This window comes from Triturus cristatus, chromosome 2_2, assembly GCF_964204655.1.
Source record: "Triturus cristatus chromosome 2_2, aTriCri1.1, whole genome shotgun sequence".
Classification (NCBI taxonomy): domain Eukaryota; kingdom Metazoa; phylum Chordata; class Amphibia; order Caudata; family Salamandridae; genus Triturus; species Triturus cristatus.
In genome coordinates, this window is record NC_140582.1 from 885,897,978 (window position 1) to 886,042,156 (window position 144,179).

A 144,179-nucleotide genomic window follows, 5' to 3' on the forward strand; every position below is an offset into this window, starting at 1 on the left:
CGCAATGATACCATCAACTACTTGGATGTACTATTATACATCAAAGATGATCGAATTGAGACTACTCTTTACAGGAAGAGTACTGACAGGAACAATTTATTACACTTTTCCAGCTTCCATCAACCCTCACTAAAAAATCATCTACCATACTCTCAGTTCCTCAGGGCAAAAAGAATCATTTCTGAACCGACACTTTTGACACATGAAAACCTGAACATGGAAAAGCGCTTCTCTGATCGTGGGTACCCCAAAGAAATCGTATCAACCTCTCTGGAAAGGGCGAAATACAAATCTAGAGAACAACTGCTGAAAATCAGTAACACAAAAAAATCCACAACAAGATCAGTTATGGTCACCAAATTTTCGACCATGAGCTTCAACATCAAAAAAACCATTTTAAAACATTGGCCAATGTTACAAATCGAACCTGACTTCAAAGTTACATTCTTGGAAAGACCAATTTTCGCATACGAAAGGGGCAAGAACCTGATGGAACTTTTGCAATTCCAATCGTCTAATCTGTCAGTTGGTTCTTATAAGGGCACAATCCCTTGCCATAACTGTGGCCACTGTAACAACATCATCCAAGGTAACTCAACCCAGCACCCTACACAGGGTTACAACATCAAGCTACATGTTACAGCAACATGCGACTCTAAAAACCTTGTCTACATGCTTAAGTGCCCATGTGGCTTAGTATATATTGGCAAGACAGAGAGAAAAATTAAGGTACGATTAACGGAACATAAAAGTAACATCCGCAACAAGAACACCAAATCTGCAATAGCGATGCACTTTCTTGCTAAGAGTCACAACAATAGTCAATTAAGGTTTTTGGTATGCGAGGTGGTACCGATTAAAGATCATAGAGACAATCGCAAGCATCTTCTCCAGAGAGAAACGGTTTGGATCTACAAAATGAATGCCCTGGTCCCACATGGACTTAATGACCGCGTCGAACTCAGTTGTTTTCTATAGACTTTGCTCTGTACAACCCAATCCCATGGAACGACATGTATTGGTTATGTTTTCATGTATTCTATGTTAACACAACATTTTCGCATTGAGTATAGTATCTGTCAATTTTATTACTTTTCTTGTACTTTTAGGTACCAGTTACTTGTTTGATCCTCTTATGTTCTTCTCCTATCCTCACACTCGTAATCATGGATTTGTTTATGATTTGTGTTTTTTCTGTCTTATTTTGTACAACTTTATTCACTTGTTTTCTTCATTCGTTTACATTATCAGCAAACTCTTGTTTTTATCTCTCCCTTTTTTTCTGTCTTTACACTTTTAAATTCCTGCATTTTCACTTTTCATGCCTTATTTTTCATGTAACCTTTTTCCTTCTTTCGTTACCCATTGTAAAAATAATTTTGCATTAATATTGTTAAGTTATGACTCCATTCCAATATGGCTGCCGTTAGGATTATTTATCCTTCAACCCCTCTTCTCTTTCTATCTTTCACGTTACGTACATTAGCGTGTTCCCTTCTCACTCTTTACTATCCACCACAGGTGTTGGTGTTAGACTACACGCGTATATGCCGTTCGTCCTCTGGACGTTTGAGACTTTTGATTTCTTATCTTTCAGGTATGTTTTTTTAAAATGTAAATCATTGGGCCTCTTATAATACTTCACGTAAATTCTTCTCTTTGCACAAGTGGTTTTTATAACGGGTTGACTTGAGGTTCTCTATCGTTGTCAAATATCGTTTTTTCACATACTTTACTCACAGGCTCTTGTCACAAGATCAACTAATCACTTTGTCTTTTGAAAATCCTTTATTCTTTGGGATTTGTCGAAGGGTCTCCCCTCTTCCTGGACCAACCACGTTTCTTTTCGTTTAACATCACAGCATTTCGGACCTTTTTTCTGAACCGGTGGATTTTTGTTTACTTTACCGATATCTTTAGATTCGAGTAGGTCGCTAAAACTCTCCTTTTGAATTCTTTTAGGACTTCTCCTGATGAAGGGTCGTGCGTGACCCGAAATGCATTGAGCGCATTAAAAAGTCCTGTGTTGAATCATAGTGCTTACGTTACAATCCCGTGAATACAACGTGGAATTGAACATTGATTAAGCTTTTGACAATAAAACTGTACATTGGAACTTTCCTTGAAACTTTGCAACTTTGTTGCCCTTTGGCTGTGCGTAGAGGGACACTACCCATTCGGATTAGTGCACATTCTAGTTTACAATAGCGCCCTGGTTTAGGAGGCGTTTTCCTCTAAAGCACGCCCTAACTGGAGTAAATTCAATTCAAATATCGGAGTGCGTGGTCTTTCCACATTGATCATTCATAGTTCGCTAAACCACTACCACAGCACCCAACTCAACATGGCCTACCAAGACATTACCAACCTCACTGATAAAAGAGCTGCCACGTTCGCCTTCGGCGATGAGGAAGTACAAAGAATATATTTACTAATCGGAGAGCTTGAACCGACCACTTCCGGGACTGGCACTGCACAGAGCAACATTAAACAACTTTTATACTTAACCAAACGTGAAATCAACCAGAGACTCCATGCGAGCACCCTTGTACAGTACCACCGTGCACAACGCATCCCGAGGGGATTAAGAATTTCACTAAAGCCATCACTGTGTAAAAATGATCCAAAATTCATAGAAAGATGGTACGGCATTTTGAATAAATGCTCACTAGATCTCATCCTCCTAATCATTGAGGAACTTTCCAACATTCTCGAGGAGCTCAACAGAGAAATTAGTCAACTCAAACAAGAATTATCTACTAAAATGACTTCAGAGGAACTGGCACAAACACTAGAAGATATAAATGAACAACTTAAAAAACACACACAGGCGATTAATGAAAGAAAACTCCGAAAGTTCCGAAGGGACACTATAGATTATAAACTGGGTGAGGTTTATAATTGGGCGGAAATTTATGCTCGCAGACGACAGAATAAACCCTTTGGAAAAACTTCAGATACAGATACATCTCCAGCTTCTAGTGATTCTGACAATATGAGGAATAGACCCAAACCGAGCAGTCGAGTAGACAAATCTTCAACAGGCATACAATCTACAACTGAACTGCCACCTACTACTGCTTCTACATCCTCATCTACTGCGGTTCCTTTTTTAGGGACAGGTTTACCAGACAACGCAGACCCAGGCGGGGCAAAAAACGGAAGACCGACAGCTTCACCCTTAGACAAGAGAGTCACAAGGAGCCAACGATAAATGAGCGAGATAATCTGGTGATTAATATTTCGTCAATTTCTTTAGATCAATCTCAGATACAACTGCTTCAAAAAGGCTCATCTTTTGTCCCTACTTACTGTTCCAACCAAGTTGAGACTGAGGTCAGTTTTCATCGTTTCATGCGTTCATTGAGACTTAGGAACTTCTTTGATAATGTCGTGATGGATTCTCAACCACAACCCACCGACACTCTGGGCGGTTTAAAAACTAAGAGTACATACACGGCACCTGTCAGCCACAAGGTACTTGATACTTTTGAAACCCTTGTCAAACGTGATCTATCCAGGCTGTACAAACCACACAAAACAATTCATCGCAATCTTACTGTAAAAGACAGAGCTCTTCTTCAAAAATTGGCAGACAATCCAGATCTTACATTCCTCAATGCAGATAAAGGGGGTGCTCTAGTCATAATGGATTCCTCTCACTATAGACTCAAATTGGATGAGCATGTACGAGATTTCACTATTTATCTTGAATTGGATAAGGATCCAACAACTGACATACTACTTACTTTACACGACATCGTGGACAAAGCGGTCCATAGTGGAACCATTGGCGAAAAAGAACGCAGATTCTTTACCCAGAATTTTCCGACACGTCCATCCTTGAGAATGTTACCTAAGATTCACAAAGGTCTCATCGATCCACCAATGAGACCGATCGTCTCCACATGTGGTTCATTGCATGAACCCATAGGCAAATACCTTGATCGTCATCTCCAACCCTTTGTGCAACAAATGTCAACCTATGTACGTGACACCACCCATTTTTTAAATATCATCCAACAAAGTGACATTAAGTGGGACACGAATACTCTGTTTTGTACCATAGATGTAACTTCTTTGTACACTTCCATCCCTCACAATCTCGGTATGGAAGCTATTGAATTTTTTCTTTTGCAATCTTTTATTTCTGAAGATCTTAAAGTATTTCTACTTGAGTTACTTCATTTCACACTTTACCACAGCTATTTTTGTTACAATAACAAATTTTACCTGCAGTTGAACGGTACATCCATGGGCAATTGTGCAGCTCCTTGCTATGCACAACTGTTCATGCACAAGTTTGAACTTGATCATATTCTAAACAACTCACAATGGAAACAACATATGTCACTTTTTTTACGTTACATTGATGATATTTTTTTGATTTGGAGAGGTCCCGAGCAACTTTTGAGAGAAGCCATCAATGCGCTTAATGGGATAAATGATCGCTTGAAATTCACTTATGATATCCGCAATGATACCATCAACTACTTGGATGTACTATTATACATCAAAGATGATCGAATTGAGACTACTCTTTACAGGAAGAGTACTGACAGGAACAATTTATTACACTTTTCCAGCTTCCATCAACCCTCACTAAAAAATCATCTACCATACTCTCAGTTCCTCAGGGCAAAAAGAATCATTTCTGAACCGACACTTTTGACACATGAAAACCTGAACATGGAAAAGCGCTTCTCTGATCGTGGGTACCCCAAAGAAATCGTATCAACCTCTCTGGAAAGGGCGAAATACAAATCTAGAGAACAACTGCTGAAAATCAGTAACACAAAAAAATCCACAACAAGATCAGTTATGGTCACCAAATTTTCGACCATGAGCTTCAACATCAAAAAAACCATTTTAAAACATTGGCCAATGTTACAAATCGAACCTGACTTCAAAGATACATTCTTGGAAAGACCAATTTTCGCATTCGAAAGGGGCAAGAACCTGATGGAACTTTTGCAATTCCAATCGTCTAATCTGTCAGTTGGTTCTTATAAGGGCACAATCCCTTGCCATAACTGTGGCCACTGTAACAACATCATCCAAGGTAACTCAACCCAGCACCCTACACAGGGTTACAACATCAAGCTACATGTTACAGCAACATGCGACTCTAAAAACCTTGTCTACATGCTTAAGTGCCCATGTGGCTTAGTATATATTGGCAAGACAGAGAGAAAAATTAAGGTACGATTAACGGAACATAAAAGTAACATCCGCAACAAGAACACCAAATCTGCAATAGCGATGCACTTTCTTGCTAAGAGTCACAACATTAGTCAATTAAGGTTTTTGGTATGCGAGGTGGTACCGATTAAAGATCATAGAGACAATCGCAAGCATCTTCTCCAGAGAGAAACGGTTTGGATCTACAAAATGAATGCCCTGGTCCCACATGGACTTAATGACCGCGTCGAACTCAGTTGTTTTCTATAGACTTTGCTCTGTACAACCCAATCCCATGGAACGACATGTATTGGTTATGTTTTCATGTATTCTATGTTAACACAACATTTTCGCATTGAGTATAGTATCTGTCAATTTTATTACTTTTCTTGTACTTTTAGGTACCAGTTACTTGTTTGATCCTCTTATGTTCTTCTCCTATCCTCACACTCGTAATCATGGATTTGTTTATGATTTGTGTTTTTTCTGTCTTATTTTGTACAACTTTATTCACTGTTTTTCTTCATTCGTTTACATTATCAGCAAACTCTTGTTTTTATCTCTCCCTTTTTTTCTGTCTTTACACTTTTAAATTCCTGCATTTTCACTTTTCATGCCTTATTTTTCATGTAACCTTTTTCCTTCTTTCGTTACCCATTGTAAAAATAATTTTGCATTAATATTGTTAAGTTATGACTCCATTCCAATATGGCTGCCGTTAGGATTATTTATCCTTCAACCCCTCTTCTCTTTCTATCTTTCACGTTACGTACATTAGCGTGTTCCCTTCTCACTCTTTACTATCCACCACAGGTGTTGGTGTTAGACTACACGCGTATATGCCGTTCGTCCTCTGGACGTTTGAGACTTTTGATTTCTTATCTTTCAGGTATGTTTTTTTAAAATGTAAATCATTGGGCCTCTTATAATACTTCACGTAAATTCTTCTCTTTGCACAAGTGGTTTTTATAACGGGTTGACTTGAGGTTCTCTATCGTTGTCAAATATCGTTTTTTCACATACTTTACTCACAGGCTCTTGTCACAAGATCAACTAATCACTTTGTCTTTTGAAAATCCTTTATTCTTTGGGATTTGTCGAAGGGTCTCCCCTCTTCCTGGACCAACCACGTTTCTTTTCGTTTAACATCACAGCATTTCGGACCTTTTTTCTGAACCGGTGGATTTTTGTTTACTTTACCGATATCTTTAGATTCGAGTAGGTCGCTAAAACTCTCCTTTTGAATTCTTTTAGGACTTCTCCTGATGAAGGGTCGTGCGTGACCCGAAATGCATTGAGCGCATTAAAAAGTCCTGTGTTGAATCATAGTGCTTACGTTACAATCCCGTGAATACAACGTGGAATTGAACATTGATTAAGCTTTTGACAATAAAACTGTACATTGGAACTTTCCTTGAAACTTTGCAACTTTGTTGCCCTTTGGCTGTGCGTAGAGGGACACTACCCATTCGGATTAGTGCACATTCTAGTTTACAATAGCGCCCTGGTTTAGGAGGCGTTTTCCTCTAAAGCACGCCCTAACTGGAGTAAATTCAATTCAAATATCGGAGTGCGTGGTCTTTCCACATTGATCATTCATAGTTCGCTAAACCACTACCACAGCACCCAACTCAACATGGCCTACCAAGACATTACCAACCTCACTGATAAAAGAGCTGCCACGTTCGCCTTCGGCGATGAGGAAGTACAAAGAATATATTTACTAATCGGAGAGCTTGAACCGACCACTTCCGGGACTGGCACTGCACAGAGCAACATTAAACAACTTTTATACTTAACCAAACGTGAAATCAACCAGAGACTCCATGCGAGCACCCTTGTACAGTACCACCGTGCACAACGCATCCCGAGGGGATTAAGAATTTCACTAAAGCCATCACTGTGTAAAAATGATCCAAAATTCATAGAAAGATGGTACGGCATTTTGAATAAATGCTCACTAGATCTCATCCTCCTAATCATTGAGGAACTTTCCAACATTCTCGAGGAGCTCAACAGAGAAATTAGTCAACTCAAACAAGAATTATCTACTAAAATGACTTCAGAGGAACTGGCACAAACACTAGAAGATATAAATGAACAACTTAAAAAACACACACAGGAGATTAATGAAAGAAAACTCCGAAAGTTCCGAAGGGACACTATAGATTATAAACTGGGTGAGGTTTATAATTGGGCGGAAATTTATGCTCGCAGACGACAGAATAAACCCTTTGGAAAAACTTCAGATACAGATACATCTCCAGCTTCTAGTGATTCTGACAATATGAGGAATAGACCCAAACCGAGCAGTCGAGTAGACAAATCTTCAACAGGCATACAATCTACAACTGAACTGCCACCTACTACTGCTTCTACATCCTCATCTACTGCGGTTCCTTTTTTAGGGACAGGTTTACCAGACAACGCAGACCCAGGCGGGGCAAAAAACGGAAGACCGACAGCTTCACCCTTAGACAAGAGAGTCACAAGAAGCCAACGATAAATGAGCGAGATAATCTGGTGATTAATATTTCGTCAATTTCTTTAGATCAATCTCAGATACAACTGCTTCAAAAAGGCTCATCTTTTGTCCCTACTTACTGTTCCAACCAAGTTGAGACTGAGGTCAGTTTTCATCGTTTCATGCGTTCATTGAGACTTAGGAACTTCTTTGATAATGTCGTGATGGATTCTCAACCACAACCCACCGACACTCTGGGCGGTTTAAAAACTAAGAGTACATACACGGCACCTGTCAGCCACAAGGTACTTGATACTTTTGAAACCCTTGTCAAACGTGATCTATCCAGGCTGTACAAACCACACAAAACAATTCATCGCAATCTTACTGTAAAAGACAGAGCTCTTCTTCAAAAATTGGCAGACAATCCAGATCTTACATTCCTCAATGCAGATAAAGGGGGTGCTCTAGTCATAATGGATTCCTCTCACTATAGACTCAAATTGGATGAGCATGTACGAGATTTCACTATTTATCTTGAATTGGATAAGGATCCAACAACTGACATACTACTTACTTTACACGACATCGTGGACAAAGCGGTCCATAGTGGAACCATTGGCGAAAAAGAACGCAGATTCTTTACCCAGAATTTTCCGACACGTCCATCCTTGAGAATGTTACCTAAGATTCACAAAGGTCTCATCGATCCACCAATGAGACCGATCGTCTCCACATGTGGTTCATTGCATGAACCCATAGGCAAATACCTTGATCGTCATCTCCAACCCTTTGTGCAACAAATGTCAACCTATGTACGTGACACCACCCATTTTTTAAATATCATCCAACAAAGTGACATTAAGTGGGACACGAATACTCTGTTTTGTACCATAGATGTAACTTCTTTGTACACTTCCATCCCTCACAATCTCGGTATGGAAGCTATTGAATTTTTACTTTTGCAATCTTTTATTTCTGAAGATCTTAAAGTATTTCTACTTGAGTTACTTCATTTCACACTTTACCACAGCTATTTTTGTTACAATAACAAATTTTACCTGCAGTTGAACGGTACATCCATGGGCAATTGTGCAGCTCCTTGCTATGCACAACTGTTCATGCACAAGTTTGAACTTGATCATATTCTAAGCAACTCACAATGGAAACAACATATGTCACTTTTTTTACGTTACATTGATGATATTTTTTTGATTTGGAGAGGTCCCGAGCAACTTTTGAGAGAAGCCATCAATGCGCTTAATGGGATAAATGATCGCTTGAAATTCACTTATGATATCCGCAATGATACCATCAACTACTTGGATGTACTATTATACATCAAAGATGATCGAATTGAGACTACTCTTTACAGGAAGAGTACTGACAGGAACAATTTATTACACTTTTCCAGCTTCCATCAACCCTCACTAAAAAATCATCTACCATACTCTCAGTTCCTCAGGGCAAAAAGAATCATTTCTGAACCGACACTTTTGACACATGAAAACCTGAACATGGAAAAGCGCTTCTCTGATCGTGGGTACCCCAAAGAAATCGTATCAACCTCTCTGGAAAGGGCGAAATACAAATCTAGAGAACAACTGCTGAAAATCAGTAACACAAAAAAATCCACAACAAGATCAGTTATGGTCACCAAATTTTCGACCATGAGCTTCAACATCAAAAAAACCATTTTAAAACATTGGCCAATGTTACAAATCGAACCTGACTTCAAAGATACATTCTTGGAAAGACCAATTTTCGCATACGAAAGGGGCAAGAACCTGATGGAACTTTTGCAATTCCAATCGTCTAATCTGTCAGTTGGTTCTTATAAGGGCACAATCCCTTGCCATAACTGTGGCCACTGTAACAACATCATCCAAGGTAACTCAACCCAGCACCCTACACAGGGTTACAACATCAAGCTACATGTTACAGCAACATGCGACTCTAAAAACCTTGTCTACATGCTTAAGTGCCCATGTGGCTTAGTATATATTGGCAAGACAGAGAGAAAAATTAAGGTACGATTAACGGAACATAAAAGTAACATCCGCAACAAGAACACCAAATCTGCAATAGCGATGCACTTTCTTGCTAAGAGTCACAACATTAGTCAATTAAGGTTTTTGGTATGCGAGGTGGTACCGATTAAAGATCATAGAGACAATCGCAAGCATCTTCTCCAGAGAGAAACGGTTTGGATCTACAAAATGAATGCCCTGGTCCCACATGGACTTAATGACCGCGTCGAACTCAGTTGTTTTCTATAGACTTTGCTCTGTACAACCCAATCCCATGGAACGACATGTATTGGTTATGTTTTCATGTATTCTATGTTAACACAACATTTTCGCATTGAGTATAGTATCTGTCAATTTTATTACTTTTCTTGTACTTTTAGGTACCAGTTACTTGTTTGATCCTCTTATGTTCTTCTCCTATCCTCACACTCGTAATCATGGATTTGTTTATGATTTGTGTTTTTTCTGTCTTATTTTGTACAACTTTATTCACTTGTTTTCTTCATTCGTTTACATTATCAGCAAACTCTTGTTTTTATCTCTCCCTTTTTTTCTGTCTTTACACTTTTAAATTCCTGCATTTTCACTTTTCATGCCTTATTTTTCATGTAACCTTTTTCCTTCTTTCGTTACCCATTGTAAAAATAATTTTGCATTAATATTGTTAAGTTATGACTCCATTCCAATATGGCTGCCGTTAGGATTATTTATCCTTCAACCCCTCTTCTCTTTCTATCTTTCACGTTACGTACATTAGCGTGTTCCCTTCTCACTCTTTACTATCCACCACAGGTGTTGGTGTTAGACTACACGCGTATATGCCGTTCGTCCTCTGGACGTTTGAGACTTTTGATTTCTTATCTTTCAGGTATGTTTTTTTAAAATGTAAATCATTGGGCCTCTTATAATACTTCACGTAAATTCTTCTCTTTGCACAAGTGGTTTTTATAACGGGTTGACTTGAGGTTCTCTATCGTTGTCAAATATCGTTTTTTCACATACTTTACTCACAGGCTCTTGTCACAAGATCAACTAATCACTTTGTCTTTTGAAAATCCTTTATTCTTTGGGATTTGTCGAAGGGTCTCCCCTCTTCCTGGACCAACCACGTTTCTTTTCGTTTAACATCACAGCATTTCGGACCTTTTTTCTGAACCGGTGGATTTTTGTTTACTTTACCGATATCTTTAGATTCGAGTAGGTCGCTAAAACTCTCCTTTTGAATTCTTTTAGGACTTCTCCTGATGAAGGGTCGTGCGTGACCCGAAATGCATTGAGCGCATTAAAAAGTCCTGTGTTGAATCATAGTGCTTACGTTACAATCCCGTGAATACAACGTGGAATTGAACATTGATTAAGCTTTTGACAATAAAACTGTACATTGGAACTTTCCTTGAAACTTTGCAACTTTGTTGCCCTTTGGCTGTGCGTAGAGGGACACTACCCATTCGGATTAGTGCATATTCTAGTATATTATAAAGGGCAAACATAGCCCATTTCCCGTACGCCGTGGTGCGAAGTGAATAACAAGAAAAATGCGCATGCCACCGCAGCGGTGGGAGCCAATAGAGACCCACTGTCGTGCGGGATGACGTCCGGACCGCCGTACAAATCAGGATGCCCCAAACAGCCCGTCACACCACTGAAGAGAAACCACCCAACCAGAAATGGCGGAACCACGACAGCGGAGAAAGACTCCTGGTCCCCTCCACACGGTCCAGACCGCTATGGATTCAGCTCTACACGTCTTCCCGGTGCTGTACCTGATACACTACCAGCAAGTAATGCACCGTCGCGGACAACACGGTAGTTACGCAATGATACAACTCCGCACACAACCACAACACACAAATCTTGGGCTGATATACAGTTCCTGTCCACAAGAGACCCTCTGGTGGGGACAGGAACACATCCACAAGTGTACCCACACATGTTTAATCTGTAACAAAATCACACCTCCGCATCCAGGTCACCCATCAACCGCGAAATCACAGCAATCTCCCGGTCACGTCACCGCAGCAGTGAAGACGCGGGAAAACATGCTCACAATGTAGTAGACAGGGCCAGCGCCAGGCATGGGCAGTCCACAAAGATTCACAGGGCCACAACTACACCCTTCACACACTAGCCCCCTCATTAGGAGACATGCTGTGTGCCCCTCCTGTGCACCCCTGCACAATTAACCAGCCAGGTGAACCCAGACCCTGCACCACATACACCAAACAACCAGGGACCCACTCTCAGGAGGTGGGGCTGAAGAGGAACACACAGCACAGAAGCTCAGGGCCAGGGCAACCCACCTCCCCACACCCACACTCAACTCATGTCAAGCAAACTGAGTCCAATCACAAAATGAACACTCACAATGAATATGAACAATCACCTAACTGTACACACTGCCTGTCAAGTCACCCAGATACCCAGACATACCCCACACTAACCCACAGCCACATATACATACCATATGTCAGCAGCAATGGAGGACAATAAATGGGCAAGACATAAGTGAGGTGGACAGTAATGGGAAGACAAGGCGCTAGCCACAAAGCATTTGTACATCACTTGCAAGGGAAGGAACATATCAAAACACCCTTAGGCCAACAAATCACACATGGCTGGCACAGTGAGTGAACTTAAACCACAGTGACCTCTGTGCAACAACTCAGGGAGACAGCAAGGCAAGACATGTATAGGCACAGGGATGATAGGAAGTGTCTGAAATCATACAGTGATCAGATGCACATCTGTCACAACTTACTTAACATGTGTATGTCATCAGCACAACACACAGGGCCCATTGACACACTCCATGAAAGTCAAACACAAGTTGGATCCTTCACACATACCCCTCCTCCACCCACCTCACACCTGCACCACTCAACACCAGTGTTAAACACACATAATGGTGCAAATAATGTCCTGTGAATACACTGACAAACAATCACACTCCCTGGGGTGCATGCACAAACATCACACACGCACACACTCAGGGATGCCTGACCCAATGCTGGCACAAAAACAATAGCCAAACACAAACCTGACAAACAACATACACAGAAGTCCAACAAGCCCAGACATGTGCAGACAAACAGTGGAAAGGCAATGGGAGCCCAGACAGAACAGGAGTACACAACATCATCACTCAGGACCAATGCACAGACACCATACCTCAACACAGACAAGAAGTGCATCATCTCAAAATAATCATGGACACCAACTGGGATCAATGGGACGATAAGAAAACACAGACAGACATACCACACCACCCATCTAGTCACCATGGTGTAAAAGTGTATCACATGCATGCACATGTACAATCCTGACAAGTGACAGGTCAAATAAAAGAGGAGAAACCACCAAGGTGCACTCAAAACAAACTCAGGAACAGGAATACTCCTACGTGCATGTGACAGAGACACAAGTAATGCACACTACACTTGCAACACACATCTGAATGTATCACAATACACAAACAACTCACACACAATTGCATGCAAATAGAACATAACACACAGAGCATCTGTCAGCTGAAAGAGACAACACAGGCCAAACACTGCACACATCCACATCAAACACACAACAGATGCACATGCCAATCCATCACATTGCAAACACAGCTGTACATAAGGGGATGCACACCAGGCAATTACAAGGCAACATCCACTCACAGCACTGCATGCACCACAAGCAGTGTGTGAGCACCAACCAAACCAGTAGCACACATATTTGAGTGCCACAACATGAACCCGCACAACACAAATCACCACAGCACATAGACAACATCATACTCAGGAAGGGTAGCAGTACTTCAGCAAACACATACAGCTTACCCATCACCCACAGATGCACAAGTCTGGGACACCCAAGTGCAAACAACATCGCCAGAGGACTGTGCAACAGTTGCACTGCATATGAGCAATCCTGACTGCAAACCAGTACACACATAACCAATTAGGAAACTGCCCTGAGTGGCACATTGATCATGTACACAGATCAGCACCACAAAGCATAGTATAACAAATGAAGTGGTGGAGAGGCACACACACTGGCAACCCAAGAAGGTAGCTGACATGAGAGTGAAGTGGTGTGTACGTCAGTAGTGGAAGTGTCAGGAGTGCACCATACACAAATAGATGGCGTGCTCACAATGGTAGGCATAAGAATCACAGATAGGGGATGGTATAACGCCACATCCCAAATGTCACACTGGAGCCCAAAATGCCTCAAGTGACAGTAATGCATGAGAAAACAGACCCACAATATCAGTGTGGCTGAGCAGGTCTGCACAGTGAGCACAAACAGTATCAAGACCCATGGCTGATCAACAAAACACAACACTGTCTTGTCAGTCACACACTCTGAATACTCACAATTGGCACCAACAACAAGTAGGTGTCCCCCAGAAGTGCAAGGACACACCAACACACTGCACTGTGCACAACCTACAACTCCCACATGTGCACACAATCACAAGCACAGGGCTGACTAATCAAACTAACAAGCACTGAACTCTTAGGTAACACATGTGCAGTTGCCATTGCAGGGGCACACAAGCCTCAACACTACTGACAAAGTCACCCCCTTCACACTACACACTTCATGACCACCCAAGTGCACACATTGAAATGTACCCATGTGACTAGGGTGACTGGCCATCACAAGATGACCATACACCAACAGTGCTGTTCACACATCAAGAAAGATCACACAGACATAATGGCCCCAATGCCAGCCTGCCTGCAATCATGGGGATAGAATCCCACACTATGCTGGCAGTGCATCCAAACATGACATGTGTACAATGTATCTAACCTGACCATAGAATGATCATGATAACAGTAGTTCATCACAAACAACCATCATTGCACCCCCAAGCCTCAGAGTCAAGAAGAACTGAAGTGCCTGTCACCTCTGCAAAACCCTGAAAAAGTGAAACAAGCCATTGGCAATGTTAAAGTGACATACAGAGCATGTGTCACATTAAACCATAACCACACAGAAAACCCTTTATTTAGCAAGGACACTGACAAAGCAGACAACAGGATTAACTGCCTTTATTACATATTACAGAGATAGGCATCAAAAGTAGACAAGAGCAAGACCAGTGGCCAGTGCAAAGTAGTTACATGAGAAGCTGCACAGGGAATGGTCAAACACAGTAATGAACAGCAAGGCCAGTGGCCAGTCCAAAGTGCAGAGTAGGTACATGAGAACACCGCACAGGGATTGGGCAATCACAGTAATGAACAGCAAGGTCAGAGGCCAGTCCAAAGTGCTGAGTAGGTGCATGAGAACCTGCACAGGGAATGGGCAAACACAGTAATGAACAGCAAGACCAGTGGCCAGTCCAAAGTGCAGAGTAGGCACATGTGTGCATGAGAGGCTGCACAGGGAGTGGGCATCCTAAGTGATGAACAGCAAGGCCAGTGGTCAGTCCACAGTTCCAAGTAGACACATGTGTGCATGAAAGGCTGCACAGGGAATGGACAAACACAGTATGCAACAGCAAGGCCAGTGGCCAGTCCAAAGTGCAGAGTAGGTACATGAAATCCTGCACAGGGAATGGGTAAACACAGTAATGAACAGCAAGGCCAGTGGCCAGTCCAAAGTACAGAGTAGGTACATGTGTGCATGAGAGGCTGCACAGGGAGTGGGCATCCTAAGTGATGAACAGAAAGGCCAGTGACCAGTCCACAGTTCAAAGTAGGCACATGTGTGCATGAAAGGCTGCACAGGGAATGGGTGAGACTGTACACTGCCATGGTCAGCAACACAGGGAGATAACAACGGGCAGTCCAGGCACTGCTGGGGAGAGACAGGCGTGTGAGGGGGACTTTGACTCAGACTTGGCTGTCAGTTGGACTGGGAGGTGGCTGAGTGTCAGGCCAGTTGGAGGACTGGACCTGGGAGAGAGAGGACCAGCTGATGTAGAGGCATCAGGGGCTTTGGGAGCCGGAGGGCTGCTTGCACCGGGTGGTGTGGTGGCACATGGAGGTGGAGTCATGCTGCTGTGAGACACAGTGTGGGAGTGTGAATGTGGAGTGGTGCCTTTCCACTTCTTGGGGACTCAATAGGGAATTATTGTCTTGGGCGGAGTGGTAAGTGGGGCGGGCACAACGGGCACACTCTCCACCAAAGCTGCATCAGGTGCAGCCGGTGGGCCTCTCTCTGGGGACCTGCTGGATCCGGAGGTATACTTGGCCTGGCCTTGCCTTTTCCCCTGCATCAACTGTTGACCAGGTGAACCCCCTACAGTGATCTCCTTTATCTGCTTCACAGGAGTCTGGATGGGAGATGAGGTTGGGGTGAATCTGCCTTAGAGGGCTGTTTCTGTGGACTCTTAGCAGGCACCAGCTTCACAGCAGGCACGGGAACTGACTGTTTTTCTTTGCGAGATGCTTTTGGGACAGGAGTGTCCTTGGCTGGGGATGCCTTTGAGGCATGTAACCCTGAGATCTGCTTGGCTTGTTGCCCCTGAGTGTCACCTGAAGGGCTTTTGCCTTTGCGCTCTGGGGTGGCTTTGGTTTGTTTGGGGGATGGTGTCTGCACTCTGGCCCGCTTGGGTTGCTCCTCTTATGTGCTGTGTGTGGTGTATATTAAGCCTGAGGTCTGTGGTCACTCTTGTCAGATGTAGCCACAGGCAGGTGGGTGGCCAAAGGTACTGGAGCTGAACTCTGAGCCTGTGACAGCTGAATGGCTGCCGTCACTGTGGAGGACAAAGACTGGACAGTCCTGTGTAGCCCACCCATGTCTGAATGAATGCCCGCCAATAAGGCAACTACCTGTGCCAACTTCTTGTCATGGTCTAGGAAGGCATTAAGGAGAGTTGTCTGACCCACACACAGATGGCGCAAAAGGTCCACTGCCTCAATGCTGAGGGCAGCAGGGGAGACAGGGGCAGCAGTGCCTGGGGAAAGGACACTCTTCCCTTCTTACTGTTGTGAGCACGTGCAGCACTAATGGAAGTAGGTGGGAGGGTGGGCACTGGATGCTGTGTGGTGTAAGAGGAGGCCGAGTTCCCACTCCCTGTGCCCACCAACATAGAGGAGTCACTGCTAGCATCAGATGACATTGAGGTTGGTGTCTCTGGATGTGATTCCTCAAGCAGACTCCTGTCCCCCTCCGAGGTGCTGGTCACATCAGTGTCAGTGTGCTCATGTGTAGCAGTCGTACCTGATGCCTCACTACTGGTGTCCGTCCCCTGTCCTTCTGTGCCCATGGTCGATGCTGCAAGAGACAGAGACATAGGTTCAGTTTAGTGCCATTTACACAAACATCATATGCAAGCAAAGCACAAAACAAGATGATTATACCCCCATGTTGCACACCACCCTGTGCAGTAACATTGTAAAATCTTAATTCCAAAGTCAAAGGGCCCGATTCACAGAATTAACTTAAGACACAATCCTAAACTTAGTACTCTTTGTATTCACAGAATGCACTTACTGTTTCGGGGCAGACTCACTGTGTCCAGAACTGTGCAGCCCTCAATGTCCTTGCCTGTGAATGGCTCACTGTGTCATGGAGGTCACATTTAAGGACATGATCTTACAATCTCACAGCCTTCTCACAAGGTCTGTCATGTGCAATGTACAGGGCTGAGATAGCTCTTTGATGGATAGTCTAGCAGACAATTCATATGGCTCACTCTGTACATTCAGTGATGTGTCCTTGTCAAATTGGGCAGTGACTGTGCAGGCCAGGGGGGCTCACACTGAGGTTCAACGTGGGGCATCAGAAATGTCACATGCAGGGACAATATGAGAGGGCAAACATTGCCTACACATGCAAGTCAGTACACATAATGATGAAAAAGGAAGGGGGTCGGTTCAAAAGTACAACAATTTGCTGTGTCATATGTGAATTTCCACCAAGAGTGTCAGCCTCTGGAATTTCATTCTTGTGCATAATGCTGACCTATTCATTGTGTCAATATTAAGTCAGACACACTTCCATCAGTACCCTCTGGGCAGAAACCGTTGGTAATGTCACAGATGAGCCTGTGAAGAAAATCATGGACCCACACATCCATTCACACAGGCAATTTCTGTACTGACTCCAGCTTAACAAACTTGCTGTGTCACTGTATGGCTGCAAAAACAATGCATGTCCATCCCATCCTGATGTGCAGCCAGGGAAATGTGTAAAATAGGCTACAAACCCCTTTTCCCTGGAGTCAGCATGCTAGGCAGTGTATGACACAAACCCACACTCTCAGAAACATATTGCAGCAGATCAATTTCATGTGTGCACTCCCTGTTCTCTCACTTTCACTTCCACTATGAAACACTTACCACGACATCTGGAGCACCATATAGCCTCCCATACTTTGTGAGCACCTCGTCCACCAGGACCTTCAGCTCCTCTGTGGTGAAGGGATGGGCCCTGATGTTCTCAGTCCTCACCATCACTGGGTCCAGGAGACAGGAGCAGCAGCAGTTGGTGGTGAGGAGTGTCAGGCAGCAGTGTCTGGAGACAGGAGATAGGAGCAGCAGCAGCTGGTGGTGAGGAGTGTCAGTCAGCAGTGTCTGGAGACAGGAGACAGGAGCAGCAGCAGTTGGTGGTGAGGAGTGTCAGGCAGCAGTGTCTGGAGACAGGAGACAGGAGCAGCAGCAGCTGGTGGTGAGGAGTGTCAGGCAGCAGTGTCTGGAGACAGGAGCAGCAGCAGTTGGTGGTGAGGAGTGTCAGGCAGCAGTGTCTGGAAGCAGTGGAAATGTGAGGCTCTCTCCCACACATATATAGCCTCCTGGGGTAGTTTCAGTGGTTTTAAGCTGCTGCAATCGGTGTTCCAGGTCTGCTTTTATCAAATGCACCCAATGACCTGCCCTGTGGTGGCGGAGCACACCTACCGCTATTTTCTAAAATGTATTAGGCTAACATGATTGCGGTTCCCATTGGCTGTGAGAGCACGGGCATTGTCGGTGACACACAGCTGGGGCCAGGCAGTCGCTACCGGGATCGTACATCTTTCAATTGCATCCAATGACTGACCTGCGGTAGCGGAGCACGCCTACTTCTATTTTCAAAAATGCATTAGGCTACCGCGATTGCGGTTCTCATTGGCTGTAAGGGCATGGGCATTGGTGGTGACACACTGCTGGGGCCAGGCGTTTGCTACCGCGCTATGGATGCTACCCATTGGTGCGAATTACCGTGATTTGTGTGGCGGAGCATGCTAACCGCCATTTCACTATTTGTATATCATTGGCGGTGATACACCGCTGGGGCCAGGCGGTCACTACCGCGATATGGCTGCTACCTATTGGTGCCAATGAATGTGATTTGTGTGGCGGAGCATGCCAACCACCATTTTACTATATGTATAACACTACCACAAGTGTGGTTTTGGCATTGGCGATGACACACCGCTGGGGCCATGTGGGCGCTACCGCGATATGGGTGCTACCCATTGGTGCCAATGATCGTGATTTGTGTGGTGAAGCATGCCAATTGCCTTTTCACTATATGTATATCACTATCGCGAGTGTGGCTTTGGCATTGGTGGTGACACACCGCTGGGGCCAGGTGGTCACTAATGTGATATGGCTGCTACCCATTGGTGCCAATGACTGTGATTTGGGTGGTGGAGCACGTTGACAGCACCTATGGACACATCATGCTGTGTCACTGGCCAATGGCAAGTTCTCAACATTGCACAGTAGACATCTGATTCATGGCACAAGATATTGCACACAATGCCAATGTAACATGTAGCCCACTGCTGACTACACATGCCATGTTGTTGTATATGATTGAAAACATTGGCATATACTCCCTAATAGGTCACTTGTGATATTGATGGGCATGTACACGGAACAGTGTTGTGATGGACACTCCAATGGGTACACATGTCAATGTGTTATAGGGCTGAGCAACTCACAGTGATGAATGTCTGACTACACAATGTGCATATTTCACTGTCTACTTTGTTTGGCTCATGCACATACTTGTTCTTAACGCACAGACTGTGCGAATTTGTGTTGTTGATGTGTGCCCTGTTTGACTTACACAAGAAGGTGTGGCAGGTACAGCAGCTAGGTAGGGGACAGTAGTATTGCTGTTTCACACATATGCTGGATGAACTACTGTCAGTGCTGGTTATGCAAGATGAGGCCATATACCTTTGGGCATTCACATAGTCATATATTGTTTTGGAGGTACTCACTCTGTGAACAGTGGACAAGTATATGACTAGTGTAGCTGAAGGTGTCCCTACATGTAAGTAGTGCTGTAAGCTGAGGTTTGATGCCAGTCATTGTTGGCGTTGTGTCAGTCAAAATGTAAGATGTTGGACATATCACATTGTGGATTGCAATGACATGTGTCCCCTTTCATCTCAGCTAGGAGGTGACCAAATGTGCATCGTCCCTTCACAGTGCTGGCGGACATGGAGGATGAGGGGACGTCATATGGAAATTTCGTCTGGATCGACCCACCTTACAAGACCTATGTGCTCTGTTGGAACCCCACCTGCTTTGACACCAACCTGTAAGGTGATGGTGGACCTGCATTTCTTTGCTACTGGTTCATTCCAGTACACGGTGTCCAGCGCAAGTGGGATGTCGCAACCTATGTTCAGCATGGTGCTACGTGATGTCCTGTCTGCTATGATGACCTACAAGGACAGATACATCCATTTCCCCAGGAGGCATGAATTGGCAGCTGTGAAGGTTGATTTTTATGCCCTTGGGCACATCCCTAATGTTGTTGGTGCCATTGACTGCACACATGTTGGCCTGGTTCCACCACAGGCATGTGAGCACATCTACAGGAACAGGAAACATTTCAGTTCCATCAATGTGCAAGTGGTGTGCCAGGTGGATATGATCATCTCACACGTTTGTGCCAAATTTCCTGGCTCGTCCCATGACTCGTACATCATGCATAACAGCATTGTGCCACAGCTGATGGCTAATCTGCTTCTGGAGCATGCATGGATTGTGGGTGAGTACGCAGAGTCAAGCAGTGTGCTGTGTGTGTGACATGCTGTCGTCTGCCACAGTTATATTGCAAAATTGGTCTGTGTATCTCATACCTATGTGACTCTGCATGTCCCAACCGTCCTTGGTTGCTGAGCCCACTGCGGAATCCCAGAACCCCAAGTGAAGTCCGCTACAATGATGCCCATGGGAGGACACGTTGTGTGGTGAAGCATACTTTTGGTCTCCTGAAGTCACGATTTGGCTGCCTGGACAAGACTGGAGGTGCACTGATGTACTCGCCCAAAAAGGTGTGTCAGATTGTAGTTGCATGCTGCATGCTCCACAACCTGGCCTTGCGCATGGAGATCCCCCTGCTCCTGGATGCTGATGACCAGCCGAGGACCCCGCCTGCAAACCAAACCATGTCAAGTGACGAGGATGGTGGAGAGGAGGAGGGTGTCGACCTGCGTCAACAGCTCATCAACCGCTACTTCCCTTGAAGGTGAGTGACAACGTACAATGGGGCCATTGTCTTCTGATGTCGTTGTTGGTGAAAAGGTCTAGGTGAGCTTTGTGACTGCAGCCTGTTGTTGACTCTCTGCTGTCTGCTAATGTTTCTGGGACAGGGTAGTTTAGCACAGATACAGGTTGTCTATGTCGGTACTGTTGCTCATTGTGATGTGTGCAGATTGGAGTACCTTGATGACAAGTGTTGTGTGATGGCTGTGATGCCACCGCCTGTCTAGTGAATATTGTTCTGTTGTGTTTTCCTAGGTCCCTTCAGCCTTGCCTTACCTACAAACAATCTGCGCTCCTGGTACATTGTGAACATGGTGAACATTGTACATCCTGTGATAAACATGGAGCAGACACAACTACATAGGTGTGTAAGTAGTGTTTATTTACAATGGGTACATGTGACAGGGAAGTGAATATTTACAAAAAAGTGAAGAGATGAATCAGTGAGTTGTCAGTGATGGAAGATGAGACAATCGAGTAGTCACCACATTGATGTGGTGAGGTGACCCAGTTCAACAGACATATGCCATTAACATGGCAGTGTGGGGAAGGACAGTCAAGAAAGTCAATGCAATGGTGAAGAGGTATGCCATCATGGCTGGCTCCTTGACTGGCGTTTGGCAGGTGCTTTGCCACGGAATCCTCCCTTGGATTTCTTTGGTCATTTGGCAGGGGGGCCTCTGCTGCTGGACCAGTGGGGTCTGAGGAGTCTCCCCTCTCTGTGGCCACAGGGGAGGATGTGGAACTGTCATTCTGCGGGCCACCGGAGGGGGATGGAGGTGTTGTTTGGGCCGCAGGCCTGTCCCTCAGAACCGCCACTAGCTGGTCCAAGCAGTCCATGATTTGGCCCATGCAGGTGTCTATGGACCTCAGCAGCAGGCGGAGCTCACGGGAATCTTCTTGAGCCTGGCCGGTTTGTCCCTGGGCCAGTTCATAGGCCATAAGGATTCTGGTGATGTTGGCTAGGGATGTATGTCGTTACAACGCACACTTTTACAACGCATGCACTTACAACGCATTTTTTACAACGCAAAATCCATTACAACGCATTGCATTACAACGCATGACACTACACCGCATTTTTAAAAACTACCTTTACAACGCATTCCATTACAATGCATACTACCTTTACAACGCATACCATTACAACGCATAATATTAAATTGCATTTAAGATAAGTATTAGATAGTATAGGGGTAAAAATTACTTTTCTAACTCCAGGGGGTGCAACAGTAGGGTAAGTGTTGGATAGTATAGGGGTAAAAATTACTATTCTAACTCCAGGGGGTGCAACAGTAGGGTAAGTGTTGGATAGTGTAGGGGTAAAAATTACTATTCTAACTCCAGGGGATGCAACAGTAGGGTAAGTGTTGGATAGTATAGGGGTAAAAATTACTATTCTAACTCCAGGGGGTGCAACAGTAGGGTAAGTGTTGGATAGTATAGGGGTAAAAAATACTATTCTAACTCCAGGGGGTGCAACAGTAGGGTAAGTGTTGGATAGTATAGGGGTAAAAATTACTATTCTAACTCCAGGGGGTGCAACAGTAGGGTAAGTGTTGGATAGTATAGGGGTAACAATTGCTATTCTAACTCCAGGGGGTGCAACAGTAGGGTAAGTGTTGGATAGTATAGGGGTAAAAATTACTATTCTAACTCCAGGGGGTGCAACAGTAGGGTAAGAGTTGGATAGTATAGGGGTAAAAATTACTATTCTAACTCCAGGGGGTGCAACAGTAGGGTAAGTGTTGGATAGTATAGGGGTGAAAATTACTATTCTAACTCCAGGGGGTGCAACAGTAGGGTAAGTGTTGGATAGTATAGGGGTAAAAATTACTATTCTAACTCCAGGGGGTGCAACAGTAGGGTAATTGTTGGATAGTGTAGTGTAATATTATGCATTGTAATGGTATGCGTTGTAAAGGTAGTATGCGTTGTAATGGAATGCGTTGTAAAGGTAGTTTTTAAAAATGCGTTGTAGTGTCATGCGTTGTAATGCAATGCGTTGTAATGGATTTTGCGTTGTAAAAAATGCGTTGTAAGTGTAGTGCGTTGTAAAAGTTGCGTTGTAAAGGTTGTTCCCCGTTGGCTAGGGCTTCGGTCCAAGTATCCGGTTGGCTTTGACTCTCCCTTGCCCTCCCACCTGCCCTGCTGTCACAGACCTGTTGCCTCACCACTGCACACACCAGCCTACACTCCCTGCCCTCCTCAGTTGGTGGGGTGGGGTGGTCATCCTCTGGGGCAGGGACAGTGTTGCAGACAGCAGTGGGGGTGGTGGTGGTGGAGGTCACACAGGTCGTTACAGCAGGGGTCAGCATAGTTGGCGTTGTTGCTGATGTGGTGGTGTGGGGGACAGTGAGGTCCTGGGACCTGTTGTGCCCTGGCATGCAAGATGGGCTGGATTACTTGGCATCCTCGAAATCCAGGGAGTCATCATCAGAGAGTCCATGTTCCGGGGGTGGAGACTGGCTCTGCAGGTTGGTGTTGTCATCCTCTGCAGTCAGTTCTTGGTCACCTGTGGGACAGAGGGGAAATGGTCATTGACGTGCACCCCTCAAGCTTGGTGTTCGATGTATATTATTTAAAGGTTATGCAACACACAGTTTACTAGTTCTCACATTGTCTGTCTGCGCAGTAATGTGCATCATGACATGATGTGGAGGTACATACATTACTTGTCCATGGTGTGACATGTCAATGTATACCATGCCCAAAATCAGAGTGGCGACTGCACACCTTCCCTTCATGTATGTATTAAGTTCAATTTAGGAAAAATTTCTTTGTACGTGCGTGCAAGCAGCGTGCTGTGTCCGTCCCTGCACAGCATCTGTATGAATGAAAACTGACAAGGGAGGCGATTGTCACGCCCCCACCTGCTGCACTGCTGAATTGTGGATGCTTCCTCTGCGCTCCATTTTAACCAAAGTATTCAATAGTATTCAGTAATCAATGGTAATCCAAAAGGTCGTTTATCTGAGAATTCAAAATATGCCGTCTTTAATGTACACTCCAGAGACAGTGATGTTAAGTAAAGAATGTTTAATTTTGCATTTTCAAATGTCTTATGCTGCAATATGCTTAAGCGTAGACATGTGCTTTAAACGTTCCTTCGAGCTGGCGCCTGAAAAATCACCCAATGCCTTTCGAACTGTGAAAGTTCTTCGTCAGGGCTACTAAAACAAATCGAAAAGAACTGCATCAATGACCATATTATACTGACAGAGTCTAGAAGTAACACAGAACTGCAGTGAAGAAATAAACAGCCAATTATTTAACTCCGTTTTTTAACCCCCCGCCCCTCTTTCTCCCCTCGTGATTGTAATCTAAACAAACGGAAACAATCGACTTCCCGCCTCTGCTAAGCTTGTCGATGACTCCCTTAACTCGGAGAACGCCAAGCGCACTTGAAACTGTTGGTTGCGGATTAGGAGGTAAATGAACACGGTGGGCTCCTCATGGATGTTTGTGGAAAGGAAGGATGATTACATGTTATTGTTTCCGTTTGTTTAGATTACAATCACGATTTCGGAGTTAAATAATTGGCTGTTTATTTCTTCACTGCAGTTCTGTGTTACTTCTAGACTCTGTCAGTATAATATGGTCATTGGTCAATATGGTCATTGATGCAGTTCTTTTCGATTTGTTTTAGTACCCCTGACGAAGAACTTTCACAGTTCGAAATGCATTGGGTGATTTTTCAGGCGCCAGCTCGAAGGAACGTTTAAAGCACATGTCTACGCTTAAGCATATTGCAGCATAAGACATTTGAAAATGCAAAATTAAACATTCTTTACTTAACATCACTGTCTCTGGAGTGTACATTAAAGACGGCATATTTTGAATTCTCAGATAAACGACCTTTTGGATTACCATTGATTACTGAATACTATTGAATACTTTGGTTAAAATGGAGCGCAGAGGAAGCATCCTCAATTCAGCAGTGCAGCAGCTGGGGGCGTGACAATCGCCTCCCTTGTCAGTTTTCAATGTATACCATGCCCCATGTGCAGATTTTGTGATTATGAGGACATGTTGTCATCTAACGACTAGCGGCCCAACGACTTGATGTGAAACATCTTTACTGATTACTCTGCCTAGCAGGCATTATATCTGCGCATGAACTAGCCATTGTTATCTCATGCATGCCTTTTTTCATGTCCTGTGCTTTGCTTTATTTGTTCTACAGACCTTACTTGCTTTGTTTTCATATGGTCCTTCAAGCTCTGCCCACATGGAACTTACAGATAGCATTCAGTGCTGTGCATGATTGTGCCCTGAATTTCTTCAACATGTGATTTGGTGAGTCACATTTTGGTTTCTGTGACAGTTACATACCCTTAGCTGTCTGCACACTATAATTGGATAATGGATCTGTGTCAATTTTGGTGGAATGTGAGGGCTGGTGTTGTCATATGGCTCCATGCTTTTTGAGAGGAATGGTGGGGTGCATGCACTGTCTACTTACATGTTATTTTGTCACATTGGGGTAGAATTTCTGACACATCTCTCTGGGTGTGTGTTTGAGTGCTCCATTCTGCTCAGGGGTGGGACAGGGGGGCTGGTGGGAGTTGTAGTGCAGGCCTCCCACCCCCAACAGCCGTCCCTGGGAAGATGACTACCTACCTGTAAGTTTGTTTGTTGTAATACAATGGCTGTCACATGCTTCTGGGTGGGGGGGAGTGCTCCATCCTGCTCAGGGGTGGGACAGGGGGGCTGGTGAGAGTTGTAGCGCAGGCCTCCCACCCCCAAACGGCCCTCCCTGGGAAGATGGCTACCTACCTGTAAGTTTGTTTGGTGAGATACAATGGTTGCCACATGCTTCTGGGTGGGGGGAAGACTCCATCCTGCTCAGGGGTTGGACAGGGGGGCTGGTAGGAGTTGTAGTGCAGGCCTCCCACCCCCCAACAGCCCTCCCTGGGAAGATGGATACCTACCTGTAAGTTTGTTTGGTGAGATACAATGGCTGCCACATGCTTCTGGGTGGGGGGAGTGCTCCACTGCTCAGGGTGGGACAGGAGACCTGGTGTGAGTTGTAGTGCAGGCCTCCCACCCCCAAACAGTCCTCCCTGTGAAGATGGCTTCCTACCTGTAAGTTTGTTTGTTATGATACAATGGCTGCCACATGCTTCTGGGTGTGTGTTTGAGTACTCCATCCTGCTCAGGGGTGGGACAGGGGGTCTGGTGGGAATTGTAGTGCATGCCTCCCACCCCCTAACAGCCCTCCCTGGGAAGATGGCTACCTACCTGTAAGTTTGTTTGGTGAGATACAATGGCTGCCACCTGCTTCTGGGTGGGGGGGAAGGCTCCATCCTGCTCAGGGGTGGGACAGGGGGGCTGGTGGAAGTTGTAGTGCATGCCTCCCACCCCCTAACAGCCCTCCCTGGGAAGATAGCTACCTACCTGTAAGTTTGTTTGGTGAGAGACAATGGCTGCCACATGCTTCTGGGTGGGGGGGGGAAGGCTCCATCCTGCTCAGGGGTGGGGCAGGGGGGCTGGTGGGAGTTGTAGAGCAGGCCTCCCACACCCCAACAGCCCTCCCTGGGAAGATGGCTACCTACCTGTAAGTTTGTTTGTTGTAATACAATGGCTGCCACATGCTTCTGAGTGGGAGGGAGTGCTCCATACTGCTCAGGGGCGGGACAGGGGGATTGGTGGGGGTTGTAGTTCAGGCCTCCTACTCCCAAACAGTCCTCCCTGGGAAGATGGCTGCCTACCTGTAAGTTTGTTTGGTGGGATACACTGGCTGCCACATGCTTCTGGATGGGTGGGGGAGTGCCTCATCTTGCTGAGCTGTGGAACAAGTGGGCCTGGTGGGAGTTGTAGTGCTGGCTGCCTGTACACATACAACCCTGGGAATGTAGCAGGCTACCTTTGGGGTGAATCAGATGGTGTGAATGTTACATCTGTGAGACCTGTGTTGGGTATTGTGGTGCAGATGAATGGGATTGGGTTTAGGAGGTGTAGCTCTGTAGTTGTGCAAGACAGTACATGGCAGTGTAATGGTATGCATTTGTTTGTACTTACCAGCCGGCACTCCCCTGGTTATTACTGTGAGACTCTCTGGATGCAGTATGGCAAGCACCTTCTCCTTCCATGCAGTGAATGTTCTTGGTGGAATGGGAGGGCCACCGCCAGTCATCTGGGCCAGCTGACAGTTCTTGTTGTTCTTCTCTTTCACCATCCTCTTCAGGTCATGCCACTGCTTCATGATTTCCTGCTTGGAACGCAGGGTGGTCCCTACTGCATTGACCTTGTCGACTAACCTTTCCCACATGTGTTCTCTGGTGGGCAATGGTGTCTGTTGGACCAGGGTACCAAACATTTGTTCTGTTGATCTGTTATATTGTCTTCCGTATCTCCAGCTTTAAAAAGGAAAGTTAGCGGTGCATCATGTTCTTTAAGCCCCCATCTGACGATCTAGACACCAATTGAATCCCACCTCTGTCTGAGACTGAGGCACACAATGAGACGAGGCTAGGGATAAGGAAGGTTCCAGACAGCCTTAGAGTTATAGAGGCAGATGTAGAAGAAGAGGATGACGAAGAGCCTGTCATCATGGATGTTAGCCCAGTCCCAGTGGAGAACGACGTTACACCATCCCAACTTTCTGGGAAGGATGTGGCACCAGAGATACCACCACCACCACTACGGCCAGCTGCCATATTTGGCACCAGCATCAGAAAGTTGAGCTCCCCAGTTTGGGACTTCTTTTCGGTTAGCCAGAAGAAGGTGACCATTGCCATATGCTCCCTTTGCAGAGCAAGTGTTAGTTGGGATAGCTTTGTACAAACTATTGTACCGGGGGCCAAACAACCCATTTGAGGACGCACCATATAATTCATTGGGAGGCGCACCTTAGCGGCCAAAAAACTGCAAGAGTTGTTGGTTAAGGGGGTGAAAGCTAGCTGAGCAGGGAATCGAATCCAATCCGATCATGGTGGAAGGTGAAGAAGAGGAACACACATGTGTTATGCACAGCAGCCCTCTCCCCAGCAGGGTCACCCACATCAGCAAAATCGCAATGGCACAAGACTCAGGTCGAGACACCAAGGCAAGAGAGGACAGTGACTGCCCTGCCGAAAAGCATGTTGGGCCAGATGTACGACCATTCAATTTTGCAAGTCTCAAATTGTATCGAATTGTGACTCGCAATTTGAGTTTCGTAAAATTGAATGTACAACAGTGTCTCAGACACTGTTTGCGATTCCTAATGGGGTCGCAAATTGGATGCCTCATTAAAAATCATGAGGCAATCGCAATTTGTGACCCCGTTGGGAATGGCTAGCACTCCCATGGATGGTAGCCTGCAGTTTTTTTAATGCAGCCCCAGGAAAACAGGATTCATTTAAAAAATAAAAATGTTTCAGTTTCATGTTTTTTAAGGGCAGGCAGTGGTCCCTGGGGACCCTTTCCCATGTGTGAGTGGTTTGCCACCGACTTTTAGCTGGTGGTAGACTGCAAGTGTTTCGCATCCACAAATGTGGTTGCAAAACAATGGTACATTACATTGACACTCGCTATTTGCAAGAGTCGCAAACGCTATTTTGAGAGTCAGTGACTCGCAAAATAGTGTTTGTACATGCCAGAACCCTTTTTTGCAGTCACAAACAGACCAATATTCAGATTGCAACCGTAAAAAAACAGCTGTACATCTGGCCCATTGAGCCTACCACCTCCTGCTCTCAAGCAGTCACCTGCATCAGTGTCACCAGAAAAGAAAAACATTTAGGCTACTATACCTGTCATGTTTTGTCGGAGGAGCAGTATGAACGCAACCACCCAAAGGCACGTTTGAACAATGTGAAGCTGCCTAAAATGTTATCGCGGGACCTCCTTACTTTTTCTTTTGTGGAAGGGGTGAGTTTTCTTGGATTTGTGGCAACCATCTGCCTGAAATGGAAGATTCCCAGCCGGTCCTATTTTAACAGTGTTGCAGTTCCAGCACTACATGGCGATGTGCTTGAATTGCTTGGACAAGCTTTGCAGCAGAGTGCTGTTCACAGTATCCACCTGACAATAGACATGCAGATCAGTTGCCAAGTGACTGATTATATGTGCATTACTGCACACTGTATCTCTTTTATGGGGGCTAGAGAAAAGATATCTGCAGGTGTTGACAGTGCTGAGATTTGTAATGCTGCTCGGACGAATGCAACAGTAGCCATGTTTGCCATGGAGAAATCTCCTGTAGCTGCAAACATTTTGGAAGAGTTTAACAACAAGGTCTTTGAATGGCTGCAACCAAGATGGCTTAATATTTGATTTGTTGCCACGGACAATAGCAGTAATATAGTTAAGGTCATGGCCGATGGTGGCTATTTCAGAGAATTTTGTTTGGTGCACAGCATCAACATCATTGTACACTACTTTCTCAAAAAAGAAGACCAAGTAAAGAATTTACTGTCCACCTACAATAGAATCTTTACTCATTTTAGTCATTCATTTAAATCATGGAAACAGCTGACGGTCATTCAGTGTGATTATAGAATGCCAGTTAAAGCACTTCTACAGGAGGTACCAACACATTGGAACTTTACCATTTACATGCTTAAATGACTGTTTGAGCAGTACAAACCTATCAATGAATATGTCATGCAAAGAGGGGATGCAACTGTGAGAGGCATGATCATTGAGATGGACCAATGGGGCCTAGTCAAATGCCTGAAAGAGATGCTGCTTCCTTTTGGGTTGTTCACACAGGACGTCAGCAAGGAGGACTGTACCATGGGCCACGCTATTCCATTGTTGCATATGCTACTGGAACAGCTAAAGGAGGTGTCTGCAATGTACACAGGATTAAAGGAAAAAAGATGTCCATGACTTGGTGGGGAGCTTTATTCTTCGCTTGTCTGCCAATTCAAGGGTGAAAAGAAACATTGTGTCATCCAAACATTACATCTGTGCCACAATACTTGACCTACGGTACAAATAATTACTGTCCGCTTTCATTCCTTTTTAAATGGAATGTGGAAAATACAAAACATGGATAGCTGAGCATGGCAGAGAACTAGAAAAAAATAATGTCAGGGAATTAGATGCCCACTCCTCCAGGGCAGAAGTCCTGCGGGACAGCCTTCAAGTTCAGAGCCTAAGGGCAGTGCGGTTGGTCCACAGCAGCCAAAACCAACAGCAAGAACACCATCAAAACAAGAACAGAAGCACCAGTCCCAAATTCTACAACTGAGGGATTACCTTCAGTGCAGAGGCAAAGGTAAAAGAGGTTGGTCAAGGTGGAGCACCAGCAATGACCATGGAGCAGGTGGTCCAGACCTACCAGGATGATGCTACAGAGATTAACTTTGATCAAAATCCATTGGAGTATTGGTATGAGTAGAGGCACCAATGCTCAGTAGGCTAGTAATAAACTATCTGGCTTACCCAGTGGCCAGAGTATCCACTGAACATATGTTCAGTGCTGCTGGTGCCATTGTCACAGTGAGAAGGACCAGTCTCACGCCCCAAAATGTGAAAAGATTGACCATGATCAAAATTAATCAGCACTTTATACCACAGGATTACTTCATCTAAAGTACGGAAGAAGATAAAGGAGACTCAGCCTATGGAAGTGTGTGTTAGCTAACCTACGTCCTGGCAAACAACCTGAGTTTAAGGACAAACTCTACTCCCCTGACTACTAGGCCTGAGACAACAACCATAGAACTTTCGCTCTCAGTCTCTAGTCTATTGCTGATCTACATTCTTTCTTTGGTGCCCCCCCCCAAAAAGATATAGCTTAGAGAACATTATCATTACTTTTATTTTTTTGTCTCTGGGTGACTAATTCATCCCCACCGTCTTACTCTTAGACAAATTTTATTGCCCAATTAGAGTTGCAATTGTGTGCAGTGAAGAAGTCCTGACATCCCCCACACCCATTTCCCTCAAGGGCATTGAATGGAGAATACAAACAAATGCGTCTGCCTCCAATCCTGGTCCATGACTATCCATCCTATTCTAGTTTATTACCCTAACCGTACTGTCCCACATATCTGGTATTATTTGATTTAGACTGACTAATCTCTGCTTCGTGAACAAATGACTCTGCATTCTGCAATGTACCATGAATCGATCATGGTCAGCACCCCAGAAGAGCAGGTAAATGGCATGCATTGCATGCATTGCATGCTGAGTGAATGTTGTTTGTTGTGAACTTGTGATGCCTGTTGAGAGATGATTCATGTGGCGGCAGGCAGTGTGACACTGGGTGATCGTTTATCAGAAACTATTTCATTTAAAATGTGTTTGTGATTATTTACTATGTTGGTGGCCCACCAATGGCTGATCAATTTTCCCCTAAAGGTGATTATTTTTCCTGACCCTTTGAGAGATAGCAATATTCCTTCCCCGGGTCCACTCCACTTTGCTTTGTTTTAATAATTTCTGCCTTATAATCCTCAAAGAGTCTGACCCGGCCAGTCCCTTAGATATCACAAACACAAATCCAGTCTACACTAAAAAATTACTCAATGTTTCTTTTGTTTGTACTACAGGTCGATCTATTGCATTTGAGTCAGAACTCCCTACTCAGAGTCAGGCATAGGAGGATCAGAGATGATGGGATGACTTAGGGCATAGGCATGACTACCTTGAGAACTGCCACCAGAAGGAGGAAGTTTTCAACTATACTGAAACCAATCGATTTGGTGATGACTTTGAAGTGACCTAAAGTTAAACAACAGACCTACACAACTCTATGTAGTGGTGGTGAGTTGTAACAGCGGTGCGTTGATTTTACTTGTTTTGGAAAATGCTATGTTGCTGGGTTATGTATGCTTACTGCTGTCAGGCTCAAATTCAAAGCTAAGTAGTGCTTGGGTGGGGGCCTGCTGTTGAAGGTAGTTGGAAACAGACATTTAGTCAGCAATGATAATCACATAAAGCATGTGCTGATGTTCCTGTATTAGGCTACATAATATTGTTATGAATCATGCTGATGAATTGATGATCATGACAGTTGCAAGTTTGATCAGCCTGATACTGAGAGATTCCTGCAGCCAGTTTTGGTCTAATTTTGTGGTTGTTGTACAATTGCCCTCACCTAATTGTTCACACATCAGGCATAAAATGTCATAAATAAGTGCAAAAGGACTATTTTTCTTCTCTTGACTTGTGCTGCCACTGAGTCTTCTTGGTGCACTCCTTATGCAGTTTAACATCTTTCTCCTTGATTCTTCAATATCTTTTTTTTTCAATCTACAGGCTCTCTTCCCTGCTCCATACTGGAAAAACAATATAATATACTCATGCATACCTTACCGAACGGCATCCACCAGGCACCCAAGATTGACGGACAATCCAAGAGGAATGCAGATGCAACTCCCAATTTGGCAATAAAGTATCATTTATTATTTTTGTAATCATTAGAACTGCATGTGTTGTTTGTGTTTAGTGGACTCCTCAGATATTTTAATTTCGGCACACAGACCATTTAGATATATAATGTAAGTGTAACTTGGGTCTCTCTGGGGGCAGATGGACAATTTGCTATGGTTTACATGTACTATTCATCATTCTTCTGTTTCCTTTTCCTCCTATAACAGATTTATGATGGTCAGATGCTCATTGCCAAGATGAATGTTGTCCTTGTGTAGTGTTTGTCTTTGTCTTACCTTTCCCTCAAATCTCCCTTTCCATCTATTCATCAAACCCCTAACTTTCCCCGGGCTGTGTTATTTATTGAGGTGTGACTAAATTTACACCGTTAATTGATCACACACTTGGTGAGGCAGATTTTATGAAAGCAACACCAACTCTGTTTATGGCAAGGATCTTCAGCTCTAAGTATAGCCCACACCAGCAAGATCTATATTAGCCACCCCCCCCCTATAGAATAATCAATAATTTCTTGAGAGGAACATCATTGCCAGCATCATCCTTCAGTCTGATTATTGACTATATGTACATGGTACTAATCATTTGGGACTATCTATAAATCATGAAGCGGTTTTATTTGATACACCGAATCAGGATAGGATTCTTTGGGATGGAAAAGACAAAACTTTGATTATTATTGATTCATCTTCTGGCTGTTGATATTAGTTCGAAGCATGCTATACAATTTTGAATCACATCATTTGGGATTGTTGTAATTTGGGTATGTTGGGTGTGTTTAAAAATAGGAAATAACGGAAAGTGCATTTTCTGTTTTATAAATATGATGTATTAATAGATCTTCATTTTGCTCTATCTGTACATATAACTGTTGATATTCAAATCAGGTGTTGATTTGTGATCTTATATGTAATTTTAGATGCATTAGTTAAATGTTGGTTGTCTGTTTTCTTCTCTGTTTTGGTCTGTTGGATACATTTTTTGATACATTTGTTTGTCGTGTAAGTCCTGTGTCTCATGAATGTTATGTTATGTTATTTAAATTTATAACATGCACGGATACTCCTGGGAGTGTCTGGCGTGAGCAAGGGGAAACAAAACAATACCTGATGGTTAATTAAAGAGATACGTTTTTAACAACTTTTTAAAAACACCAATATCTTCCACACATCGAAGAGCGAAGGGAAGAGCATTCCAGGCACGGGCCGCAAGGACGGTCAAGGAGGCACCCCCCAAGCGATGTCACTGGAACCCAGGGATTTTTGCCAGTTTAAGGGATGAGGAGCGCAGAGGCCTCCCCGGAACATAAAAAGAGAATCGTTTCTGCAGATAGCCTGGCCTTAGGCCGTGGGTGCACGATGGGCTATGGTAAGGGATTTAAACACCACCCGCGCCCTGACCGGAAGCCAGTGCAGGGAGCGCAGATAATCCCGCACACTCTCCCTGGGCGGGATCCCCCCCAGGAGGTGGGCAGCCGCGTTCTGGATCACCTGAAGTCTATTAAGGGAATAGGCTGGTATCCCCGCGTAGAGCACGTTAGCATAGTACAGGCGGGACAAGATAAGCGCACGCACCACCGACTCGCGAGCCGTCTGAGGAAGATGCAGAAAAAATCTTCTCAGGACTCTAAGGAGCCCAAAACAGCAACCTGCCAGTCGCTTCACCTGACTGGAGAAGGAAAGATTCCCATCAAACCAAACACCCAGGTTCTTAGCGATCTGGCTACTGGACAGGGGGAGTGGAAACTCAGCTGGCCAGATCGAGTCTCTGAACCCAGGTGGAAACTCACCAAACAGCAGAACCTCTGAGTTGTCTTCATTGCATTTCAACTGGGCGTTAACCAACCATTTGAAGACTGCAGAGAGACACGATTGCACCGGGGCCACATCAGCCATGTTCTTATTCCAAGTAAACAATAGCTGTGTGTCATCAGCATAAGCAATCACCTTAGCCCCCAAACCCTCCGCCATAGAAACGAGAGGGGTAAGGTAGATGTTAAACAAAAGGGGGCTGAGGGAGGAGCCCTTGGGAACCCCTGTGCAAACTCGCTGAGGAGAAGAAGCTGCCGGGGGTAACCAAACTTGCTGAGACCGACCCTCCAGAAAGGACTTAATACAACCCCAGGCTGAGCCTGCCACTCCAATCTCTGTCAGTCTATCCAGCAGTAGAGAATGGGGGACCATATCAAAAGCGGCCGACAGGTCTAGCAGCACTAAGGCTGCTCTCCCGCCGGCATCGAGACACTCCTGAATGGCTTCCGAAACTTCCACCAAAGCACCTTCCATGCTAAAGGAAGGGCGGAAGCCCGACTGAGCAGGATGTAATAGGCTTGCCCCCTCCACATACTCTGAAAGCTGTCTGTTTACTATCTTCTCGCACACCTTATTAAGGCTAGGGAGAAGAGAGATCGGTCTATAACTCCCCGGTAACGAGGGATTAAGAGTATCTTTCTTCAAGAGGGGGAGGAGTTTAGCCTGCTTCCAGACACTCGGAACCCTAGCGGCAAGCAGGGACGCATATTAATAATGTAATTGACCTCAGCATTCACAACCTCTGCCACAGAAGCTAGAAGTCTAGCCGAGCACGGGTCAGCCGGGGACCCGGACTTCAAGCCCTTAAGTACTGGTCAACCGAGGAAAAATTAACCAAGGAATGGTTGGAAGAGATGGCCGCCCGGTTGGGAGCAAGAGAGACCTCAGATGGAGACATGCAGTTTTGGAAAGCAGGACATACACAGCCATCTTTTATCCCTTGAATTTTGTCCCAAAAATTTTTGGAAAGGGACTCGCACCAAGCCACCGTCGCAGGCATCAAGCTACTTTGAGCTGATGGGGGCATAAAGCTCTGAACGATGGCAAAGATCTCTTTTGAGCTATTCTGAGCCTGATCTATGCGAGTGGCAAAATACTGTCTTTTAGCCAAAGAGATGGCCTTGTAATAAATGTTCTGGCCCTGCCTGAGCCGGCCCTTGGCCTCCCGACAGTAGTTGCTAAGGCGCCAGGATCGCTCTAATTTCTTACAATCCTGCTTCAGGTGGAGCAAGTCCACTGTGAACCAGGGTTTAGAGGGTGAATCCCTAGTCCGTCTAGAAGAAGTCGGAGTGGCAATCTCAGCCAAAGAGTCCTGCAACCAGTTATAGAAGGTAGCGAGACTCCCATCCAAGTCCCACGGAAGGGACGGTCTGCTAGCCTCCGGAACTCTAGCAAAATTGATGGGGTCAATTTTCTTAAAAGAGGGTTTATGATAGGCTGCGGGCCTAAAGCTCGGAGAGGCTACTTCGCATGAAAAATAAATTAAGTAGTGATCAGACCAATGGACCGGAAGTGGAGCCCTAACTTTGATTGGAAAAGTTGAAAAAATGGCATCAAGAATGTGGCCGCCTTGATGGGTCGGCTGGCTGACCCATTGCGAAAGCTGCGCTACCTGGCAGATATCGAGAAGCTCCAACGAGTCCCTTAAATCCCCTTGATCCAGATGAATATTGAGGTCTCCGAGAATTAAATAGTGTAGACAGCCTCATTGCAGGCCTGAAGGAAAGATTTAGCCACGCCTGGAGGGCGGTAGATCAAAGACCCGCCCAACGTGAAATGAGCTGAGAAACGAATACTAAAATCCAGGGCTTCGCAACCGCCCCAATTACCAAGCTCACTTTTACTGAGCTCCCACTTTTCCTTACAAATAATAGCCACCCCACCTCCTTTCCCCACAGTGCGATCTAATCTGCAAATTTTATAACCCACAGGGATTGCCATCGTCACTATAGCGTCAGAGGAGCTATCCAGCCAAGTCTCAGTGATAAATAGAAGGTCCAAAGAGTTGTCCCCCAATAAATTAAACACCTCCGTGTGATGTTTCTTCAATGAGCGCACGTTTAACAATGGGGCTGAAATAGAGGGGTCTCTACACAGAGATGAAATCCACAAACCCCGCACACATAGTTTTGCATCCCCCCTAGGTTGGGGTAGCTCAACTTATCGCAGCAGGCTCTCCGCAAACCTTTAAGAGACTCACTCGAGAAGCAGCGATGGGCAACACCCGACAATTGTGGAGCAGCATAACTGGCCCCGGCCGCCGACGAGACGCTGACGGGCGCAGACAGGCTTGCCTTAGGCACGCCTTTGGCGTGCCAGCGGCGCGCCCGCTGCGCGAACGTGCAGCGTGCATTCAAATAGCTCCGGTGGCCAGAGAACTAGAGCGCGCCCGCCAAAACAAAATGGCGCCTCTCACTGGCTCACCGGAAGTGGGGCAAAAACGGAGATGCAGTCAGATTAAGATTGCCCCCAACATCATGAATGAAAAACAGCATGTGCGAAAAACGCTAAAAATGAAATGTTTAAAAGAGATGCCCACACCTCTAAAAGCGATCCCCCAATTCATGAACAAAGCAGAAAATGTGCAGAAATGCTCCAAATGATTCGATTTAAAATAGATCCCCACACTTTTTAAAAATGATCCCCACACAGTAAAGCACAAATTAGCAGCAAGGGAGAGCAGCGTTACGATAAAGAACAGGTAAAAATGATTATCAGCCCCTAAGCACCTGCGCAACGTGCAGCGTGCATTCAAATAGCTCCGGTGGCCAGAGAACTAGAGCGCGCCCGCCAAAACAAAATGGCGCCTCTCACTGGCTCACCGGAAGTGAGGCAAAAACGGAGATGCAGTCAGATTGAGATTGCCCCCAACATCATGAATGAAAAACAGAGCATGTGCGAAAAACGCTAAAAATGAAATGTTTAAAAGAGACGCCCACACCTCTAAAAGCGATCCCCCAATTCATGAACAAAGCAGAAAATGTGCAAAAACGCTCCAAATGAATGTAATATGAATGAAACACGTTGGCTGGACAATTTTACAGATGAGTTCTTTAAAGTTAAAATAAAAAAGTTATTTTTCTACAACCACTTGCCTTTTGGACAATCTCAGCTGTGCACCCCCATCTATTCAACACTTCATAGCTTCAGTTGACTTCTTTTTGTAACTTTTACCAGCTCATTGTTCTGAATATTTAAATTTTGCATTGCTTATCATATTTTCTCTATTGTCTCTCTTCTTGTGTACTAGTAGTCTAGTTTCTGGTGACTGTCTATCTGTTTTTAACGCTTGCATGTGATAAAGGCATTAACTCCATTTTTATTTCAATTTGTTTAGTTCCCTGCGATGAATAGTCCTTATTCTACAGTTTGAGTTTGGCTAGGAGGGAGTGTGGAGGAAGTGCGACCTCACTGTGGCATCTAGTGCTTTCACTGATTGACCAGTGCACTAGCATGCTGCTACCACTAGCATCACCATGTCACCATGGGAAACCATGCAGCCCTCACTTCATCTAATTAGGTAAGAGAAGACCTGTGGGTGACTCATTATTGAACTACAATCATTATATATACAATGGAAATTAACACACCCACCCCCTCCTAGTCCTTAGGGGTTAATATAATTGCAGACTTCAGAGAAGGTTCTGCATAACAATTTTTTGTTGTTACACTGTCAGAAAATTGAAAAACTGGCTGCGGCAAAGGCAGCAGTGCAAAGAAAAACAGTAATCCCCCTACTATAAAAAAAATATTTCCCTAACAAAATATAAATAAAGTAGTAAACCCACAACTGACCCACCCCTCTCCCTATCCCCCACCAGTGTTCGAAGTAGTGTCCAAGTCCAAAAATGAAATTCTCCTCAAAGAAATAAGAAAATACAGAAAATGGCTCAACTTCCACATTCCCACACTCCCAAAAAAAAGTCTAAAGAAGGGGCCTAAGGGTAGGCATAACGGCTGGCTAGGTGCTTCCTAACCTATCTCTCCAAGGTGTCCTCCTGCCTGGCTTCCAGGTGTGCCAGCCTCTGCACAATGAGGTGCTGAAATGCTAGAAAATAGTGGGAAGCAACAGTGGTAGAATGGCATCAGCCAGCTTCCATTGAACCGCAGCAATGGACTACCGGAGGCACTGGGGCCGGGCTGGGGCCCACGGGCATTTGCAGCTACTGCTGCTTCCTCCTTCTCCTTGTTGGCCACCAGCTTCTGGTACTCTGCTCCGATGGCCTCCAGTTTCCTCTACCAGGTCTGGGCTGCTATCTCCTGCCTGTTAGGTTGTGGCGGATCGGCAGGAGAAGCTATGCCAAGAGAGAAGAAAGACAAATTGTAAACAATGCTCTTAATAAAACACATACAATTAATGTTTTAAAGTGGGTTATTGGTAGGGGCAAATGTAGGTCTGTCACTGGCAATAAGGCCACTAACAAATGGTAGGACTCCGCATAGGTCTTAGAAAATTATTCCTATGTTCAACCCTTGGTAACGTGGCTGCGAGCAGACAGGCTTAACTTCAAAGACAGGTATGTAAAGCATTCAAAAACACCATTTCAGTAAATAATTAAGATACAACACATAATAAAAATCCAACACCAATTTATAAATATAGGAAATACGTTTATCTTTAAAATGACAGCAAAACGACAAAAATCCAATGTAGGGAACCGGAGATATGAATTTTCAAAGATTTAATAAAATATAGCACTTAGAAAATTATATCATCATATTTTGATACCTGCTCGCGAAAGACCGGACCAAAGTCAAAGTTTCAGGACGGGCGCGATGGAGCCTTGAGCATCTACAGCTCGCGGCAGGTCCCGGTCTCAGTTTCTACCTTCACACTTAGAAACTTTTCTGGAGCTTTTCTTCACGAGGCCCCTCGAAGCTCCCAGCCAGTCTGGATTCGGTGAGAGTTCGCCGGATTGACTTGTGACGAGGTCCGGGTCAACTTCCCTGGAGCGGATATAGAAAATTTCTCAAGATCGCTTCGGCGGGGCAACCCAGGAATCCAGGCCGGCACACGATGGAAGGCAGGTGGCCTGGCATTCACAGTTGCTCCCGGTCACCTTTTCTATGAGCGGACTTGGACATTTTTTCTGGAGCTTTTTCCCACGAGGTCTCTTGATAATCCTCATGTAGTCGGATCCAGTGAGGGTTTGCCGACTTCAGTTTTCTTCTTGTCCCGGTCAATCTCTGGAAGTTGGACCTATGGAGCGATTAGCAGGATGAACCTGGATGGCTTGGCCGGTTCGCGGTTGAAGTCAGGCGGCCTGGCTGGCCAGGTTGAGTCGGTCCCTCTATGGAGCTTTTTTTCAAAGTTGCTCCAAAGTTCTCCAAACTTCTTAAACTTCTTCCTGAAGTTCCTCAAGGGGTACCAAAGTGTCTCAAACTCACTCCAAGGGTCTGGAAGCTCCAAGATGGTCCTTGAAAGTTGAGGACTTCAGTTCCCACAATCCACTGGTACAAAACCCTTACAAATCCACTGGTAGCTCTCCAAGGTGTAGATTTAGTTGGTGATGTTCCAGTTGAGCTCTTTTAACCTGTAGCTTTCAGGGAGTCCACGCTTTAGTTCTTTTTCAGCAAAATAATCCACATGGCTGTAGTTTCCGTTGGTGCATTCTTCAGAGGTCAGGCCTTAGAAAACGTTTCACAGCAAAACTTCTCAACAGGGCACTTCTTGCTTCAGTAAGTTTCAAGCAGCAGATCTGGGGGGCTCTGCCCCTCTCAGACACTTATTCCTAGTTTGCTGGGTCAAGTAGGAGTCACTTCTGACCAATGGAAGCAGGGTAATTCCTCCAATATATGACCACACACTGTAGAGTGTGGCATTATTTTGGCCCAGAGTGCATCAAATCTTCCAAATCCATAATGACTGATTTTCCAGCAAGGAGGAAAGAGCTGGCTAAACACACCCCTAGGATGCCTAATTTACTTAGACTCTCCTCCCGGCATCTGCTCATACCTTCCTTAATCCTACCATCTGCCTAAGGTGGGAAGCTCAGAGTTGTAAATGACACTGGATTCTGCTCTCTCCTTTGAAGACCATGGTTTACGGCTCTTCCCCCTGTCTTGGCATTCCTATTGTGGGATTCGGGCCAGTATGTAAAGTTAGCATAACGTATCTTGGGTTGTATCTCTTTCCTATGTACAACGAGAACTGCTTTATAAGATGGCCTATTCCTTTCTGTGTCTTGTATGATAGAAAGGGCCGAAAAGCCATACTACGGCCATCTTGGATTATGACTAGTTGTGCCCAGGTCACGTGGTTCTCTCTGAACACCATCTGTATAATTTAGCTTGTACCAGCCTAAAGACAGGGTGAATTGTATTTACGACTGAGGCCCAAGGTCACATCTGCAGTAGGGAGTATCAAGAGAAAATCCTCTAAGCCCGAGACGAAAGGGAGTCACCCCGCCGACCTTCTCTGCAGAGATAGTAACCTTATGTGTGCAGATGGTATGAGCTCATTTAGGAGCTCTAGGGCTAACTGGTGTTTTTCCACTTGCAATGCTTTGTATGCTGAATCTGTTATGTATATAGGTGTGGTTCTGTCAAGGAGCCAGCAGTCTTCCTCGGCGCACCTGATGGGTGAGGTTCGATGAGGCTCCTCTATGTAGAGTTCTGTTGTGGCCAATAAACGCTTGAACCTTCTACGTTGCCAACTGCTTATTATTGACTTGATATTGCGGGCCACTGGTAAGTGTGGCCCTTGGGATTACTATTAGATTACTTCACTATGGAACAGCACACTGCCCTGCCAGCAGAGCTGGTTAACCCCAGGGGCTCTTCATCACCTCTACAAGGCAGCCTGGCTAATCTACTTAACTCTGACCAATCAGGGCAGACCACTGGAAGGCTGAATTTGAACTTACAAACAAGAAAGTCTTATACATTCTTGTATGTACACTTTAGGAGAAATTCAACAATATGATATTGTTAGATTTATCAATACCATTCTGGGAAGTCTTTGAATGGCATTTCTAGCCCTCTCCTTTCAAGAGTTATTAATCAATAACTTCCTACCATGTTAACCTATGTAGCAGGGGATTTGCAATGGGAAAAATGACTTGGGCCAATTTTCCAGCTCCATGACTTACAAAAACACATTTTATAAGTACTTTGCTTATATCTACATGACCCCCACCCCATGTGCAACTGGGGGAGACTTTTGGGGTCCTGAATCTGCAGAAATATTGCAGATCCTCCCTCCAGAGTGCTCCTAGCATCAAAGTCGAACTTGAGCAGCACTTTACCACTTTACCACAATTTGGAGAGTGAAATTACCTAGGCAAATAAAAACTCATTTTATAAGGGTGTACCTTATAAATACCTGGCACTCACCCCTGGGATACCTAGGGGACACCCTGGGGGTCCCTAATATGCAAAAACATTGTAGGTTATCCATTTTTAAGGGCCCCAACTCCAAAGTCGAGCTTGGGCCCAATTTACTTTTTAAAAGCAGTCCTGGCTTCAGCAGTGCACACATGCAAGTGACAAAAAGAGCTGCTGGCCTCTAAACTGCCCTGCCCTAGGGTACTAGGGACTTAAAGGTAGTTTCAATCCCACTGCCCTATTATATACTAGTGGCTTATAGGGTAGGTCATGCCAATCACAGGGGTATCCCACCACACTATTGTCTACCCTAGTGTATGTAGTTGTTTTAACTGTATTCTAATGTGTCTCTTTCAGCATAGTACTGGCCCTGGGCCTGGTTAGGCAGAGCCCAGGGTCAGTCATAGTCAGTTACCACCAGTATCAGTCAGCAAAAAGTTGGGGGGTGCACAGGATGACTTTGCAACAATTATATTGTGGCACAGTAGCAGTACATTTGCTGGTTTCATTGGTCCATTTGATTTGGATGTGATTAGAGTTTTGGGTATTATGCACTATGGAGTATTCTTCTCTTTCTTGTTGAGCTGAATTAATGTAGGCATGCTAGCCCTGCTGGTGCCCTAGACAGACATATTTGTTTCACATTGCTTTGCTACTGTCTGCAGAAGGGGCAGCCGTACTAAACAATTATATCTTATTCCTATCATGGCCATGCTCTGGTAAATGCTTCAATTTGACCCTGACTACAATGCAGATGAATAGTTACTTACTATGAATGATATACCTGTAGTGAGGCACTACTATATAAGGAAGACAATTATGCAGACAGACATCCTCCTATCTGCCCATGGGAAAAACAGTGCACTACATTACAGGGAAAGGGTTAAGGAACAGGATATTGCATTTGGCACATTCATCACAGTATATACCAGCCACCAAATACAGAGACACTTACTTTTAGTCTCACTTTACTCCCTGGCCTCACCCTCCATCACCACATTTTAAATTGCTTTTTCCAACAAAATAGATTTGCTTGGCAGTAAGAAAAATAATTACTAACTTAGTATACTACAGATATGTTAGAGGGATTTGGCCGGATCAGTAGACATGCCTAGGCTTTTACTAGGGAAAAATCTGAACTGACATAATCTGTTATGGAAACAATAATAAAATATATCACTTGGCTGTGACTGAGTGGGCGCTGTGAGTGAAGGGAAACACAACTATTTTGTTTTTGCATTGCCATGAAATTTGGAAAGGGGCCTACACATTAACTGAGGCAGAAGCACATTGCATAGACAAGAATGCAGTGCCGCCGATGTAACCATGCAGCCAATTGGCCACCCATGGGTGTCACGGCAAAATGCCATGTGTAGGGAGGGAGATGATTGATGATGATAGGCGGGTAGTAGAAAGGATACATATTATATGTTTCGCTTGAAAACTACGGTGAGCCAATGGTGGTAGTCTGAAATACCACCTCAAACCTTTGAATCAAAAACCTTGATAGAAACCATCCCAAGCAAGTGAAGGCAAGAATTGACATTACTACAGAGGAGCAACCTAGTCCCTTGATTATTCTTCTTCCCAGGGATTTTTACATTCACCACTGCACTATTCTTCTGGTATTTTTATTCTTCACCCTTGGCTTTGCTACTGACCATTTCAAGTTTTACATTCTCTCAATCCAGTCTTCACAATTGAATACCATTTATCGATCCATATTTACCCACCCATGCATCCTTTGATCCATCACATCCACCAGAGGATTCCTTTTACCCCAGGCTGGCATCCTTTCACCCATACACTTTCACACACCCAGCAGGCATCCTTTCACCTTTCAACCATCCTTCACACACACCCATCAGCCACCTATAATATATGCATCCTTTCACCCACGCATCCTTCTCTTCCAGTCATATAATATTTCACCTGTCCTTTCTCCTTCTATCCTTCTTTCTTCGTTTTCCATCAACCCATCAAGGTCTTCATGAAACTTTCTCTGCTGAGATGAAGATAGAAGAGGCCATTAGTTGCTCAACTCCCATTGTTTATGCTAACTAGGATTAAGAGGGTTGTGTTCAACTGTTCACAAGTCTCAACAGCACACACATGCAGTGAGTACATAATTCATTGTCAATAAGCAAGCAACCACTCACCACTGCTGCTGACTCTCCCCTAACGCTGCTGCATCTGCTAACTGTCTGGTGCCGCATTACTGCTGCCCCCAACACTGGTAGTCGGTGCGGCTAGAAAAAACATTACCCATTAGATGCCAGATACGTCTTCCTCTATTTTATGGCAAAATACACCACACACATCACCACTATTTGGGTATAGGCAGTATCGTCTATCAAAATGATCAGGTTGGGCATTTTGTTTTTGTACATTTTTTAAAAATCTGAAGACAAAATGCAAAGGAATGGCTAGAATTATTGTTAAATCTTGGTTGGCAAATGCAATGGGGCCGTCCTCCTTATACTTCCTTCCAGCCATGGTGCATGGTCATCAGTTCATCAACTGTTGCTAGGAATACTAGGCTAAGCTAAGAAGACACAATTTTGGGGTGTCCTTCTTGACCATGGCCACTCCCTCTTTTTACTGATTGAGCATGAGAAAGTTCTCATGTTAACAAACATGCATAGAATACCTTATTTGGTTTTGCAATCTGCACTGCAGAGTAGTAGTACGTGACCAATGGGTTCTCTGAGTCTTACAGTACCACCACTAGGCAGTCCACAAAATATATTAGGGGAGAGTGAAAGCTGGCTGACAAAGCAGAAGAAAGGAAGCTACAGACAGACTAGTACGAGATAAATTGCAGAAACTAGCAATATAGGAAATAGGTAAATAGGATAATGCAAGGATAACAAGGATTTAGAAAGGAGAGATTGAAGAGGATTTGGAAAGAAATTAGAACTGTAAAGAAATAAGCGGTAAAAGTTAGAGAAATAAATAATAATATTAGCAACAGGAGGACTTACTGAGGACAGCAGAGCCTTTGGCCAAGGAACATAAATACCTCCAGCTCCATCACTCACCTCGGGCCTCTTCTTGCCCCTGGATGGTGATGTAAGACCTAAAGACAAAAAAAGATTGGTGGTCAATAAATAACCTCTCTAAAAAGATTTTTTGAGAGGAAAAGGCAATTGCAATAACATTGAACTTTTCTAAATTAGATCGACCAGAAGTAGATTAGTATCCCTGACCGTCCAATCATATTTGATATACCCTAAACCCTCCTAGCAAGCCCTATTCCCCAAAATTTTTAAATTATTGATAAATTGCAAAGAATTATGTTTGCTTCTTCTCATCTCACTCGCAATCTCAACCCCTTTTGATGGGCAATTCACTATGTCTGCATTTTTTCTTTAAGTGCATAGATGGACGCATGCATACACACCAAATTGGCTGGTTGTTTGTCACTGTACAAGCTCCAAAAACGGTTCTAAGAACTGGAGTGAGAGGATGCGCACTTCTAAATTACCAGTTTTAGTGACAGGACAAAGGAGTCTCTACATTACTTATGTTCATAAATAATCAGTCCAAGCGAGTTCCAACAAGAATAATTAGGTAGCAGCGAGCACCTGTCTTCAATAACAATCACATAATATAATATTTGTAAACTTAACTTACCTATATGTGAGCAACATGCTTGCTATTCGGGAAAAAATATTAGCGATAACAATGAATACACAAGCAATAATAATAATATGACTAATTAGCTACTCACCGAGCCCCGCTATCTCAACCAATTAGCCTGTCCAGCAGGTCATGTTTTAGGTCCGGGATGTCGGACAACTGGTGCGTCAGCTGATTATGGGGGCACCGGATCCCGGGACAGCGATACACTGCCTGACACAACCTCGTGCAGCGCTGCTTGTGCTCCTCTTAGGGTAGATAGGAGGTGGCGCTGGCCATAAAAATCCAGCACCGCCAACTCCACCTCAGAAAATGAGGCCTGGACTTCACCCCTTCATGGTGATCCTTCCACAATGAAGGCATCTCATTGTTGTGGCCTTTTTTGGGGCACCCTTATCTGCCGTGATGCTGGCGGGTTTACTTACGGCAAATGTTCACATGGAGCTTATTTTTAGATCCAATTTCATATTGGTCACAGGTTGCTTCTGTGTTGAATAAATGAAGAAAAATAGTGTAAAGCACGTCTGTCTATAAATGGTTTACACAACAGTAAGAAGCAGCCACAACAAATTACTTTCTTTGAACTCAATTCAGCCCAATAATTTTTAATTCATGCAGTTCAAAAAAGAGAAAATTACAAAACGGTTTATTTACATATTTAACATACATATTTTAAATGTGATGTATGACTCCTATTTTGATTAATATTGTGGAGAAGAAAAGAGGAGTGTGATGAGGAGAAACTCCAGTAAGAAAACTATAACCTAAAAATGTGTGACAATGAAGTGATGCTAGGGGGGTGGAAGAGAGAAAATGTAGAACGTATTGAAACAGAAATAAGAGGTAAGGAAGAAAAAAATTAGGGAGGAAGTAAAGAGAAAAACATGGACAAAACTCACCAATAACACACAAAAAAGTAGAAAAAAACGCAAAATACACACTTAGAAAGACACAGGGTAAGATAATGAATAAACAAGATGGGAAAAAAGGTTTTAGAACACAAGGATTGCAAAGATTGAAGAAGGCTCAAAACATAGGCCCCAGGAGCATAAACAAAGTGAGAAACAAGATGGCCACACCCATGCACAACCGCGTGGTGCAGTTCACGCTATATTTCCACCCGAAAATGCAATTTGTGTTGACAGAGAGAAGAAACCTCATGCAAATCGGTGGGACAAGGAACTCCGCCTGCTCACGGAACTCCACATAGCACGGCAGAAATGTTTGTGACTTAGCGGAGTTCCACGTATTGCTGCTACATGAACTCCGCCTACCCATATTCAAAAACAGATTGCTCTCCGGGAACCAAGCTGAATAAATGGATAATTAAGCAGTAAAAGGAGATCAAGATGTATCCTTCAGAAGGAGTTGGTGTGTGGATGTAGCAGATGCTTTGTCAGTTCTGTGATGATGACAAAGAAGGTTCCACAATCCAGTGAAAGTGACTTTGGTGGTGTCTTTCTAGTTAACAGTGATGATTTCAATAGCAATAAGTACATCCACAAACTTGCTACATTCATCACCTTTAACTAGAAAGACAGCACCAAAGTCACTTTTACTGGATTGTGGAACCTTCTTTGTCATCATCACAGAACTGACAAAGCGTCTGCCACATCCACATCCACACACCAACTCCTTCTGAAGGATACATTTTGGTCTCCTTTTACTGCTTAATTTTTATTATTCAAATAGGAGAGGAACTACCCAGGAATATAGATTTGATTTCAAATGGGAAACTAATAGAGCATATTCAGGATATTGTTTCGCACATATTCCTCCCAAAACAATTAATGTTTGAACAACGTAAAAAAGAATGTAAATATGTGCCTGGAGAATTGGAACAAGTCCAGCATAGATTTGATATATTTGAATTGTAATTACAGATGGAGGTTGAAGTCAGAAACAGCTTATGATAAAAATAGTATAGAGTTTGTGTGGTGCTAGCATTGCTTTGGAGTGTGATTTATTTTTAGCCTGATGCAGTTCCATGTTTGTGTGGAAAAATTGTGTTGTAATTCCTATTTCTGTGAGAGTTCAACCCCATTTTTGGGGCGTTTATGAAATGAATAATGAAGATGTTTAAATATGAGAGGCCTTGAGAGAGAGAGGAAGAATTGGTTAGTTTTACTGGGATAAGATCCGGTGTTGGAGAAGGAATCTGTGAAAGGATGGCGATATGGTTGGTAAGTACATTTTTTCATGATTTAGCGGATAGGCAAAATTTGCTTTGAACTTCTGAAAAATTAAGAGGGTGCATTTCTCAAAATAATTGCTTAATCTGCAATATTCATTTAGCAATCCAATCTTTCCAGGTACCATAAAGAGTTTGTTATGCCATATAGAGAGGCAAGGAAAACCTGTAATGGTGACAGAGATCTGTTAAGGAATGGGAATATTGTGGCAATAGAATGGGTAATGCAAAGGAATGTGGAGGATGAGAAAAATACATCAATGAGTGAAAAGAGAAAGGGAGAAGCAAATAGTCCTCCAGTTTGCGCCAAACCACTAAGGATATGCCATCAGAGGAAGTCAAGTGAGGTAAAACATGTTATATTTAGAATTAAGAATGATACTGTCAAAGGTTTGGAAAATGTACTCCGTCCCTATCTTTAGTACTATATAAAGATGATAAAGATACACATGCTTTCCGTCCATTCCATACAAATTTGCCTAAGGAACTATTGAGTGATTAAAAAAATGTCTGACAAACTTTCACTGGTAAAATGGATAAGTAAAAAATGAATTACTGGGAGCATCATCATTTTGATTTGGTTAACCTACCACATTTCATTTGAAACCAATATCTACAAACATCTCTTTTAAACAATATTTATTTAATAGAAGGACTTCTGATTTTGTGTAATTTAATATATATATCCAGATAAGTTAAAATCGGTACACAGGATATCTGTGAAGACAAGCATGGAAGCTTGTGGATCTGAAACATATAGAGTAATGTTGTCGACATAATTTCTGTATTTTTATGGATACCACCATGAAACAATGGTGAGTGACATAAGGTGTGAAGAAAAGGTTCCAGAGATAGTATAAAACCAAGGGAGATAGAGGGCAACCCTGTTGAGTGCCGGGTTCTAGGGTGAAATAACAGGATTGGGTGCCATTAACAAAAACAGAAGTGGTTGGAGAAGAATAGAGCAAGCCATTCTGTTTTAAAGTACCAGCACCCAAACCATGCCCTTTGAGTGCTCACATCATGAAGGCCAATGTACCCGAGCAAAGACTTTCTCTTGATCTAAATTAATGGCAAGCTACAGGGGTAGAAATTGTAGATGCAAGATATTGTATGTTAAAGAAAACTCTTATTATAAGCCATAGATCTACCCTTCCTACATCTAGTTTGCTCAATTCTGATCATGTCCGGAATTACCTGATTAAGATAAAGAGATAATGTTTTCCCGAAAATGTTACAGTCTGTAATAATAAGGGAAATAGGGATGAGAAAGTAGAATGTGTGAAAACCAGGGATAAAATTCAACTGTAAACCCGTCCGGACCTGGGGCTTTGTCTCTGGATAATTGGGTTAAAGCTGTCTGTAAATACGCTAGAGATATATCTTTCTCCAGGATATTAGTACAGACCGTATTTCAGCTCAGACTAAAGTAGAAAGCAGTTGGGAAAATGTAGTAAATTCTGGACTTAGAATTATGTGTAGGGGAGTAGAAAGTGAATTCTAAATTGTCTGGGTTATAAATTCTCCAAGCATCAACCAAACCCCTATATTGAATAGCACTTTTGAAAGTCTTTTGCATTTTATTAGGAACAAACCTAGTGAGAGATTGTCAGTTAAGGGGTCCAACATTTGTTTACAATCTCCTCCCACAAGAAGACTGGTATTCAAACAGGAGTGTAGGGTATGAGACATGTGCTCCCAAAATTGTACATCTACACCAATGGAGCCATATATGCGAAGAAGGGAAATTGGAGTATTGTTAATAGTAAGGTAAAGAAGAAGCCATCTACCATCATCATCTTCCTCTTCCTTTTGAACTGTTGAGGAAAGCAACTTGTGAAATAAGGTGACCTCCCCATTCTTCTTTTGTTTTGTGAGCAGAACATCAGTCCTACCCAGTGCCTCTTCAATGAGTGTATATCTTTATCTGGAAGATGATCTTCTGGTAGCATAGTAATCTTACATTGCAATCTTGATAAATATGTGTGTTCTCTCTGTTTCTTTATGGGGTTGTGTAAATCTTTCCCATTCCAGGACAAAACCTGCATGTCACTAGCCACAGAATAATCAGAAAAGCATATTATCATGCATATGATACCTTATTTTGGTAAAAGAAACAATGCAAAATTTAAAGAGTGACAAAGTCATCAAGATGCAAGAGTAGCAAATGTGCAAAAGGTAAGGTTAAAAAATTGGAAAAGTAAGAGATAGAGAAATAGAAGAAAGAAGGGAAAAAAGAGAAAGCAAATTATAAAGAAAGAGAAGATGGCAAAAAAGCCAAAAGGGTTCAACCACAATTAAGCCAAAACACAACCAGTGTGGCTACCATAGCAAGGTTGGGTGGGGAAACGCAAAGGAAGAGATGGATGACTGACTAAGATGATTAGTTGAGAGTGACAAAAGCCACAGAGATAAACTAGAGATAGCTTACAGAAAGTAAGACAATAATGAGAAACATGTAATATCACAGAACATGGAAGGAATGCCAAAATGTAGAAAACAACAGAATCAAATAACAAAAAGCACTTACTGACAAATGAATAAAAAAATGTATACAATAGGTCTGGGATGGGAGATGTAGTAGAAGACACAACTAAGGCAAGCCCTTCTGCACCCGTCTGCGCTCGCATTGCGCCTTGTGCCAAAACCCCTGGTCAGTTATTCATAGGTAAGTCAGTTTTTCTCAGCTATTCCAGTGAGCAACTTCTAGCACTAAATAGGTGTATAAGGTCATCTGGCTGTGTATGTGTCACACCTGGGACTGTGCTGGGACCTATACCAAGGCTTTGCCCGGCTTGTTTAACAATTTTGCCAGGTTTAGGAATTACTTATGTTTCAGGGGAGACTCTCGAGAAAGGCTCAAACAAAAACAAAAATATGGCTGCGGTGGTGTTTAACTGTTTGTTGGTGAATGCACGCTCCTTAGTTAAACATAGTGTTGAATGTGCAACACTAATAGAGGATAAGAACATCAAAATTGCCTTCATAACAGAAGCGTGGACAGACAAAGTGTCTGGCCCTGATCTAGTGAAAGCAACACCCCCTGGTTTTTCATGTCACACGGCAAGTCGACCGTCTAAAAAAGGAGGAGGATTGGCAGTAATTTATGATAGTTCTATCAAAGCCACTTTTGACATAATTGTTAACACTTCTTATGAAGCAATGTCCTTCTCTTTTAGCCTTCATCACTGTCACTTGTTTAGGGGTATCCTCATTTATAGACCGCCGGGTCCTAGGAACCCGTTTTTAGCTGAGGTGGATGTGCTACTCGAGGCAGGTATGACCTTGGATTCGCATACTATACTGGGTGATTTCAATTTCCACTTAGAAGCCGATACTGACAAAGACACAGAAAAATTCCTTGATTTAATGAGTAGTGTAGAGCTAAAGCAATTGGTAAAGGGTTCTACCCATCTGGCAGGGCACACATTGGATGGGATCTTTTCGAACTCTCCATATCTTTCTGTTACAGATGTTCTTCCTCTATCCTGGTCCGATCATTCTGCCATTATGTTTGAGCTAACTTTCCAGAAAGGTCAGAGCAGGGACCTTCCCATGGGGAAGAATAAGGAAATTAGAGCTTGGAACAAGGTAGGAGGGAAAGATCTTACGGAGCTGTTATTTTCTACGCAGAGATCTCTGCCCGCGGAGGTTGAAGAAGCCTCCTCCGGATATACAGAATGGATAGAAGATGACTGCCTTATTCTCACCCCTAAGAAAGTAACTATCCCCAAATGGACACAGCCCACGGCTCCCTGGTACTCGCAGAAATTGAAGTTACAAAAACTGAAATGTAAAGAACTTGAACGGGCCTGGAGGAAGGATTATCTTCCAGCCGGAAAAGCTATATACAAACAAGGCCTTTTTTGTTATAAACAACTGCTGGTTGAAACCAAGCGTGAGTTATTTGCCGAACAGATCAAACTAGCTAGTAACTCATCAAAGGAACTATATAAAATAGTTACCAGGCTAACACACCCACTGCCTGCAACTTTTACAACTAGTCTGGACTTCTGCGAGGAAATCGCTACTTTATTCCAGACCAAAGAGGAAGCCATTTTCAATACTTTTAAAGATCCTGTGGGTATTATCCCAGGATCTAAGGTTTGCCCTGCATTAAAGTATAGTTTGGATAGTTTTCCCCAATAGCATATTCAGATACACTTAAGCTTCTTCAATCTGCTAAATCAGGTTCACCTCATGATACTTGCCCAGTAGCGATAGCAAAACTGGCTTCTGAACCCATAGCCTTGACTTTGACACCTCTTTTCAATGCTATGTTTTCCGAAGGGCTTTTTCCTAAATCTTGGAAAATAGCTTCTGTGTTACCACTCTTGAAAAAACCCAGTTTGGATACTAATGATCCAAGCAGTTTTCGTCCCATTTCACGCCTTCCTCTGCCCTCTAAATTGGTGAAAAATACATGAACACCAAATTGAGTGCTTTTTTATGCGATGCCAATGCTTTGGACCCCACCCAATTTGGGTTCAGAGAGGGGCATAGCACCGAGACTGCCCTTCTTAAATCTACGGAAGAGATTAGGAGAGGGTTGGACCAGGGTGGTAAGGCTGTGCTGATTTTGCTTGATCTCTCCGCTGCCTTCGATACGGTCCACCATGGAGTGTTGATGGACCGTTTGTCTGCCTGCGGAGTAAGGGATAAAGCTTGGACTCTCATTAAATCCTTTCTGTATGACAGACGTCAGACAGTTGCTCTGGGTGAGTTTGTCTCCAAACCTTTCTCCCTCCCTTGTGGGGTTCCTCAGGGATCCTCCCTGAGCCCCATGCTCTTTAATGTTTATGTATCTCCTTTGGCCCCTCTGATCAAGTCTTTCGGCTTCTGTCTAACTTCATATGCCGACGATACTCAAATAGTAATCTCTTTGCAACTAGGGCAGGAGAAGGCGTCGGGGGAAAGGCTACATGATTGTATGGGAGCAGTGGGAGGCTGGATGACGCAAAATTGCTTAAAGCTTAATGCTGGTAAGACAGAGGTGGCATGGATTGAAAGAGGAAAAAAACAGGAGAAATGAAAATATTTCTCCATGTTGCGCCTCGCTACGCCACCTCTTGTGTGGAAAATATTCTGATGCATTTCCAGGTTTACGATTCCTCGTAAATCTGGAAGTATGTCAGGTTCCATGGGTGTTGCGTGGTGTTAGACCTGGCATCATTGGCGTAGGTTTCCCCTGTATTTTGTACCTTGACCTCCTGTGTTTGTGCTGTGTGTTGGACTCCATTTTGCTGGTCTAGATGCTTTGGACACTTTGCCACTGCTGTTCAGTGCCAAAGTGCAAGTGATCCCTTTGTAAATTATTGTTATGGATTGGGGGATCCATGATTGGCATATTTGATTTACTAGTCAGTCCCTAGTACAGTGCACTGTGTGTGCCCAGGGCATGTAAGTCAGATGCTGCTAGTGGGCCTGCAGCACTGATTGTGCCACCCATATAAGCAGCCTGTAAATGTGACTCAGATCTGCCAATGCAGATCCACTTGCCAGGCCCTAAGGTCCCCTTTTCTTACATGTTTGTCACCTCTAAGTTAGGCGCAAGATACCCCTGTGGGCAGGGTGCAGTGTATGTGAAAGGTAGGACATTCCCTGGTGTGTGGCATGTCCTGATAGTGAAATACTGCCAATTTCGTTCTTCACTATTGCAACGCTACCTGTTCACATAGGATTGAATAGGGGGTTTGCTTATAACATCTTATAAGCCTAACTACCCCTGGGAACAAAGTAGGGAAATAAAGTTTAGTATGCCGGAACTCAGAATGTTAAAATGCCTATTTTAGTGAGGGTGATTTTTATATTCTGTGTTTGAAAATACCACGTTTAGGTATTTTCTTGCTTAGCCATCCAGTGTGCCTCTGCTGGGATGTGGATTGACTGTTTGGGTTTGGAGTGTAAGGGGCTGGGGAGGTGTAGTGGCTCCAGAGAGTCTGATGAGTCAGAGCTGGGCTGAATAGACCTGGGCTGCATTTAGAGTAAGGGTAAGAGATTTCCTTTCACCTGAATAGGACTGATATGCCTTCCACAATGCTGTCTCCACCTGCTGCCAGGAAGCTACACCAGAGAGGACAGAACTGTTTTTTACTTATCACAGGGCTATTCTGCCCCCAGAGAACAAAGGATTTTGTAGCATAAATATTGGGGCCCAGACCTCAGAACTTTAGATCACTTCTGGGAGTCAAGAGGAAACTTTGCCAAGGAGAAGAGACGGAGAAGCTGAGGAGGAATACTGCCTCAGTGCTGATGTGCTGTCTGGGGAAGGCCTGCAGTGGCTAATTGCAGCCAAGGAAAGGAGAAGAACTTTGCTGTTTACTCTGTCCCTTGCTTGAGGAAGATCTCCAAGAGCTTGAAATAGAGCTTGTCTCCTGTTCTGAAGTCTTAGGGACACAAAGACTTAATTTCTTCCATCTTTTTGCATCTGGAACTACTGTTTCAGCTTCCACAGAAGGAAATTGCAACACCGATGCTGGCAAGTGATGCCATTACCTCCACCAAAGCTGTGTGCGCCGCTCGTGAAGAGCACGACGCACTGCCCGACTTGCACCGTAGGCCCAATACATGCTGACGCCGTGCCGCATCGACTTCGAAGCCGTCACTGAGGCCGCTGCTCTCACTCGAGCCGAGGACACTGCCTGTAACGTCCATGATTCACCATCCCGACTCGCACCACAGCCCGACTTCACCGACGCCAGTGCTTCATCAACGCGGAGCTGATACTCGACGTGGGTGACTCCCGACTCCATCCACACCACACTGTCATAAGGAACTGACGACTCACAGCCTCTGTGACATCACCTCCCCGACACAGTAAGGAAGCGACGTCTCACCTCCCCTGCATTGCAGTAAGGAACTGAGGCTTCACCTCCCCTGGGGTTTAAGTAACCGATGCCGCCTTGCACCAACAAAGCATCACCTCCCTGATGCCGTGCATCGTCTTTGCTTTCATCGTTTCCAAGGTACTGTTCTTTGGGGGTCTGTTTGACTCCACACCTGACGCCACGCACATCGCAGTCGGCGCTGTACTTTTCATTTGTTGCTACAAACTTTATTTGAGTGAATTACTTATTTTTAATGATATCTTGATAACTGTATTGTGGATTTTTGTCATTTGGTCTTGTTATGGTTTAGATAAAGATTACTTATTTTTCTAAACTGTTATGGTGTCCATGTGTGGTGTTTTCACTGTATTACTCTATGTGTTCCCAAATACTTTACACACTGCCTCTTAAATAAGCTTGTCTGCTCATGTCAAGCTACCAAGGGGGTGAGCAGGGTGTATTTTAGAAGTATATCCACCTTAACCTGATTAGGAAGAAGGGCCCCTACTTGGACAAAGGTACCTACCTCTGCCAACTAGAGACCCCCATTTCTAACACATGGGAACACCAACAGCAACACCCATGGAACGCCCCTTTCATACAATGTGCTGCGTGCAAAGGAGCCATATTTACATGGACAGGAAAAGTCAGTCAGGGTGGTTTTTCCTGTCCTTGTAAATATGTGACAGTGAAATGCGCCGCCGGTGCGTCACAAAAAGTGATCACTGGTGGCGCAAGGGGCTTGTAAATCTGCCCCTCAGTTTGTTGCTTTAGGAGTGCGATTTCTTTTGACACATTCTCTATCTTTGTGGTAGCATCCTGTACATTGTTGATCCATTGCTCTACACCAGACACCCTGGAGTCAAGGTTAGATCATTTTTCCTCAATCCGTTTAAGCATAACATTGGCTTCTCTGACAAAGAGTTTCAAGGGATTGATTTCTTCAATGAGATCATCAAGATTCAAAGGTAATGGAGACTTAGATGGGGATCCAGGATCCTTCTTATGATACTTTGTAGCCATGTTGGGTTGGGGTCTTTGCAGGTAGAAGGCATAGCTTCAGGTGTATACACAGCCTTGTGACAGGAGAATGAAGGGGATTCCTTATGGATAAGCTGAACAGAGTTTGCAATCGTAGTAAAAATTAGTGGGGCACTTGAAAAAGGCGGGGTTTACAAGTAGAAGTGCTATAAAAAGAGCCCTTAATCTCAGTTCCCGGTACATTATTTAGAGAAGCAAGAGTAGGTTGAACAGTGGCAGCTGTATGAAGAGAGGACTGATCAGATGACCCAGCAGAGTGTAGCCAGAATAGAGGCACACAACCAAGATGAGTTGACAGCAAATAGCGACTCACAAATGAGGGAATTGTTCTTCAACAAGTTCAACAGAGCAAGCAGTTATTTTAAAGCAGTAGGCACAGTAAAAGCCATGCAATCAGCAAACAACAGCATTGAAGATTGTTGTGTAGTAAAGCAGGCCCCCAAGACATACCTCAAGCATTCTGAATCCACTCAAATTCACATATAAAGAAGTAACAAAGGGGAGCCCTTATTGTAGGAAAAATGACAACCTGCGAAAAGGACAGTACTTACGGGTTTATAGAATTTGAGCTGATTTAAAAGTCACACAGACAGACTTAAAAATCTGACAGTCTTTATCTCATAGAAAGCAGGGCTTCAAAAAATATACTGATCTCTTTTTTAAAAGAAGGTTTGCCAGTGTAGCATCTGTCAGTCAGCAAGAGGAGGTAATATAATATTTAACTGGCAGGTAGAAGAGACTGTAGCGATAAGCTTCCAAGAAATAAAGCAAAGTCCTGTGGTAATGGAGAAGTCCACACAAAGTACATGCAGGCAGCCATAAAAGATGATGTGAGTAATAACCAAAATCAGAAGGTGAGTGCTGCTGCCTTTAAGATGAGTGTTCACGTTTCATGGGGAGGAGGTCAATGCCTGCCATCAGAGCAGTGCATGGAGACATAAATCTCCATTGCGCGTTAGAGTCATAAAATGGCAGCCACGACCGCCAAGAGAGAGTAAAAATCAAAATACCTTGTGCCGCCACGCTCACATCATCATGCGTCTTCCGGCATTCCTGACATGCATCTGAAAGCAGCCTTAATGCATGAAATGTCTCCATGGCTCAGAGGAGACTTACACACCTGTGGCCATGTTGCGGGTGGTTTGACCATGCCCCCAAGGATTTTATTGAAAAAAATAAAAAATAAGACAAATGATGCTCATGCCGTTGGAGACAACTCTTATGGTGTTTGGGTCATTGGTATTTTTTTCGAAAACAATATCTAGTATTTGGGACTTTGTTGTAGTTTCTGAAAAAAAATTGTCATAAGTTTGACAGAGAGCGCCTCTGTGTCTCCCATGGTGTGGGAGTCATTTTGCAGTTTTCACAGCCCCTTACCAGCAGGCTTTACCTGACAGTGACGGGCAGTCAAAACTGCCCATTTTACCCTCCCTCTAAATTGGGTTGGTGGTCAAATGGCTAAACTTCCAACAACCCTTACTTCTGCAGCCCATCAGGCCATCCTTCCCTCTGACATGCTGACGGTCCACTTAACTTAAGAGACAGGTGGACATTCAGTTTGATGGAGAGGGTAGTCTGTCGCAGTTGCAATGGAATACTCTCTGACAAACACTAAATCAGAACGTCTATCTTAATAGGGAGAGGCATCACCATACTTCCCAGCATTCATCTCTACATGAAGTGACCTTAACACATTCCCAACATCCATTTCCACAGTAAGATATCACTGATTTTTCACCTTAAATTTCATGCATCCTTCCCTAGATCAGAGAGCTGCTATAATTACCCCAGAAAATTGTTTCAGGCTGCAGTGCCATTCAGCCAGAATCTCTGCCCCCAGATGATCCAACTACATCATGTATCTGACAAAACATATATTATAATCCTTCCCAATATAGAGAACCATACAACACACATACACATATCTCACGCCCTTGGCAAACAAAAACAGAACCTCAATCAAAAACAAACCCCCTCCAAATGCCCCTGAAATTACACTGTACAGACATATTCACACAACAAAAACTGGAAGCATTTGTCATCATAGAAACATGGATCACACACATATCCACATATATCTTAGACATCCTAATTTCGCAGCATCCAATCTGCTACCTGTTCATGCAAGACAAAGTACACATATTAATTTTCAAATTCCCCTCTCTCTCCAACTTTAGCATTCCAGAAACGGTGAAGTAATTTTAGTTCGTCACCTGCCACTTTCACTTGTACATATTCAAGACATCCACCTTCAGGTGGATTTACAGTTCCCCTAAATCTAGCACACAATTTTCTGAAAATATTACCAATGTTATCATATTTGTCACAATTCAGCCCACTCATTCCACATTCTTCTCAGATTGCAACCTCCATGGAGTTTCAACCTTCAAGACAATCATAAAAATCACTGTGGTACATCAGGCAACACATCAACAAGTATACACGCTGCAAAGAACAACGATTTTGACTTAACCATTTCACTCTCAATCCAACAAAGGCTCCCAATTCCTTTTGACTGAACAGATCATCTGACCGTCCTCTTCTCCATTCATCATGCATCATCAAGGTCACCCGAAAAGAGAAAAGCAAATTCAACACTACATCATAGACGTTTTACTATGCTGAGATACAGACAGACAGACAGTATGAAGTACAATATAAACAATGTATTCATACTGTTATATATTTAACAGATATTGGACTCAGTGTATTGTCTTTGATTGTAGTTCTTCTTTATACGATGAAGAAAGTATCACTTTCTGAGCTGATATCCTTTACCATTTATCACTCTTGTTACTACAATTTGTTTTTACTTTCAATACAACCATTGGAATAGAATGTTCCTTCGTGCATTTTTCTCTCAGTTATATGCCACCTTCGAAGATTTGCATTATTCTGAGCTCCGTTTCGTACCATTTGCTATATGGATGCCACTAACCATCTACATTTCAAAGCTACTGCCTACTTGCAGTTTTCTCTTGCCTGTTGAACACCAGTTTCACTTTGCATACCTTTGTAACGTTGACTTGTCTGAAATTTACCAAAATTTGTATCCCTGACACTATCTTCTTTTTCCTCTCCTTATTTCTTAACCTGTTTTTATCCCACAAGGTACCTGGGTTGGACTGCGTTTAACCTTGATACACGTAATGGTACCAATATTCTACTATATTTAACACAGGAAAATGTTACAAACGGTTTAAATAGTGAGCAAGAAAGAAAAAGTACGCATGAGAAAGAGCACCCAACATAGCAATCTGAATGGACACGCAGAATTACTGTATATCTCTTGAATCATGGAATCAGAATAAGTCATGGATAGTGACAACGACTTTTATTTGTGTAGTTGAATACGTCTAAGCATTAAAAAAGCAGAAAAATATGCTAATCCAAGTTACTATAATACTTGCATCCCACCGCAAATTGAAAAATATTGTGTTGAGGTACATTTACATTCTACGTTCCAAGTGGTATTCTTCAAGAAATCCACTGCACGCAGCCTTAACAACTCGCTGACAAAACATTCAAATAAAAAATGAAGGGGCATATTCGCAAGAAGCTATCGCTGAGTTAACTGCACTTTATTGCAGCCAAAGATAAATCTGTCGCCCCATTCACAAGCTGGTGTTAACAGCCCACAACACCAGTATACCCGCGATAGCAGCCGCAAATCATCGCCACAGAGGCCTCCCGCAACTATCGTTAATGAGATGCAGAGTGGGCGTTCCCGTGCCAAAGAACTGCAATAAAAGCACAAAACAGGCGATAAGGCGCATTAGCACCAGGAAATCTACACCTGCTCTGACCTGGCGTAAAGTCAAACGGCAGCCTGGGCCACAAAAGGGAGACCAGCCCAGGGCCCCATCGAAGGGCAACAGATGCCATGGAGCCACCCATTATGCGGCCCGGACACCCAAGAGGGCCACAACATCCTCCGACACCACACCCTGGCCCGCAACCCCCCCCCCAGGACTGCCCCTAACCCCTGACTAAGAAACTGCGCACCAACACCACAAATCTCAAAACAAACATTTTGTCGCACAAGCAGGAAAATCAACAGACATGCGTGGCCAGGAAATGGAGACTCAGTCAAACAGAAATGCAATCACCAACACAAAACACCATACAAACAACCCTTAGGATGAGTCCTAGCGGCTCCTCACTGGACAATCTATAGCACACAGCCTGGAAGACCAAATCCAAGAGAAGAAGGTGTTCCATGCACCCAACAAAGGAAAGACAGGGAGCGCAGGAGAGAGACGGAGTGAGATTGCACAAGCAGCGCAAGGCCCTTCAGACACCTGGCTCCACATGCCAACATGTGTGTGTGTATTACCATCTGTACACCACGAGCCCAAGGCCGTGTCCCAATCACAGCGCCAAAGCCACATCACATTCCGAGAACGCAAGTAGTAGTCAGACAAACATCAGGGATGAAAGCTCCATTGTTCCAATGCAGAAGGCTGGAGGACATCTGCACCTCTGACCTTGGTCCAGAACGCGCCTGGAACACGCTAGGAGGGATGCCATGGCATATGGGGACGACTCCCACACCACGCATTTTGCAAATGAACTATCCGACTCATCCACACCCCACACACAGAAGCCCCTGCCTGTGGTACCCCTGCATGAGATGCCCTTGACACTCACGGAAACAGCAGCCCACTCTCCCCAATGTTGCACACACATTTGAATCATTGCTCAGAGCTGTGGCATATTCTACACACAACTGCCGCAGTTCAGAAGAGTGCCGGTTCCACCATATGCACCAACGCAATGGCAGGCCATACCTGGCACATGCACAACCCCCATCATGTGGAACAGTACTGTGCACGTATGCTGCATTTACTGGGCGCAGTGCCACTGGCAGTGCTGCGGATCAGTTACCGGCTCAGCTTCGGCATTGCCTACAATACATGCGTCCAGCCCTGCTTCCACTGCCGAACATGCACATTCCAGTGTCCCATGGATGTCTGCCTATCCAACACAACTGTTGATGAATTAGTCTATGACTTGGGTCTGCGTACCCTGTTGGATCACGAACAGGAGTGCATGGAATGCCCTGACATACTGCGTATGTATTGGTAGTTGTGCATGGCACATTGCACAATTCCTCGTGTGCAGTGACCACATTGAGGCTCTACCCTATTGGGCTGTGTTGCTGATTGGTGAAACAGCGTGGGCTGAGCACACCTGCCCGGACCACTTAATGGATTTACTCTCCCGGAGGTTCCTTGAACACGACAACGACGTACTACTGGAACACATTGCACATGAAGCTGCACAGGCATTCATGGACGAGTAACTACGTTCCTGCAGCCACATCTGATTTTCACCCACAGCACATATCCCAACAACTTGTTGCATCGTGGGGATTGCTAACACATCCCACCACAACAGAGGATACGTCTTCCTACGTCCGGGCTCTGGATGCATGTGCATGGAACAACGCATGTGTACTCACACCTGTGAAAGGTGATGCAGGTCCATGCCCGGTGCAACACAGCGTCATTTGGCAAATGCTGGGGTAGAGCACACACATGGCAATGTAGCACAACATGTGAACCTGTCGGACCCTCACACCTGATCACTGTCAGCAGAGCAGACAATCAGCGCACTCCAGTGGCAGAGCTCTATGCAGATCCCATGGGCATTGAGTCGTGTCCCCTTACACGGGGCAATGGGCAGATGCCAAACAACACATGACTCATCCTGCAAGGCAAGGTGGGCTGAGAGCGTTGCCACCCGTGATGAATGTTGCCCAGTTTAGCCCCAACATTTTCTGAACTTTGACATGTACTCATGCTGCGTGTAAGTGTCTTAAGCATGTCCCTGCCTGTTGTGGCCGTTGCCTCGTCCGTACTGACATGCACATGCCAATGAAGTCTATGCAACTCCACTGGTGTCTAACTGTGAGGCGTGCTGTTTGGATTGTGCACTCGTGCACCACAATGGGCATCGTCCCTACACAAGGAGGAACTGACTGACGCATGTGCAATGGGGGGTGTCCCTTTGGCAAGCTCCACCTCTGTGAGCCAGACATTGTTATTGGATAGGTGCTGGACGCCATGTGCACTTACGTGACTTTAGCAATGTGAGTATGATGTCCAACCCCTGACCATGTGGAGCAATGTCATATATCACAACAGAATATGTCCACACAGATGTGTGTGAGTAGGTATGTGACATGAACTTCTGGTGTCACATGTGCTGTAGGACACCACTTCTGGCCTGCTTTCATTTGGGCCAGTCCTACACACAGCCCTATTCAATACATAGACGTGTGCCTACGTTGGGGGTTGTGAGATTGTTGTTGATGTGCAATGGGGACACAGCTAGTACTCACCTTCACAGTCATCCAATTGGCCATGTGTCTCAGGGATGCACATGCGCATAGATGTCAGTTACCAGGGTGTACCTTCATGTGCATTGTACCTACATCCAGCCATACCTCCATAAGTGAGTGAACATAGTGATGACACATGTGTGTGATTTAGAATGTTTTACTCACATTCAGCTGATTGCGGGAGCTGGGGCTGTACATGGCCATCCAAGCCCACCTCACATGGAAGCCCAGTGGTGTGCCAACCAGAGTCCTTTGGGGATTGCACAGTGATTGGGAAGAGGGAGACTGCAGTCCACAGCAGGATAGCTGTGTAATTGGCCAGCGGTGAAGAAATGGCAGTCCATGTCGGGGTCCGGGTGAAAGTCGTAGAGTGTTCCGGGGGTCACTATGAGGTATTTCCCAGGCCATGATGCATAGGTCATAACCAGGCAGGGACAGGCCATACTGCGGTGATGGCTGCTACTGCCTCCTTCCCCACACAGCAGTTCACATCCCCTTCTTACTCCCCTGATACGGGTTCTGTGTCCGGTGTGTGTGGCGGGGTGATAGCTGCATCACTGTGTGCCACTGACACATCAGACTGCTAATGTGATGGGGCAGCATCACTGTGTGCCGCGGACACATCATGGGTCGGAGCTGTGTGTGTCGATGTTCCCGCTGCAGTCATCTGGGAATAGCTCAGTGGCAGCAATGGCAAGAAGAAGTACTGCAGGGCATTGTAGTCCCGGCTACTACTTGCTGGTGTCCATCCGTGTCAGACATCCTTCCAGCCTGCATCTGCTCCATGGTCTCCATTGACCTCCGCATCTGTCCCAACTCTGTGCTATAATGGCTGGTGCATGTCTGCCCACACAGTTCTTGTGTCCAATTCATGGCACCAGCGAGGTCAGCCAAGGTCTGTTGCGGAGCATGGTGCAGACAGGGGGTGTCCGATAGGGACTGTACATGGTCCATGATGGGACTCAGGCACCCACGTATGGCATTGAGTTTGGCTGCCATGAGCTCGAAACCCACCGGCAGCTGTTCAGCCAACTCCACCTGGGAAGACCACAGACGTTGTATGTGCTCCATGTATTGGTCGGGGGGGGTCCTAGGAGACAGCCATGGTGGTGTGTAATTCCTGCTGTGTGGTCTGTGCAGGTGGTGGGGTCACCTCGAGGCAGTTGGCCTGCCCTGCTCCTGGGAGTGGGGTGCAGAGGCTGTCCAGTATCCGTTGGAGGGTATCTTGACATATGTGCAGGTTGTCCTCTACACCATCAATGATGGGGTTTGTGTTCTGCTCTGCAGTAAGTGTTGATTGTCCCTCTGCAATGTTAAGGGGAGATGCAGGTTAACAGAGTTTCACATGTATGTTGTTGATTTGCATATGTTTACATTCAGACTGCATGCCAATGTACATTATGAATGTTTTGGGAGAGCTGGCTATTCAATGGCTGTCAGTGTGTTTTCCGAATACATGATGGATGTGAGGTGGTACCCGGTCATTATCACCACACTGTGTCAGGAAATGCCAGATGTGAGTTGACAGTTACTACGCACAAGCGGAGCCTGTTGTGGGCTCTGTCCTGTGGTGCTGGTGTTCCACATTGTACCACATTGCCGTCGTTGCTGATGTCCTGTGATTGCTATGTGTGTGTGCTGCATTGTGGGGGAGTTGCCCCGGAAGCTCTGATTTTGTCTGGGCTTCTCCCTTTGAGGCAGAGTGCCTTTGAAGTGTGTGCTTTTGGGGGACCTGATTTGCTTTTGACTTGGGTCATATGTGCTCTCGGAAAGATTTTGTGGCCTCTGCATTGTTTGTCTGCAACGTGTGTTGAAAGGCATGGGTTGTGGGTGTACGTGGCCATGTCAGGGTGTGACTTGCACCTTTACAGATGTGATCCGCACTGGACTACCTCAATGTCGATTCGTGGGCCATGTCATTTATTTTGGCTTCTGCCATTCTATCGGACATGCAGTGTTACTTGCATAGTCAGTGTGGGTCACAGAGCCGCTGCTTTGCTGGATTCGGCACATGTGCATGGGTCAGTTGTGATATTGGTGATTGGGGGGGGCCCTCTGTGCACATTGTGGATGGGGGCCTACTTGGCGTTTCAATGTGTGCTGCAGTGTGCCACTGCAATCAGGGACATGTTCCACGGTCATTGTGGGTGTGCAGTGTGCTACGCATACTTGTGCATGTGTGCCATTGTGCCCATCTTCCCCCGTCCCTGGTCATTACTCGCCCTGTTGCTGTTGGGTCAGGTTGTATTGTGCTGTGTCCAGCCCCCCCAATCCTGCCACCATCTCCTCACTGCTGACTGTGGCCACCATTTGCTCCAGCTCATCCAGCTCCTCCTGTGTCGCAGGAGGCCCACCTCCAGTCGCCGTTGCTGCCTCCCTGTTGTCGGCGAGCTTATGTGTGGTCTGCCTTTTTAGATCATGCCAAAGCCTCTTGACCTCCTCCAGTGACCTCCTCGACTCTCCGACTGCATTGATGTTGGTAACGATGGCCTGCCATATTTCGGTTTGGGTTGCCATTGCTGCAGTGGTGGTGCCGAACAGTTGGTGATGGTGTTCGGTCACCTACGTGATGAGGATCCGGTCTTCCTGCGGACTGAACCCCGTCCTTGCCCTTCCATGAACTTGGGGTTCCTGGCTGGTCCTCCGTGGGGCTTGTGGTGTTCGGCCTGTCCTCTGCACTCGGTCCGGTTGCATCCATATTGCTATGCAGTTTGAAATGTTTTTTGACCTTTTTTTTTCTTGCTTTCATGTTGCTTTTTCCCGTCAGACGCGTGGGATTTGCAGGCCTGGGGCTGGTCTTCGCTGATTTGTGTACAGCGATTGTCCTCATCGCATGATTTTTCGCGTTTCGCATTTTTGCAGCATGGCGTCGATTTTGATGCTGACATTTGATGCATTATCTGGTGTCTATCGCATGCTACCGCCTTGTTTTGAATTCCACGTTGACACGGGGTTATTTTCCCGCAATGGGCTGTGATATTGAAAGTTGCGTTACGCTACTCTTGCGGTAGTTAGCACACGTTCTTGTGAATATACCCCTAAGTTTATCAGGTGGCTGTTTGTTGTCCACTTGTGATTAGTTGAAGGCTGAATGTACTGGTTGTCTCCAGAAACAATGAGGCAAATTAAGTCGACTCTGTTCTTTCGCACTAGAAGGACATCAATTTGCAGTTTACTGGCCTTTACTACAAAAACGTTTCTTCAAAGAAGTATCTGACACACAAACCAGGCCTGATTAAAACAGGCATCTTCGAAATAAGTATGATTGAAAAATATAGAACTTGAGAAAGTAATACTAATGAACTAAGAACCAGGTTTGCCATCCCAGAAAAAAAAACATGTTATAAAAAACTGCTAGGTTTGATTTCGAAACCTCCATCTGAAAACAGACGGTGTTCACTCATAAGGGCTATTGAATGATGAATGTCAATGTTGAGGGGACGTCCGTGGCAAAAGGAATACATCAATACAATTTCCTCAAATAACTTGCACAGTGAAAAAGAAACACATCGAAGACAAAACAGTGGCGTTTAATGACAACATTTTTCGTTTTATAGCAACCCATATGCTCTTCTTCTTGGGGTTGTAATTATAATTAACTGTTGGTTAAATGCTTGTGTTCGATATTAGATACATATAAATAAAAACAAATCATGCTTCAAACGAATCTCTCTTCTTAAGTTGCTGTTGCTGCCGGTCAGAAATCAAGCTGTACCCTCTGTAAATTACAGTGTAGTCATTTGACGGTAGAATAGTTTTGTTGCTTACCTTTGCGGATCATTAAATGACTGTTGCAAAGACTGCAGTGGCCCATAACATAATCTCCACTCCATTGAGCTCAACTTTCTGCACTGTTTGATTGTTTCAGAAACGTGGGGTAAAAGGCAAAGCGCTGCCACCAAGTTTGGTTCAGCTTCCCCAGTATTCAGCAAATTCCAAGTGAAATGCCACATGACAATCTCATAAATGAACAGGTTCCACTCTGTTTCTGAGCACCTCTAGCGAAGCGGCACTTGACTGACAGATTTCTCAAATAAATGAATCAGAAGACATTCATAAAGCCACGTCAATATTCAATGATTTGCAATGATTAAAGCTGTGTCTGCAAAAAACATTGGCTTTGTGGAGACCAGCAGAACACTGTCATCAGACTCAGGCTACTACCAGAATACAAAAGATGGGTCACTTGCTTCTGCCTCCTGGGAAGGTTGCTCAACTTAAATAGCATGTGCACTCTGACCCACTGTTATGAATGGCTGAGATTCAACTCGCTGCCCAACCAATTTGCCTACCTAATGTCTGCTGCTGGACAGTAGACATGAGTCCCACATTTCGTACTCTGATTGGTCACCTAAGTGGGTCAATATTTTTTAAAATGTGCCATTTACTTTGCCCCACACACCCTTTACAGTAACCAATGTATCTGTCACAAAAGTCGTCTGATGAGTCTCATTTCATGATCCCTTGATCTTCTTCCAAATGCCCTGTTCAATTGCCATTTGCCACCATCCACACTTCTCAAATGTCCATGTCCATGCAACCTTAAATAAAAGAGATGGAAACCTTGCTCATTTTAGTAGCCCTCAATTTGTATGCATGTTTTTTTTGTTTTTACAGTATGCTATCAGAAATATATACTCTATTGGATGTCTTACCAGTAGTCTATGGTTAGAAACAAACTATTTTTTGTTGTTCATATTTTTCCCTTATCTATAGAAGTGTCTTTGATAACCCTCCATCAAATGGACCTTAAACATAACTAAATCTAACTGACTTTATTACTTGGGTTAAACATGGTATGATAACGTAAACGTTACTAGCTGAAGGGGTTAAAATCCTACTCAAACAACAACCACACTTCCTTGTCAGAGTGAAACACAAGCAAACTCCACATTAACTTGTTTTCAACCCTCTGGTAGCTTGGCACAAAGGAAGTCAGCCTTAACTTAGAGGTAATGTAAAAGTATTTATGCAGCACTTCAAACTGCTAAAACACAACACGAAAAAGCCCACACTAATTTAGAGAAATAGAGAATATTTTAATAAATTATTTGAGACCAAGCAAAAAAATCGAACTAGTAGAATTGGAAATATGCAGTTTCAAAGATCTAGGTAAAATAGTGCTTAAAAGCACAATGCACCAACTGTGGTAATTTTTTCATGCCAGAGTGTTAGTGTGATCATCATATAGTGAGCTACCCTACCCAGAATTGTCAGTGGCAGCCTGACTAAATTTCACCTATGTAATTTTTATGGGTGTTGTAATATATATCCAAAGATAGGTGACCCCCCCTAAGACGAAACTCGCAAGGGAATTTCTCAATCAGCTGTCCTTTTCCACAGGGTGATTGGAAATAGTTCTGACATGTGGCACTTAAGTTTGAGAGCAGAAAGCTCCCAAAACTCTGGATTATTTCTATTATTCTATAAAGAAAGTGGTATGGGTCGGTTAAGAGTAGGATCAAATCATTTGGGTAGAGGGATATCACCTCATCGTATCAGGAGCCCAATGAACATCCCTCACAAGCGCATCCTTTTTCATCTATTCAACTAGTGAATCGAGAACCAATGCAAAAAGCACCAGAGAGAGAGGACATGCCTGGCATGTCCCTGTCCCAATGGAAACGTGGGCAAAAATGTTCTGTTAACCCTAACATAGGTGATTTGGTCTTTGTATAATAACCATACCCATTGTAGGTTTTGTGGTCTGACTCCCACCTTTCTTAAGATGGCATGCAGATATGGCCATTTCAGTGAGTCAAGGGCCTTTGCTGCATCCAATGTCTGTATGTGTAGCCAGTTCCTCAATCTCCTTGTGACTCATCAAACATCCAATAATTTTTGGTAAGTGTGGCATAAATATCAACTGATCTATAGCAATACATTTTGGAAGATGGGATTAAGGCAATGCGCTCATACCTTAGCTATAATTTTCGCTTCGGCATTCAACAGTGATATGGGCCTATAGGATGTCCACTCCTCTACCAACCTACCTAATTTGTATGTAATCACTACTGTTGCAATTCTCAGTTCCTTGGGTAGAATACCTTCCACCTTTGCCTCCACAAACATGTCTTGTAGTGGTGTCCCCAGTTTTCCTCCTACACATTTAAATAATTCCCATGGAAATCCATTCAGTCCTGTTGTTTTCCCACTGCCCAGCCATGTTATGGTCACAAGTAATTCGTCCTCCCCCAACCAATGGTCTAGCTGTATTTAATTGTCTTGCTTGGGCTGTGAAGTTGGATCACCCCTGACAAACTCTTGCAGGTCCTCCCCTCTGATGTGTGATTGAGGGCTGTATAGCCTATCAAGATATATTCTAAACCCATGTACTATGTCTTCAGTTGAGTCTACCATATAACCCCATCGGTCTGGAATAACACTCTCACCATTGATTCCCCTCCCTCCCTGCAAGCCATGCCTACATTTTCCCTGTATTGTTACCCTTTTCCTAAAGCTTATATTGTTTCACACAAAAGTATTTCAGCGTCATTTTCAGCAGGTGATTTGTATTCTTCGAAGGCTATGGCTGTTTGGTGGGCTCTCTCAGTCTCCTGGATGTGAATTTAATCAGCTTTTAGCTGTCCCAATGTTCCTTTAGTGCTATGAGTTCTCTTCATTTTGTGGTAGTGTGGGCTATCAGTTGTACCCTCACCACTGTCTCACATGCCTCCCAGACTGTGAATTTGGAATCACACGACCCTTTGTTTTCCTGAAAATATAGGTCGGCCACCTCTATTAGATGTTTTTTCATCTCCCAGCAGGTGAGTTCCCACAGATCTAATCTCCAGACACCTCTTCTCTTCTGTCTGGGTCCGATGAGGTTAGTGGTTAACTGAAAATGATCTGAGAGGCCCCTTGCTACGTGTTCTGTGTGATGGTACAGTCTTTCCGGGGTCTTGGAGACAAACAAATAATCACAGCTTCGGAAGTGTATGAGCACTGGCATAGTGTTGAATGTTCTTCCCTCCAAAGATGTATAACGTTCATAGCAGTAAATAAATTTATGAGTCTCCTGTCCCTCTTGCTCATGCGTGTACTGCTCTGTGATTCACCCCTTATGACTTGGGAAATGGATTACTAGGGCATCTAGAGCAAGGGTAATCCATTTCCCAAGTGCCTGCAGCATAGTCATCTGTAGGCTTAGTGTGAAATGCCAGTATGTGGTTGTGTCCCTGAGTCCATTCTATTCCCTTCCAATCGCTGCACAAAAGCCATCTGGGGGCCAGCCCTGTTTGTGTGACTGTGGCTGGGAACAGGATTTGCACTAAAATCCCCATTTCTCAGAAGCTCAACATGAAACGAAAGTGAACAAGAGCGTTATATCTCCCTCTAACCAGTAATTCACACCTATTACCCACCACATGAGTCTCTTGTAATAATGCAAGAACTCAATGATGCCCGGCTAACAATTTTGCTAATATACCCATCTTCAGTCAATTGCATCAATCATTCACATGCTAGCTGATAAAAGAAAGACAATGTTCTCAGGATCTACCTGATTCCACTATTGCTGTCCTCCTGGACAGTTAGTAGCTTATATATATGCTATAGTGTCTTTGAATGTAGTTGTACGTCTAATTTTACTGGCCTTCAAACCACTCAAAACACATAAACATTGTGCCCCTCCTCTACTCATCATGCTGTGGGTTTGAAACTAATAGACAATGCTCAAGACTCTTGTCCTCCCCCGATAAACTTGAACCCCCGGTGCAATTTCTGTTACCTCAACAGGTGTCTGGATTGTTCTTGTTGCTAGCCTCGGCTAAGCTTAATAAAATAAAACACCTATTATCCTCCTGTCTCCAACCCTTCTAGGGGGTCGTTGCCACCCATGGTTCCCAGCGGTGTATTCAGTGCCTCCATCTCCACCTCACTCGTGTCATCTCAGTCTCTGATGGTGACCCAAGTCTTTGGGTCTTTATGTTTCGGGTGTTTTCCTTCCATTCAGTTTCTTGCCTCCTCAGGGGTGACAAATAACCATGTTTTCTCTTCTGCAACCACTCTGAATTGTGTTGGAAATATCATTGCGTATCGGACTCTTCTTCTCCAACATTAGGGACGGCCTTTTCCACCTCCAGGGTCAAAACCCCTGTGTTTAAGACTTGCAGTGTAGTGTTATGGGATAATGTCTAGATGGCCCCCACTTTAATGGTCAGCGGGTTCAGTTTTTCTCCCTCACCATGTAAGCTTCCCAGGTGCAGCACAGTTTTGTCCCGTCTATGGGCTGGCAGTCTCAGATTCACACAATACCTAGAACATAGTTAGCTCCTAGTGCCAAATCAGGTGGGATAAGGTGGGTGGCTATTCATGGGTGTCAAGTCCCCGCTGTGTCATGAGGTAGGTGCACCTGCAGCACAGGTACTCACTGCAGGTCACACTTACAGGGAAGCTCACCACACTCAAGCCACTGTGTGAGCTCAGCGCTGTTGCGTTGTTGTCATCTTGCTTTCACACTCGGCCAAGGCCACTGAAAGCTTAGGCTATGAAAGCATCCCCCTGGCTACTCCCATGTCCATTGTTGGTACTCAATGCCTATGATGATGTCACGGGGACACAGTTCTTGGGAGGTGCAGATGCCGATATTACCCTGCTCTTACACTCTAGCAGGCCCGCTGGAGACCACTGGTATGGCTTAAGATCTTTATATCACCCCCTCCTGCATTTTATTGGCTCACTCTTTCTACACACCTTCTCAGTGATGTAGCAGGGTGTTTGATGCCCAGGGAAGCCACAGATTTTCCCTAGTAATGGGCTTTATGGACCGGAGCTCAACGCTAGTGCACCAATTTGAATCAGGCCCAGAGAACACCCCGCATAACTTGCATTTCTTGATTGAGCCACTAACTCCTGTTTCAAGCTGGAGAGGAAACTGCTTTTTTTATTGTCACTTTTAAAGTCATCGAAAAGGATAGATTCTAAATGAGATTCTTTCCTGAAAAATAAATTGTTTCCTAGACTGCTACCATCTTTACCGAAGAAGGAAAACTCATTCAAGAGTGTTCCTCTAAAATTAGACTCAAAAGTATTCTTCGACCAGATTTTCAAGAACAAAATATAGTGTTTACTAAAATAGGGTGAACCAAAATATCAAGGTAAGTATATCGTTTTTTTCTTTCATCCAATAATTTAGCATTTTCACGTATTTGTTTACTATAATATCATTTTTATGATGTTGTTTTTATTATATTGGATTGTGCTTTATTTTATTATTTATGTCATTGTGAAAAAATTGTTTTTATTGATGATATATTAATTATTTTTAACTGATTTGTTTGATATAGATTTATTTGGTATGTATTGTTTGCTTGCTTAATAAATATTGAATGTCCTTCTTTGATTTTAATTTCAGGTTTAGGGTTTTATCAGAGGTTTTGTGGGTACTGTTTGGTAAATTACTTCTTATTAATGGTAATTGATTACAATGTATTATTGTTTATTTATTTAAATGAAAAAAATATTTTAAGTTGTGTATATGGTGTGCTGTTGGGAATATTGAAGTACTGGGTGGATAGTAAACCAAAATAGTATATGTACATTTATAATAATCGCTTAATGCATCAATTTTTCTTCATTCTAAATATGTATTTGTATATATTTATAATTTCATTTTTATAAATAGGTGTATGTATATTTTTGTAAAGTATTTTGAAAATATTTTTTAATCAATAGTGCTTGATTTTGGGTGGGTATTGTTACTTATAAAGAGGATATTAAATATTGTTCATAGTCACTATTTTAAAATATTCTTATCTGTCATTTTTATTTTATTTTTTAATATATTTTTTATTAATTTTCCCCTTTTTATGCAAGGTTATACAGATGCATTAGGCAGCACAAGGTTATAATACAATAGAATAAAAAGAGTCAATAGTTGCATAAGCAACTCCCACAAAGCTACTACAACAACAGAAAGCAATATAAGGATGGGCAAAAATAAAGCAAAACATCGCAATAATGAAATTACTGTCAGATTTCAATTACTAGCTTGTCCGGAACACAGCAAATCCATGCTGAGTCTAAATCCATTCATATATAGGAGACCAAATCTTCACTCCCATTGCTCTCTTCCTTCTCCCTTTAGTTTTTTATATTGATAGTTCTAAATTATACATTGCGAGCAATCTTGAGCGCCAATTCATAAACGTCGGTGGATCAGGACTAATCCAATCATTAGTAATGTAAGCCCGTGCCACTGCCACACAAATGAACAAAAAAGATATAATGGCTCTTGATCTTGTCTTTGCCATGGTGTCCGACCCAACCCTAATTAAAACCAATTCTCCAGTTATGATCAGAGAGGATCCGGTTATTGTTCCCAAAAACAGCTCAATTTCCTTAAAGAATTCCCCTAACTTTGAACAGGAAAAGAAGATATGAGTTGAATCAGCGGCATAAAGGTCACATCTGTTGCATTTGACACCTACCTATGTCCCCCATTTAGAAATTTTACCTGGGGTGTAGTATAAATCATACAGGGCCATATAATGTTGAGTACGCATCCTCCCTGTCATCAGGATTTGATTAGCGAGCCCTAAGGATTCCCTAATATTGACATCCTCTACCCCCAGTTTTCTTTCCCATTTTCCTTTACAGGCATCTAAGTCACCAGGAAGTGTTTCTACTAATTGTAAATAAAATTGGTCAATTGGCGTTCTTTTCTTCATTTCTTCAATAAGCGGGATCTTTACAAACTGTTGTTCATTTCCGAACCCTGGCCTAGTTAAAAAAACTGCAAATTTGGAGATATTTAAAGAACTCATGTTTGCCTAAGCCATATTTCGTTTGCAAGTCTGAAAATGTTGCTAGTTGACCATCAACACATAGATCCCCCAGGCAGTGTATTCCTTTTGATCCCCATCTATCGGCCACTTGATCTCAAAAAATTTTTGGAAGCAACCCAGGAGCTGCTAATGGGGTATAGGCAGTCAGCTTAGAGACATGTAACTTGCGTTTAACTTGCTTCCAAATTGAATAGGCTGCCTTAAGAATTTTAATTTTATTTTGTTTTCTTAAAATAACTTGGTTCAATTATTTTGACTAAGCATTCATTAGTCTCATTCCCCAACCCAAATTCATATATTGATGGTCTATGACATGGCAATAGTTCAGCCCTGTCACCAACTACCAAGGGGCTGATACATTGTATCATTACTGCCCAATAATACAACATAAAATGTGGAATACCCCAGCCTCCACGGTCTTTTGGTAACACCATTTTCTTATAAGCCCTTCTCCGTCTACTGTATCCCCATAGGAATCTAGAACAGATCCTCTCTAATTTGTTAAAACATGACAAGGGGAATTCTAGGGGGATTGTTCTGAACATATATAAAAATGTTGGCAATACCAGCATTTTTAATACGTTGCATCTCCCATGAAGGGATAAATGCAGATGGTCCAGCCGCTCCAATGTTGAGTTCACCTTTGCCAACACTGGACTAATATTCAGTTCTGGAATATTCCCAACGGGCGTTGAAATTTTAATTCCCAAATATGTGAGTTCTGGAACAGTAGCCCCATTTGCCAGGGGATCACCACCTGAGTAAAGGACTTGGGTTTTTCCTATATTTAATTTATAGCCAGAAAAACTCCCAAACTGACTTGCCAATGTATTGATCGCGGGAAGTGCAGTGATAATATCCCTTGTAACAACGACAATGTCATCGGCATAAGCTAATGCTTTATACTCCATAAGCCGAAGTTGGACTGGTTTTATGTCTATGTGCCGATTCAGTTTGTTAAAACAAATTCAATATATAATGCAAAGAAAAGAGGGGAACAAGGGCACCCTTGCCGTGTGCCCGACCTTTTTTTAAATGAATCCGAATCTTGTCCAGAGATTCGTATACTCGCTTCCGGACAGATATACAATGTCTTAACTGCTTGACAAATCTTGGGGCCAAATCCCTTCAGTAGTAAGACCTCCCACATATATGGCCAGGAAACCCTGTTGAATGCCTTCTCGGCATAAAACAGGATTATCCCCAAAGCAGTCTCAGTAGCTTGTGCCCAGTCAAGGAAAGAAATCACATGCCTCACATGGTCAGCAGTATCCCTGCCTGGGATAAACCCATGTTTGAAATTGGAAACTAATGCAGAAATAACTAAAGCAAAACGCTGAGCGATAATCTTAGAATAAACCTTACTGTCAGAGTTAATTAATGAGATTGGTCTGTACGATGTTGGTAGTAAATCAGGCTTATCCTTTTTTTTTAAAACAATAATTGTGGTTTTGCGCCAAGACTCTGCGCCGTACCCGTTTGAGTGGCCGAAAATAAAGTCATAAGTTCTGGTTTTAAAACTTGGCGAAAAGTCCTATAACATTCAAGGGGGATACCATCAGGATCCACAGCCTTGCCAACTGCAAGTGATATTATTGCCCCTTCTACTTCTTCCCAAGTAATATCAGAATCTAATTCTTCCATTTGATCATGTGTCAGCTTTTTGATTGCAATATCCGAGCAAAACTCCTCCATTTTCCCTTCTGCTCCAATTATTTCATCCTCTGCATACAGCTTATTATAAAATTTACAGAACACATTAAGCACTTCCCCTGAGGTATCCTGTACCTGACCAAGATGATCCTGAATCTTATTGATCCTGTTAGCTGTTTCTTTATGATGTAATTTTTTCGCTAGGATCCTTCCAGAATTCTCACCAACTTCATACAATTCAGACCTAGACATAGCGACTTTTGTGGCTAATTTCGAAGCAAAATTTTGATATATCTTCATTTTTTGGACGGCAATATCCTTTAATTTGTTTTCCATATTTTGACCCCTAATTACCACCCTCATAAGTTCTATTTCAAATGACCTTAATTTATTCATCCCATCCTGGATTTCGCCATGTATTTTTTGCTTTTATGCAAGAGAATAGCTTAGCGTTTCCCCTCGGATCCCAGATTTAAATGCATGCCAGACAATAGGATCAGAAGCGGAACCCCAATTATTTTTCAAAAATTTAGTGATCACAATATACAGAGTCCAACAAAAGTTTACGTTCGAAAGTCAATGCCTTTGGCGGTGGTCGGCTACTAAAATCCAATTCTAACACAACAGGGTTATGGTCTGATATAATCTTAGATTTAATATCAATCTGTCATTTTTATAGTAGTTTTATGAATTTGTATATTGGTTATATTAGGGGAATGAGTGAGCAGTGAATTTTTAAAGTAATTACCTTATAAATAAATATAATTCAGCATGCTTTAATCATGACATAATTCATTACTTTTACTTCATGATTGTGTTATGGTAGGGGTGAATGAGGAATACTGTTAATTTTAATTGAATTTATTTAAATAAAAGTTATTTTCTGAGCTTCTTGTTATTTTTTAAGATCTTGAATTTTCTTCATGTGTTTATTCACATTTAGGAGATCATTTTTAACCACCCGGATTTGAACCTGTGACCATGAGGTCAAACACAGGCTCAACAGTGGGTGCATTAGTCCAGTACTCTACGAAACCCGTTATGTTTTGTGAAAATATGCATACACAAACATATGACCAGGTTGGCCATCTGATCTGGCCCTACATAATTGACCAGTGTGCTGTCACACACCAGACTCAAGTTCAACAAGAACTAACCGAGGAATTCAATTTTTCCCCCAGTAATCCATTTTACTTACAAATGCTTCAAAGTTCAGTTCAAAGTGTGGAGAGGTGTGGCTCACTAGTTAGAGGCGGCAGACCCGTAAGCAGAGAATCGGCCAGGGACCAGGGTTCAATTCCCGACGCGGCAGGGTCGTGTACCAGGGTCAAAACGGACTCGATAATTCTCGCCTCGGTACCTACTCTAACCAGGAACACACTCGGCAACTCTGGGCATTAAGCTTGCCTCATCTCTACAACAGCCCTCCACAGATGCCGGGGATGCCTGGTTTCACCTTGGAGATACCCAGAAAGGGACCATCTCACAGGGATAGCCAGGACGGGTTCCCCAGCGGTCTACAGCGCCGGGACGCCCCGTTGCTGGGGCAGCTGTGCGCTTTACAAGTCTACAACATTTACATTCACATGGAGGCAGCATGATTCCAACCATTTAATTGCATCAAAAACATCCTCACCAAGGCATTGCTCTTCTTGCATTTGTGTCTGCCATTTACTTATCCTTTATTTACCAGACACATCACAGTGTGTATCTGCCTACACATTTACAACCAGAATGCCTCAGATTATGAATGATGTTTTTGGCAGAGAGCAACCAACATTTTTGTCAATCTAAAATCTGCTTTTGACTTGGTACCTTGCCCAAACCTATGGCAGGATTTCAGTGACATGAGCATGCCCCATGATATTCTGTCCATAGTAATAAGCCTCCATGAAAATAAGTATGCCAGAATCAACTGGGACACACAGGATCAGCTGACTGAGAAGATGCTTGTTTCCAAAGGCATACATCAGGGCTGCATATTGACCCCAACTCTGTTCTTGCTGTACTTAAATTATATTGTACACTTTAGTTTAATTAGTAATGTGATTGTTCAGCACAGACAGATAATTGCGGTTATCTTCATAGAGCATCGTGTCTCCTTCAGTAAACCTGTAGTACGAAGTATGAGGCAAAGACGCTGGGCTCTGCTCTGCAATGGGCAACAAACTGATTAGATCTGAGAATACATTTTTGAGAACTGTGTCCCTCCTACCCCCCAGCCCTACATCATACCCTTTGTCATTGGACATGGTTGTAAAAAGGATAGAAAGTAAAATTAGATTTTGACCAGTGCTATATTGGAGGAGATTGTGGTCTACCCTAGAGCTGACTCAATATGTCACTGCCTTACAGGAAGCCATTAAGTGAGACCAATTTAACAAATCCCCTGCTCCAACTCGTCAAAAAGACACTTATCTCCATTGGTCTCCATTGGTCTGCTGGACTTATAGGAGAACACGTTGGGTGGCCCTATTCCTTTAAAGAAGTCTCTGTAAAAGTTCAATTGGGTAAACACAATGTCTGATATCTGTAAACCTGCTAGCTCTACCTTGTCAGGCAAGTTTCTTGGTTTTAGGTCCTCTTGTGTCTTTGGACAGGAAGTTGTACTTTCGATTTAGAATAGGAGCTTTACCGTGGAAATCATTTACCTCTAAATAGCTGGGACTGGAATCTCCAGTTTGTCTAGTAAGAAACTTCGGAAAGGAAACTGTTCCCCACGCCCATTTTGCTTGTCCTGCTTATGCCTGAGTTTGTTCTCGTTGGCTATGACCTATTTGTAGACACCTAGGTAAACAAAGGCATAGTATTGCCCTACACATACTAAGAACTGACTGCTGGCCGTTATACACCTGTGAAGTTGCAAAATATCTGGGAGCAATGTGGCTGGGCTGAAGGAAGGCCCTTTCCCATTACCTGTGACAGTTTGACCCTTCATATCCACTTTATTGCACTGTTCATTATACCTTGCTGATATTTCTTGTGATTGAGTGTCCTTTCCCCAACTCTATGCTTAATTTTATTTCAATTGCTACTTTTATTAAAAGTTGTATTGATATATAAATTGTATTTTTTTGTGTGAATATTCTTTGTTTTAGCCAGTTTAATTTTAGTGTATCTTGTGTTTTCTTTTATGGCCTTGCCGGCCGAAATAATGTTATTTGACTTAACTTGGCTTGAATGATATTTGGGCCTGGTCGGGTCTGTTTTGGAGTAACAGCACTGGCATTATGCCTGAATCCCCTTAGGATTCTGCTTATTACACTCCAACTGAACCATCATAGATCACATTCAACTATGTGCCCTCTGATGCAAATTATTTGCACAAGATAGTGTTTTTTTTCAAAGGCCGGACTTTAAGTGATGACTTGGGCCTTCTATTGATAATTGAGTCTAGTATTGTTAAGCTAGAAGATGACAGTGCATGAGTTAATAGGGTGTCATTTAGTGGTAGCATAGTAACTTAAAACAAATAATTGGAAGGGAGGGGTATCCTAACAGTTGTAATTGGAATGACTGGATGTCAAATAATCTCTTGAAGGCATTCACATTGAAAATTTACAGTTTCCCAAATATTTCATGAGACAAAGTCCTGAAGAATTTTGGAAGACAAATATGTGTTGGCTATGGCTTAAGAAGTTAGTGCAACACATATGTTATACTCCTTGAGAAAACGTTGGAGCACAAACATTGATTTTTAAAGATACTCATATAGAACTGACCTTGAAAGAACATTTTCTAAGTTATTAATACAATGAAAGTCAAACCAATTACTATGTGATTTATTTTTATCTGAGATACCTGCATTCCTTTGTAATTAAAATTTTACAGGTATGTGATTTGGCGTATCTCTATTTCATAACCATAGGTAAGGGGTGTAAGGATTGAACACTAGGGTAGAATTTCATTGGAAATCTAGTTAAGAACTAGGAATGGAGCCCATCTCTATATTTCACATTTACCAAGAATTTTTTTATTTTGCTTACAAGACTTGATAAGATCCTGAGCCTATGTTTCACCCATTTCAGCTGGGCTTTTTCAAGCAAAAATATGGGGATTAACATTCTCGAGCTTGTGATATGTTTGTATATTTCTTGGTTTGGAGGATTCACATTGATACTGATGCAAGTCAATGTTAAGAAAGCATTTGATTGGGTCAACTGGGCCTAAATTTGAGTCCTTCAGAAGAGGTTCCCTCTCTCTTCGCCAAAGCTCTGAATCCCCTGGGCCACATTCATGAAAATTGGTGTGTGAGTGGGTGTGACTTACTCTTGTAGTACGCCTGTGTTACTCTTGCATATCAGGAGTGTTAGCAATGGGATTTCTGGTTGGCTAGGGCAATATCCTAAGCCAGGCAGAAACCACCACTCTAGTCAGGGCAAGGGAGTTACACACCGAAGATAACCCCTGCTCACCCCCTTGGTAGCTTGGCACGAGAAGTCAGGCTGATCCCAGAGGCAATGTGTAAAGCGTTTGTGCAACACACACACACACAGAAGCGACACACTAGGCACACTACAAAATAAACTCCATAAAAGGTTATGTAAAAATAGCCTTTTTATTATACATAAAACACATTAGAACATCACATTTATACACTGTGCCACCAGGCACTAGGTATAACTTTACAGGGGGATTATATACGTTACAGGGCCAATTAGGCCACTGTCATAACCAACATATTAGTGAGAACAACCAGTAACCACTGGCAATAGGGTACGCTTAGCATGAAGGCATTAGGCACAAGCACCATACTGGTACTTAGCATAGCACAGTATGCATAGACACATCCTCAACAGTGCACCCCAGTAACTACCAGCAGGGTACACATAATATAGTAGAGTCACCTCTGGTCAAAGGACACCACATATACATCATGTCAGGGCAGGCGATGCGGGCCAATTCGAGTGAGGCATTAGACAGGCATCATGAATGCTGTGCCTACTCCACACTCTGGTGTTCTTACCCCTTATCCTGCCAATAAAGACTCCCCCCCGTGGGTAGAGAGGCCTTTCTCAGTCGCTTGCTAACAGAAATGACACCCGGCAGGCCTGCAGCATGCGATGTGACTGCCTCAACAAATGCGGCGGTCCAATCACGGTGGTGACAACTGCAGGACCAGGCGGGCTCACCTACATGGGAGACCTTCCCTGGTCTCGGACATCAGCTGGGAGGGGATGCAGCAATCACCTTGCATGCCTTCCATCACACCGGCTCAACATTGGCAAAGGCTTGCCCCACAGAGACTAGAGCTGGACTCGGCGGCTGACCCCCAACTACAAGGAGTGGCAGCGGCGGCAAGGTGACGCAGTCGCTGTGACACCCTAGCTCACATTTGCGAGGGCTGAGTGGTTGGCCAGCCACCAGACGTTCTCCACTTGGGCCTCTCCCTGCCAGGGAAGCATGGAGCGACGACTCCACTCTCTTGGGAGATGCCTTCCGGGTATTCGTCCCGCTGGCCCATCCCCGACCAGGCTCGGCCACGTGGTCCGACTCTCCTACCTGGCTTCTGGCCGAGGCTTCGTGCTGGGTTGCAGCGAGCCGTGGTTCCTGTTCCCAGCTTCAATCAGGTTGTTGGGCAAAGTCCCCCCTTGAATCCCCAGCACTTCACATGGGGGATGGCAGGCACAACCACAGTGTTCGGCCTGCCCAAACCACATCAATGGGGGCAGCAGAAGCGCTCCAAGCACACCTCACTGGGGAATGAGGCCTCGCCTTGGGCTCCAACAACTAGAGCGAGGCGCTTCCAAGGGCATGACCTTCCCAGCCCTGAAGCTAAGCAGCGCCTGACCATGGGCTGACCTTGGAATGTTCTCAGGGCGCAGAGGTTCATGCAGGCCAGCACATCTGGGGCCTTCAGCAGCTGCAGTCCTCCAGGTAGCCAAGCAGGCTCCGGACCAGCACACTAGGCCAGTCCAAGTGGTGGTTCCCTCTGCCAGCATGCCAGTCCCTTTGGCCCCAGTTCCAAGCAAGTTCCAGACTCACAAGCATACAAGGCAAAGCTGGGCCCAGGCAGGCCAGCTCACAGAGCCCTCCAGCAGATGGGCAGTGCTTCGGGGCGATTCCTCCTGGTGCCCAGCAGTCTTCAAGTAAGCACCAACAGCACACTTTTCATGGGGTCACAGCCCCAATACTTATACCATGCACTGTCATTGTCCTCCCCCTGGCCCAGGGCTCTGTGCCCAGTCCAAACCAGTTCTGGGGGGTACTTACACATTTTATTCACACTGCACCACACCTCCATTGTTAGGGTAGGCTCTGGCCCCAGACACACCACAGTGGGGCAGAGACAGCATTGTACAAGGCAGGCACAGACCTATTCAGGGTCAGAGGCTACCCCTCCCACTACTCCAAATGCAGATCAACCCCATTCAGCCTAGCGCTGACCCACCCAGCCCTTCTGGAGCCACTGCACCTCCCAGTCTCTGTCACTCCAGAGCCAGACATGCAATACACATCAGGCAGGTACAAAGACACATAGCACCCAGAAATGCCCACTTCTAAAAGTGTCATTTCTAAAATAGTGATAATAAATCTGTGCACACCATTACACAGCATTTATTATCACTGTTCGAAACATAACAAACTTGATCATGCTACTCCTCTCATATCAGGAATTGCCACTAACACACTTATCAGGGAATCCCCAATGCATACCTGTGAGAGGGCAGCCTCACAGTAGTGAGAAATCAAAATGGCTGTTTGTCACTACCAGGACATGCCACACAGTCAAGGCACATTTCCTCCCTTTTACCTACAGCGCACCCTGCCCATAGGGCTAGCTAGGGCCTACCTTAGGGGTGACTGATATGTAGTAAAAGAGGAGTCACTGTTGTGGCACCCACTTTACATGCCACATCACAGCATCAGTAAACTGCACGCGCAGGCCCTGCAATGGCAGAGGCAAGAGACAGGTTTGAAAGGCTACTTTGGTGGGTGGCGCAAGCAGCGCTGCAAGCCCACCAGTAGCGTTTACTTGACTGGCCCTGGGTATCTGAGATACCACCTTACAAGGGACTGATAGGTAAAATAAATTAGCCAAACAGGTGTAGACTAATTTTACCATGTTTTACCATGGAGAGCACATGCACTTTACACTGGACAGCAATGATAAAGTGCCCAGAGCCCTAAAACCACCAACACCAGGTCAGAACAAATACTAGGAGGAAGGCAAAAAGTTCAGGTATGACCCTGCCAAAAGGGCCAAGTCCCACAAAGACTAAACAAGAACTACTCCAGGCTTACTCATGGTGTACTCCTGTAATTTATGAGTACTACAAAAGAAGGTCACAGCAGCATTTTGGTGAATCTGGACACATTTAAATGTCCTCTCATCAAGGGCATGAAAAGATTCCTCTTTGTCAGACCCTGCTTAGATTTTCAGTGGAATACAGCAAAGGTTTTTCTTATGTCAACACTTGGTTACCATGCACTTAAACCCCTGGTAATGCAGCTAATGAAGCATATAGGTACTTCCCTCTAAAGCTTCAGAGAATTTGCATATGATCAAGTTTAATGCAGATCTTTTATTGGCAATGACTGGAGAAGAGTGTAGTTTACCTACTCTGTGCCCGATTCACAAAGGTAAACTTGGATGATTGGTCGAAACTTAAGCCACACATCTAAGTTTATGACTTTCGGAATACACAAAGGACATTTACAAGCAGTATCTTTACCTCCATAAGTAAAGATCCGCCTGAATGCGGAAGTTAAGATACCACTCGTAAATGCCCTTTGTGAATTCCGTCATAAATTTGATCTTTTGGCCTAACTTTAGACCAAACATCTAAGTTTACCTTGGGCCATCTATCTCTAGAGCCGAATTAGTTTAAAACAGTATTAAGCTATAACGTTAATTCAACCAAACCTGAGGTAGTGTATTGGATCAGAAAACCAGGTAAAAGGTGGGCCTTCAGAAACAAGCTATTCGTTGGTTAGTTTAACAGGTAATCAAAGATCTGTTTAAAGCCAGTTGTGTGTTATTAAGAGGTCATGAGGTTATGAGATATGAGTGATTTGCCTCTAAGTCTGATTGGCACAGTAGACTGCATCAAAATGTAAATTCTTCCTGAATGTTTTTTTCCATACCTACAAATTAATATTCCCATGTCTTTCTATGGAAAGACTGAATCTCACCACAGATGTCTTTATCTAGGCTTTTCAAGAAGTGTGTATATACCATAAGAAATTGTCTTGTTGGGTTCACCATGGAGGGTGAGGTAGACCACAAATCAAAAGTTGTTTCAGTGCTAGTGACTGTCCTGGATCCAATATCTCATGGCTCCCTAAAGGTAGATAGAGAACCTCTCTGTTTATTTTTCTAACACCCCTTTTGAGATTTCTATTTAGCTTTTCTTCACTTTTTTAAAAAGCTACTTCAAAAGTATCCTGGGCATCTTTAAAGTATGGATAGAGATGGAGGGAAATTGCGGATTCCCTCTAACTGGTTTTGACTTTGAAATTTCAGTTCATAAATATAATGGGTGAGTATGTGTGGATTTGATAGCTACTGAATTTTTATAATACTATAGTTTTTTTCATGCTAGCTGAAGCTCAGGTAAGTGCAGGAGCAGTTTTGAGAAATAAAACCAACAGACAATTTATGAACCCTGAGTGTGTCATAAATTCCAATATCTAGTTTAAAGGTTTTTGATGAGCCATGGCCTCTCAGCAGTGTAATATGTAAGGTGAAACAGAAGACCTAAGCAAGGCTAGCAGGGTTTTTTTGATAATCACTAAATGGGGAGAGCAGATCATATTTTTACATATAAATGCATTGGAAAAAAGCTGTGCTCCATCAAGAAAGGGCTCAAACTGCTAATTATTAAGACAGCAATTAATGTCCACCAGTCTTGGGTAATATACCCCCAAAGAAACTGAACCGACTTACATTTGTGGTTGGATCCCTTTTCCTGCCCTGTTGTGGGGAGGTGGGAACAGACCATTCTGACATGTTCCACCACTGTGAAACATTGAAATACTTCGGGAAAGGTGAGTTTAGCTATCTCAATGGTTCATCAGCATCTACTAATCATATGATTGTAAAATTATTTCAGGAGATCATATTACCTTAAAGTCTATGGATTTGATTTACTTAAAATTACTGAGCCATTCCTTAATACATAGGTGGAATACCCAACCCATTCATTCCTACGATGTGTGCATTTCAAGTATTGTTCATTCTTTATGTCACAGACAGCTGATCACTGTGCCATGCTGGACAGCCAGATGGTGCAAAATTGAGTCAGACAATTAGCATCCCTTTAGAAATGTGGGACGGGTGATAGACATGCTAACATGGGCAAGTCCTGAGTACCATCTTGCTCTATAGCAGGTCAGTGAATTCCTTAGACAGGACACTTGAAAATGTATCATCATGCATGAATACTATTAAAATAAATTTCACCCAGCGAAAGACTGGGAGATGTAATTATTATAAAAGTAGCCATGCTGGCATACCATGTAGAAGAAAGCAAATTTCATCTGGTAAGGACTTTGTTTATCCTGTATTTAAAGGGTAAGCAAATTAGATAGTGTAGGGAACCTAAGTTGGAAGGGGTAGCCACACACATATATATTTTAATGCATTACTTATCCACTTGAGTTATAAAAGAGAAGAAAGATCCTGTCAACCTTTGGGCATCATACCTAAATTGAAAGTACGTGTACTAGGATTTTCCTCAAAGCCTAAGAGAAAGCAGCAAGTGTGGATCCTCTCCCTAGGAGGCTCACCATGTGCCCAGACACAAAAGGCCACCATATATATAAAGAAAGACACTAGAGTATGGTTGAGTATGAAACTCTGCTTCAGTTTCCTTACTTTGAAAGGCTACAGAAAAAGAAGGCATGTCTCTATAATAGCCCTGAGGAATCTCTCACACATTCCCTCGTTAATCATGACCCATGCTGATGGAATACTATGCAACACACATATTTAAGGTATGATCAAGGGCTAAAACAGATGTTATCCAAGATGACTAGTCATTCCAAACTATAAGAAGAGTGTTCTGCTTTCAGGAGAAGGATGACCCCCTTCTTAGCTCCCACTGGTGTTCAACACATTAGTTTGAGTGTTAGGTGAATGTCGGCATAATACCATAAATTTTACAACATTTAAGACAGATCGATGTTTACTAATTATTGCTATTTCTGAACAAAAACTATAACACGTACATTTATTAAACATATGTACCAATATGATGATGTTGTCAGCCTCTCTTTCTTATGCATGATCTGCCACAGAGCTGCAGAATTTATCTGACAAAGAAAAGCTTTTGGAAGATTCCTCTAAAAAGTTGTGGAAAAGGATGTCAGATCATAATAAGATATGGTAAAATGAAAATATAATTCCCTTCTTCTGAGCTACTTCTATCCAGCCATAGTTCTCATGCTTAATTTGTTTTCTAGAGTTCCATCCTCTCCCAACTTTAGATGGACATCTCATTTTACATTACTCCAAACACGTTTTGGTACCAATTTCAAGAAATCTGTCTGGGTTGGGTTTCGCATCTGCTGGTAATCATAACGCTCACTTCCAAGGACAATTTGAAATAACTTAAAGTTTAGTTTTTACCAAAAGACGGAAAGAAATGTAAAGTTTTCGTCATAATAAACAGGTTATTACAGTGCTGCATAAAGACAGAGGGGCATATTAGCAACAGGCAGCGATACTTATCGCTAAGCGCGCTTAGCACGATTTGAAATATCACTGGCTATCGCTGGATTACATCGCTGAGTTAGCGTGTTATCATCAACGCCTAACTCTAAAGCGATAAAAAATCCAGCGAAAGCGGCAAAATGCCTGAATATCGCTGAAAATCCAGCGATAAAAAAGCAGCGATAGGAAAATCGTTGCTAATAAGCCATGGTGGACTTATCCTGACAATCCACCTGCCATTGACAAGATGGCTAAGTCAGGTTTTTATCAGGGGTTAAAAATCTGCATTCATCGTGGTTTAGTGCGAATTTTGTCATCGCTTGACAAAATTGGTAATACAGCGAAGTGCTGTTAGCGACTGTTTTACGTGTTATTTTGGTTAGGAACGCCTACCTTCCATGTCATTAGCGATGAATATCGCTGACATGCAAGGCGATAGTAAAAGCGACAGCTAAAGGTTTGATAATAGGGCGATGAAAATATTGCTGCTTTGTTGGCAAAAAGTGCAGCAAAAGCGGCGATATGGCCCTTGATAATATGCCCCAGAGATTTTTGTGCAATTTCTTGTTCACTATTTGAATAAGTCAACCACTCTCAAAATGCGTTGATAAATTAGATTGCTCTAAATATAAATTTCATTGACTGACAGCTCCCACCGAGTATCTACGATCAGACAAGGAGACGTGCATTTTTCCGGTTGCCAGTTACGATAATTGTTTGAAATGTTGCATCGTCTCTGGTTAACTTGTCGCTTCCCTATGATTCATGACAAGAATTGATGATGTGTTGTACCAAGCCCGGGAGAGCACTACAAACTCTGCACCCCTTCACCCAGGGTCTCAGCTTTATAACCGTTCACCATCAATGTGCGGTGGTCATGTGTGTCTTCGGTCTCACCACTGGTGGCTGGTTTTAATGGGCGAAAGGGGCGTTGTCCTACCAGTGGCCGGGAGAAGAAGAGAGAATGTACACCATGTGGAGCAGCAGCTTTAAATAAAGCTCTCCGCTCACTGCTTCGTGCAAATTCTACTTTGTTTTTTTATTTTTAAGGAAGGGGTAAGGTCAGAATGAGACGAGTCCTCCTGTGCATGTGCCAGCCAGGGGCGAAGGCTATTGCTCGCCCTCGAGGCACACACAAGGAGAGTGATGTTGGATGATGGAAGTGGCCGGAGGAAGTGGCAATTATTAACTTTTAAATGGGGCGCGTACGCTGTACCCCAGGCGTTTTCAACAGAGCGCCATTGAACTAAATGGTAAGGGGCAGGGCTGGCGTACATCGACAAAGTGAAGTGGGTGGCAACAACTGAAGGACCCCCTTCATGTTTGCACCACTGTTTAAGCCTCCTATTGGACAACGGAAGCTGGGGGAGTGGGCTGTGGAAGAGTTTGTCTTTGCAGCTCCAATTTCATTTCCGTGATAATGAGCATGCAGCAGGTGTTCGTGTTGGCTGTTTATCGTTCAGGAGGGAAAGCAGCACTGGCACGCAAAGTATAACTGCACTGCAATGTACAGTCACAGCCGAAGGCCCGGTTGAGAACACTTCTGAAATCAATTAACAAGGTGTAAAATAACGACTTGGAAGCTATATCCTTTGATGTGAGATTTGCTAATTCCAGGATGTTAAGGGCCGTGCCTAGATCTGCGCGAAAACCAGGTTTTACAGACATTTTGCAAACCTGCGTAAAGGAGGGCAGAGAGGACTGCCGTTTCCAATATGGCAGTCGCTCCTTTCCAAGACTGTTTCGAAGGAACACACAGAGGCAGATTTATGAGGCCCTTTGCGCCATCGGAACGTCACTTTTTGTGACGTTCCGTGGCGCAGAAGCCTGCGTGATATTTATCAGGCAGCATTGAGCCACTTTTTTTGGCTTAACGCTGCCCCATTAATATCAGTCCCTTTAACGCAGTGTTCTGCGTTAAAGGGGCATGCAATGGGTGTTGCTGGGGGCGTTCCCAGCAACACCCATGGCCTTTTGACACTGCCCCAGATTTACGAGAAATCGTAAATCTGAGGCAGCGCCAAAAGCTTCCGCCTCCCCAGGGGAGGCGTAAGGGAGGTGCAACGGGGAGAAATATCTTTATTTCTCCTCGTTTTTCCTTTTTCTATGTGTGCTGCATTCTGCAGCACCCATACAAAGAGGAAAAACCTCTTGTGATTATTTTTGTACAGAAAGGTTTCCCTTCCTGTACAAAAATATTCATCTCCGCAACGCAGGCACCCTTGCACCATGGTACAGAGGTGCGTGCGTTGGCGCAGGCAGCCCATTGTGCGCCGGCGCAGGGGAAAAGGACAGGAATGCGCCGCATTTTATAGATACGGCGCATCCCTGCCCTTTTCTTTTGCCGTAGGGAAGCGCAGCAGGAAGGCCTGCTGCACTTCCCTACGGCAAAACCTCATAAATGTGCCCCTTAGTTTGCCAATCCAGAACCCTATCTTCTGTTTTCTTTAATGATTCTTCAGTGCTAACCTATTAACAAACAAGCGTCCATTGTGTATTTTTACCTGGGGCAGGAGTGGGGGTAATGATGAAATGCACATGCACGAGGCAGTTGTTTTTCAGAAGTCTTTGATTTCCGTGATCCGCGAGATGGGAAGAGACGCTTCAGGAATCAGTCGGCAGGGACGTTACAGTTTTTCTTTTACTGAAGTTTCTCAATCTACTATGTGTGTGCGGCGTGGATACGCGTGTTCAGGTAGAGACAGTTATTCCATCTCTATCCGAGATGACGGAGGACGGGAATATGCTTGGTGCTGGGGGCATATTTGTAAACTCCCAGAGGAGGAATGTACTTCTCAAAAATGGGTTCTTGCAGCAGGATTATCCTCACGGGGAAGGCTCCTCTCGTGATATGAAACCATATCACCCGTGACCCTGAAAAATATGGGATTTTAAATGCCACAATCATGGGGTTTGTAGGGGAAACCAGGGAATGAATTTGACCGACTTAATATAGATTCTGATGAAAGAAACCTGGGTCGCGGCGCCAAACCGTGTGATGTTTAGCAATCTGCGCCTGGGCCCCATATTCAAGAGTTCATAGAACTGCTAGTCTCTAGAAATGGCGGCTTCTGTGCTTTCATACCACTAACTGACACAAAGCTGAACTCTCTCGATGACACCACACTCGGTGAGGCTGAGGTAGCCTTAGTATCACCGCACCTTGGGTGCGCCCTCACTGACACCAAGCTGAGCTCTCCCACATTCTAACAGCATTTAGCACCATAGCGCTAGGAGGTGGACTCGTGATTGTGCGCGGCATTCAAGTGTGCATGTATTTAAGAATGTGTTGCCACAAGGTCCCCAATGATCCTGCCTGGTTTCCTGCTAACGCTGCGTTTCCAAGTCTGTCTCCCATGTAATAATCCTCCGTGTTCAAAGCTTCAGAGGTAGGGATGCCCACAGCCTTTAATGTCTGCTTATAGTATACCTTTGAATTACTTGTTTCCTTATTATGAAAACTAACAATGGATGTGTTATGTTATGTTCTAACTATCTATCCCGTCTCTATTTCGCTCGTAGTACGTATTTGGTCTAGGGGTGGGTGGAATTTGCGAAATCCACTTTTGCAAATTATGGCAAAAATGTTAAAAATTATCGCAAACACGCGGAAATATCGCGAAGATGCGGAAGTTTTTTTCCCGCATGTTCGCGAGATTTTCTGCATGGTTGCGGCTCGCCAACTTACCCATGTGGTTACTCGCGGGCGCGGCCATCTTGTTTTCAGTTGTCTCGCGGTGCATGATCGCGAGAAGAAAGAGGTGATCGCGCGTTGCATGACGTCACTGCGGGCGCGAACTGTCGCGAGACAGCGCAAATGGCTAAAAATAATACAACATCTCATGGAGAACGCGACCGGATCAAGAAAACTTGTCGGCAAACGCAGGGATTCAGGTAAGGCGATCGCACGCGCGCGAGAATGTATTATTTTACAGCGCGAGCAAGAAACAAATTATCGCCAAGCTGCGGAATGCGGAAATTTTGACATTTTCGCTCTTTCCGCGGAACGCGAAAATGTCAAATTATCGCAATTTCCGCGAACGGAACGAAATTTTCGCCCAGGCCTAATTTGGTCACTACCAAAAACATGCTGGCAGAATTACAACACCTGAAAAAAGTATAGGATTGATATCTGGTTCAATAAGTTGCACCTGCTCACTGATCACGATTCTGGCCATCACTTTCTGAGCATATGAAGCAGAGGCTATCCGCAGTGATCACAAGAAGTCTGTGTGGCAAAATTAACACATCCTCCTGGAACATTGTGTCCGTGTTTTCAAACAGGAGGATGGTCTTTTTCTTCATGCCATTGCAACTACATCATCGAGTTTAGTCCTACACTACTTGAGAGATGGAGAACACACTGATGTAAGAAGTTACGCAAGTCGATTCCCCTTCATAGTTCCTGTGCACATGACTGGATTCTTTAACCCACTCAGAGCCCTCTTCCTAGTGCCAAGAGCCTGCTTAGGTAGTGATGGCGCTATAGAAAGCCCCCAACATATAACATATTGTACAATAAGTTGCGTAGCACAAGCTATAGGCAAAGTAACTTAAAAGGATTTATAAAGAGATGAAGTAGCAAATACTTTACAAGCTACAGGCTTTAGGAGGGGTTCTCTAGAAAGACAACCGTATGGACATAATTGCATATTATTTTGCCTTTTTATTACTTTTTACTTGTTAGGTAGCCAGTCTGCCACTTTTATTCCCCGTGGTTTCGAGGCAACAACTAGTTGGCAAGACTTTTGCTTCTGTTGGGCTGCTGCCTCCTGTCTGGAATATGAAGTTAGAAGCAGCATGTATTTTTCAAACGCAATTTGCACTGTTCGGTTTAAACCCATACAAAAATGTATACAATGGATCAAATGGGAACCACATTAAACAAAAAAGAAAAAAGGGATTTCAAGCTCAGTGCTGCAAGAACAGTTGTTATCTCCGTCGTCTTATGTAATTATTCCACATCATTCCTACCATCGCGTGGGATGTAACTATGTTGACTACGTAAGCTTGCCTGCCACAGGGCACTCATCCTGAATTTTTTCGCCCTACCACTTTCAAATGTCACCAGCCACCACTGGGTCTCACCACCTGGCATCCTTACAAAACAGTGACTTGCTGACAGTGTACAGACTCAAATACCTACCTTACCAATGGAATGATGGGCTGAAGACCTCCATCCGAATGACAGACTAGCACAGCATACTAAAATGTTTTATGTATTAAGCAACTACTTGCACTCCAGAACGTATTTTCTTTGAAGCGAATTAATTTACAATAAACGGTATCCTTTTTTCCCAGCAGTTTTATATACCACAAACTGAGAATCAGGCAACACAATTGTTTTTCGAGTCGCGGTTTGGGTAAATAATTTGACCAGACTCACGGGGTGTTTGAGCCAAGGCCGGTTCTTCGATCTTGATTATCCAATTCCAAGGTTGGCAGCCTCAGCTGCTAGCCCCCTCTTCACAATGAACTTTGTTCTTTGTATTATTTTCCTTTCAGGATTAATAGTGTGCATGCTGTTTTAGAAGTAAGCATCCACATAAGAAGTATGATGAATTGTGCAATTTGACTAATAAGAGCAGACCAGGCCTGTCTTCAGTACATTTGTCTTCATGTGCACAATCATGTGTTTGCATGCACTCAATCAAAATCTGGAGTTTATAAAAGTGTTTATATCTCGAACATTACTTATACATAACATATTTCACCGTAGAGAGCTTCGGTTTGACATTTCCAATAGCCTTGATGAAAATACCCTCAGCATTGCTGCATTTAAAAACTAGAACCCGCCATGCATGGCAGTCTGTTTTTTATTGTTATTCTCCTCGTAAACTCTCAGTGACCTCCATTTTTTGTTACTTAAGACACGGTGATACAGTACAAGAGACACTTCCAGGATCTGAAACATATTTGTTCATCATACAGGTATTCATCTGAAGGTTTCTTTTTCTTGTACACCAGTTCTAACTCTTACTTTCCTTCTCCCAGGAAGATATACATCAGACTATCCCTAAATTACTTGCTGCTTCACTCACACAAGTGTCAGAATGATGTACTCTGTGGCTCAATATTATCTCACTGAGATATTTGGCACATTTGAAAAGCTTTCTACGTAAAAGGGCAGCTGAGCACAGTTTAATAGGTGACATATTCACAAACACGACAAAGTAAGGAAATCCTATTGGAAATGCCAAACCGTTTATAAAAATATGTAAACATTAATTTCAACTGCTCAAACCAAATGCATTTTGAGCAACTACATTTCCTTTATGAAGTCTGTGTAGTCACTATTTACATTCATATATGTACGGTTAAGACAAGAGTTACCTTATAACGTGCACGAGCCTGTGGAAATCACACTCTTACAGGACATTGGCTCACTGGGGAAAATGTCATTAAAATATCAACATTTTTAAGACAATTACTTTACATTTCTCTGTACATCAAATGTCAAGATGGAGGTCATTACGATTCCAGATATAGGAAGCTCTATATTCAATTTAGATTTGGCTCCCTTGCTGTGAGCTCCTTTACAGCAGCTTGGCGTCGGTCCTCCTCTGTTTCACAGCACTGCCCAGGTTGCCCTCTAGCAGCTGAGACAATTAGCCACATTTTCTTTGTTTGCACTCTGTATATTTTTCCGAGAAACAAATGGCTAGCTCCTGTTAGCAGCTTGTTGGGAACTCAATGCCAGCAAGAAGCGCTGCGCATCCTGAAATCCGATTGCAGGCCCTCAGTCGCCTGCAGAGTTGCCAAGTTTCTCAGCAAAATGTGGATTATTAGAAGGTACGCGTCTAAGACGCGATAGCGGCACTCTCCTAGCCTCTATCAAATCTTTTAGCCTATGTTTTAAACAATATTTTTTTGTTTTTTATCCCCGTATACTGTTCAATTTTTGGCGCTAGGATTACATGGTGGGTCTTTCTTTGTAATCTAATTGAGGTATATGTTTTTGATATATCACTTTTTATCTTTTTAATTGTTTACATAATTCCTTTAATAGTGAATAGCACAAATCAAATGGCAATTGGTGTGTTGTTTTTAATGAACTTTTGTCATGTAGTTTTTACTAGGATTCCTGTATTGTTAGCATTTGCACTTTTATGGTCGTAATGGCCTAATAAAGTTTATGACTGACATCAAATTTCATGAATTAAAAAAAATATACACGCAAAACTGTTTAGAGACTTTTTTCAGAGAAAACACAAACTATTCTTTACTTTAATGCGTAAACGGTATACAAGATAGTGATTGTTGCTCCTTTAACGACAGTGAAAATTGACTGTATTAGAGAGATGCTATATAAAGATAGGGCAAACTACCAATATAAGACATACACTGATGTTGGAGCCAAATTACATGTGTGCATCCAGCCCGCCTAATTTAGAAGAAAATCTCCTAATCTAAATGCCTGTGGTGTCAATGGCATTTCAACCCTATTGTGATTTTCGAGTCACCATCAGGATTTAATTCAAGCAATGTAGAGGGTCATAAAAACTTTGGCCCGAGGCTTGACTGGTTTGACACACAGTGTAATTACTGAGCAAGAGTTTCTAGAACAGGAGTAAACACAGTGTTCTTAAGATGTCACAGCGTTATGCTGCATATATGAACCAGGCATCACGCATCTCAAATGGATAAATAATGTATCGGGAAGCAGGACCACAATAGTCTGAGTTTGCAAAAAAAACACAACTTTTTGGGTTTTAGTTCATAACCATAATTGAACTGGTATTTTATATATGTTTCTTTAGAACATGTGCTATCGATTTGCAACCGACTCTAACGATAACTTCACCTTAACTATGAATTTCTGTGATGTCAATTTAATTTCTGTGACTTTCTGATGATGTACACCTTTCAAGTTTCACCTCGTGCTGTCCCCCTCATCTGTTGTACATGTCTTTGGGCCATGTGCAGTGGGGGTTGGCCACGGGGAAGTCCTGAGCCCGACTCCCAAAGGTGCCAAACCCCTGTTGAGGTCAGCATTTAGGTGTGTGCAGTGAGGAGTGGCCAAAGGGCCTGGCATTCAGTCAGCGCCTGGGCCGACCCTTTCTGAGTGGCCAACCCTCCCTATGCATGGCCTTGGATGGACCCTACGCCAACCCCTGGATGGTCAAGGAGTTCATCCATTCACAGTGGCGGTCAGCAGTAGGGTCGTGATCTGTGCCCTTCTCATGCAGGTGCCCAAGCTAAGTTGCTGCATGGCTTTGCCAGTGCACAGTGGGGGTTGGGGCTGAGCCTAGACTTTAGCCAGGCAAAGTCGCCTTCTGTAGGTGACTAGCCCTGACTGTGCAGTGCCTTTGGGCAGGCACTTCACCTATCACCTCACAGGCAGTCAAACCTACTGTGTAGAGTTTTTATGGTGTACGCATCAACGATTGGCTACAGGACCTACCTATGAACAGGCACTCTGAAAAGCCCCTGATGATGGTCTTGATCAAGTACAGCAAGTGTTGACTGCAGGGCCTGTAGTGCTGTGCTTGGCTGGGTAATGGTGGCCTCAACAGAAGTTTGTCCGTGGCAGCAATCCAATCAGAGCACAACAGATTTAACAATCCATAGTAAGATTTTCAATTCTCCATTGGGAGACGGAAGAAAAAGCCTATCTTTTTTAATTAGCTTTGCAACGGCCCATGAACTAATGGGCAAAATATTCATAGCTTTTAAACCTTTCAAGCCTACCAACATGTATTGTAACGCTAATTCCTCAAACATTGCTGAATGGATTTAAACTAAGCAAATGCACTTGAATAAAGCTCTAGTCCCATGTTAACTTGGGTGTTATTTCATTTAGCTTGTTCTGTCATTTATTTAGTTGAGTAAAACATCCTATGTACTTATTTACCCCTTTGATGGATTTCTAGAAACTCAAACTATCTAGAGTAAGATAATATGGTAATAGCTGCCAAGTGTTGTGCAGATCCATTAACGTTCACCAAAGAATGCACACAGTTCAATTTCTTCAGACAGGTTCAGTTAAAAAAACTTTATTCGGTCCAGTTTCACAATAAAAGTATCAAAGCAATCACAAGACCTTCAAAAACACATCAGTGAACAGTGAACCAATATTCAAGAATCATAAAAAAAAACATGCAGACAAATAAAAAAGTCCATAAAACATCACATGAGAACGGTGGCCCTATACCTCATGGCACATTCAATGTTCCCTAGCAGCAAGAATACAGATCTTGACAGTGAACAAAGTTTGCAGAAAAGTGAAAGCCACTCTACAGTAGCAAATGTTGGCCTCCGTAAGAATGGGCAATACATAACGTTTCCTCAACAGCAAGTAAAACGTACAAAAAAACATAAAATGTAAAGTAATTTGTGGTGATTGATCTTCGCAAAAACACAGAGGTAGATGGGAAAAATAGAAACCTTGTGATGGAAAAGGATTCAAAAACTGCACCGTGCATAACCTGAATCTGACTAGTAAAAAATGTGTGGTGTTTATTGCCCACCTATATTAAATAGGGTATAGGACTGATGCTTGAACAAATCCCCATAAAAGCCTGGACCATTGTCTTATCTATACCCCTCTGCATTCTGCCCTCCAAACATCCTTCTATAAATGCGTTCTTCAAGGTAATAGCAGAGCTGGCTGATGCACTACTGGGAGAGAATAACCAATCATCCCGCCCCAAGCTGAGACAGATGTTCTGAATATACTTCATCCAAGGGATACTAAGGCAATGGTCTAGTTTCAGGCAGGATGCAAGCACAGCCCTATTAAAGAAGGTCTGGCTCTTGGTCCAAATTCTAAGCCACAGGAGGGGTTGAATTTTAATAAGATTAATAATGGATCCAGTCCCCACTCTGTGTGGCATATAAAGGAGCGGGTGCTTTAGGGGACTGCTAAGAGCCTCTTAATAATGCCATTCTCAATAACTTCTGAACCCCCCGATCGCCAATGCCCCACACTCCTGCCCTGTAAAAAGCAATAGCAAAGCTCTTGGCTGTGTAAACAGTCAAAAGTTCCTTTCTGGGCTTCTGGCCAAGTCTTCAGGCAAAACTGAGGACAGCCTCCACTGATTTAGAAAAAAACTATTCATCTACAGGTCTTCAGAGGTTTTGATGAGAGGTGTGTATTAAAGGGGATGCCTAAATAAGAAAAAGTGGGATCAGTGCCAACTATGTTGCTGTAAACTAAGAAGGATACACTATCCTTCTTCCTGCCACCCAAAGATCATTGTATGAGTCTTGGTTTGATTGACCATAAGATCTAGGCTTGCCATGAACTCACAAAAATGGCCCAGCAAATGTTGCAGGCCATTCGCAGTCCTGGCAATTAGGACAGTGTTGTCTGCATAGACTAGTGTAGGGATACTACAATCACCTACAAGAGGACAGTCCCCCTAAGTTCGACTAATATGTCCTCCAGAAAAAAAGAAGGGGGACAAACACAGTCCTGGCGTATGCCCCAAGCAAGGCCAAAGGCCTGCGTAACCCACCCCCTTGAGCCAGACCTTACTCTGGCAGTGACATCATTGTGCAATTCTCTGAGAAACAATGTACAGGTCAACCCCCATAACAGTCATAATACCCCACAGTTTGAACTTATTAACAGAGTCGACATCCGAACTCAAATCCAGAAATGCCAGGTACAACTTGCCATGCTTGGCCTCAGTATATTTGTAAATTAGCAAATATAGATTTAAGGACTGTTCAACTGTGCCTAGTCCGGAGCAGAAACCAAATTGGAGTTCCGGAAGTATATTATGCTCCTCGGCCCATTACTGCAAGCAGTCCAACAAGATTCATTCCATGATCTTCACAGTAGAATTAATCAGTGAAATGGGACGATAACAGTGGGGATAATTTTTCAGCCCTTTTTGAAAGTAGGGACAATGGCCACATGAGACTAATTTGTGGGGGGACAGTAGCTAGGGAGGTGTTGAGGACCTTTGTCAGGAGTGAGGCCCACAATGAAATATGACATTTGAACATATCATAGGGAAGCCAATCTGGACTGGGGCTCGCCCAACCTGAGAACTTGCCACTGCCCGCAAAACCTAACCAAATTCAATAGCTGGGCCAACAAGGAACTTATCAGGAGGCTGTGAGGCAGTAGAAGGGATGATTGGTGACTTAAGTAAAACTGAAGGAGTATGATCGGAGTAGCGGAGTTCCCTGAGCAAGGGACAGTATAGAACTTGGTAATATGGGCAACCCAGATATCGGGTCAAATAATGGTATCAATATCAAGATCTTTTTAATCCTCAAAATAGCTGCAATTCACTGTCACCCAAAAAGCCTTTGAGTCTCTTAACTCACTAGCCTGTAGCAGTGAGGAAAAGGCTGCCTATCTAATAATATCCTTCCTGGTTCTAAGTACATCTCGATACCGAGATCTACATCTCAGCACAGCAACTTGGTATTTAGGAATCTTTTTTCAGGTCAGTGAGTAGCTGGTTATGTGCAGAGATACAGTTAACATCAAACCACTTAGCAGGTGGCCTACGGCCCATTTTAATAGGAACCAGAGGGAGGTCACATGCTGCTCTGCAGATATTATCAAAACTGTTAAGAAGCTCGAACTCTATAAAAAGACAGCTGGTACAATTACCCCATATCTACTAAATATGTATCTCGAGAGTCTAGAAGTGGAGGAGCTCCCATGGGATAAACAAATGGCCACCATAGTAACGATTCCTAAACTGAGAAAACCTCCCAAAGAATGCACCTCGTATCGCCCAATATCGTTGATTAACGCAGAGGCTAAAATCCTTGCGAAACTTCTCACGACAAGATTAACTCCACACCTCGCTGCCCTAATACACCCGGATCAATCCGGCTTTATGCCTGGAAGGAACACGACTCTTAATCTGAGATGCTTGCATGGGGTGATGGCCTGTATACCATACATCTGAGAACCAGCTGTTATTTTCTCACTAGACGCACGCATGGCGTTTGATATGGTGGAGCGGCCTTTCCTCTTCGCGGTTTTGAAACATTTGGGCTTCGGCCCCAAATTCTGTGCCTGGGTGCACCTGTTGTACTCGAAACCTCTGGTGTATGTCACAGCAAATGGTCACATATCGGAGAACTTCTCACAGGACGCGGAACACGTCAGGGGTGTCCCCTTTCCCCATTACTGTTCGCCCTTGTTCTGGAGCCACTGGCTGCATGGGTTAGATGGGAACTGACTATCCGAGGACTCAAGTGGGCGGTGGGCTGGGAGGATTGCATCTCCTTGTATGCCGATGATGTATTATTGTATATGACATCCCCCAGACGATCCATTTTGGTGCTCCTAAATATCTGTGACCTTTATGGACGGGTGTCTGGCTACACCATTAATTGGTCCAAATCGATCATATTCGTACTTTACGGCCCACCACCGCAACTCCAGAAAGACTGTAATCTGCAGATCACAGAGGGAAGTTTGAAATATTTGGGTATCTACGTCACACCTAGGTCCGATGAATTTATTAAAAAAAAATCTCATGCCCCCCTGGAGCGTCTTAGAAATGATACGACACATTGGCACTCCCTGCCATTGACACTGCTTGGGAAAGCAGCACTTTATAAAATGATGGCACTCCCACGGTTCCTCTATGCCTTGGAGAATACTCTGTTTCCCGTGCCCTCAAGTTATTTTAAAGCAATTGTGGCAGAAGTCCAGTTTACTATGGCGGAACAAACCGGCGCGCATTGCAATGGGCAAACTGGTCAGAGGCTGGTATGATGGAGGCATAGCTCTCCCAAACATACAAATATACTACTGGGCATCGCAGTTAAAAATAATTAATCAATGGATACATGCCCCACAAACAGACCCCACGTTTAAAGCGGACAGATATGGGCTGGGGAACGGAGGCATTATGACGGCACTATACACCAAAAAGTGGTCTACACCACTAATCGGACCAACAGCACACACAGTAAAAATGTGGTACACGGCGCTTACAAAATTGGACTGGCACGGGGTCATCACTCCACTCTGGGATCACACATCGACTTGGGCGACTTAGAAACAGTAAAGGGTTCCATAGATGGGAGGCAATAGCCATCTCTACAGTGGGCGACTTATGGATTAAGGGTGAGATGGCCACATTTGAACACCTACAGGAACAATACTGTTAGAATTGGGGATCTCTGGTTGGCACAGGTAGGTACTTGTGACAAGCAGGGACCTTCTCCTCTAGTCAGGGTAAGGGTTACACTCCTAAAATAACCCCTGCTCACCCTCTAGGTAGCTTGGCGTGAGCAGACAAGGCTTATCTCAGAGCGTTATACGTTAAGCATTTGTGACCACATACAGTAACCCAGTGACAACACCACAAATGGACACCACACTAGATTTATCAAAAATAGTGATCTTTTATATAAAGGCTTAGCACAAGACCAAATAACGACAAAAATGACATACACAGTTCAAGAATATGCTTTCAGAAAGAGTTCTTAGGTTAGCGACAAAATCATTCACCTTATCGTCCGTTTTAACCCACAGTACCTTATGATGCGATAAAAAGTTCCTAGCGGCACTTCAGCGTTGAAAATCAAGGTGTAGCTTATCAGGTAGAAATTTACTTGCTAAGGCACAATGCGACAAAATTCGGCCCGCTAACGAGCGGGGCGACAATTTCACCAGTGGTTATCTTGGTTGAGTCTGCGACGATTTTGCAGCGATAAAATTACTCACGCTAACGAGCGGTGCGATAATCTTGGCTTGTTCTGCGATGATTTCACACAGCAGCGGCAGGCTCTGCAACGAAGTTCGCAGCGATAGAATTCTTCCTGCTAACAGGCGGAGCGTGGATCTTGGCTGGTAGCGATCAAATTCGGTCCGCTAACGAGCGGGGCGATGATTTTTCCAGCGCTGATCTGGCTCAGCGGCAGCAGGCTCTGCGACGATGTTCGCAGCGATAGAATTCTGCCCGCTAACAGGTGGAGCGGGGATCTTGGGCTGGTAGCGATCAAATTAGCTGAAATGCTGTCACTGGGGTTTTGGGTTTAGGTAAAGGTGCCACAGGGAAACTTCACATATGTTATCAGGTTCTGAATTAATAGATTGACGGTGCTATAAGGTGGGAAGTACCGCCTGACTTCCCAGAATTAAGAGCCTCTGCTCAATACAGTTATGCAAGCAATCCTTAGCACACGTACTCGTATTATACAGTAAAATTATGACGTGTTTTCACAGTACAATTCAATCCACTTTACAGAAGAAATGATTTAGTCTCTTTCTTCTAGATGGTTCTTTATTCATTGGTAGTCTTCTCTGTGGTACATAACAGCCAGCCAACACGTGTTTCGTCGCAACTAGGGAATGTAGTCCCGCGACTTTTTCAAGGCTGTGTTTGCAAAAGAAATTAAAGAACTGTAGTGTTTCTAACTTAAAAAACATGTTGTACTTAATGATACTGTCATAGCAACACGGTAGTGGAAATCCAGACCCAACGTAAAATGGGTGAAAGTTGCAATCCAATTGATATAAACAAAGTGTATGAACAACGACCATATCACCATGAATTGTGAATTCATAAGAAGATCAAACATTCTATGATTCTAATCACGATGGAGAGAGCTGGAATAACGTGCTTAAGTAAGGAAACACGCCGAATATTACGCGGATCCTAATTGTGAACGGCACACCCACGTGAAGATTGTCGTGGTGAAATAATGCGGGTGTGACTCGATATATTTAAATTCTAAGGAGTGTGACTTCATGTGTGCTCAAGTGAGGAAAAGGTTTTTGTGCCGTATATTTGTGACAAAAGAGTGAGGATAATAAAAAACGACATCCAATCATATCTACCTATTCTTGGCTTGATAAATGTATCTGGAAAGAATGAATATATCTATATCAAGAATGATATATTCACAATGAATCTTAAGAACAGGAAGGATTATAAATAAGAGCAGTAGTTATTTAAGTAAAAGGACCTACTTAGTAGGTGGTGATAATTCCAAACCACCTATGGTTTCTGCAGTAATGGCGTCACTTTTCCTTTGAATATATGTTCCTTGGCCAGATTCAGTTACTTCTCAGTACTGCGAAGATAAGTTAAACTAATTATCCTTAGTCAAATTCTCCAATCAATTTATGTTACATATGGTACGCGGTAATATACTAGTGGAGCATGATGCTAATGCCCAGATAAAAACTCCGTATTATTCCTTGGGATGGAGTAGTCAAGTACTACTGTAACCGGGGAATGTAACTATGTCTATATTAAAAACCCAACTGTCAAGTCTCGTGTGAGAGTGACTCTAAAAATCACGAATTCAAATATGCTTAACCCCATCCAAATAGGCTGGTACCAAAACGAATGGATCGCTGAATTTATAAGAATTAACGTTACCATCATTGTATGGACTATCCACAAGTTAAAAGTCAAGGATCTTTGAAACATAATATGCTCGTCATCCCTTTGTTGTTAACATTAAGCGAATTGTAACCTCGTCGGGTATAACCACACAAAATATCTATTCGGTAAAATTATATTCGGAAACTACTCTGTCCGTTTCTCAAGTAGAAGAAATACTACACTAAGTCTTGCATTGTGCTCGGCAGGGCTTACCTTATTCGACTGAAAATAGAACCGCCGTGACGCCCGTCTCTGGTTTCCCGGTTAAAGTGTATGCATGCGAGTGGTTTCTCTTTCATTTTTATTTCCGCTTTGGAAACGTGAAGTGTAGTCACGTGAGTGGTTTGATCCCGTGCAAATTCACATGCCGTGAATAGTAGAAGGACTAAAATCAAATGGCCAATACGGCGGCCATTTTAAAACCTGTTCGACCTATCGTAATATTAACGGTCTACGTTTATATGTAAGCCAGGGAAAAATGCTCCAGCTTTGTGTTTGGTGAAAGTCAAATACTAGTACATATCGTATTGTTCTCTCCATCTATTAGATTCAGTACAAAGCCTTTCAACGTAGTAACGTGAAATAAGCAAGACAATGGGAACTTAGATACATGATATACAAACAATAAATATCATATATATATACAATTTATAAAAATCATATAATACACAACTGTGAATTAACAAGAAGGTTGCTAATTGGAAAAACGATCATATCTCCTGCATTAATGACATAAAACCTGTTCGGATCTGTCATCTGTATTCGTCAAGATTAGATTCTCTTTTATAGCAGTCACATATATTGTGGTATGCTTGGTAAGAGTGATTCTATAGACCTCTGTACATTTAGATCAAGGCAAGCAGGAACCAGTGAATTAATCTGTATGGTGTGGTCACTCGAATCCAGATATTGGGGGTCTTAACTACCTAGAAAGTAGTGTAATTCGTGATCAATATTAAGACCCTGTTCCACACTATGCATTTTTAAAATCCATTGTGCCTCTTTTTGTCTTAGTGTGAGTTCTCTGTTCCCTCCCCTGGGACTTCTTGGGACATGTTCTATTCCGTAGAATTTAAATGTACGGTTCAGTGTTTGGGCAGGACAGGTTGACATGTGTACTGCTAGTGGGTATCTCATGTCTCCCTGTTTGATTTCTCTGGTGTGTTCTCCTATGCGATCCCGCAATGGTCTGATTGTGCTACCGATGTAGTATTTTCCACATTTACATTCTATAATGTACACCACAAATTTTGTTAGGCAGTTGATGTTAGAGTTTATTTTGTATTTCCTGTCTCCTGGTCCCGTGAATTCTGTCTTGCGGTCATCCGCCCATTTACAAGAGCTGCAGTGACCACATATGTAAAAGCCCCATGAATATTGGCTGAACCAATTGGTTGTGGTAGTTGGTTTTGGGTAGCTTGGACTCAGTAAGTTCCTCAGTGAGACCCCCCTCCTGTATGTTACGTTAGGTTTGTCCGTTATAAACTCCTCAAGAGTATTGTCTGCCTTGAGTAAGTGCCAGTGCCTGTTAAGGCTTTTTCTCAGGATTACCGCCCAATTGTTATAACCGGTAATCAATCTGATTTTTTGATCATATTCTTTCTGTTTGGGTTTGTCCCTTAGGGTTTCGATTTGGGTGATTTGTTCTATTCTCTCTTCCGCTCTCGTCAGTAGAGACTTGCTGTAACCCCTCCTTTTGAATGTGGTCAGTATTCCTTTTTTCTGAGTCTGAAATTCATCATCCCTGCTGCAATTACGTCTGGTTCTAATCAGCTCTCCATAAGGAATCGAGCGTATTTGGTGAAAGGGATGTGCACTACTTGCATGCAAAAGGGAATTGCACGCTGTTGCCTTGCGGTACAGTCTACTTTCAATTTTGTTGTTGTGTATGTAGAGTTCTACATCAAGAAATGAAATGTTCGTTTTGCTGTGTTCCATGGTGAATTTTATATTGCATTCATTGTTGTTGAGAAATTCAAAAAAACGTAGGAGTTTCGAGTTTGTCCCTGTCCAAATCATAATACAATCATCTATGTAACGACCCCAAAATAGAATTGAGTCGTTCCATTTTGCCCCCAATGTGCTCCAGATTCTCGTCTCCTCGTACCAACCCATAAAAAGGTTGGCATACGAGGGAGAAAATCTGGAGCCCATTGCTACTCCCTGTGTTTGTCTATACCACTGTTCCTTAAAAAGGAACACATTGTTGTCCAGTATTAGCTCTATCATTTCGATTAGCATCTCTGTGTGGTTCCAAGAGCTAGCATCCCTTCTGTTTAACATCCTCTTAACTGCCCTTATGCCAATGTCCCTTTTGATACTGGTGTAAAGAGCGGTTACATCCAGTGTGACCATAGTCATGTTTTCTTCCCAGTTTAAATCAGCCAAAGTGCTCAAAATGTCTTTCGTGTCCCTTATATATGAAGCTAAGTTGGTTACTAAAGGCTTCAAAAATATGTCTACATATTCCGATATCCTTTCTGTAGGATCACCTATGCCTGATATTATAGGTCTTCCAGGTGGAAAAGGAAGGTTTTTGTGTACTTTTGGTACGGTGTAAATGCAGGGATATCTCGGTCGGTCAACCTTTAGATTAGTGAACTCATTGTCATCAAGTAGTCCCTGTTCTTGCCATCTTTTTAGCTGAATATTGATGTATTTAGTTAGTGTCCAAATTGGATTGCCTGTTATGGTCTCATAGCATTCTTGGTCATTCAGTTGGGTTTGTATCTCTTGTTCATAGTCTGTGCTACGCATGACCACCATATTACCTCCTTTGTCTGCCTCCCTGATTGTTATATCTCTGTTGCTGCTAAGTGTTCTAAGTGCTAATCTTTCTTTTTGTGTAATATTGTCTTTCTTCATATGGGAAGCAGTGTTCTTAATATCGTGTATGTCTAGTTCAGCAGTGACCAATTTGTAAAAAAGATCTATGTTGTTGCCTGCTGTAAGTGTAGGTGTCCATTTTGATTTTTCTTTTAAATTGCTAGTGATGCTGTAATCCGGGTTGATATTTAGGTCTCTCATAATCATATCAGTTGATACCACCTCATCTTCACAATCAGTCAAAGACAATAACAGTCTGGTATCTAGTAAGTCTTGTATTGTCTGTTCATTAGGTAATAATAAACCAAGATTTTGCTGTATGTCTTTATTTACCAGTTTGTTTAGTTCGAAATGCTTCTTCAGTTTGATACGTCTCATGAATTTGAACAAATCAATTTTAGTTGCACATATGTCCCCAATACTACTAGGGCAGAAGCTCATCCCTTTGGATAACACTGAACACATATCATTAGTAAGTTCAACATCAGTCAAATTCATAACAGATAAGTCATTCACTTTCTCACATTCCATGATCTGGTCCTCACCCCGGGACGTTCCGTTTCTCTTGCCCCCTCGTTTTCCCCTCCTGGTTTTTCTACCTGAATTGGCCTGCGATTCTCTCTGTTGCCTTTTTTTATTCGTCTGACCTCTAATAAAAAACTACTTTCGTTGGAGACATTACTCGTAGCTTCTGCTCTTTCCTGGTCACTATCACTAGTCTGATCTGTATCTAACGAGGTAGTGCTAGAATGAACTGATTTACCCTCCCCAGTTTTGGTAGGTATCGTTTTGGGAATCAGGTGATCATACTTTTTAGCAAAAGTAAAAATTCTACCGCTAGTGTAGTCTCGTTCATCCCTTCTGATTTTTCTCATCTTTCGCTGCTTAATATCTGCCACATGTCGTTCTATGATCTCATTTAGAATTATGTAATTTTTGGTCATTACCTCTGGTAAGTTAAGGTCTTTGATTTCAGTTTCTAATGCTTCAATGTCTTTCTGCAATTTCGCAACCTTCCTATCACAGTTCTCTATTAAGATTTCCATCAGTCTGTTTGAATTATTATTAAGTTCTTTCTCCCAATCTGCCAATAAGTCGGCTTCCAAATCTTCATAAGTTGGTATTATTTGGGATCTCAAACCCCTAGGTACCCTTTTCACTTTTATATATTGTCTCAGGGTCGCTGCGTCGCACCACCTGGACATTTCATTAAGTCTCAGTCTAACGAATTTTTCCTTCATACCCTCTTTTTTAGAGGATTGACCACTAGATAGTGGTGTGGTATTTGCTCCCTGATTTGTTGGGTTGTTGAACAGATCGTCTGCCTCTTTGTCTCTTTTCCCCTTATCATTTGCAAAAGTAGTCATAATGCTTTCCCGGCTGCCACCTAGATGTATAAGCTGAAATGCTGTCACTGGGGTTTTGGGTTTAGGTAAAGGCGCCACAGGGAAACTTCACATATGTTATCAGGTTCTGAATTAATAGATTGACGGTGCTATAAGGTGGGAAGTACCGCCTGACTTCCCAGAATTCAGAGCCTCTGCTCAATACAGTTATGCAAGCAATCCTTAGCACACGTACTCGTATTATACAGTAAAATTATGACGTGTTTTCACAGTACAATTCAATCCACTTTACAGAAGAAATGATTTAGTCTCTTTCTTCTAGATGGTTCTTTATTCATTGGTAGTCTTCTCTGTGGTACATAACTGCCAGCCAACACGTGTTTCGTCGCAACTAGGGAATGTAGTCCCGCGACTTTTTCAAGGCTGTGTTTGCAAAAGAAATTAAAGAACTGTATTGTTTCTAACTTAAAAAACATGTTGTACTTAATGATACTGTCATAGCAACACGGTAGTGGAAATCCAGACCCAACGTAAAATGGGTGAAAGTTGCAATCCAATTGATATAAACAAAGTGTATGAACAACGACCATATCAACATGAATTGTGAATTCATAAGAAGATCAAACATTCTATGATTCTAATCACGATGGAGAGAGCTGGAATAATGTGCTTAAGTGAGGGAACACGCCGAATATTACGCGGATCCTAATTGTGAACGGCACACCCACGTGAAGATTGTCGTGGTGAAATAATGCGGGTGTGACTCGATATATTTAAATTCTAAGGAGTGTGACTTCATGTGTGCTCAAGTGAGGAAAAGGTTTTTGTGCCGTATATTTGTGACAAAAGAGTGAGGATAATAAAAAACGACATCCGATCATATCTACCTATTCTTGGCTTGATAAATGTATCTGGAAAGAATGAATATATCTATATTAAGAATGATATATTCACAATGAATCTTAAGAACAGGAAGGATTATAAATAAGAGCAGTAGTTATTTAACCCCTTCGCTGCTAGGCCTTTTCCCCTCCTGTGCTAAGCCTTTTTTGGGCTATTTGGGGTAGTGCGCGCTTAGGCCCCTGTAACTTTTTGGCCACATTAGGTATCCATGCCAAATTTGCGTCCTTTTCTTCCAACATCTTGGGGATTCTAAAGGTACCCAGGGTTTGTGGATTCTCCTACAGGGTTCCCAGAAATTAGTCAAAATACAGCAAAATGTTGTTTTTTTTGTGAAAAATTGGAAAAACGAACTGCAAATGAAAGCTTCTGGGTTTTTCTCTGCAAATGGTATCAAAAAAGGGTTTGTGGGGCTGAAATCACCATTTCTCCAGCTTTTAGGGAATGACAGAATTTTGTTAGAAAACCAACATTTTGTACACAGTTTTGGCATTTTTCTGGGACATACCCTATTTTTGCTTTTTTTTGTGCTTTCAACCTCCTTCCAGTTAACGGTAGAAATGGGTACAAAAACAATAATGGATCCTGGAAAGCTATACATTTTTGAAAAGTAGACGAAATTCTGAATTCAGCAAGGGGTCATTTGTGTAGATCCATCAAGGTTTCTTTATAGAAACTTACAGGTAAATATAGGAAAAATTAAAAATTTGTTGAAAAAATCAGCATTTTGAGTCAACGTTTTCACCTGTAACTTCTTCGAATTATGACATCTCTTTGAAAGCAATGTACCGTTACATCCGGAGGACCTTCCTGGTTGTGGGGACATATAGGACTTGTAGGTTCACCAAGAGCCCAACGAACCCAGAGTAGAAAACTGCGCAGCATTTTGTAATGTTTTTTTTTTTTGTTCCGGGTATATAGCAATTATTGTGGGAAAATGTATACATGGAAAAATCGGTATGAAAGACACCTATGTATTTCTGAAATGGGAACAAATTACAGAGTTTAGAAACAGGGCATATTTGTACATTTTCGAAATTGGGAATACTCATATTTGCATGACAATTATTGGTCATTTTTCAAAATGATTTTTTTTTTACACAATGTCTTTCATTTGGAAGGGAGAAATGCATCAAAAATCAATAGGTAATAACAGTTGCTTTACAAATCTGAACTACCCTAAGTCTCCCGATAAAAATGGTACCTCACTTGTGTGGGTAGGCATAGTGCCCACGACAGGAAGTGGCTCAAAACCTAGGGTGAACGCACCACATTTTCACACTGAAAATTTACACTTTATTTGCGAAGAGTCTAGCTGTAGTTTTTGAACCTTAGCCCTGCCGGCACCTAGGGAAACCTAGCAAACCTATACATTTTTGAAAACTAGACACCCAGGGGAATCCAGGATGGGGTGACTTGACTGCCTCCCACCATGGTCTGTTACCCAGAATCCCTTGCAAACGGAAAAAATTGACAAAAAAACCACATTTTCCCCACATTTCTGTGATGGAAAGTTCTGGAATCTGCGTGGATCCACAAATTTCCACCCACCCCGCGTTCCCCAAAGTCCTACGAGAAAAATGGTACCTCACTTGTGCGGGTCGGCCTAATGCCCGCGACATGAAACGGTGCAAAACGCAACATGGTTTTGCAGTGAAAAATGACCCTTTTTTTGGCAAAGTGACTAGCTGTAGATTTTGAACCCTAGCCCTGCCGGCACCTAGGGAAACCTAGCAAACCTATACATTTTTGAAAACTAGACACCCAGGGGAATCCAGGATGGGGTGACTTGACTGCCTCCCACCATGGTCTGTTACCCAGAATCCCTTGCAAAAGGAAAAAATTGACAAAAAAAACACATTTCCCCCACATTTCTGTGATGGAAAGTTCTGGAATCTGCGTGGATCCACAAATTTCCACCCACCCCGCGTTCCCCAAAGTCCTACAAGAAAAATGGTACCTCACTTGTGCGGGTCGGCCTAGTGCCCGCGACAGGAAACGGCGCAAAACGCAACGTGGTTTTGCAGTGAAAAATGACCCTTTTTTTGGCAAAGTGACTAGCTGTAGATTTTGAACCCTAGCCCTGCCGGCACCTAGGGAAACCTAGCAAACCTATACATTTTTGAAAACTAGACACCCAGGGGAATCCAGGATGGGGTGACTTGACTGCCTCCCACCATGGTCTGTTACCCAGAATCCCTTGCAAACGGAAAAAATTGACAAAAAAAACAAATTTTCCCCACATTTCTGTGATGGAAAGTTCTGGAATCTGCGTGGATCCACAAATTTCCACCCACCCCGCATTCCCCAAAGTCCTACGAGAAAAATGGTACCTCACTTGTGCGGGTCGGCCTAGTGCCCGTGACATGAAACGGTGCAAAACGCAACATGGTTTTGCAGTGAAAAATGACCCTTTTTTTGGCAAAGTGACTAGCTGTAGATTTTGAACCCTAGCCCTGCCGGCACCTAGGGAAACCTAGCAAACCTATACATTTTTGAAAACTAGACACCCAGGGGAATTCAGGATGGGGTGACTTGACTGCCTCCTACCATGGTCTGTTACCCAGAATCCCTTGCAAACGTAAAAAATTGACAAAAAAAACACATTTTCCCCACATTTCTGTGATGGAAAGTTCTGGAATCTGCGTGGATCCACAAATTTCCACCCACTCTGCGTTCCCCAAAGTCCTACGAGAAAAATGGTACCTCACTTGTGCGGGTCGGCCTAGTGCCCGCGACATGAAACGGTGCAAAACGCAACGTGGTTTTGCAGTGAAAAATGACCCTTTTTTTGGCAAAGTGACTAGCTGTAGATTTTGAGCCCTAGCCCTGCCGGCACCTAGGGAAACCTAGCAAACCTATACATTTTTGAAAACTAGACACCCAGGGGAATCCAGGATGGGGTGACTTGACTGCCTCCCACCATGGTCTGTTACCCAAAATCCCTTGCAAATGGAAAAAATTGACAAAAAAACACATTTTCCCAACATTTCTGTGATGGAAAGTTCTGGAATCTGTGTGGATCCACAAATTTCCACCCACCCCGCGTTCCCCAAAGTCCTACGAGAAAAATGGTACCTCACTTGTGCGGGTCGGCCTAGTGCCCGCGACAGGAAACGGCGCAAAACGCAACGTGGTTTTGCAGTGAAAAATGACCCTTTTTTTGGCAAAGTGACTAGCTGTAGATTTTGAACCCTAGCCCTGCCGGCACCTAGGGAAACCTAGCAAACCTATACATTTTTGAAAACTAGACACCCAGGGGAATCCAGGATGGGGTGACTTGACTACCTCCCTCCATGGTCTGTTACCAAGAATCCCTTGCAAACGGAAAAAATTGACAAAAAAAACAAATTTTCCCCACATTTCTGTGATGGAAAGTTCTGGAATCTGCGTGGATCCACAAATTTCCACCCACCCCGCGTTCCCCAAAGTCCTACGAGAACAATGGTACCTCACTTGTGCGGGTCGGCCTAGTGCCCGCGACATGAAACGGTGCAAAACGCAACATGGTTTTGCAGTGAAAAATGACCCTTTTTTTGGCAAAGTGACTAGCTGTAGATTTTGAACCCTAGCCCTGCCGGCACCTAGGGAAACCTAGCAAACCTATACATTTTTGAAAACTAGACACCCAGGGGAATTCAGGATGGGGTGACTTGACTGCCTCCCACCATGGTCTGTTACCCAGAATCCCTTGCAAACGTAAAAAATTGACAAAAAAAACTCATTTTCCCCACATTTCTGTGATGGAAAGTTCTGGAATCTGCGTGGATCCACAAATTTCCACCCACCCCGCGTTCCCCAAAGTCCTACGAGAAAAATGGTACCTCACTTGTGCGGGTCGGCCTAGTGCCCGCGACAGGAAACGGCGCAAAACGCAACGTGGTTTTGCAGTGAAAAATGACCCTTTTTTTGGCAAAGTGACTAGCTGTAGATTTTGAACCCTAGCCCTACCGGCACCTAGGGAAACCTAGCAAACCTATACATTTTTGAAAACTAGACACCCAGGGGAATCCAGGATGGGGTGACTTGACTGCCTCCCACCATGGTCTGTTACCCAGAATCCCTTGCAAACGGAAAAAATTGACAAAAAAAACACATTTTCCCCACATTTCTGTGATGGAAAGTTCTGGAATCTGCGTCGATCCACAAATTTCCACCCACCCCGTGTTCCCCAAAGTCCTACGAGAAAAATGGTACCTCACTTGTGCGGGTCGGCCTAGTGCCCGCGACAGGAATCGGCGCAAAACGCAACGTGGTTTTGCAGTGAAAAATGACCCTTTTTTTGGCAAAGTGACTAGTTGTAGATTTTGAACCCTAGCCCTGCCGGCACCTAGGGAAACCTAGCAAACCTATACATTTTTGAAAACTAGACACCCAGGGGAATCCAGGATGGGGTGACTTGACTGCCTCCCACCATGTTCTGTTACCCAGAATCCCTTGCAAACGGAAAAAATTGACAAAAAAAACACATTTTCCCCACATTTCTGTGATGGAAAGTTCTGGAATCTGCGTGGATCCACAAATTTCTACCCACCCCGCGTTCCCCAAAGTCCTACGAGAAAAATGGTACCTCACTTGTGCGGGTCGGCCTAGTGCCCGCGACAGGAATCGGCGCAAAACGCAACGTCGTTTTGCAGTGAAAAATGACCCTTTTTTTGGCAAAGTGACTAGCTGTAGATTTTGAACCCTAGCCCTGCCGGCACCTAGGGAAACCTAGCAAACCTATACATTTTTAAAAACTAGACATCCAGGGGAATCCAGGATGGGGTGACTTGACTGCCTCCCACCATGGTCTGTTTCCCAGAATCCCTTGCAAACGTAAAAAATTGACCAAAAAAACCACATTTTCCCCACATTTCTGTGATGGAAAGTTCTGGAATCTGCGTGGATCCACAAATTTCCACCCACCCCGCGTTCCCCAAAGTCCTACGAGAAAAATGGTACCTCACTTGTGCGGGTCGGCCTAGTGCCCGCGACATGAAACGGTGCAAAACGCAACGTGGTTTTGCAGTGAAAAATGACCCTTTTTTTGGCAAAGTGACTAGCTGTAGATTTTGAACCCTAGCCCTGCCGGCACCTAGGGAAACCTAGCAAACCTATACATTTTTGAAAACTAGACACCCAGGGGAATCCAGGATGGGGTGACTTGACTGCCTCCCACCATGTTCTGTTACCCAGAATCCCTTGCAAACGGAAAAAATTGACAAAAAAAACACATTTTCCCCACATTTCTGTGATGGAAAGTTCTGGAATCTGCGTGGATCCACAAATTTCCACCCACCCCGCGTTCCCCAAAGTCCTACGAGAAAAATGGTACCTCACTTGTGCGGGTCGGCCTAGTGCCCGCGACAGGAATCGGCGCAAAACACAACGTGGTTTTGCAGTGAAAAATGACCCTTTTTTTGGCAAAGTGACTAGCTGTAGATTTTGAACCCTAGCCCTGCAGGCACCTAGGGAAACCTAGCAAACCTATACATTTTTGAAAACTAGACACCCAGGGGAATCCAGGAAGGTGTGACTTGACTGCCTCCCACCATGGTCTGTTACCCAGAATCCCTTGCAAACGGAAAAAATTGACAAAAAAAACACATTTTCCCCACATTTCTGTGATGGAAAGTTCTGGAATTTGCGTGGATCCACAAATTTCCACCCACCCCTCATTCCCCAAAGTCCTATGAGAAAAATGGTACCTCACTTGTGCGGGTCGGCCTAGTGCCCGCGACAGGAAACGGCGCAAAACGCAACGTGGTTTTGCAGTGGAAAATGACCCTTTTTTTGGCAAAGTGACTAGCTGTAGATTTTGAACCCTAGCCCTGCCGGCACCTAGGGAAACCTAGCAAACCTATACATTTTTGAAAACTAGACACCCAGGGGAATCCAGGATGGGGTGACTTGACTGCCTCCCACCATGGTCTGTTACCCAAAATCCCTTGCAAACGGAAAAAATTGACAAAAAAAACACATTTTCCCCACATTTCTGTGATGGAAAGTTCTGGAATCTGCGTGGATCCACAAATTTCCACCAACCCCGCGTTCCCCAAAGTCCTACGAGAAAAATGGTACCTCACTTGTGCGGGTCGGCCTAGTGCCCGCGACAGGAAACGGCGCAAAACGCAACGTGGTTTTGCAGTGAAAAATGACCCTTTTTTTGGCAAAGTGACTAGCTGTAGATTTTGAACCCTAGCCCTACCGGCACCTAGGGAAACCTAGCAAACCTATACATTTTTGAAAACTAGACACCCAGGGGAATTCAGGATGGGGTGACTTGACTGCCTCCCACCATGGTCTGTTACCCAGAATCCCTTGCAAACGTAAAAAATTGACAAAAAAAACACATTTTCCCCACATTTCTGTGATGGAAAGTTCTGGAATCTGCGTGGATCCACAAATTTCCACCCACCCCGCGTTCCCCAAAGTCCTACGAGAAAAATGGTACCTCACTTGTGCGGGTCGGCCTAGTGCCCGCGACATGAAACGGTGCAAAACGCAACGTGGTTTTGCAGTGAAAAATGACCCTTTTTTTGGCAAAGTGACTAGCTGTAGATTTTGAACCCTAGCCCTGCCGGCACCTAGGGAAACCTAGCAAACCTATACATTTTTGAAAACTAGACACCCAGCGGAATCCAGGATGGGGTGACTTGACTGCCTCCCACCATGTTCTGTTACCCAGAATCCCTTGCAAACGGAAAAAATTGACAAAAAAAACACATTTTCCCCACATTTCTGTGATGGAAAGTTCTGGAATCTGCGTGGATCCACAAATTTCCACCCACCCCGCGTTCCCCAAAGTCCTACGAGAAAAATGGTACCTCACTTGTGCGGGTCGGCCTAGTGCCCGCGACAGGAATCGGCGCAAAACGCAACGTGGTTTTGCAGTGAAAAATGACCCTTTTTTTGGCAAAGTGACTAGCTGTAGATTTTGAACCCTAGCCCTGCCGGCACCTAGGGAAACCTAGCAAACCTATACATTTTTGAAAACTAGACACCCAGGGGAATCCAGGATGGGGTGACTTGACTGCCTCCCACCATGTTCTGTTACCCAGAATCCCTTGCAAACGGAAAAAATTGACAAAAAAAACACATTTTCCCCACATTTCTGTGATGGAAAGTTCTGGAATCTGCGTGGATCCACAAATTTCCACCCACCCCGCGTTCCCCAAAGTCCTACAAGAAAAATGGTACCTCACTTGTGCGGGTCGGCCTAGTGCCCGCGACAGGAATCGGCGCAAAACGCAACGTGGTTTTGCAGTGAAAAATGACCCTTTTTTTGGCAAAGTGACTAGCTGTAGATTTTGAACCCTAGCCCTGCCGGCACCTAGGGAAACCTAGCAAACCTATACATTTTTAAAAACTAGACATCCAGGGGAATCCAGGATGGGGTGACTTGACTGCCTCCCACCATGGTCTGTTTCCCAGAATCCCTTGCAAACGTAAAAAATTGACAAAAAAAAACACATTTTCCCCACATTTCTGTGATGGAAAGTTCTGGAATCTGCGTGGATCCACAAATTTCCACACACCCCGCGTTCCCCAAAGTCCTACGAGAAAAATGGTACCTCACTTGTGCGGGTCGGCCTAGTGCCCGCGACAGGAATCGGCGCAAAACGCAACGTGGTTTTGCAGTGAAAAATGACCCTTTTTTTGGCAAAGTGACTAGCTGTAGATTTTGAACCCTAGCCCTGCAGGCACCTAGGGAAACCTAGCAAACCTATACATTTTTGAAAACTAGACACCCAGGGGAATCCAGGAAGGTGTGACTTGACTGCCTCCCACCATGGTCTGTTACCCAGAATCCCTTGCAAACGGAAAAAATTTACAAAAAAACCACATTTTCCCCATATTTCTGTGATGGAAAGTTCTGGAATTTGCGTGGATCCACAAATTTCCACCCACCCCGCGTTCCCCAAAGTCCTACGAGAAAAATGGTACCTCACTTGTGCGGGTCGGCCTAGTGCCCGCGACAGGAAACGGCGCAAAACGCAACGTGGTTTTGCAGTGAAAAATGACCCTTTTTTTGGCAAAGTGACTAGCTGTAGATTTTGAACCCTAGCCCTGCCGGCACCTAGGGAAACCTAGCAAACCTATACATTTTTAAAAACTAGACACCCAGGGGAATCCAGGATGGGGTGACTTGACTGCCTTCCTCCATGGTCTGTTACCCAGAATCCCTTGCAAATGTAAAAAATTGACAAAAAAAACACATTTTCCCCACATTTCTGTGATGGAAAGTTCTGGAATCTGCGTGAATCCACAAATTTCCACCCACCCCGCGTTCCCCAAAGTCCTACGAGAAAAATGGTACCTCACTTGTGCGGGTCGGCCTAGTGCCCGCGACAGGAATCGGCGCTAAACGCAACGTGGTTTTGCAGTGAAAAATGACCCTTTTTTTGGCAAAGTGACTAGCTGTAGATTTTGATCCCTAGCCCTGCCGGCACCTAGGGAAACCTAGCAAACCTATACATTTTTGAAAACTAGACACCCAGGGAAATCCAGGATGGGGTGACTTGACTGCCTCCCACCATGGTCTGTTACCCAGAATCCCTTGCAAACGGAAAAAATTGACAAAAAAAACACATTTTCCCCACATTTCTGTGATGGAAAGTTCTGGAATCTGCGTGGATCCACAAATTTCCACCCACCCCGCGTTCCCCAAAGTCCTACGAGAAAATGGTACCTCACTTGTGCGGGTCGGCCTAGTGCCCGCGACAGGAAACGGCGCAAAACGCAACGTGGTTTTGCAGTGAAAAATGACCCTTTTTTTGGCAAAGTGACTAGCTGTAGATTTTGAACCCTAGCCCTGCCGGAACCTAGGGAAACCTAGCAAACCTATACATTTTTGAAAACTAGACACCCGGCGGCTTCCAGGGAGGTATGGCTTGCGTGGATCCCCCAACGTTTCCTTACTCAGAATCCCCTGCAAACCTCAATTTTTGCTCAAAAAATCACTTTTTTCACACATTTTGGGGTGGGAAAGTAGTGGCATCACCGGGCTCACACAAATTTACCACCACCCAGCGTTCCCCCAGGTCTCCCGGTAAAAATGGTGCCTCACTTGTGTGGGAGGCCCAAGTACCCGCGGCAGGCAAGGACAACAAACGTAGTGAGGCGGCATCAAAATGGCCTATCGCCAAACCACCTGGTTTTGCAAGGGGGGTCACTTTGGTTTTTGGCCCGGTGCGCGGCGGCCATCTAGGGAAACCTACCAAACCCAGGCATTTCTGAAAACTAGACACCCGGCGGCTTCCATGGAGGTATGGCTTGCATCGATCCCCCAACGTTTCCTTACCCAGAATCCCCTGCAAACCTCAATTTTTTCTCAAAAAAATCACTTTTTTCACACATTTTGGGGTGGGAAAGTAGTGGCATCACCGGGCTCACACAAATTTACCACCACCCAGCGTTCCCCCAGGTCTCCCGGTAAAAATGGTGCCTCACTTGTGTGGGAGGCCCAAGTACCCGCGGCAGGCAAGGACAACAAACGTAGTGAGGCGGCATCAAAATGGCCTATCGCCAAACCACCTGGTTTTGCAAGGGGGGTAACTTTGGTTTGCGGCCCGGTGCGCGGCGGCCATCTAGGGAAACCTACCAAACCCATGCATTTCTGAAAACTAGACACCCGGCGGCTTCCAGGGAGGTATGGCTTGCGTGGATCCCCCAACGTTTCCTTACCCAGAATCCCCTGCAAACCTCAATTTTTGCTCCAAAAATCACTTTTTTCACACATTTTGGGGTGGGAAAGTAGTGGCATCACCGGGCTCACACAAATTTACCACCACCCAGCGTTCCCCCAGGTCTCCCGGTAAAAATGGTGCCTCACTTGTGTGGGAGTCCCAAGTACCCGCGGCAGGCAAGGACAACAAACGTAGTGAGGCGACATCAAAATGGCCTATCGCCAAACCGATTTGGGATAGGCAACCATTTGGGATAGGCAATGTTGATGTCGCCTCACTACGTTTGTTGTCCTTGCCTGCCGCGGGTACTTGGGCCTCCCACACAATTGAGGCACCATTTTTACCGGGAGACCTGGGGGAACGCTGGGTGGTGGTAAATTTGTGTGAGCCCGGTGATGCCACTACTTTCCCACCCCAAAATGTGTGAAAAAAGTGATTTTTTGAGCAAAAATTGAGGTTTGCAGGGGATTCTGGGTAAGGAAACGTTGGGGGATCCACGCAAGCCATACCTCCCTGGAAGCCGCCGGGGGTGTCTAGTTTTCAGAAATGCGTGGGTTTGCTAGGTTTCCCTAGATGGCCGCCACGCACCGGGCCAAAAACCAAAGTGATTCCCCTTGCAAAACCAGGTGGTTTGGCGATAGGCCATTTTGATGTCGCCTCACTACGTTTGTTGTCCTTGCCTGCCGCGGGTACTTGGGCCTCCCACACAAGTGAGGCACCATTTTTACCAGGAGACCTGGGGGAACGCTGGGTGGTGGTAAATTTGTGTGAGCCCGGTGATGCCACTACTTTCCCACCCCAAAATGTGTGAAAAAAGTGATTTTTTGAGCAAAAATTGAGGTTTGCAGGGGATTCTGGGTAAGGAAACGTTGGGGGATCCACGCAAGCCATACCTCCCTGGAAGCCGCCGGGTGTCTAGATTTCAGAAATGCGTGGGTTTGCTAGGTTTCCCTAGATGGCCGCCGCACACCGGGCCAAAAACCAAAGTGACCCCCCTTGCAAAACCAGGTGGTTTGGCGATAGGCCATTTTGATGCCGCCTCACTACGTTTGTTGTCCTTGCCTGCCGCGGGTACTTGGGCCTCCCACACAAGTGAGGCACCATTTTTACCGGGAGACCTGGGGGAACGCTGGGTGGTGGTAAATTTGGGTGAGCCTGGTGATGCCACTACTTTCCCACCCCAAAATGTGTGAAAAAAGTGATTTTTTGAGCAAAAATTGAGGTTTGCAGGGGATTCTGGGTAAGGAAACGTTGGGGGATCCACGCAAGCCATACCTCCCTGGAAGCCACCGGGTGTCTAGTTTTCAGAAATGCGTGGGTTTGGTAGGTTTCCCTAGATGGCCGCCGCGCACCGGGCCAAAAACCAAAGTGACCCCCCTTGCAAAACCAGGTGGTTTGGCGATAGGCCATTTTGATGTCGCCTCACTACGTTTGTTGTCCTTGCCTGCCGCGGGTACTTGGGCCTCCCACACAAGTGAGGCACCATTTTTACCGGGAGACCTGGGGGAACGCTGGGTGGTGGTAAATTTGTGTGAGCCCGGTGATGCCACTACTTTCCCACCCCAAAATGTGTGAAAAAAGTGATTTTTTGAGCAAAAATTGAGGTTTGCAGGGGATTCTGGGTAAGGAAACGTTGGGGGATCCACGCAAGCCATACCTCCCTGGAAGCCGCCGGGTGTCTAGTTTTCAGAAATGTGTGGGTTTGGAAGGTTTCCCTAGATGGCCGCCGAGCACCGGGCAAAAAACCAAAGTAACCCCCCTTGCAAAACCAGATTAACTATTGTTACTACAGCGTGAGAATTTTGGAATAATACTGCAAAGAAAATGTGGCAGACAGTTTGAGGTTTACAGGACAATGGGGATAAAAAATATTTTTCAATTCACTAGAGAGACATCACCATGAACTCCCAAGGGTTTTCGACAATATCTACAGTTGGTGGGTTATTCTTACATGGAAAGTGTACCTTGGCAGAGAAACTAAAGACAAAGATTCCTGCACAACCATCTATTCCTCAAACACACACACATACTGGTTGGATTTGGCACGAGGGCGAGTCATGGTTCAGTGTATTCAATTTTATTAACAAGAGATTTCACAAAAATGAAATGCACTGTCAATAATTAAATTAAAAAAAAACCAAACCAATGACTCGCAGCTCGTGAGCTGTAAAGCCACGTCAAGGCACCAACCACTTTACAGGCCATTCACACACCTTTCATACGTGATACAAACAAGACCATTCGCACCACCAGGTACAAAAGCAACACAGTACAAAAATCACCAAAAAGGGACAAGGTACACCCTGCTTCAGAAAGACAAATATTACTGCACAGCCATCTAACCCGCAAGCACACACACATACTGGTTGGATTTGGCACGAGGGTGAGTGATGGTTCAGTAGATAAAATTGTATTAGCAAGTGATTTCACAAAACATGAAATGCACTGGTAATAATTGAAAGGGCGAGAAACTGAACCATTGACTCACAGCTCGTGAGCTGTAAAGCCACGACAAGGCACCAACCTCTTAACAGGCCATTCATACACCTTTCATACGTGTGAGACATACAAAACCATTCACACCGCCAGCCGCGGGCCCATCACATAACAAAACTCACACCAGCACACAGCGCCATTCAAGGGCCCATCACTTTCACACGCCCACAATCCAGACACAGCAACTACACAGGCTGAAGGATTGCGTGGAGTGGCACTCAGCTAGCAGTGTGTGTAGTGACCAGCAGAAAGTCACTACTCACACACAGCCAGCCAAGCACCAGTCGACACACACCGCTAGCCAAACGCCAGTCCACACACACCGCTAGCCAAGCGCCAGTCCAGGCACACCGCCATCCAATCGCCAGTCCAGGCACACCGGCAGCCAATTGCCAATCCACCTACACCGCCAGCCAAGCTCCAGTCCATGGACACCACCAGCCAAGCACCAGTCCGCACACACCACCAGTCCACGCACACCGCCAGCCAAGTACCAGTCCACGCACACCGCCAGCCAAGCACCATTCCACGCACACCGCCAGCCAAGCTCCAGTCCACGCACACCACCAGACAAGCTCTAGTCCACGGACACCACCAGCCAAGCTCCAGTACACGGACACCACCAGCCAAACACCAGTCCGCACACACCACCAGTCCACACACACCGCCAGCCAAGTACCAGTCCACGCACACCGCCAGCCAAGCACCATTCCACGCACACCGCCAGCCAAGCACCATTCCATGCACACCGCCAGCCAAGCACCATTCCACGCACACCACCAGCCACGCACCAGTCCACGCACACCGCCAGTCCATGCACACCACCAGTCCACGCACACCGTCAGCCAAGCACCATTCCACGCACACCACCAACCAAGTGCCAGTCCACACACACCAACAGCCAAGCGCAAGCCTACACACCCCGCCATCACATTTAGGATTTTTTTAGAAAAAAATAAAAACACAAACAAATTGCAAATAGATACAAATCTTCTAAAAGAAAATCAGCAACTAAATACATTGCACTAACACCAACCTTGAAACAGAATCATATTTTCTAAAGAATACAGACCAGGCAGTTCACTTTACCACTCATGAATGTTCCCAGAAATTTTTACGCGTGTGGTACGCTCTGAAACAAGCAGGGAGACACAGTGCAGGATGAGAGGGACAATCGGGGCAGTACATACGACTCTCCTTCCGCAAACCTCTTCGCCAACAGACTCTAAATCTCCTACTGGGAAAATCTTTTGCGGGTGTGGGAGGAATGTGATCTGGAAAGTGGCGTTCTTTCAATCTAGCAACATCCTCCACCAGTCCAACTCTAGGAACACTTGCCTGTTCCACTACAACAAGGCTGCCTATTACAGACTCCTGAAACTTAGTAAAAGTCATCTTTGACTCAGGGCAAGAATCCTGGAACACAACAAAAGCATTAAACATTGCCAAGTGGAAAAGATGGAGAGCCAACTTCTTGTACCATATGTAAGCCTTACGAAGAGCAGTGTAAGGTTCCAACCTCTGATCTACTCTGTCAACACCACCCATGTGCCTATTATAGTCTAAAATGCACACAGGTTTGCGCACTTCAGCGACCTGACCCCAAACAGTCACAGGTGCAGTGCTTTCATCATGGATGGAAGTCAGCATGTAGACATCTCTCCTGTCTGTAAAATTCACAGCAAGAAGCTCCTGGCAACGCAACGCACTGCACTGTCCCCGCACAAGCTTTTGACAAACAAGTTCTTTCGGAAAACCTTTACGGTTACAGCGGATTGTGCCACAAGCAAAAGTGTCCACTTTGGCCAATTCCCTGAACAACCGCACACCAGTGTAGAAGTTATCTACATATAAATGGTGGCCTTTGTTAAAAAATCCTCTACCAAGTTCCTAAACAATGTTCTCAGTCACTCCAAAAGTGGACGGACAACCAGGGAGGCTAAACCTAGATTCCTTACCGGTGTACACCCTGAAATTAGAGACATATCCAGTCCTACTGTCACACAGCATATACAGCTTTATTCCATAGCGTGCCCTCTTACTAGGAATGTATTGCCTAAAAACCAAGCGGCCCTTGAACAACACCAAAGACTCATCCACTGCAATTTCTCTACCAGGGGCATAAATCTCAGAAAATCGATCAACAAAGTGATCAAGGACAGGCCTAATCTTAAAAAGACGGTCACAATCAGGGTGATCTCGTGGCAACGCTAAACCATTATCAACAAAGTGCATCATCCGAAGCAGAAGCAAATACCTGTCACGACTCATGACTGCCGGAAAAATAGACGTTGCCATCAAGGGACTGCTAGACCAATATGAAGCCAATGATGGCTTCCTTAGCAAGCCCATCAAAAAAGTTAAACCCAAGAACTTCTTCATCTCTTCAACATTTGTGGGAGTCCACCGGGTTGCTCTAGAGTGTGGCTTAAGACTGGCACTGTTGTCCCTCAAAAACTGTTCGGCATACAAATTAGTCTGCTCAACAATCTCTGCCAAAAACACATCGTCCATAAACAACTGAAAAAAATTTACAGGCAAAAAGTTCTCAGTATTCACTCTAGACCCTGGAACACCAGTAAACTCTGGAAATTCCGGCTGCACCATGCCAGGGGCAACCCAGAGGTCATCACTTTCAACGGGAAGCCTTGCAGCCCCAGCCTGCAGCCCAGATGCCTCTTGCCGCACTACACCAACGGGAAGCCTTGCAGCCCCAGCCTGCAGCCCAGATGCCTCTTGCCGCACTACACCAACGGGAAGCCTTGCAGCCCCAGCCTGCAGCCCAGATGTCTCTTGCCGCACTACACCAACGGGAAGCCTTGCAGCCGCAGGCTGCAGCCCAGATGCCTCTTGCCGCACTATCGGCACATCAGTCTCCTCCTCTAACACAGGCACTTCATCCGCACTAAGAGTATCTTCATCATCCGATGACCCCATACGGAGAGAAAACTCACTGCCAGAATCGTCCCCTGCCTCCTCTCCCTCAGAAGCAGAGTCAGTCTCTGAACCAATATCAGAGGAAGACTCAAACAGCAAACCAACAACCTGCTGAGCAGTCATCCTGCGGCTAGCCATTATACTTACTAAGATAGAAGACTGCACAAACAAGTCAACAACAACCAACAATGTGCAAACCAAGTAAGTAAAGAAATGTGTACCTTTTATCACAAAGATCAATGTACTCAAAAACTATACAATCCAATTACAAGAGACAGCTGCACTCACCAGAAACAAACTCTGCAGTGACACAGCAAAGACCAACGATATCAAACTAGAAAGAAAAAAAAAAACAAATTACTCACAAGACAACAAAATACACATCGAGCACCAATGACACTCAAAAACCAAACATACTGCTATTATTACACCATTTGCAAAAAAAAAACAGGCAGAGAAATCAAACACATTTACATTGTACAAAAAAACAGTCTCTTACCAAACTACACAAACGTGCTTATTTCACGTTACTACGTTGAAAGGCTTTGTACTGAATCTAATAGATGGAGAAAACAATACGATATGTACTAGTATTTGACTTTCACCAAACACAAAGCTGGAGCATTTTTCCCTGGCTTACATATAAACGTAGACCGTTAATATTACGATAGGTCAAACAGGTTTTAAAATGGCCGCCGTATTGGCCATTTGATTTTAGTCCTTCTACTATTCACGGCATGTGAATTTGCACGGGATCAAACCACTCACGTGACTACACTTCACGTTTCCAAAGCGGAAATAAAAATGAAAGAGAAACCACTCGCATGCATACACTTTAACCGGGAAACCAGAGACGGGCGTCACGGCGGTTCTATTTTCAGTCGAATAAGGTAAGCCCTGCCGAGCACAGTGCGAGACTTAGTGTAGTATTTCTTCTACTTGAGAAACGGACAGAGTAGTTTCCGAATATAATTTTACCGAATAGATATTTTGTGTGGCTATACCCGACGAGGTTACAATTCGCTTAATGTTAACAACAAAGGGATGACGAGCATATTATGTTTCAAAGATCCTTGACTTTTAACTTGTGGATAGTCCATACAATGATGGTAATGTTAATTCTTATAAATTCAGCGATCCATTCGTTTTGGTACCAGCCTATTTGGATGGGGTTAAGCATATTTGAATTCGTGATTTTTAGAGTCACTCTCACACGAGACTTGACAGTTGGGTTTTTAATATAGACATAGTTACATTCCCCGGTTACAGTAGTACTTGACTACTCCATCCCAAGGAATAATACGGAGTTTTTATCTGGGCATTAGCGTCATGCTCCACTAGTATATTACCGCGTACCATATGTAACATAAATTGATTGGAGAATTTGACTAAGGATAATTAGTTTAACTTATCTTCGCAGTACTGAGAAGTAACTGAATCTGGCCAAGGAACATATATTCAAAGGAAAAGTGACGCCATTACTGCAGAAACCATAGGTGGTTTGGAATTATCACCACCTACTAAGTAGGTCCTTTTACTTAAATAACTACTGCTCTTATTTATAATCCTTCCTGTTCTTAAGATTCATTGTGAATATATCATTCTTAATATAGATATATTCATTCTTTCCAGATACATTTATCAAGCCAAGAATAGGTAGATATGATCGGATGTCGTTTTTTATTATCCTCACTCTTTTGTCACAAATATACGGCACAAAAACCTTTTCCTCACTTGAGCACACATGAAGTCACACTCCTTAGAATTTAAATATATCGAGTCACACCCGCATTATTTCACCACGACAATCTTCACGTGGGTGTGCCGTTCACAATTAGGATCCGCGTAATATTCAGCGTGTTTCCTCACTTAAGCACGTTATTCCAGCTCTCTCCATCGTGATTAGAATCATAGAATGTTTGATCTTCTTATGAATTCACAATTCATGGTGATATGGTCGTTGTTCATACACTTTGTTTATATCAATTGGATTGCAACTTTCACCCATTTTACGTTGGGTCTGGATTTCCACTACCGTGTTGCTATGACAGTATCATTAAGTACAACATGTTTTTTAAGTTAGGAACAATACAGTTCTTTAATTTCTTTTGCAAACACAGCCTTTAAAAAGTCACGGGACTACATTCCCTAGTTGCGACGAAACACGTGTTGGCTGGCTGTTATGTACCACAGAGAAGACTACCAATGAATAAAGAACCATCTAGAAGAAAGAGACTAAATCATTTCTTCTGTAAAGTGGATTGAATTGTACTGTGAAAACACGTCATAATTTTACTGTATAATACGAGTACGTGTGCTAAGGATTGCTTGCATAGCGATCAAATTAGGCCCACTAACGAGCGGGGTGACGATTTTCCCAGCGCTGAACGGGCTCAGCGGCAGCAGGCTCTGCGACGATGTCCTTAGCGATAAAATTCTGCACTCTAACGAGCGGTGCGACGGAAATTTTCTCGCTAAGCCGGCTGTGCGTGAAAAAGGGGAGAACTTTGGTTTCTTTCTTTTTAGCCAGCTTCCCAACAGCAGGCACAGCTCCCAAAGGCCCCAAAACTGGTTCCAACACTCTAGGAGGGGCAGAACTCACACAGCAGAGTTCAGGGGGAAGCTGGGGGTGAAGTAATTTTGTTCCTGGGACTTCTTAACAGGAGGCCAGCTCTACTCAGGCCCTTGGAGATCTTTTTAAGCACACGTTGAAATAAAGTCTTTTGTAGTCTTTCTCCTCTCCTTCAGCAGCAAGGCAACCTCTGCAGGCCAATCCCCCAGGTCAGGGACAGTACTCCTCCTTACAGCTTTCCCAGTTCCTTCTCATCCGGCAGAGGTTCTTCTTGTCAAGCAGGATCTAATTTCTTGGGAGCAGGGTCCCAATACTTATACCCCTAATTCCTTTGTTTCTCTGGGGTAGAGAGGCCTTTGCCCAGTCCAAACCAGTTCCTGAGCACTTTGTTGACATGACTCTGACTTTCTATTCAGGGTGCAGGGCAGAAACATCATTCGCTACCCAGGAGGTGGAGCCAGCATTGTGGTGGCAGAGCACAGCCCTATTCAGAGTCCAGGTGTACTCCACCCACCCATCTGGATGTAAATCTCTCTATTCACCACCGGGCTGCCCCAGCCTGTCTCCTGGAATTCCCCAGCCCTGTCACTCACAGAAACCAGACAGCAGTTACACATCCTAGCAGAGGCGGGCTGAAATGGTTAGGCAAGCAAATACCAGCTTTCTAAAATTGTATTTGCAAACACAGAATATTAAAATAAATTTTACTAAAAGATGTATTTCATTATTCTGAGTTCAGGCATACTAAACTCAAATTTCTACCATGTTCCCTGAGTCTGTTAGGATCATAGAATGTAACAATTCTAACAGCCCATTCTGGCCTATGGAGAACAGGTAGCCTTACAATAGTGAAAAACGAAAATGGCTGAAATTCACTATTGGGACATGCCACACACATCAGGGGTTGTCCTACCTTATGCTTACAATGCACCCTGCCCTTGGGCCTACCATAGGGGTGACTAATATGAAGTTAAGAGAAGGTTTAGGGACTGGCAAGTGGGTGCACTTGCCCAGTCAGCATGACAGTACCAGACTGCATACAGGTTCTGCAATGGCAGACCTTAGACACATTTTACTAGGCCGCTTCTGTGGGTGGCACAACCAGTGCTGCAAGCCCACCAGCAGCATTTGTATTTACAAGCCCTGGGCACTCCTGGTGCACTTTACTGGGGTCTGACAGTAAACCAAATAAGCCAATCATGGAATCCAACCAACATATACATTTTACAGTAGGGAGAGCATATGCACTTTAGCACTGATCAGCAGTGGTAAAGTGCCCAGAGTCATAGAACAGCCAACAACAGGTCAGAAAAAATACAGGAGGAAGGTAAAAATTTCAGGGATGACCCTGCAAAAAGGGCCAAATCCAACAAATACGAACTGGCATCCTCTGAAATATTCAGATACATGCAGATCAGGCACGCACTCCAGACAGTTATACCACCTGACACTGTGCTACCGGAGACCTCTCCCCTGGAGGATAGGTTACTGACCGATTATATGCACACAAAGGCTACTTCTCTCACCTACCGTAAATTAGTTAACAATTTACCTGACCCAATGCAAACGCTAAGGCAAAAGTGGTCTTCAGACTTGGGGGACCTGGATGACACAGATTGACAAGCGGCACTTTCATCCCCGCGCAAAGTAGCAATACACTCACAATTGTGACTGGTACAACTCAAGATACTACATCGCACGTACTAAACCAGGCTGTCCCTCCACAAAATAAGGAGTGCTGCGCATCCGCTCTGCTTGCGGGAATGTGGGGAAGAGGGTACGTTCTACCACACCATGTGGCAATGTCCAAAGATTGTACCATATTGGACAGCAGTAATAAGAACTATATCTCAAGTAGGGGAAGTCTCAATGGTACCAGAACCCAAAAGATGTTTAATAATGATCTTGACCAACCAGCACAGGATTGGGCAACCCTCGGGATGATGTTCGCCAAGCGCAATATAGCCAGATTGTGAGGTTCAGGGTGCTCACCAACGCTCCATGACTTGTGCAAAGACATGGATGGGGCCATGGTGGCAGAGAAGCTGACGTATGTCAGCCGAGGATGTCCCCAAAAATGAGGGAGAATTTGGGGAGCATGGAATAAGTATAGAGGATATATTTGTGATCCACCTATGTTGGCGATTGATGAGAGTTCAGACTGAGGGGGGTGGTGGGAGGAACAGGAGGTTTGGATTATCATATGGTTTACTTATTGTACTCCCTGTGTTGATGACGTGCATAAGTCAATGGAATTTGTATCGAATTAACAGCAGCAAGCTCTTAATTTGTATGACTTTTATTTGCCCAGAACTTAATAAAAATAATTTTTTTTAAAAACTGTTAAGAAGCACATAACCACAACCCTAAATATGATCATCTGTTAAACAGACCAAAAAAGCGGGAAATGTGGACGCCACTAAGTGCTCTAAAAAGGAATGTCCATCAATCTTGGACCAGGCTTTGATTGCTCTATGATTCCTGGAAAATGATAAACAAGAAGGGTGGGCCAAAATGGATATTGTAGAAAACAGTAAGCCATGCAGAGCGAGAGAGTCAAAAGTCTATTTTCGCTGAGGGCGGAATCAGCAAGATTATAATCCAATACCCAATCCCTTAATGATTTAGAAAAAAGAATAAAATCAATGTGATTCAGGGTAGAAAATATAAGGTGGATGCGACGTGGTTCAGGACCTCTGGGCTTCGCTGGGAGGAGGTGCAGTCTGGGCCCAGGAGAAGGGGATCCAAGAGGTAGGTGAAGATCCTGAAGACCATTCCCAGTAAGTGACAGCGCAGGAGACAGAGTGAGGGGGACTGGTGTTATTGCCTGAGCCAGAGAAAGAGGAGCTGATCTCTAGCCAGCTGGTCAATGTGGTAAATTTCCACAAGGCCACAGCGTGACCTGACCTGACATCCAGAAGCTGCTCCAGTTGTAATTCTCAGCCAATGGAGATTGCTGAATTGTCTGGGCCTCTGGGGGAAAGACAACGCTTTGCCCTGCCTCAAGTCCTGCCTGAGGACATTGGAGTGCTGAGGCCTCCACTGATGCTGCCGATGTGACTCGAGTTGTCCTGGGGAGCGGTTTGGGGGTGGCAGTATTGAACTGTCCTGCCTGCTGGAGATACTACATCTACCTCCCTGATAGAGATGCCTGTAAGTTGCCGCTGTTCCTCCCCCCAGCCCTTCATTTGTGGCTACTGGCATGGACACAGTCAATTCATCCTGGGAGAGGGGGCCACATGAGACTGCTGGGTCTCATGACCCGGTGGCGCTCACCACAAACTAAGTGATGAGGACCTTGAGGACCAGGTGTTTGTTGGCTGCCCACCCATGTGAGGAGGTGACCCAGCGGATGGATGGTGCAGCGAGGTCCCTGGGAGATGGGACAAGCCCCCGGGGGGATCCGTTGGCTGCTGAATATCTGCAAGGGAGGGTGCCACCAGAGTACTCATGTTGGGGGACACCCCCACTCCCTGGCTCCAGTCAATGGACACGGGGTCCTGGTCGGGCCCTTGGATCCCGGGGCGGGGTCCTCCCCCCTTCCTGAAGACATCCCTTAAGTTGACTGGTCTGAGCCCACCGGCTCCAGAGCACGCACTCCTGGGTGGAGGGGCCCTACTGACAGGTGGGAGCAATACAGAGAGAGAGCCTGCACCGACCAGACATCCTGCCACCCTGGGACCACCATCCACGAGTTGGCGGGGCCACAGTCATGAGGCCCATACATGGTCCAAGGGGGCTATCACCCTGCAAGTCAGCAGATCCATGCAGAGGATGACCTGGTGGAGGGGAGAGGGGCTTGTGGGGTGCAGAACCTGAAGTAGAGTGAAGGACCAGTGTGCCACGAGCAGCCTGCGGTGGAGGCCTTGCCCTATGGGAAGGGCTCATCAGGACGGCCCGTGGCTTTGATCCCTAGAGATAAGAACAATTGGCAGATACTATGAGGCACAAAAGCTGTATAACTGAAGATCAGGTCATCCCGGTGACTCATGTAAAACAGACTCTGAGGAGATCACTGCCCTTCCCCCCTCCCTCCAGTAACTATGAGCAAGCAAGAAGAAAGGCGGCAGATCATATGTAAGAAAAGGGGACAAAGCTGCCTCCTACTCAGACCCGCATGGATCAATAAACGACTGGTAACCCTGGGGCCAACTGCTCCACCAAGACCACAACACCTCTGCCAGAAGGGGACCTGGCCACCATCCTTTCCCCTATGTGCACCACCCAGGACTCAGTGGAGAACAAAATAGGGGAGGTACACCTAAACGTTGCTCTCATTAGGCAGGATCTCTGTAATGCAACGGCCCAGATCACTGAAGCTGACGACCGAACTTCTACTGTTGAGGATGATATGGCGGTGATGAAGTCTCAAGTAGCATGCCTGATGTACCTCATTGCAAAACTCCACAGGAGAGCAGAAGATGCTGAAAAACATTCATGTAGGAATAATCTCTGACTTGTTGGCACACCAGAGGGGACAAAACCGACTCAGGTCACCCTCTTTTTCGAGAACTGGATCCAATCATAGTTGTCCCAGAGTGCCTGTCCACATGGTTTGTAGTAGAGCAGGCCCATCGTGCCTTAGTGCCCAGGTCGCCACTCAGGGCCCCAAACAGACCAATCACAGCATGCATCCTCAATTTTAAAAATAGGGACACTAGTTTGCAGGAGGCACGCTCCCAGCCCCACCTCTTTGGTCAAGGGAGCAGAGTGATGATCTACCTGGATTATGAGAAGGAAGTCCAAGCTCAATGGAGATCCTTCATTGCAGTCAAGAAAAAGCTACTGGCGCTGAATCTATCGTACAGACTCTTGTTCCCTGCCCACCTCAGAGTTATCCTGAACAACAAAAGTCACTTCTTTTGAGATCCCAGAGGAGGCCTGGTCGTGGGCTACCAAGGAGCGCTCCATGACCATGCCGAGAGCGACAGCGGTGTCCCCAACAAAATGCAACACCACCACCACCAAACCGGCTAAACCATAAAGGACATAGAGGCGGCGTACGCGGTTCCGCAGGGGCCGCAACACCTATTGGACACCATCAGGGTCACCAAGACTGACAGGTGGAGGCACGTCCACATCCCCTGCTGAGGCTAGACAAGATGGAAAGTCGCAAGAGTGTGGACCTGAGGGGAGAGTGTCACAGAAGGGCTCTCAGGTTCGGCGCTCAGGGACTCAGGTGAGACGGACCTTTCTCATAGCCCAGTGAAATAGAACACCATGTACAAGCACAAGATGGCGCAACAACGGCCTTAAAATGCATTAGTAACATAATGAGACTTGGTATATCCTGCAACATGGAGGGGTCCACTACCTCGTCCTCTAGCTGTAATGATTATACCTGTTCGAACTGTTAGAGTTAGGGTGACAGATACTTGAGGGTACTAAGTATTGGGAGGGGAATGGTTCGGGGGACTGTTCAGGGGGTTTTCTTTTCTAAGTTCTAATGCACCAGCAACACAGGACCCTTACTCCTCACTAAGTAATAAGATACCTCCGAGGAATCCTTGCGCTTCACTTGTGGGCCTGGCATGCGCAGACCCACATGAATCCAGGTGCGCCACCCACTGTCCTCATAGTATCAGCATCAACAACGCCCCTAACTACTAATATAGAGGCTGTGTGCATCCTTTCCCAGAATGTCAGTGGGCTCCTAGACAGGGTGAAACCCACTGCGGTCTTGAAGTTTGTGCAGCGCTCAGCCTCCAGGGTCCTTATGCTCCGGGAAACTCAACTCTTGGGTACTCAGTGCTCCTTTTTCGCCCAGCAGGGATATGATATGGTGTACCATGAAGGGTTTGCCCGCGGATCTAGGGTAGTGGCAATTCTACTCCGCCGTTCTCTCCCATTCACGGTTGCCCAGGTTGTCCTGGATCCCAAGGGACACTTCTTGGCTCTCACAGGGCAGATGGGGGGACACACCCTGGCAACTATCTGAGTGGGCTTCCCAACTTGGGCTCTGTGATGTCTGGAGAGTCTTGGAACCCCCGGCTCCACCTCTATACCCAGAGCTCAGCTGCCCACCATTTGCATTTCTGCATCGACATGATGTTTATGCCCACCCCTGATTGTCGCATGGTAACAGGCATTCAGACCCTCACTCGAGGTATCTAAAACATTAGCCTGTACTCCTCTCTATTGGGGGTTCACCAAAACACTCTGCCCTGTATGGCATCTTAATGCCTGGTTACTCCAGAATAGAGAATGTAAAAAGGCCTTGAGTGAGGAGCTCAAACAATACTTCCAACACAATAAATGTACTGGAAGATCGCTAGGCACATTGTCAACGTCAGGTAAAGCCACCATCAGAGGCTTTGCTGAGAGAAATGTCAAGGCCATGCACTGGTCCCGGGAGGAACTTCTCTCCTGCCTGGAGACCCAGGCACTCTGTTTGGAGCACACTATGAGTGCAACAAACTGGGACACGGACACCCACTAGCTTGAGCTCATAAGCGAGGAGATTCGCATATAGCCTTGGAATCGGCCCAACAAATGTTGAGGTCTTCCATGGCCTGTGTCTATGGCTGGAGGGATAAAAATGGTAAGCTCTTGCATTGGCTGGCATCTCGACCTTTAGCGAATCGGATGATTCCCCAAATTGTTGATAATAACCGTAACACCCAGGACACATCGGAAGCAATTGCCCACATTTTCGTGGCTTACTATGAGCGTCTCAACCCTTGCGTCCGGACCACAAAGACGGGAGAGGCCACTGCCTTCCTAGGAGGCATCCCACTCCCTTGGACCCTTGATCAGCCTATCACAAGGTAAGAGGTAGATCAAGCCGTACTAGCACTAGCCCTTGGTAAAACACCAGGACCGGGTGGCTACCTGGCAGAATACTACTCGACTTTCTGAGAGATCCTGGTACTGCACCTTCAGACCCTTTAACCAGACACGATAGAGCTGGGAGCTTTTCAACGTGGCATGGTAGTCATACCTACAGCAAATCCACTGTCCATTTCCTGCTCGGATTACAGACTGATTTCCCTCATTAATAAGGAAATCAAAATATACGCCATGATTCTTGCTGCCTGCCTCAGGCAGGTACTTGCTGCCCTGATACTCCCCAACCAATGTGGCTTCATGCCCCGTCGTAGCACGAGACATTGCCTCAGGCGGTTGCACGTGGTGCTTGCCCATCAACATCTTTTGTCGCAGTATCTGGCACTCCTCTTGACAGATTTCAAGAATGCTTTTGATACAGTGAACTGGCACTACATAGGTGCTGCTTCAAGTGGGTATCGGACCATACTTTAGAGGGCTGGTGAAAGTGCTATCCTCCAACCCATCGGCCTGTGTACTGATCAATAGAACCCTTTCACAGGAGTTGTCGATTTGATGAGGGACGAGGCAGGGCTGTCCCTTGTCTCCCCTATTCTTTGCCCTAGCGATTGAACCCTTAGCCTGCCTCATCAGGTGTGATGCTCAGATCCAGGGCAGGCATTGGTGTGCTTACCGCAGCGATTGCACTGCATTGTACCTGGACGACATACTTGGTCCTTTGCGGACCTGGCTCGAACCACCCCCCAATATCTCCAGCTTCTGAAGCTTTTTGGCAAAGCATCAGGCCTAAGACTCAACTTGACCATATCATTGCTGATGCCCCTTCACAGTTCAAGAGAATGCATTGACTGGCAATCCAACATCCCCATCAGGCGTCTTTGCTTCTGTTATTTGGGCATCTGGGTAACGCTCAATCCAGAGTGGACCTCTTCACTCAATCTGACTCCCCAAGTGAAGAAGACCAAAGAGGATCTGCGAAAGTGGCAACACTTGCCGCTAAATGCGATGGGGAAAATGGCACTGTATGAAATTATTATACTCCCACGCTTCCTGTATGTAATGCAAAATCTAAAGCTTCATCTTCTGCGCCAATGATTTAGATCCATGGACACACTGCTGATGTCATTCCTTTGGGGGAATTTATATCATGAGTGGCACTGACCCACTGTCAGGGGGCACCATATGATGGTGGGTTAGGCACAACAAATCTCGATCTGTAATATATTGCGACACGCCTTCTGATAATCAACCAGTGGTTTACCGGGGCTTGCCGGATCCAGCATATCAGCTAGAGCTTAATGAATTGGGATCCCCATGGGTTCAGGCAATGCTTTACGGATCACCCATCCTGCATGCCATTACAAATGTCACCATAACAGTTATTCTGGCCTGGCGGGCGGCACTACAGTACCCTCACTGGGAAAGCAAGCTTACGCTTCAGACCCCATTGTGGCAAGGTACTTGTTTTGGAGATGTGGCAGCCCTAGATGGGTTTCAAAAATTGAATCTCATTGGCATCTCCCAACTGGGAGATGTGAGGAAGTGTGGGCAAGTTCAGACCTTTCAATATTTACACAATATTTAATCCCTGAATCATACACAATTTTTGAAGTACCTGCAACTTCGCCATGCTTTTGCCCCGATCATCCCAGTAGACACCACACTGCCAGAGTGTAGCCCTCACACAGATAAACTTCTTATAGGATCCCTGGGGAGAGGAGGAGTCTCCCAGATTTACAGATCCTTAGTAAATAACTCGCCCAATACCCTGCACCATCTGCGGTCCCGATGGGAGGGATGGCTAGGCCCCTGACGGATGAGGATTGGCGAGACAACGTTACGGCCCCCGAATAATCACTGTCTCAGTGACATTGTGTTTAATCCAGTTTTATTATCTTTAATGTGCGTATCTTACTCGAAGTAGAGTTTACCAAGCAGGGAACCTACAGACTCCCGACTGCCCATGATGCACATATAGGCCCGCAGACTTCTATCATATGACATGCCCGTGCAGGGTCATAGCAAAATACAAGAGGTGAGTGGTTGAGGAACTGCCGAGGTACTGGGGTGGGAGGTTATCTTTAGGCCCCAAACCTTAATCCTGGGGGTGAAGGAGGGAACAGGAGGAACAAGAACAGACAAGGTCTTTTTAGGTATGGCCAGTATGGTAGCAAAGAGGGACATTGCCCCTAAGTGGAAAACACCCGTCCTTCCACGATCTCCCAATGGTGCAGGGGATTGGACTGGTGAGCTGATCAAGAGCAACCAGTGTTCAAAGTCGGGGGCTGCCCGAAGAAACACAAGAAGATATGGGGCAAGTGGTTGGGCCTGTTGGGTTAAAAGGCAAACTGGGGGGGGACAAGATCTGAGAGGTGGTCTGTGCTGTAATATATATAGTAAATGGCAAATTATATGGAAATGATGTCACAGATTCATGTATTCACTGAGTGAACATCTTGTTGAAACCCAAAAGAAATAAATCCCCCAACAGTACTACCATGCAGCCCCCTTGGATGTTACTAATGCTTTTCTCAATATCCTTGAGCAGAGAGCACGCTAGGCCAACCTTGGAATGATAAAATGCATCATAATATAAATTATCAGCAGCAAACTAGTTGAAAAACACTGAAGCAAAATCATCTGGTAGTATACTGAGTCTCAGTTTGACCATGTCAACTGCGCCGGAAATGTAAGCGAGATGATCATGGTAAGACCACCGTTGGCCCTACCCATGGTGCCAGCCACAGCTGGGTTTGGTAAGTAGCATACCCATCCACAAAAATAGGGTCTGTAAGCCAAGTCTCTTGAAGACAGATAACAACACGATGTTCAATAAACCTGAGTCTGTCATGCCTATCCTGTTTGCTATCTATACTAGCAATGTTCCATTAGGCTACCGACAATGATTGCTTTTTTAAGCTTTCAGTATCCTGGATAGAAATAGACTTGCAGTTGTAGGGCACAAAGGGTGAAGATACAATATCAATTCTTGGCTGCACACAATCTACTCGTGCATCACTTAGACCCAGGGGAGTAACTACACCAGAGAGTTAGTCCTGTTGATCCAGTTGTGAAAAGGGGTAAACTTGTTGGAGATTAGGAAAATAAGCCCAAATGGCAAAATAGTGGGCAAACAATCATGAGGTTTATAAAAATAGCCAAACCCATGATGCATGAGTAGGCCTGGCTGAGACCACAGGCAGTACCCCTAGTAACCTGGAAGGAGTCAGACATACCACTAGAGGCTTGGGGGTGGATGAATGGGCCAAGTTAATAGTGCAGCCGGTCAGCCCAGGTTGGAAAGATCTTGCAGAGTAATGCACCAGCAGAATTTCCCTCAACTTGGCCAGTGCATCCTCCACCTTACCCAATCGGTCTATAATAGGGCCCAGAGATGCAGTAAGAGAGGGCATTACACATTTACACATTTCCCCAGCTAAAACTGAGAAAGAATCTTGCATACAGCTCATTATTTGAGGGCTGAACTCGCAATTTAGTATATATTCCAACCAAGGTTCAAGAAGCAATTTGCTTAAAAATACAAAAATAGCACACAAATATACAAATCATACACTAAACAAATAATTAATACATTAGTGAAAGGAAAAGAAAGAAAGAAATAAGAGTGCCCATATGCAAAAAACAATCACTGTAAATGTATTACAAAATCTAAAACAGTTAAGACAATAACACTCAAAACGATATGCCGGTATACAAACAATACAAATCACAGACCAGACAAGTGGCAAACGAAAAAATACACGTTACAATGAGGGTACAACATATACAAAATGAATGTGTCCTTCATAAATTTTGGCCACATAGGCGTCGACGGCGTTTCTACCACTGTAGAATTACACGGTCATCCTCAGGACTAAAAGTTCCATTAAGCATCACAAACAATTCAGTGTCTATTAAAAGAGGACTTTAACCTTAATTATTTCAGTTGATCCAAGGAAATGTATTTTCGCAATATCAATAAAATGGGCGGATATAACTTCAGCCCGTCTCAAAGAGTCGAGAATTCGAAAATTCGAAAATTCGGCCTGTCTCAGAGAGTCCAAATTTGTTTAAGTGAATGGCATCACTCCTTATAATTAGGGAGATGGTGTCACAAATCGGTGAACAAAACACCGGTGTGCTTCCGCATGTCAATCAGCGGGCCGGACCTTGAAGCAGCAGTAAGTTCAGACAATCAAAATGCCTCGCAATTTAGAGCAGTAACTGGGGTAGGTGACATATTAAACAGTTCGGGACATAATCTTTTTGATTTAGCACTCCTTTCCTGTCTCTTCCTCTTACCTCCTCTGCTGTAAGTCACCTTAGAATGAGTCCATTTAGTCGGGCACACAGGAGATTGGCCTGACCCAGTATTATTATCATACTCCACAGTGATAGCTGTGTGCAAGGTTTTGGTAGTGTTGGAATTGGTTGGTTGATCATTGCCCAATTCTTGCAGGGGAGGATATGTGGTGGGGGAAAACATGCTGGCGGACACATAGGGCTCAGGGAAAGATTGTGGTGGCTCAGAAATTGACTCAGGCAGAGATGTAAGAGAGAGACTCCGTTCTGCTAATTAAATTTCCCTACTAGCCATCTAGGGTGGTACCTGGTGTGGTTTTCATAGGAGCAGCCCTCCATCTCCCCATTAATACTCAAGAAAGTAGTGCTAGAAAAGCTTAATAGGTAAATCAGAGTGCAATGACTCATGGAGCCAGTAAGCTGGTAGTGGTAGCATAATGTTTGGTACCTTTAATCAGCAGAAATAAGGGGGATGGCCCTGCCTGACTACTCCTGGTGTTGATGAACACTGGACAGGCCTGCCCTTGGTCCAGGTGCAGCCTGCCCATGTCCCATGCTGGGGGATCAGCAGCAGTGCTTTATAGCACAAGCTTCCCCTTTGTGCTGCCTGCCATCAGTTCCTCCCCCCTCGTTCCCACCAAATTCTTCTGCCCCCTGCCCCTGCTCCTGCCTCCCAGATACACATCCTGCTCCCTCCCCTACTTAATGGCGGCCGCTGCGGGGGAGCGTGAGCAAGACCCCAGATCCATGGTCTGAGATCTGCTCTTCCCCAGCAGCTCCGCTGTGCCTTGCTCTGCCACTAAAGCCTGCCTAGCAGGGTTCGAGACTGTGCTAGTGCCCAGTACTCTTTTGTCCCTGTATTTGCGCCGTATTTTCATACTATTTCATTACTGCCTCCCTTCTTCCTGTTGCAATTGTATCAAGTTAGATTTCCTTATCCTTATCTATTTTTGACTTTTATTGCGCGCCCCTGCTGACTGCTGCTTGCATCTTCCGCTTTGTGCTGCCTGCCATCAGTTTCTTTCCCCCCTGTTGCCACGGAATTCCTCTGCCCCCCGCCCCCACTCTCGCCTCCCAGATACATGTCCCGCCCCCCTCCCCTACTTAATGGCGGCTGCTGTGCGGTGGCGCCGCTGGCGCACCGAAGTCGCACCTAAGGCAAGCCCGTCTGTGCCCGTCCGTGACCCAACCACGACCAGCGCCAGGAACCCTGGCCCTCCCAGGCCCCACCGCTACAACTCATCAACACTCCACGCACTCAACCCCGGAAAACACGCTGACTGCGCAAGATCCTTGACCAACAACACCCATGGGCGGTTCTCGTGCAGACCCTGCCGCAGCTCCTTCACCATCGACAAAGCTCCCACTACTGCTGAAGGCCCGCCTGATGCACGCACCACTGAAACCCTGACTTGCATCCTCCTCAAAGTGCGCTTCCTGCACCGACACACCATAGAAATCTGGGACCTGGTCAACACCCTCTCGCCCGAAGTCACCTTCTTCATGGAAACCTGGATCAATGCCACCTCTGGCCCCGACATCGCCACTGCCATCCCAGATGGCTACAAGATCCAGAGAAAGGACTGCCTGCACCGCCCAGGAGGGGGACTCGCCATCACACACAAGACCCCCCCTCTGAATCTCCACATCCAGCACAAGTGACCCCCCACTCCAACACAGAACACCTCCACTTCCAGATCCAGACCAGCCCCAGGACCACGCTATGCGGCACGTTCATCTACATACCGCCAGGACCTTGCACCCATTCCTCAACTACCATTGCCGAGCTCGCTGCACCCAAGGACCTCGCACCCATTCCGCAACTACCATTGCCGAGCTCGCTGCACCCAATGCCATCACCTCCAAGGACTACATTCTACTCGGGGACCTGAACTTCCACCTCGACAACTACAACGACCCCGACACCACCACTCTCCTTGTTAACCTAGGACTGAAGCAGCTCATCAACAATCCCACCCACAGAGCAGGTCACACCCTTGACCCCTGTGTTCCTCGTTTGTTTGTCGGCGAGACTACGTTTGAAAGAGACAATTTGGGACTCTACAGCCCTACAGATAAAGATGAAAAGAATTCTCTGTGTGAGGCATAGAGAATAGCAGATTCTGGCTTCGGGCCCTACAATTGATGCATGGCTATACGCCTAGGAAAGTTAATTTCTCCACGTCTGCCATTCCAAAACGTACCGTGGACACATAAAAAATAAGTTACCTTCTGTGAGTTCGCACCTGAATGGTAGATATTCCCAGACATCGATGTACACGGATGGATCTAATAGCACAGCATGTGCTTTCCCTTGTATGACTCTAAGACATCCAGACATCTTTTGTATATATTTCAAAAACTTTTAAACTAACAACAATCGGTCCTGAAGAAGGTGGTCCTCCACTGAAACGCGCGTTGACCGCGATTTTGTCTACATCACAGTGACATTGAAGATTGTTAAACTCCAACTTGATAATCTGACCTAAGTTGACCAATTCAAGGGTCCGGTGTCTCCCCTTTTCCCTTTGTTTTTCCTTTAGCATTTAGTATATTTCTTTTTTGTATGCATGTAAGTATGAATGATTAGTAATATGTGTATATTGCTCTTTAGGATATTTTAGAATTCTGCTGTCTTGTATTTGCTGTCTTGGATGTCATGAATATTTTTTATCACATTGACTAAGTGATATGTTAGAACTAAAAATGTAAGTGTTCTAAAAAAGAAAAAAAATTATTTTTTGCTTGATTCTAGTTATAAATAAAAAATTCTTAAATTTAAAAACTATAAAAGAACATTTATGCTTCCACAAAGACAATGATAAAATCTTAAGTGACAATTGGCAATGTTGTTTAGATAATGCGGAATCTTAATAGATCTATCGTCTAAGTATATAGGCCAGCTCAGAGATACTTATATCTTTGTTTATATTGCTCTCTCCCTCCTCTGGGGCCTTAAGTAATATAGGGAGAACCTTTTTTCCTCTAAAACACACCCTTGACCCCATCTCCGCGGGAGGAACAAACATCCGCCTCAGCTACACCATGCAGCCCCTCTGGACAGACCACCACTGCGTCCACTTCACTTTCAACTCCACCACCACACCCAAGCCCGCCCCACACCTTCTATGATGGAACTGGAGCAAGGTCACAGAGGAACATCTCAACAACACACTCTGTCAAACCCCCCCCAGTGCCACAACCAACACTAATACCGCAGCCAGGGATTTCCACCCCTGGATCTACTGTTGCACCGACAAGCTTGCACCCCTCTCCCACCCACCACACAATGCCCTCTGAAGGCCGTCTGGTTCACCACAGAACTTCAAGAAGCCAGACAATCCTGCAGACGCCTAGAGAAAACCTGGTGAAACCAGAAAACCTACGAAGCACAGAACAACCACAGGAGCGCCCTCAAGGAATACCACCAGCGCATAAGAGACACCAAACGGACCTTCATAAGAGACAAAATCCAGACCAACGTGACCAATGCCAGCAGTTCGCAAAACCCTCAGGGAAGCAACAGACATCACACTCTCCCAGAAACTCTGTGACAAGCTCACCTCCTACTTCCATCTGAAGATCAAGGTCCTCTACGACAACTTCAGCGAACTAGTGCCAGGCACCACCCCCCTACCCATCGCCGCCGATAAGCCGACCATCACAACCTGGGATCCCGGTACCATCAAACTTATCACCACCACCATGAAGAAAACACACTAAGGAGCCCCAACGGACCCCTGCCCACCACACGTATTCCACAGGGCAGCCGCCGCCATTGCACCCGAACTACAACGGACCATCAATGCCTCCCTCAGATCCGGCACCTGCCCAGACGACTGGAAACAGGCGGAGGTAAAACCCCTCCTCAAGAATCCAACGGCTGACCCAACGAACCTGAAAAACTACCGACCCATTTGACCCATTTCTCTCCTCCCCTTTGTGGCCAAAGTCACAGAGAGACTCGTAAACACCCAGCTGACCGCCTTCATCGAAGAAAACTCCATCCTAGAGGCCTCGCAGTCTGGATTTCGCAGCAGTCACAGCACCGACACTGCCCTTCTCGCCGCCACCGATGACATCCGCATACTACTCAACCATGAACACTCTGCGGTCCTCATTCTTCTAGACCTCTCTGCAGCTTATGACACCGTTTCACATTGCATGCTCGCAGCCAGACTTCGTGACGAGGGAATACAAGGAGCTGCCCTCAACTGGATCCAATCCTTCCTCTTCGGCAGAACCCAGAGTATTCGACTCCCACCCTTCCTCTCCGAACCCAAGGAAATCAACTGTGGAGTACCCCAGGGATCATCACTCAGCCTCACGCTCATCAACATCTACATGACCCCCCTCGCCACTATCATTAGACAGCATGGGCTCAGCATCGTATCCTATGCCGACGACACCCAGCTCATCCTCTCCCTCACAAAGAAACCCGAAAGCACCCGACTCTGCTTCCAGGAAGGAATGAAGAACGTGGCAGCCTGGATGAAATACAGCTGCTTGAAGCTCAACTCAGAGAAGACCAAGGTCCTCATCCTTGGACCCTGCACCTCCACCTGGGACAACACCTGGTGGCCCCCCGCCCTCAGGAACCCACCCACCACTACAGACCACGCTCGGAACCTCGGCATCATCCTTGACTCCTCACTCTCCATGAACCGCCAGATCAATGCTGTTGCATCCACCAGTTTCAACTGCCTGCACATCCTCCATAAGACCTTCAAATGGATCCCCCCGACTGCAGAAGGACCATCACCCATGCACTCATAACCAGCAGACTGGACTTCGGCAACGCCCTCTACGCCGGAATCAACAAGACCCTTCTACACAAACTCCAAACTATCCAGAACGTCGCAGCCAGACTCGTCCCCGTCGAGAAGAGGGTCAACTTCAAACTCCTCACCCACGCCTACAAATTCCTCAACTACATCGGACCCAAATACCTCTAAAAGTGGTATTTTCAAACACAGAATGTTAAAACCAACTTTACTAAAAGAAGTATTTTATCATTCTGAGTTCAGGCATACTGAATTTCTACCATGTTCCCTGGGTGAGTTAGGATTATAAGATGTTATAATCAAACTGCCCATTCTGGCCTATGGGGACTGATAGCCTTGCAATAGTGAAAAACGAAAATGGCTGTAATTCACTATTAGGACAGGCCACACACACCAGGGCATGTCCTACCTTATGCTTACAATGCACCCTGCCCTTGGGCCTACCTTAGGGGTGTCTGATATGAAGAAAATGGAAGGTTTGGGGACTGGCAAGTGGGTGCACTCACCAAACCGACATGGCAGTAGTAGACTGCACACAGGCTCTGCAATGGACGGCCTGAGACACATTTTATAGGCTGCTTCTGTGGGTGGCACAACCAGTGCTGCAAGTCCACCAGCAGCATTTGATTTACAGGCCCCGGGCACTCATGGTGCACTGTACTAGGGTCTGACAAGTAAATGAAATAATCCAATCATGGAGTCACTAATCAATACATGAATTTACAATAGAGAGCATATGCACTTTAGCACTGATCAGCAGTGGTAAAGTGCCCAGAGTTATAAAGCAGCCAACAACAGGTCAGAAAAAATACATGAGGAAGGCGAAAAGTTCAGGGATGACGCTGCAAAAAGGGCCAGGTCCAACAACACCCTTTTATTTCAAAGATGGAAAGTGGCTTAAAAAATATATTCAATAGCTTTTATGCCTTCTGCAAGATGAACGGCTTTCAAATAGATGCGGCAATTATAGTTGGGGCTGGGTGGCTGTCCACATACAGAAATACTCTAAGCAAAAAAGAGAGTGAGATGAGACAGACAAGCCCATTCTACTTCCCCTACTTAATGTATCCAAGAAAAAGAAAAAGCTAGCTACCATGCCATTCAATTGTCATTTATGTCTTTTAACTGATGTCTCAGGAAAAACCATTAGACTTTTTAAAAGAACCCTCACCCACCAACCTAGTTGGCTGCATGCTTCATCATTGCATTCCCACCTCAAATACCAAGTGCATCTTAGGTGTGCTATGACGCCTGATTGCAGCGGAGCTGGTTTCTTTTTTGTGATGTGGTGAATTTATGAGTGAGTTTTAAAATTACCTCCAAGGTATCGGCCCGGAACATGGCAAGCCTCGTCGGAGGCACACAGGAGCGCAGAGGCAAGTTTTGAGACTTCTAATTGTTCTAGTCATGTGCTGCTTACTTCTTTTCCTCTGCTCCTAGGGCACACCGCACCACGGCCGCCATTCTGCAAGCTTGGCTCTCGTATTCTCCTCAGGTGTCAGTGCGCCTGTAATGCTCTTTTGGACAGTCGTTTTTGGCCATTAGGAGCTAGTCTCATAATTAAAATATACACATTTATACAATTTTTCACATTTTAAATGAACATGTTTACTGCTTGCTAGAATACCTCTTCTAGAATTGTGATGGATACATCTCATGCAAGAAATTACCGTCACTGTCCTTACTTTGAATGAAAAGAGCATCTTTGAATTCTGAAGCAGTGATTTGAGGATTTAGACCCCTGGCATCTGAGAGGCAAGTTTATTGCACCTGACTATTTCTAACTGCCTGCTAGGTATTTCCCTATCTTTGAGCTTTATTTGTTATATCTGACATTGTGTGATCTTGGTTTCTGTCATCACTTCAGGAAACAGCGTGCATTTTTGTCTTTTTGCGCAATAAGTCCCACTTGTGCTACACTGAAGTAATTATTTTCCAAGCACTTTGGGAAAGATCTATACGTTTTTATGAAAATGCATTGCTTGCTTTTGGCGCTATCTCTTCCTAACAATATTTGTCCTCTGGAAAACCTTTAAAATGTCTTCAATCTGCTGTAAACATGGATTCCATACTTTCAAACAAACCTCAAGGGCCTACAACCTCTAATGCTAACGGTTGCAAAGACTCTGTCGGCATTTCCAATAAAAGAGTCAAAAAAGATCCTTCCTCCCCAAATAAATCACCCCTTCCTTTGACCTTAGAGGATATTATGGATCAACTTAGAAATATTCGACCTTTCATGACTGATACCACTGCGATGCTTCAAAGAATTGAAGAGAAATGATCTGGTCTGGACTCAAGACTTACTGAGGTAGAACAAATGATTAATGAGGCACAAGATGTTGTTGCTAGAGTGGACATTTATTCTAAAGAGGTTTCTGAACTGAAGAAAACAACAGAAGACTTGGAAAATTGAAACAGACACAACTATCTAAGAATTTATGGAATTCCGGAAGGTTCTGAAGGCTTTGACATGATTTCTTTCTTGAAGGTGCCTACTTTCTTTTATACTCAGATTTAATAGTGGTTCTTAATGCGGCTAAACAATGTAAACAGATACTCTGGTCAGGTCAAATAATGTTCCTCAGTCAGGGCATCTCTAAGCTTGTTGCCAATCGGTGAAAAAAGAGTTTCTAGACCTCAGACCCATGCTGCAGTCCATGAATGCTCACCACGGTCTCATTCATCCCTGCTTTTTCAAAGTAACATATAAAGACAGAACATTCCCCTTTGAGGATCCTGCAGAGCTCAAGAAATGTATTCATGTGCACAAAGGAGAAGATATGGAACTTAGTAAAACCTAATTGTTCTCTCACATGTTCTCTCTCTTTTACTCCACAGGTTCCTAACTGTATCTTGTTTGACGATGATGTCTTGTTCGCGCTGTCCTTCTGTTTTATTGTTCATGCTCTTCTCCATTGCATTGTCTCCTTAAATGGTCAGTAAGTTCCCTTCCATTGTGTTGATTATGTTCTTTTTTTCATTATTACTGTCCTTCAGTTATCTGTTGACATTTACTCTTTGGGCGGCCTCTGTCCTTCTCGCCCGACCCTTCCACGTTAATGTTCTTTTTGTTTGTGACCACTATGGCTAAAGTCCTTTGGCTTTTTGTCATCTTCTCTACATATATGCTTCAGAGGAGACTGTGTTCTCATCATGTTCCTTTCACCCCTCTCTTACCTTTCATCTTTTTTCTCCTCCCGTTTCCTTTCCTCTTTTTTCTTCAATACAATATAGCTTTTCTTTCCACATATAAACGTGTTCTTATGGTTCTTTACTATCTCCCAGAGGGCATGTATGGTTTTGGAAAATATATTGATTGTTTTGTCTCCTTTTCTATCTTTAATTTCTTATTTTCTCAATTTCTTTGGTTTAATATTGTTTGTTTATTTATTGGCATTCCTTTCTCTCAGGATTTGTATCATTATCTATCACTTGGTTTCTGCTGATCAAATATTTTATTTATTTTAAGATTCATGTATTTTTTACAACTTTTTATATATTCTCTTAATGAGTGGATTACGATATTATTTCATGGAATGTTAAGGGCATTCGTAACCCTGTTAAAAAACAAAGTGTGTTATCTCATCTTGCTAAATTGAAATGCCATGTTGTGTTATTACAAGAAACTCATCTTAAGGAGCAAGATACACTCTCCTTACGTAGACAATGGGTTGGAAATGTTTTTTATTCTCCAGCTGTTAATAATAGGAATGGTGTAGTAATATTGTTTCACCAACCGTTAAATATTCTCTTGCTAAATGAGGTTAAGGATAACAATGGTAGATGGCTTTTAATGAACATTCAAGTTAATACTACTCAGTTTTCTATATGTAATGTCTACGGTCCTAATCATATGGACTTACTATTTTAGAACAACTTTTCCACTCTCCTTTCTTCTCACGCTTCAGAAAATCTGATAGAGGGTGCTGACTGCAACCAACTGATGGACCCCTTCTTAGATTGGAAGTCCCAAACCAAATTTTCCACAAACCTATTACTTCTAGAGGGTTGATAGATGTTTGGAGAAATTCTCATCCTGATGTCTTGGAGTTCTCCTTCTTTTCCCCTGTTCATTGGTCTCATTCTCGAACAGATTACATATTCTTCACACAATCATCTCTCCAATTCATGACACATGTGGAGATAAGCGATCTTGACTATCCCACCTCCACATCTATCTCACGTAGATGGCGATTTCATTACTCCCGAGACACTCAATTTACAGAACAATTTTCATTGTTTTTACAGGAATTTTTCAAAGTTAATCTTCCCTCGGACTCACAGATAAACTTTATTTGGGATGCTTTTAAAGCAACTGCCAGGGGATTTATAATAGAATTTGTTGCCCCAAAAAAAGAAGGCATTTAAAGATGCAACATTAATTTTAAAACAAATCAAAGCCTTAGAAAATGAATACTTTACCTCAAATCGTGCTGACACTTTGTCCAATCTTATTAAAGCTAAATTGCAATATAATAAACAGTCCTGGGTTAATGCATGCGGTAGTCTGCTTAAATTTAATGCTAAAATGTACGGTGATCGTGATAAAGCTGGCAAATTCCCAGGTAACTTCCTTAAAATTAGAAAACATGAATCCAAGATTGTTGCAATTACGGATAGCACAGGGTTTAGACATATCAGTGACTCTAAGATATTAGAATGCTTTACTTACTTTTATACTACTCTGTATACTCCTGAGTCCTCCTATTCATTTGATCAGATAGATGCATATTTTCAACCCTTTCCCAAATCCTCAGAAAAGCACGTTGACCTAACATCTCTCGATAGTCCAAACCTAGAGCAAGAAATTATAAACGCTATTAATCAACTTCCAAAGGATAAAACTCCTACACCAGATGGATTTACTGTGCATTTCTTTCTTCATTTTTAACATTTACCTGTACCACGGCTGATTCTTCTCATAAATCACTTTTTACCTACTGGGAAAATGCAAGGTTCCTTCATACAAGCTATGCTCTGCTTGATTCCCAAAAAGGACTAAGACCCCTCTTATTGTAGTAATTGAAGACCCATTTCCCTAATTAACACGGATTGCAAGATTTTTGCCAAATTATTAGCCCTTCATATTAACCAGATCATTCTGGATTTAATTAATATATATCAAAAATGGTTTGTTAAGGGACGTTCAATTACAGATAAATCCAGAACCTTCATTAACATTATTCATTTAGCCTCCAAGGCTGATTCACCAGTTGCTGCATTAACGTTGGATGCCGAAAAGGCTTTAGACAGAGGAAATTGGGAATTCATCTTCGGGGCATTAAAATGGCACGGCTTCAGTTCCCACATTATTCGTTATATTAAATTGTTATACTCTGCGCCCTCCACCTCCATTTGGGTTAACGGATGTCAATCTAATTACTTTTCACTTCATAGAGGCACAAGACAAGGTTGCCCTTTATGTCCACTTTTATTTATTCTTGCTCTAAAACCTTTTTGGGATTTTTTTTTTCATTCTCCACAGTTTACGGGTTTCCAATTAAC